The sequence below is a fragment of the Zalophus californianus genome, chromosome 4 (assembly GCF_009762305.2).
Source record: "Zalophus californianus isolate mZalCal1 chromosome 4, mZalCal1.pri.v2, whole genome shotgun sequence".
Taxonomy (NCBI): domain Eukaryota; kingdom Metazoa; phylum Chordata; class Mammalia; order Carnivora; family Otariidae; genus Zalophus; species Zalophus californianus.
Genome location: NC_045598.1, coordinates 29,977,025 through 30,120,097, shown reverse-complemented (window position 1 = coordinate 30,120,097; position 143,073 = coordinate 29,977,025). Strand labels below are relative to the sequence as shown.

Below are 143,073 nucleotides of genomic sequence, written 5' to 3'. Positions count from 1 at the left end.
ATCATTAACAGCACTTTTTCTAGCTAGGGTTTTGCTAAGTGCTTTGATAATCAGTCTCTTCCCTATGATCCTTTAAAACTTTGAGCGTGCCTTGTAATATTAGTGTTTTAAAACAGGAAGCTATAATTTGTTTACATATTTGACTGTGCATCAAAACTATAAATTCCTTGAGAATAATAACCAGGCCTCATTCATCTGTTTCCCCATCCCAGCACAGTGCTTGAATACACTGGGGGTAGGCAAAGAATAAATATTGGTCAAATGCATAAATGGTAATTATTTTGAGGTTGTTCTCTCTGTCCCTGAGAGTTGATAGTCCACATTGCTGAATAAGGGTGGATTCAGATGATTCAGAAACCAACCAAGTAGGTGGTATATCCTATTAGAAGTTGCAGTTGACAATGGCCCAACCAGAGAGATATCCTTGAGGGAAACAGATGGGCTGCTCTGACAGCCACTTGGTGTGGTGTCTCCTTATGGGGTCACCACAGTACAGGCCGGCATTGCTCTGCATTTTCAGACACTTGACCAATCATACACATGCACACACATACATACACATTACTAATTACCAGGCACTATGCTATCATGGTTAAGGTTACAGTGGTACGAAAAGAGACATGGTTCCTGTCCTTCTAGAGCTTCCAGTCTGTTAGAGATGGCAGACAATCAAATCATCACGACGACAAATATATAATCACAAACTGACAAGGACTATGAAGGAAAAGGACAGACTATTATGAGAGAGCACAACAGGCATCTTAACCGCTCTTGGAGAGTAATGAAGACTTCCCTGAAGAAGTGACATTTGAGCTAGGAGTTAACTAAGCAAAGACAGATTGGGAACATTTCAGTCCGAGGGAACAGCATATCCAGTATCTTGTTATAAAAAAGACCATAATGTGTTTGAAGAATCAAAGGAAGTCTCCAGTGGCTGTGGTACAAAGCAGGAATGAAGAGAGTCAGGGAGGAAAAACTGATGAGGAAGGCAAGAGCCTCATCATTTAATGCCCTGTTGGCTGCCAAGAGATTTTTTTTACCTTTATTGTCGTTTTTTGTTTTAAAGATAAACTTTTTGTTTGTTTGTTTTTTAATTTTTATTTTTTTGGAGAGAGTGCAGGAGCAGGGCAGAGGGAGAATCCTAAGCAGGCTCCACACCAAGCACAGAGCCCAACCTAGGGCTTGATCTCAAGATCCCGAGATCATGACCTGGGCTGAAATCAAGAGGATGCTCAACCAACTGAGCCACCCAGTCGCCCCTACCTTTATCTTAAGAGCAGTGGGAAGGCAGTTCCAGGGTTAAGGTGAGAACAAAAGAGCTTAAGTATGATTAGATTTACATTTGAAAAGATCCCTAGCTGCTGTGTGGAGAACTGGTTGGAGGAGAGCAGGGGTGGATGGAAATCAGCAGAGGTTATTATATCTGTCCAGATGCATGCCTTGTTGTATTAGTTTTATAATATTACAAGGAACTTCCCACCTCCCAGCACACACAGTCTTTCATATCCCCACCTGCGGGTGTTTCTCTGCTAGTTCATCCTGTGAAAGCTCTGCGGTAGGTCTCCCATGCTCTGTTTACTGGTACCAGCAGTTCTCTGACCCAGGGGCATGGCTGGGCTAAAGCTGGGGATGGGAATGAAAGGAAAGAGGGATACCATCTTCCAAAATCTTCCAGGATTCTTTGCCTAAAGTTTTCAAAGGAGTTGTCTATATTTGCTGTTTCCTTTTACATGCTTCCTACCCACCAAGCATCAACCCACATCAGTCTAATTTCTGCCCCTCCCATTCCACTAAAACAGGTAAAGTCACCAATGATCTCCAAGCTATGGAGAGAAGCAGACTGACACAAGCAAAGTTTAACTTTTTTTTTTTAAGACTTTATTTATTTATTAGAGAGAGAGAGAAACAGCATGAGAGGGGAGAGGGTCAGAGGGAGAAGCAGGCTCCCTGCTGAGCCAGGGAGCCCGATGTGGGACTTGATCCCAGGATTCCGGGATCATGACCCGAGCAGAAGGCAGTCGCTTAACGAACTGAGCCACCCAGGCGCCCTGACACAAGCAAAGTTTAGAAGATAAAGTGAACACTGGCGCCTGGCTGGCTCAGTTGGAAGAGCATGTGACTCTTGATCTTCGGGTTGTGAGTTCAAGTCCCATTGGGTGTAGAGGTTACTGAAAAAGATGTTAACTTTAGAAAATAATAAAATTTTAAAAAACAAACAAAAGATAAAATGAACAGAACTTGGTGAGGATTAGGTATGGAGGTGAGAGAGATGAAGGACTCAGGTATGACTCTTTCCCAGTGCCATTTTCCAAGGAAGTTTTTATCAAGTAAGGACCAGACTGGGGAGGAAGTTATGCGTAGTTTTGTGCATGTTGAGTTAGAGGTCCCTTTAAAGCATCATGTGGGTCTTTCCAAGTGGGGAGCATGTGTGTAAATCTGTGGGTCTGGAATTCAGAAGTCTGGGTTGGGGAAAAAACTAGAATCATTAGTGTAAAAATGGTAATTGAAGTTATGGGGGACCTGGGATTGTCTAGGGTAGGAATTCTTAGCCATTTTTAAAAATGTTTTAATTTTTGGATAGTCTATCAATATCCATTGGCTATCCATTGAATACTAATAGACTACCTGGAAATATGTAATATTTACCTATTGGATATTAATAAACTATCAGGAACTTTATAATATAAAGGCAAAAAAATCTTGAGATTTAAGAAACATACTGCAAAGGGAATTCTTCTCTTTTAAATTTTGTTTATTTTTAAGTAATCTCTACACCCCAACGTGGGGCTCAAACTCACAACCCCAAGATTAAGAGTCACATGCTCTACCAACTGAGCCAGCCAGGAGCCCCAGGAAATTCTAATAATAGCCTGAAACAAAGAGTACCAAATTATCTGAGCAAGACCTAGGAATTGGGGTGGGAGTCAGGAGAGAAGTGGTAAAATCCATCCAAAGGTTTCATGTGAGTGGAGAATGGAGAAATAAAAGCATTCTAAAGATCATATCTTGTTGAGGGAAGGGAAGGAAGAAGTGGGGGAAGAAAGCATCTCTATAAGGCAGATAGTTGGTGTTTTTTTATATGACAATAGAAAAATATGTGTGCAATAATAAGCACAGGGAAAGGAGAAGAAATCATAAATGAAAATAGGAAACTATGGTAGAACTCAAAAATTAACAAGAAAAAGGGGGAGCAAATGGTAATTTGATAAAACCAGTGGAATCAGCAAAGTAAAATAAATAATAAACATAGTCTCAATTGACAGAACTGAGTGCTATCAATTGCCATTAAATGTAAACAAACAGAACTATCCCACTGAAAGACAGATTGTCAGACTGAGATAAAAATGAACCCAACTAGGGACGTCTGGGTGGCTCAGTGGGTTAAGCATCTGCTTTTGGCTCAGGTCATGATCCCAGGGTCCTGGGACCAAGCCCTGTGTAGGACTCCCTGCTCAGCTGGAAGCCTGCTACTCCCTCTCTCTCTGCCTCTCCCCCATGCTTGTGGTCTCTCTCTCTCTCTCAAATGGATGAATAAAATCTTAAAAAAAAAAAAAAAAATGAACCCAACTATGTACTGTGTATAAGAAACAGATTTAAAATGCAGTGATAAAGGGGTGCCTGGGTGGCATAGTTGGTTAAGTGTCTGACTCTTGGTTTCAGTTCAGATTGTGATCTCAGGGTCCTGAGATCGAGCCCCACACAGGGCTCCACACTCAGGGTGGAGTCTGCTTGAGATTTTCCCTCTCCCTCGCTCCTCACTCCCCTCCCCACTCTCCCCCCCTCCAGTCTCTCTCTTTCTTTCTCTCCCTCAAATAAATACATCTTAGATTTTATTTATGTATTTATTTGAGAGAGTGTGAGAGCAAGAGAGATCACAGAGGCAGAGGGAGAGGGAGAAGCAGGCCCATTGCTGCGTGGAGAGGCCAACATGGGGCTCCATCTGATGACCCTGACATCATGACCTGAGCTGAAGGCAGATGCTTAACCAACTAAGCCACCCAGGTGCCCCCCCCTTTTAAAGATTTTATTCATCCATTTGGAGAGAGTGAGAGTGAGAGAGATAAAATAAATAAATAAATCTTAAAAGAAAAATGCAGTGATAAAGGAAAGTTGAAAATAAGGAGTGGGCAAGGCAAATCCAGCAAATACTAAGTAAAAGGAAGGCAGAAGTGGCAATGTTAATATCAGTAGGAATCTAAAGAAAAAGAACTCCGTGGGATAATATGATACAATAATAGAAAGCATAATTTAAGAAGTTTTAATAATTATAAACTAAACAACATGGCAGCTAAATATACAAAGCAAAAACTACTAAAGAGCTCCTGGCTGGCTCAGTGGGTAGAGCAGGCAACTCTTGATCTCTGGGTCATGAGTTCAAAGCCCACATTGGGCGTAGAGCCTACTTAAAAACAAATAATAAAAATAAAAAAATATATATATATATATTAGAAAGGCAAAGAGAACTTGATAGAAATACAATCATATTGTGATTAAATAGATCTAGTACTGAATAATAGGCAAGAACATAAAGGAACTGAGCAGGGAGCCCAACATGGGACTGGATCCCAGGAACCTGAGATCATGACCTGAGCCAAAGTCTTATGGTTAACCAACTGAGCCACCCAGGCACCCCTAAACAAATTTGGCTTAATAGTCATTTATGGATTCTAACATCCATTGAATGGAGAATATCCTTTTTTTAATATGCACATGAATCATTTACAAAATTAGACCATATACTTGTGTCACAAAGAAAACATAAATGTATTTTTTTCAAAAACAAATTTATTGAGTACACTTTAATTATAATCCAATAAAATTAGAAATACATAATAAAAAGGTGAAGGGGAGGCACCTGGTTAGCTCAGTCAATAGAACATGCAACTCTTGATCTCGGGGTCATGAGTTCGAGCCCCACACTGGGTGTAGAGAGTACTAAAAAAAAAATAAATTAAGAAAAAGGTGATGGGGGTGCCTGGGTGGCTCAGTCGTTAAGCGTCTGCCTTCCACCCAGGTCATGATCCCAGGGTCCTGGGATCGAGCCCCGCATCAGGCTCCCTGCTCAGCGGGAAGCCTGCTTCTCCCTCTCCCACTCCCCCTGCTTGTGTTCCCTCTCTCGCTGTGTCTCTCTCTGTCAAATAAATAAAAATCTTAAAAAAAAAAAAGGAAAAAGGTGATAGGTAAATCTTTGAATGCCTGGAAATTAATAAGCATATTCCTAGATAACATTGAAATCAAAGAGGAAATAAAAATTGAAATTGTAAACTAGAAAGCAATAAAAAAGAGAACATTTCAGATTAAAACATATACACAGCAAACAGTTCCTTCTGTAGTCAGGGCAAATTTTATAGCCTAGTGCCTTCATTATTGAAAATGAAATACTGAAAAAATACATGAACTTACAATTCATCTTAAGAAATTAGGTAAACAGGGCGCCTGGGTGGCTCAGTCGGTTAAGTGACTGCCTTTGGCTCAGGTCATGATCCTGGAGTCCCGGGATCAAGTCCCACGTCGGGCTCCCTGCTCGGCGGGGAGTCTGCTTCTCCCTCTGACCCTCCTCCCTCTCATGTGCTCTGTCTCTCATTCTCTCTCTCAAATAAATAAAATCTTAAAAACATAAAAAAATAAAATATAAATAAATAAATAAATAAAATCCTTAAAAAAAAAGGATGAATAAAGTGAAAGCTTTTTGTTTAAAGGATAATAAAATCTGTAAACTTAAAGGTTTTACTAAGGAAAAGAAAGACAAAATATTAGGAATGAGAAAGGGGACAATCATACACATAGATGAAAAAATTAGAATATTACTTGCAACTAACTTGATGGCAAACATTTCAAAAGTTAACAGAAATAGTTAACTTCCAATGAAATTATAGATTATACAAATTAACTTAAAAATAGGAAAACTGTAATATAGCTTTCACCACGAAAGAGATAAAGAACAACCATTTAGGGTCACCTGAGTGGCTCAGTCGTTAAGCGTCTGCCTTCGGCTCAGGTCATGATCCCGGGGTCCTGGGATTGAGTGCCACCTCGGACTCCCTGATCAGTGGGGAGTCTGCTTCTTCCTCTGCCTCTGCCTCTCTCTCTCTCTGTCTCTCATGAATAAATAAATAAAATCTTAAAAAAAAGAAGAGGTATTAATTATGCTGATATCAACAATGACAAAAAAACTACTAGAATTAATAAGAGAACTTGATAAGGCAGGTGGCTACAAGGTAAATATATTTTTAAATTTTTATTTAAATGTATTTTATTTTGAGAGAGAGAGAGCATAAGTGGGGGTGGGGGGGGAGGAGACAAAGAGAGAGAATCCCAAGCAGGCTCCACTCTCAGCACAGAGCCTGACATGGGGCTTGATCTCACATCCCTGAGATCACAACCAGAGCCAAAATCAAGAGTTGGACATTCAGCCTACTGAAACACCCAGGCGCCCCCAAGGTAAATATTTTTTAAAAAAACAATAGTGTGGGGGCGCCTGGGTGGCTCTGTCAGTTAAGTGTCCAACTCTTGATTTCGGCTCAGGTCTTGATCTCAGGGTCATGAGATCAAGCCCCACATTGGGCTTTGTACTGAGCACGGAGCATGCTTAAGATTCTCGCTCTCCCTCTCCCTCTGACCCTCTCCCCTGCTCATGCTTGCTCTCTCTCTCTAAAATTAAAAAAAAAAGCTACTAAAAAACAATAACTTTTCTTTTCTTAAAAATATTTTATTTATTTGTCAGAGAGAGAGAAAGAGAGAGCACAAGCAGAGGGAACTGCAGGCAGAAGGAGCATCAGGCAGGGGGAAGCAGGCTCCTCACCACCAAGGAGCTCAATGCGGGACTTGATCCCAGGACCCTGGGATCATGACCTGAGCTGAAGGCAGACACTTAATCGACTGAGCCACCCAGGCGTCTCAATAATTTTTCTTTCTTTTTTTTTTTTAAAGATTTTTTATTTATTTGATAGAGATACAGCAAGCGAGGGAACACAAGCAGGGGGGAGTGGGAGAGGGAGAAGCAGGCTTCCCACCGAGCAGGGAGCCCAATGCGGGGCTCGATCCCAGGACCGCTCGATCCCAGGACCCTGGGATCATGACCTGGGCAGAAGGCAGACGCTTAACGACTGAGCCACCCAGGCGCCCCCCAATAATTTTTTTCTATACTTAAGTTAAACAACTACATGGGGCGCCTGGTTCTCTTGGGTGGAGTGTGACTCTGGATCTCAGGATTGTGGGTTCAAACCCCACACTGGATGCAGACATCACTTGAAAATAAAACCTTAAAAAAAAAAGAAGTAAACAACTACAAATGGAAATAGAAAAATTTTATTCTCAATAACATTATAAAATATGTAGGAACAGACCAAATCTCTTATGAACATTGATGCAAAAATTTTCAGCCAAATACTAGCAAAAAGAATTCAGCAGCATATTAAAGGACCCATGAGCAAGTGGGTTTTATTCCTGAAATGCAAGAATTATTCAACATATGAAAATTGATCAATGTAAGAATTATTCAACATATGAAAATTGATCAATGTAACACACCAAAGCAACAAAATGAAAGAAATAAACCCAAATAACCATCTCAACTGATGGAGGAAAAGCATTGATGAAATTCAACTTCCTTTGCTGGTAACAATACTCAACAAAATTACCTCAACATAATAAAAAGCACATATGACAAACCCACAGCAAACATCATACCCAACGGTGGAAGAATAAAATTTTTCCTCTAAGCTCAAGCACCAGGCAAAGATGCTCAATTTTACTACTTCTGTTCAACACAGTACTGGAAGTTCTAGCCAACACAATTAGTAAGATAGATAAATAAATAAATAAATAAACAAACAAAGAAATAAATAGCATTCAAAATCAAAAGGGAAGAGGTAAAATTATTTCTGTTCGCTGATGAGATGATCTTTTTTTTGTTGTTTTTAAAGATTTTATTTATTTGACAAAGAGAGACACAGTGAGAGAGGGAACACAAGCAGGGCGAGTGGGAGAGGGAGAAGCAGGCTTCCCACAGAGCAGGGAGCCCAATGGGGGCTTGATCCCAGGACCTTGGGATCACGACCCGAGCCGAAGGCAGACCCTTAACGACTGAGCCACCCAGGTGCCCCTGATTATATGATCTTATATGTAGAAAACCCTAAAGACCCCACAAAAAAGCTGTTAGAACTAATAAATGAATTCAGCTAAGTAGCAGTATATGAAGTCAACACACAAAAATCATTTGCTATACATGGACAGTGAGGATTCTGAAAAGGAAATTATGAAAACAATTCCATTTACATAGCACCAAAAATAAAATAATTTGGGATTGGGGTGCCTGGGTGGCTGTCAGTTAAGCATTCAACTCTTGATTTTGGCTCAGGTCATGATCTCAGGGTCATGAGATCAAGCCTCGCATTGGGCTGCAATCAGAGGGAAGTCTGATTGAGATTCTCTCCCTCTCTCTCTCTCCCCCCCTCGGCCCCTCCCCCCATGCATGCTCTCTCTCTCTCTCTCTCTCTCAAATAAATAAATAAATCTTTAAAAAAAAGTCTTTAAAAGAATAGTTAGGGATTAACTTAACCAAAGAGATGAAAGACTTGTACAATGCAAACTACATAAAACATTGCTGAAAGAAATTAAGGAAGACATAAATAAATGGAAACATGTCCCATGTTCATAGATTGGAAGACTTAATATTGTTAAAATGTCAATACTACCAGAAGCAACCTACAGTTTAAATGCAATTTTATCAAAATCCCAATGACATTTTTTGCTGAGATAGAAAAACCCATCCTAAAATTCAGATGGAATCTAAAGGGGCCAGAATAGCCGAAACAATCTTTTTTTTTTTAAAGATTGTATTTATTTATTTGAGAGAGAGAATGAGATAGAGAGAGCACAAGAGGGAAGAGGGTCAGAGGGAGAAGCAGACTCCCTGCTGAGCAGGGAGCCCGATGCAGGACTCGATCCCGGGACTCCAGGATCATGACCTGAGCCGAAGGCAGTTGCTTAACCAACTGAGCCACCCAGGCGCCCTAGCCAAAACAATCCTAAAAAGAAGAACAGGGGTGCCTGGGTCCAACTCTTGGTTTGGGCTTGGGTTGTGATCTCGGGGTCAGGGGATCCAGCCCCAGGCATAGCCTGGAGTCTACTTGGGCTTCTCTCTCTCCCGAAAATAAATAAATAAAGAAAATATCTTAAAAAAAAAAAAAAAAGAACAGGGGCACCTGGGTGGCTAAGTCAGTTAAGCGTCTGCCTTTGGCTTAGGTCATGATCCCAGGGTCCTGGGATGGAGCCCCACATCGGGCTCCCTGCTTAGCGGGTTGTCTGCTTCTTCCTCTGCCTGTAGCTCCCCCTGCTTGTGCTTTCTCACTCTCTCTCTCTGTCAAATAAATAAATAAAATATTTAAAAAATAAATTAAAATTAAAAACAAAACAAAACTGGAAGACTTATACTTTTACTTATTTTTTTTTTAAGATTTTATTTATTTGACAGAGAGACACAGCGAGAGCAGGAACACAAGCAGGGGGAGTGGGAGAGGGAGAAGCAGGCTTCCCGCCGAGCAGGGAGCCCGATGCGGGGTTCGATCCCAGGACCCTGGGATTGTGACCCAAGCCCAAGGCAGATGCTTAACGGCTGAGCCACCCAGGCGTCCCTGTACGTCTACTTACATTACTACATTACTTATATCCCTACAACGTTACAGTAATCAGATAAGTATGGTATTGGCATAAAAACAAGCATATAGACCAACAGAATAGACTAGAAAGCCCAGAAATAAACCATCACATATATGGTCAAATGATTTTTGGAAAGGGGGCCAAGACCACTCAACAAGGAAAGAACAATCTTTTCAATAAATGGTGCTGGGAAAACTGGGCATTCACATGCAAAAGAGTGGAACTTTAACTAACACCATATATAAAAATTAACTCAAAATGGATCCATGACCTAAATATAAGACATAAAATAATAAAATTCTTAGAAGAAAACACAGGACAAAAGCTTCACAACCTTGGATTTGGCAATGACTTCTTGGATATGACACCAAAGGCACTGATAACAGAAAAAAAGGATTACATGAAAAATTTAAAAATTTGTGTGCATCAAAAAACACTGCCCACAGAGTAAAAAAGCAACTCACAAAACAGGAGAAAATATTGGCAAATCATTTATCTGATAAGGGATTAATATCCAGAATATAGAGAGAATTTCTAAAACTAACAAGAAGAAAAAAATCAGATTTAAAAATGGGCAAAGGACTGGAATAAACATTTCTCCAAAGAAGATATCTGAATGGCCAGTAATCACAAGAAAAGATGCTCAACATCACTAATCATTAGGGAAATGCAAATGAAAACTATAGTGATACCACCTCATACCCAGTAGGGCAGCTAATAAAAAAAACAAAATATCAAATGTTGGGGAGGATGTAGAAAAATTGGAACCCTTGTGCACTGTTGATGTGAATGTAAAATAACAGCCACTGAAGAAAATAGTATGGTGGTTGCTCACAAAGTTAAAAATGGAATTACCATATGATCCAGCAATTCCACTTCTGGGTATATTCAAGAGTTGAAAACAGGGTCTTGAAGAGATATTTATACACCCATGTTTGTAGCAGCATTATTCACAATAGCCAAAACATAGAAGCAACCCAAGTATCCACTGACTGATGAATGGATAAGCAAAATGTGGTATATACAAACAGTGAAATATTTCAGCCTTAAAAAGGAAGGAAATTCTAAAAAAGTAAAAAAAAAACAAAAAGTTTTTGAAGATTTTATTTATTTATTTGACAGAGAGAGAGAGCACAAGCAGGGGGAGCAGCAGAGGGAGAGGGAGAAACGGGCTCCCCACTGAGCAGGGAGCCCGATGCAGGGGCTTGATCCCAGGACCCTGGGATCATGATCTGAGCTGAAAGCAGATGCTTAACCGAGTGAGCCACTCAGGTCCCCCAAGAAAAATGTTTTTAAAAAGGAAGGAAATTCCGCAATATGTTACAACATGGATGAACTTTGAGGATATTATGCTAAGTGAAATAAACCAGTCACAAAAAGGCAAATACTGTATGATTCCACTTCTATGAAGTACTTAGAGAAGTCAAGGTCATAAAGACAGTACGTGTAAAGGTGGTTGTCAGGGGTGGTGGGGAGGAGAGATTGGGGAGTTATTGTTTAATAGGTATAGAGCTTCAGTTTTAGAAGACGCAAATAGTTATGGAGCTGGATGGTGGTGACGGCTGTACAGCCATGTAAATGTACTTAATGACATTGAACCATGTACTTAAAAATGGTTAAGATGAGGCTGGATCAATCGGCAGAGTGTGCGACTCTTGATCTAGGGGTCATGAGTTTGAGCCCTATATGGGGTGTAGAGATTACTAAAATAAATAAATAAACTTAAAAAATGGTTAAGATGATAATTTTTGTTTTTTAATTTTTAATTTTTTAAAAATCCAGTATCATTAACATATGCTGTTATATTAGGATGGTAAATTTTATGTTATGTGTATTCTGTCACAATAAAAAAAAAAAAACACCTAAGGATAAGTTGAACAAAGTCACAGGTCATATATGAAGAATATGGTGAAATGTTATTGAAGACCATAAAATTGGAGCTAGACCAAAAAAAGAGTTATTTGTTCTTGGGTAACAACGTTATAAAATTTTTTTAAATTATTTATATTTAATGCAATTCTAGTTAGACTCCTGACAGGCAGGTTTTTTTTTTTGGAAATACGTTGAATTGAATTGTTAAAATAATCTTAAATCCGTATGGAAGAATATAAGCCCTAGAATAACCAAAGAAAGTATAAAAATGAAGTATAGTGAAGGGGGACTACTTGCTTAACTAGATGTCAGAATTTTCATAAAACTGCTATAATCAAAGTAATATAATGTTGGCATAGGACCAGTTCTTTTTTTTTTTAAGATTTAATTTAATTTATTTATTTGAGAGAGAGAGAGAGAATGAGAGACAGAGAGCACGAGAGGGAAGAGAGTCAGAGGGAGAAGCAGAACCCCTACCGAGCAGGGAGCCCGATGTGGGACTCGATCCCGGGACTCCAGGATCATGACCTGAGCCGAAGGCAGTCGCTTAACCAACTGAGCCACCCAGGCGCCCCCATAGGACCAGTTCTAAAACTAGATCTTAGTGTATTAGATAGTGCAGCATGTGACAATGTGGCGTCATTTGTCACAGAGGGAAAACATGGTTCCTTTTAGTAAATGATGCTGTTGAACTGGTTCTGTATATGGAAGAAAATATTTTTTTTTTTTTTTTTTTTTGCGAGAGAGAGCATGAGTGGGGGTAGGGGGGGTGGGGAGGGGCAGAGGGAGACAGCCCCAAGCAGGCTCCATGTCCAGCGCAAAGCCCAACTTGGGGGCTCAATCTCACGACCCTGAGATCATGACCCCAATTTAAATCAAGAGTTGGAGGCTTAACCAACTGAGCCACCCAGGCACCCCTGGAAGAAAATAATCTGATCCCTATCTTATGCAATTTCAACAGATGGCTTAAATATTTACAATTAAATGTAAACATAAAATAAAAGTAAAAATCTTAGAAGAAAATGTAGGAGGGGTTCTAATGTACAACATGGTGATTATAGTAATATACTTGAAGTTTTCTAGAAGAGTAGATTCTCACCACACACAATGGTGACTATGTGAAGTGATGAATGTATTAATTACCTTGGTGGTGATCATTTCAAAATGTATACATATACTATCACATTATACAGTTTTATTTTTTTAAAAGATTTTATTTATTTATTTTGACAGAGAGAGAGCGAGAGCATGTGTGCACAAGTGTGGGGGAGGGACAGGGGCAGAGGGGAAGAGAGAATCTCAACCAGTCTCCATACTGAGCGTAGAGCCCAATGTGGGCCTCTATCCTACAACCCTGAGATCATGACCTGAGCTCAAATCAAGAGTTGGATGCTTAACTGACTGAGCGACCCAAGCACCCCTTTTCTGTATATATTTTTTATTTTTTTATAATTTTTTTAAAGATTTTATTTATTTGAGAGAGAGAGAGAATGAGAGATAGAGAGCACGAGAGGGAAGAGGGTCAGAGGGAGAAGCAGACTCCCCGCTGAGCTGGGAGCCCGATGTGGGACTCGATCCCGGGACTCCAGGATCATGACCTGAGCTGAAGGCAGTCGCTTAACCAACTGAGCCACCCAGGCGCCCAGGAATGGTGAATTTTCTTAGACCACCAGAAGACACCCTGCTTCCTTTGTTGGGGTACAGAGGCTGTATTAGCAACAGGTACCACACTGCTTTGGGTCTTCTCGCCATCCCTCTCTGAGCTGACCCTAAGTCTCCTCTCTGCCGGTGTGGCTCTGACCACTGCTGCTGGCTGCCATTCGTAGACATGGGATGTAGCAGAGGCCTCTCTTCTCTCCCGCAAATAGCAGAATGATGTGGTTAAACACAGATCTGGGGAATGGGGAGGGGCACCTGGATGGCTCAGTTGGCTAAGCATCTGCCTTCAGTTCAAGTCATGATCTCAGGGTCTGTCCAGCAGGGAGCCTGCTTCTCCTTTTCCCTCTGTAGCTCCCCCTGCTTGTGCTCTCTCTCCCTTGCTCTCTCTCTCAAATAAATAAAAAATCTTAAAACAAACAAACAAACAAACAAAAAAAACCCACACAGATCTGGGGATCAGGCAGATGTGGGTTCAAATTCCAGCTTGGTTATTGACCACTTTGTGTTCGTCTAGGCCAGTCACAACCTCTTGAACCCAGCTTGCTCACCTGTAAAATGAGCCTACATCACAGGTCAATCACCTGAATTAACTGAGATAATGCCTCTCAACTGCTAAGCACATCTCTTCTTAATAAAGTCAGAAAGTATCTTTCAATGGGGCCACTTGTATTCAGCTACTTTTACTTTTCAACCCACAACTTTTCTTCCCATTATTTGCTGTGGGACCCCAACAAAGATGCTGGGCATTGAACCAACTGTTTTGCTTGCATATTCTTTAAAACAGTTTTGAAAAATTGCGTGCTCTTGTGCATATGTTTTAGTTGACATTTAAATTTTTTCATTTTGGGGCGCCTGGGTGGCTCAGTCAGTTAAGCATCTGACTTCGGCTCAGGTTGTGATCTCAGGGTCCTGGGATTGAGCCCCACTGCTTGTCCCTCTCCTTCTGCCCCTCCCCCTGCTTCTGCTCTCTCTGTCTCTCTCTCAAATAAAGAAATAAGATCTTCTAAAAATAAGGAAATATTTTTTCATTCTAAGATAAATGCTGCAAAGGATAGTATTTCCAGCATATTGCAAATATCAACATTTTCAAAATGAAAAACCATTACATAACTGTTTTTGAATATATCGAATATTAAGAGGTCAGATTTCTGAAATCAGTTTCACTGGGCCAAAATCAAGAATCATTATAAATATATTAAATATATTGAATCATTATAAAGTGGTCTAGAAAGACCTCTGACCAAGAAGGGCACCAGATCAGATAGTGCTTGACCAACCTCACCATATTCCTTTTTGTGGCATTTGACTATTCGTGAAACAGTAGTTGAGATACAGAAGGAAAAAGCTCTAAGCAGAAGCCATAAGGTCGTAGCATCTAGGAGAAGGAAGAAATCCAGCAGGAGATGGAAGGGGAGCAGGGACAGAAGCCATCAGTAGAAGCAGCAGGAAGAAACAGGGGCAAGGACAGAGATGAACTGTGTCCAGAGAATGGAGGGTAGGAAGCAATAAATGACCTCCTGTGGGTGGGGGAGGCGAGTGCTCACTGGCGTTGCCTTTGTGCACTAGAGCTGTTACTGTATTCTAGATGGCAAAGGGGCAGGGTTCAGTTACACAAAGCAGGGCAAGCAGCAGGGAGAGGGAGAAGCAGGCTCCCCACTGAACCTGATGTGGGACTCAGTCCCATGACCCTGGGATCATGACCTGAGCCGAAGGCAGACGCTTAACCAACTGACGACCCAGGCACCCTTATCTGTGATTCTTTCCACCAAATTCCCATTTCCTGTGGTAAGCTGGGGATGCTTTTGTTTCCTTTAGCCTAAAAGAAGTTAATGCAAAAATCAATACTGAGTGGGGGAGCAAGGAGCCGACCTCCGGGGTTGTGCAGAAGAGAATGTGGCCACCACAGCAAGATGGTGAGCTGTGAGAATCTTCTTTCTGATAGTTGCATGACAGTGTAGCCACTGGGAGCATAGGCTCTGGGGCCAGATAGCCTGAATGTGAATTTGTCTTTGTTGCAGGATTTTGGGAACGTTTCTGGGCCTTGGCTTTATCTGTAAATGAGATATATTGGTTTCCTATGGCTGCTAGCACAAATTGCTACAAACTTGGTGACTTCAGACAACAGGAATTTACTCTCACACAATTCTAGAGGTGAGATGCCTGAAATCAGTTTCACTGGGCCAAAATCAAGAATCAAGACATTAAGGGCATCTGGGTGGCTCAGCTGGTTAAGTGTCTGCCTTCAGCTCAGGTCATGATCTTGGGGTCCTGGGATTGAGTCCCACATCAAGCTCCCTGCTCAACGGGGAGTCTGCTTCTCCCTCTCCCTCTGCCGCTCCCCCTGCTTGTGCTTTCTCTCTTTCTCTCACTCTCTCTCAAATAAATAAAATCTCAAAAAAAAAAAAAAAAAGAATCAAGACATTGGCCAGGCTCTTCTCCATCTAAACACTCCAGGGTAGAATCTGTTCGTTGTGTCCTCCAGCTTCTGGTGGCTGCCAGCATTTCTCAGCTTGTGGCTACATCATCCTACTCTCTGCCTCTGTGGTCACATCGCCATTTCTTCTTCTGCCTGTGACCAATCTCTCCTGTCTCCCTCTTGTAAGGATACCTGTGATTGAATTTGGATTATCCAGGTGGATCAGATAACCTTAATTTAGTTACATCTTTTGCCATATAAGGTGATATTCTGACACCAACTAGTGTACTATAGTAAAATTTTCACACTAACCACCAGGAGTTAGCACAGAACCCATCATTAAAAGGCATGGTCCCTGGGGCGCCTGGGTGGCTCAGTTGTTAAGTGTCTGCCTTCGGCTCAGGTCATGATCCCAGGGTCCTGGGATCGAGCCCTGCATCGGGCTCCCTGCTCTGAGGGAAGCCTGCTTTTTCCCTCTCCCACTCCCCCTGCTTGTGTTCCCTCTCTCATTGTGTCTCTCTCTGTCAAATAAAATCTTTTAAAAAAAAAAAAGGCATGGTCCCCAACAAAACTAACTTCACTTCAGAAGCCACCCAAGCTTCAGCCATCCCCAGGCCACCCCCATTTATGCCAACTGGCTAAAAAGTTGAGAGTTCCCCACTCTGGTTTGAAAATTTGGTAGAGTGACTCACATAACTCAGGAAAGTTCTTTTTCTTTTTTTTTCTTTTATTATGTTATGTTAGTAACCATACATTACATCATTAGTTTTTGATGTAGTGTTCCATGATTCATTGTTTGCATATAACACCCAGTGCTCCATGCAATACATGCCCTCCTTAATACCCATCACTGGGTTAACCCATCCCCCCAACCACCTCCCCTCTGAAACTCTCAGTTTGTTTCCCAAAGTCCATAGTCTCTCATGGTTCAACTCAGGAAAGTTCTATACTTACAATTGTAGTTTTATTATAAACAATACAAGTCAGGACCAGCCAAAGAAGAGCCACAGAATTTGGGAGGGCCTCAGATGCAGAGCTCCCATGCCCTCTACCTGTGAAATCAGGGCATATCACCTCCTGGCACATCAATGTTTGCCAGCCGGGAAGCTCTACCAAGCTTCAGAGTCCAGAGTTTTTACTGGAGCTTCATTATATAAGCATAACTGATTAAATCATGGGGCCATTGGTTGGCCATCAGTCATTGATTGAGCTCAATGTTCTTTCTTCTTTTGCCTCCCTAGAGGTCAGGCTGATATCATGTGGGTACGTCATTGTGGTTTTGATTTGCATTTGTCTAATGACCAATGATGAATGATGTTGAACATATTTTCATGTGCTTATTGGTCATTTGTATATATTCTTTGGAGAAATACCTATTCAAATTCTTTGCTCAATTTTTGATTGAGCTTTATGTCTTTTTAATTATTGAGTTCTAAGAGTTCTTTATATATTCTGGACAAGTCCCTTATCAGACATATGATTTTGCAAATATTTTCCTCCCATCTTGCAAATATTTTCTCTCATTTTGCTTTTTTGGTGGTATTGTGTGCAGCACAAACATTTAAATTTTGAGGTTAGCCCAACTTATCTGTTTTTTCTTTTGTCAGTTGTGCTTTCGATGTCTCATCTAGGAAATCATTGCTTAGTCCAAGGTCACAAAGATTTTACTCCTATTTTTCTTCCAGGAGTTTTATAATTTTAGTTCTTATATTTAAGTCTATGATCCATTTTGAGTTCATTTTTGTGTATCACGTGAGCTAAGGGTCCAACTTCATTTTTTTGCATTTGGATATATAGTTGTGTTTGCACCATTTGTTAAAAATTAGTATCTCTTTGAACCAGGTGTTGAACAGTTTCAGAGTGCTGGATACAGGCAGAAAGTCTTCCTGCCACATTTCATGATTGTTCTGAATTTCAAAATTTGCTCTGATCTGGGAAATGTAAACCATGTTTTCCCTGTCTTGCTGTAGGTAACATAATCAATGGTCTTTTTCTTACATTTTTGATTTCATGAAATAGTTCTAATCAAGTTTTCAGTGTCTCACCTTCGGGGGACATATCGTCAGGAAGTCTAATAGTCATGGTTAATTAACTGTCACAAACAGCAGACCACTAGAATTCCCATAGATGTTAATCAGGGTTGTCAGTTGCAACAATAGAAGCCAAAAGTGGCTAATTTAGGAAGAAAATGAATGTATCAGAAGGATATTACATAGCTTATAGAAAAGAAGGGAAAACAGGAGAACCAGGCTTGGAAAAGGAACAGAAAGCCATTAATCTACCAAAAAAAAAAAAAAAAAAAAAGGAAAAAAAGCCTAGATAACATTGATCATTTCTCTCATCACTGGACATTTGTTGCTTCCAGACTCTTTTTTTTTTTAAATTTAGATTCAGGGGCGCCTGGGTGGCTCAGTCGTTAAGCGTCTGCCTTCGGCTCAGGTCATGATCCCAGGGTCCTGGGATCGAGCCCCGCATTGGGCTCCCTGCTCCGCGGGAAGCCTGCTTCTCCCTTTCCCACTCCCCCTGCTTGTGTTCCCTCTCTCGTTGTCTCTCTCTGTCAAATGAATAAATAAAATCTTTAAAAAAAATTTAAATTCAATTTATTAACATATAATGTATTATTAGTTTGCTTCCAGACTCTTGACACCATTGCTGCAGTCCTTAATAATCTCAAATCGAGTCTTTACAAGACTCCAGTGTCCCAGTCATGAGCATCTTATTGGCCAAACGTTGGTTATTGGCCCATGGCCTGGATGATAGGGGATAGGGAAGGCAAATACTTGTCTTCCTTCAAACTTCTGTAATACAAGTTGGGCTTTTCCCTCCCACTGAGACCCATAAATGGGACTATTTCTCAAAATAAGAAGGGTGTTCAGACATGAGATGGCTAAAAAAACAATAAGGTACATTACAGAAACAAATAATAGTAAAAACAAGAGCCAACATTCAGTGAGAGCTACATATGTACAAATTTTATGTGATTTAACTCAGTTAACGCTTAAAATAGCCCAACAAGGTATGTCCCATTACTAACCTATGTGGTAGGCTAAATAACACCCCCCAAAGATATCTACTTCCTAATCCCCAGAACCTCTGAATATGGCAAGAGAGTGAATATTACCTGTTGTATAATAATAAAGAACTTGACTGGGGGTGCCTTGCTGGCTCAGACGGTGGAACATGACTCAGGGTTGTGAGTTTGAGCCCCATGTTGGACGTAGAACTTACATTTAAAAAAAATTGACTGGCCTTTGCCTCTATTATGTCAATTGTATCTGAGCAAGCTTAGAAATTTAGAAAAATTATTAATTTATTAATAAAAATTTATTGATAGAAAAATTTATAAATTTTAGAAAAATTTATTAATACATGATAAAATTGTGGGCGCTTTGGTGGCTCAGTTGGTTAAGCATCTGCCTTTGGCTGGGGGTGATGATCTCGGGGTCCTGGAATCAAGCCCCCTGTCAGACTCCCTGCTCAGCTGGAGTCTGCTTCTCCTCTGCCCCTCTCCCCTGTTAAAAAAATACATGATAAAATTGCCATGGAAGATAAATCCAACTTCACCATGAAGGTAGTAGATCTGTGGCCTCCAGCAATTCCAGACTCACATAGTCACATTTTTTTTCCTCCAGAAAGGAAAAGAGCATCTTCCTCCCAATTTTGCTTTGAAGAATCTCAGGGAAAATGCTGATTAACCTGTCTTGGGTTAGATTCCATCCCATTTCCCAGAAGATCACAGGTCTGTGATCAGGAGAGAGGAGTCTAAGGGGAGTCTGAATACAAGATTCTGCTGCATTAGGGAATATATGCAGAATCAATTGCAGGAATTGCTTAGAGAATTTTGGCAGAATCCAAGAGCTCTAGGAGCTTGAATTTTAAGAGTCTACCACCAAGAAGCAGCAAGTACACAGTTAGATCAGGCTTCTTTGTTTACTTTGAGGAGTTTCAGTAGAGACAGAAGATTTAAGGGATTAATTAAGGTGGTAGCTGTAGTCTTAGCATCTAACAGAACTGTGAGACAAATTCAGACCCAACACTCTGGCCAGTGAAGAACTTGGAAAAATGTAGAAGAAGGTATTCAAAGCTATAGAAACTATACACATATATACACACAGGGATAGACAGACAGACAGACAGACAGAGATGGGGATGGATACATAGATATGCAGGCTATTTACATTAGTTACTTTTTGGAAATGGACTTTAGGGAGACTTTCATTTTTTACTGTTTTTGTTTTTGTGGCACTTAAATATTTTGCAATATTTTATAAGAAATAAATGAAAGATTTTTAAAAATATTTATTTATTTATTTATTTATTTATTTTAGAGAGAGCGTGTACGAGCGGGGCGGGGGGGGGGGGCGGCAGAGGGAGAGGGAGTGGAGCTTGATGTGGGGCTCCATCCCAAGACCCTGAGTTCATGACCTGAACTGAAACAAGAGTGGATGCTTAACCGAGTCACCCACACATCCCCCCCCAAAAAGTTTTTTAAAAACAAAGTCTGTGTGAAAAAGAAATGGGCTTCTCATTGTTATCAGACTGTCCTTATCTGGTGTTGGGTTCTCCGGGACTCTTCTCTCTCATCAGCTATTAAAAGTAGATTGGGGGGAAAAGTATTGGAAAAAGAAAAGGAAAGCCTCGTGTACTGTGGGTGGGAATGCAAACTGGTGTAGCCACTATAGAGGACAGTATGGAAGTTTGGGGCACCTGGGTGGCTCAGTCGGTTTAAGCGTCTGTCTTTGGCTCAGGTCATGATCCCAGGGTCCTGAGATCAAGTCCTGCAGAGAGCCTACTTCTCCCTCTCCCTCTGCCCCTCCTCCCTGCTTGTGCTCTCTCATGCTTTTTCTCTCTTGAATAAATAAAATACTAAAAAAAAAGAAGACAGTAAGGAGGTTCCTCAAAAAAATTGAAAATAGAAACACCATACAATCCAGCAATTCCACTACTGGGTATTTACCAAGAAAACAAAAACACTAATTCAAAAAGATATATGCATCCCTATGTTTATGAAACCATTGTTTACAATTGCCAAGATATGGAAGCAACTCAAGTGTCCATCCACAGATGAATGGATAAAGAAGATGGGGTATATATATAGATACACTGGAATATTACTCAGCTATAAAAAAGAGTTATGAAATCTTGCGTTTTTTGACATCATGGATGGACCTAGAGGGTACTATGCTAAATAAGATAAGTCAGACAAAGACAAATACCATATGATTTCACCTATATGTGGAATCTACAAAAGCAAAGCAAATGAACAAACAAAACAGAAACAGACTCATAAGTACAAAGAAGAAACTGGTGGTTGCCCGAGCAGGGGAAGGTGGGAGGTTGGGGGAAATAAGTAAAGGGAATTAAGAGGTACAAACTTCCAGTTATGAAATAAATAAATCACAGGGATATGAAGTATGACATAGGGAATATAGTCAATAAGATTGTAATAATTTTGTATGGCAACTATACTTATCATGGTAAACATCCCATAATGCATATGTTGAATCACTATGTTTTGCACCTGAAACTAATATAGTATTATATGTCAAGTATACTTCAATTAAAAAATGAAATAGCAAAAAAAGTAGACTGGAGAAAAACAGTGTGCATTTTATGCCCCATATATGTAAAACCAAAAGGGAGGATTATATATACACATACACACAGATTATCATTGGAATGATAAATAGGAAGCTGATAAAAATCAACAGGGATTCCTGGGAGGAAATGGGGGGCGGGTTTGGAGGATAAAGGCAGGTAAGAGATTTGCTTTTCATTGTCTCCTGGTGATGATGTTTGAATTTTTTTTTACCATGTGAATGCATTACTATTAAAATAATTTAAAAAAAAGTATCATTCAGAGACTGAATAAAAGGGAATGCGTAGTATCTGAGACGATGGGGTAGACAGCATGATCAATGTCTGCACTAAGCCCCACTATCCAGCTTGCCTATATTGCAGAGGCTGGGAAGTTAAAACTGCACTTCCACGACCTTCTTGGAGCTTGGTCTCTGGATGTGTTTTAAGTTCCCCAGTCAGATATACTCTAGGGGGCTTGAATCTGGAACTGAGTTTCTCTGGGGGACAAATGAGGCATCATGTGAGGATTTAGGATGTCGTGGTTCTGGAACCAACAGCTCTGACGCTGGCTTCTTTTCTCTCAGATCTTGGCTGAAGGGGTGTGTTCTTGGAGCCAATAGTTGGGACAGTAGCTTCCCAATTTCCTAATTTCCTGATGTGGAAGAAGTAACAATTCTTTTTCAAAGATTTTATTTATTTATTTGAGAGAGAGAGAGAGTGTGTGAGAGAGAGATCACAAGCAGGGGTAGGAGTAGAAGGAGAAGCAGACTCCCCACCAAACAGGGGTTCTGATGCGGGACTCGATCCCTTTACCCCGAGATCATGACCTGAGCCGAAGGCAGACGTTTAAGTGGACTGAGCTACAGGCGCCCCAAAAGTAACAATTCTTTTCAACTTATAGTAACCCTCTTTATCTCTGATTAATTTGTTAACTTAAATTCTATTTTTTTGTGATATTAATATAAACTATACCAGCTTTCTTTTGGTTAGTTTGACCATATTTTTACATGCTTAAAAAATCTTTTGGGAGCGCCTGGCTGGCTCAGTCGGTGGAGCATGGCACTCTTGATCTTGGGGTTGTGAGTTCAAGCCCCATGTTGGGTGTAGAGATTACTTAAAAATAAAACCTTTAGGGGCACCTGGTGACTCAGTTGTTAAACGTCTGCCTTCTGCTCAGGTCATGGTCCCAGGGTCCTGGGATCCAGTCCCACATTGAGCTCCCTGCTTGGTGGGAAGCCTGCTTCTCCCTCTGCCACTCCCCCCTGCTTGTGTTCCCTCTCCCGCTGTGTCTCTCTCTGTCAAATAAATAAATAAATACAAATCTTTAAAAAAATAAAATAAAACCTTTAAAATTTTTTAAAAATCTTTTTTATACTTTAAACTTATATAATGTTATATGTCAATTATATTTCAATAATAAAAACTCTCAACCTTTCCTACTTTCTTAATTTTGGAGTGTGTCTTCTTTAAATAGATTTGTTCATTTAACCTTAGTTTATTCCTGTTTTCTCCTGGGAATCCCTGAGATATCAGCCAAGGTTAGTCATGAATTGAAAAGGATTTTTTTTTTTTTTTTTTTACATTTTATCTAGTGTTTTTAGGTCTGCTGTACTGGGTTTTCTGTGAATGGTTAATATGTCTTTTTTCATAAACAGAATTCCTTTTAAAAATTCATGTTTCATATATTTTAGACATATAATGCTAAATCCTAGAAGGAAAGCTACCTTATTGGGATATTCACATTTGCAGTTTATCAGAATTTATTAGAATTCAGCATTTGGGAAACATACTCCAGGGAATCTGGAAGAATATAATGAGGAACTTTATGCAACCTCGATTATATTGCTTCCTGTTGCATGGCCTAACATGCTGGGGCCTTGAACTATCCCATAGACTGCACACCTCTAGGGACTCATCTGTAGTTTTACCACCCACTACCAATCACAATTCAGACAAGAAGCTTGGTGGCCAGAAGCTACAGAGATATGTCCTGACACCTGCTGGTGGCTGAAGGAGACTTCACCTGCTAAAGATGGGAACTGTTGATGCTTCTGAGTTCAAAAGTTCAACAAACAATTATTGTTTCACACTTTTGTGTCAGACTTTGGTGTCATTGCATGGACACAAAGATGAAACAGAATGGGTTACTGCTCTTGAAGAATTCATAAACTCAGGGCATGCCCTTTAGTGGGGAAAGAGAAAGACACATACCGATAATTTAAATACTTTGTGGTAGGTGTTATTATGCGTGTGAGATAATAAAAAAAATAGGTACTGGTCTCTCCTAAGTTCCTGGCACAGAGCTCCTAAAACCCTTGTAAATTCCTAAGTGATAAGAGCACTAGGAGCATCTTTTGTTCTAGGGAGGTGGCTCTGGGTGGGCTCCTGGATGGCTCCTGGATGGCTCCTGGATGGGGCTGGTCACCAGAAAGACTGAGCCTCAATTTGAAGCTTGGAATTTTCAGCCCTGCCGCTCCCATTTCTATAGAGAGAGGAGGGGGTTAGAAATGGAGTTAGTAATTGATCATGCCTATGTGAGGAAGCCTCCATAAAATCCCGATAGTATGGTGTTCAGAGAGCATCCAGGTCTGTGAACCATCCATGAATTAGGGGGGGTATGCACCCCTTCTGTTTCCATGGGGACAGAGCTCCTGTGCTTGAGACTCTGCCAGACTTCACCCAATGTTATCTTTTCATCTGGCTATTCATTTGTATCCTTTATCATAAACTTTAATAAACTGGTAATGGTAAGTATTTCCCTGAGTGAGCCACTCTACTAAATTAATCAAACCAGAGGAGAAGGGTATGGGAACCTCTGATTTTAGCCATGTCATATAGATGTTGTGGGTAACCCAGGTACTTACTACTGGGCATCTGAAGTGGGGGACAGGCTTGTGGGACTGATCCCTTAATCTGTGGGATCCAATGCTATCCCCAGGTAGGCAGTGCGAGAATTGAGTTAAATTGTAGGACATCCAGATGGTATCTCAGAGAATTGCTTGGTGGGGAAAACCGTCCACACATGTGACCAGAAGTGTCAGAAGTGAAGTGTTGTATATGAGTAGTAAAGGAGACACACAGGAGGGAAAGACTAGTAAAGGAGACACACAGGAGGGAAAGACTAGTAAAGGAGACACACAGGAGGGAAAGACTACCCCCCCCCGCCCCTCCCGCCCAACGATGCGGTAAGCTCAGAGTGCAGGGAGGTTAGTTTACTCTGCATCTCCCTCAACACGAGGAACTCTCTGTAGCTTCCAGATTTACTGCTTTTCATTTCAGCTACGGGCAGAGACAGAGTAGAGTCTTTCTGCCCCTAACGCAAATTTTTAGGAAAGGGAAATTAATCCCCCCCCCAAACCCCAGTTAAATGTCCTTCTCTGGTCCTATCACTGTGACCAATGTTGGTCACAGATGCTGCGCTGAGCTGGCAGGATATTTGGTTGTCTTTCTGTAGCACTCAAACCTGAGTCAGTCCTACCACCTTCTTTGCCTGAGCAGTTAAGAGCTGCTGGAGAAAAAAGCCACACAAGCATTTGTAGAAATTTCAAATGGAACATCCAAATGGGACAAGATCCCCTAGGCCAAGTGATGGTGGTTGGGTGGGAAGGGATGGTGCTGGGGCGGGGGAGGTAGCATTGCAAAGACTGATTCGATTGGAAGGGGCACCTGAGTGGCTCAGTTGGTTAAGCATCTGACTTCAGCTCAGGTCATGATCTCAGGGTCCTGGAATCAAGCTTGTGTTGGGCTCCCTGCTCAGCAGGGAGTCTACTTGTCCTCTCCCCACACTCATTCTCTCTCTCTCAAATAAGTAAATAAAATCTTAAAAAAAAAAAAAAGACTGATTCAATGGCCCCAAAGGGGCATGATCTTGGTGAATTCACCAAGTTCAGGGGAAGGCTCTGAATTTTGCAAGCTAGAAGCATGAGCTTCATATCTCAGAACCAAGGGGCACCAGGCTGGCTCAGTTGGCAGAGCATGCAACCCTTGATGTCAAGGTTGTGGGTTTGAGCCCCATGTCAGGGGCTTAAAATTTTAAGATTACTTAAAAATAAAATCTTAAAAAAAAGAAAATCTCATGGGCGCCTGGGTGGCTCAGTCGGTTAAGTGTCTGCCTTTGGCTCAGGCCATGATCCCAGAGTCCTGGGATCAAGACCTGCACTGGGCTCCCTGCACAGTAGAGAGTCTGCTTCTCCCTCCTGCTCATGCTCTCTCTCTCAGATAAATACATAAAATCTAAAAAAAAAAAGTCCCATAACTGAGATTTTGTAGGTACTGATTCACATTAACAAGGTTCACAAGCAACTGATGTACAAATCCTAAATGAGCATTATTAATTTACAAAAAGTACTTAAGGGCATATCAACCCTCCCCAGGGGAATTATTCTCAAAATGCTTTGAATTAATAATCAGAAACTGGTAAAGCTATTTCACGAGGGGCCAAGGTAGAACCCGTTTGATAGAACCCAGGGGGCTTGTGACTAAATCTCTGCCGAGGGTCACCAAGTCACTCCACTCTGGTGTCCAGTGCCACATCTGGCTTCCCACCCCAGCACCAACAAAGGCAGAGTGACAGAGACCGCTCTGCTGAGATCTTTCCCCAGGGCGCTGAGCCGGGAAGGAAGAAGACTCAGACGTAGGGAGGAAGGTAGGACTTGGAGGAAGAATGGAGTTCAGTGCCGGGGCCACAGAGAAAGAAAGATCAGAGACTGTCCCAGGCTCCCTGGCTCAGACCCAGGCAGGCGGAGGGGAGGACTCATTCATCCTGGGCCAGCCCAGGAGTGAGACTGCAGAGCTGCCTCGCCCGGCCCAGGCCGGGTGTCAAGGCGGGGAGGGGATTTCATCAGGCTCCCTCCCCCTGGGCCGGGCGCCTGGGAACCTGTTGGGACGATTTTAGTTTGGGGAAGGACGGAAGAGTTCCTGGCAGGGCGGGAACTTCAGGGCAACAGAAGCAGCCCCTCGGCGCAGAAAGCCTGGAGCGCGGTGGGCAACCTGTCCCGGCTGGGACGACGAGGGCCTCGCGAGGTAAGCGGCGGGAGCTGGGACCTGCCGAGGGCGGCCCTCCCTGGGGAGAAGGGGGCGGGGCAGGAAGCGCCCCCGGGTAGAAAAGCCAGAGGCTCGGGGCTCGAGCGGGAAGCAGCCGGTCCTGGGTCGCTCCTGGCAACCTTCCTTCCGGACTAGTCTTCAGGATGGCCGCTTGGGATCCTGCAACATTTTAAAAGTAGCATGTTGAGGGGCGTCTGGCTGGCTCAGTCGAAGGAGCATGGGACTCTTGATCTGGGGGATCGTGAGTTCGAGCCCTAGGTTGGGTGTAGAGATTACGTAAATAAATAAATAAATAAATAAGCGTTAAAAAAAAATAAAAGTAGCAAGCTGAGTCAGGAGTGGCGGGCTGTCTCTGGCTTCTCCCCCAGGGACATGGTGGGGGGACCAGGTAATGCCGTTCTCCTTCCCAGCCCTGGTCAATCACTGGCCTTCTCGCCCTTCATCCCATTTTCCACGATAACCAAAACCCCTCCCTACCTTTGTCCCCCAACTTTCCCCGCCCCACCCCCCCCAGCTGAGCCAGTTCCTAGCCCTCCTGTGTTGGCCGACCTCTCCCCTGCCCCGCACTGGAGACCACAGCCAGGGAAGACATTCTCTCGGCTTCTTCCTGGTAGGCCCCTCCCTCAGAGTCGTTTCTTCCTTCCTGGTACGGGTATCAGAGATTTCACTCATTCGTTTGTTATTATTCACTTGTTTATTCCTCACTCTGGGGGAGGGGGCACACAATCTCTGCTCTTCCTGGGAATAGGGAAACTGACCTTTATTTCACACATATTTAATAATTATAAGCTGGTGGGCCGTGTGGCCTAGGGTAAGATTATCTTGGAGTTGTCCGGACACTTGGACAACTATCCCACCTGTCCTGTTCACTTCCTGAGCCCCGGTTTCCTCATCTGTAAAATGGAGTTGCTGTGAAGATGATACGAGGGATGCATGTCATCTTCAATAAACACCAGTGCTCTTACTCTTTCCCTTCTTCTTCAGCCCGTCCTGCCGCGCCCCTCCTCCCGCCACCTCCCCCGCTCTATAGGCTTGTAAAGATCTATAAGACCGCCCCTGGTCTTGAAAGCAATTAGGCAAAGGTGTAAACCCAGAATAGTAGGGAAGGGAGATCTCAAGACCGCCCCTGGGCGCCTGGGTGGCTCAGTTGGTTAAGCGACTGCCTTCGGCTCAGGTCATGATCCTGGAGTCCTGGGATCGAGTCCCTCATCGGGCTCCCTGTTCGGCAGGGAGTCTGCTTCTCCCTCTGACCCTCTTTCCTCTCATGCTCTCTATCTCTCATTCTCTCCCTCTCAAATAAATAAATAAAATCTTGAAAAAAAAAAAAAAAAGACCGCCCCTGGTCTTGAAAGCAATTAGGCAAAGGTGTTAAACCCAGAATAGTAGGGAAGGGAGAAGTGGAGAGGGGAGAAGAAGGCTCAGAAGGCGTGGGGGTGGGGCTGGATCGTGGGTCTGAACAACCGACCAGGGCCAGGAGTCCAGGGGAGGGAGATGAAGTTCCGAGAGGCTCTCCTGTGGTGTTTCTGAATTTGCACTCACACTGAGCAAGGGATGGGAAGTACCAATTCCTAAAACCAACTCTGCCTGGCCTCAGGCTAGGGGCTTTTAAATGCATTATCTCATTGAATCATAACCCTGTTATGATATTATTATCCCCATTTTACAGATGAGGAAATGGAGATACAAACAGGCTAAGGCTAAGGGATTGCCTCAGGTCACATGGCTAGTAAGCAGTGGATCCAGAGTTCAAGTCTAGGTCAGACCCTAGACTCCATGCTCTTTGTTCAACTCCTTGCTGTCTTTCCAGTTCCTGTGTATCAGCAAGAACAAAAGGACATCATCATTCTCCCAACTGCCTAGAAACCAGCTTCTCACTTCCTATATATCTCCTGCTCTGGGCTGCTTCATCCCCATGGGGAGGAGCACACTCCTTCCCGATTCATTAATTCATTCACTTATTCACCCATCATTCATTCAATCAAGTGCTCTGTTGGTCAAGAGGAAAGGGACCATGTCTGTGTGTTCACAGTTGTGTAACCAGCACCTTGTATGACCCTAATACAGGATTGTTCGATGAATCCTTCGTGAGCAAGTGGGTCCAACAAACATTTTTTTATGCATTCCGTGGGCTCCCTCATAGGGATTCATAGATGAATGAAACAGAAGTCCTATCCTCAAGACCCACACAGCCTTGTGGAGGAGATGGCGATAATACAAAGAAGACATGGTACCCTAGACGGGACCAGAGGTAGCAGAGGGAACTATGAGGGGCATTTTAATTCCACCATATCTGCCTTGTTCTCTACTGGATCCAGGGCCTAGCTAATGGCAGGCTCATGGAAGATGCTTGTAAGGCTTTGCAGAGGAGGTGTTTAGGACAGTCTTGAGGGGGGGTGTTAGAAGTTTACCAGGAGAGGGGCGCCTGGGTGGCTCAGTCAGATTCAGTGTCCAGCTCTGGGTTTCTGCTCAGGTCATGATCTGAGGGCTGTGGGATTGAGCCCTCCGTTGGGCTCCATGCTTAGCTTGGAGTCTGGAGATTCTCTCTCTCTCTACCTCTCCCCTTGCCCCTCCCCGTTTGCTCTCTCAAATAAATAAATGAAATCTTACAAAAAAAGAAAAGTTCGCTAGGAGAACAAATTGGAGAAGGAAGCTATTCTAGCCGAGAGAGATGCTCATGAAAAGGCCTAGTGGAGGGCTGGAGCTGGAATTGCTAGGGACTCAGTATGGCTTAAGTGTAGAGTGTCTGTGGAAGAATGCAGGACAAATAGGCAGGCCTCAGACCGTGAGCCTTGTTAAGGCAACTAGATTTTACACCAAGTGTATTGGGTAACCATTGAAGGGATTTAGCAAAAGGAGGACACCATCTGACTTGTATTTCAGAAGTGTGGCTGATGCATGGGGGTCAGGGAAATGGCACCAAGATCTCTAGGTCTGACAGGGTTCCTCTCTGTCTGAGGAAATGAACCTTCCTCTTTAGGACCTGGGTTAGGACTTCCGTTTTAGGACTTCATAATGGTTCATGAAGGGCCTCCTAACTTGCCGTGTGTCCTGATCTACTGTGCTTTGTCCTCAGCTGTATGCTGGGTGACTGCTCATCTATTCTTTTTTTTTTTTTTTTACAAGTGATTTACATTTGTATAATCCGGAGCAAATTCTGGGATATTCTGCTTGCTGATTTGTGCTCTGTTATATAAAGGAGAGAGATGGAGTTGCGGGGGGGGGGGGGGCACCGCACCAGGAATTATGTTTGGCTCAGAATGTGCCCTGGGAGTTTGCGTTGAATATGGAACTGGGGGTATATGGACGTGCATAGCTTTCAGAGAATCAGTTTCCAGGCCCTCAGATGCCACAGGTATTCCTTCCTGAAAGCAATCTGACTAGATTTTTTTTTTTTTTAGATTTTATTATTATTATTTTTAAGTAGGCTCCACAGCCAGCATGGAGCTCAGTGTGGAACTTGAACTCATGACCCTGAGATCAAGACCTGAGCTGCAGGGCGCCTGGGTGGCTCAGTCATTGGGCGTCTGCCTTCCGCTTGGGTCGTGATCCCAGGGTCCTGGGATCGAGCCCCGCATTGGGCTCCCTGCTCGGCGGGAAGCCTGCTTCTCCCTCTCCTGCTCCCCCTGCTCCCCCTGCTTGTGTTCCCTCTCTCGTTGTCTCTCTCTCTCTCTCTGTCAAATAAATAAGTAAAATCTGTAAAAAATAAAAGACCTGAGCTGCAATCAAGAGTCGGACACTTAAAACCAACTGAGCCACCCAGGCGCCCCTGACTGTATTCTTTTTTTTTTTTTTTAATGTTTTATTGTCAAACAATTCTTTTTTTTTTTTTTAAGATTTTATTTATTTATTTATTTGAGAGAGAGAGAATGAGAGATGGAGAGCATGAGAGGAAGGAGGGTCAGAGGGAGAAGCAGACTCCCCGCTGAGCAGGGAGCCCGATGCGGGACTCGATCCCGGGACTCCAGGATCATGACCTGAGCCGAAGGCAGTCGCTTAACCAACTGAGCCACCCAGGCGCCCCCTGACTGTATTCTTTTAAGTTCTCCTTGTGAACTCTTTCCTTCCTTCCTTCCTTCTTTCCTTCCTTCCTCCCTCACTCTCTCTCTTTCTGTCTTTGTGGGCTTCATTCCCAACGTGCAGCTTGTACTCAAGACCCTAGGTTACGAGTTGCATGCTCCACTGCTGAACCAGCCAGGAGTCCCTAACTCTACTTTCATTATTTCCCTTCTTTAGCTCTGCTAGATTTGTCCTGAATCTTTCTATGGTGCATTGCTCGGGGCTATAAAAACCAGAAGGACAACTGGAGAATGCTTTGTTCCTGAGAGATCAGATAAGATAAACTGAAGGTGTGGTACCTTACTGCAGACTCTTAGAATTTATTTTCTTTTTATTTTATTATTATTTTTTAAGTAAGCTGTACACCCAATGTGGGTCTTAAACTCATGACCCTGAGATTTGAGAGCACATACTCTACTGACTCAGCCAGCCAGGCACCCCAGCAACCAGAGGTTTAATAGGCTGTCCAAGGTCACAGAGCTATTAAGTGGCAGAATCAGGACTTGAACTCCAGAACCTCCCCTCTAGAATTTGTGCTCTTAACCATTATCCTAATCTACTTTAATTGAAGTGCCTTAGCTCTTTATCTGTGTATTGTAGAATTAATTGGGACCTGAACTGGTTGTCATGGGGATATAGATAAACTCATTTATAGAAATTTTAAAAAATGAAGGTGGATTTTTCTTACAGACAGAAAATTATTCTGCTTTGGCTAATTGGTTGGACAGTGAGCACTGGCTTTGACAATTGGATTACATGGCAGACATTTTCCAAAAACTGAACAAACTACATCTGTAATTCCAAGGCTTAGATGAAAACATATCTAAAAGCATGTTTCTACTAAGACTATACCAGAAAATTCTGTCTTGGAACCTATTTTAACTTGTGAAAAAGATTTTATTCATTATCATACAATGTGTGCGAGGGTCATAGCTTTTTCAAAATGTAATGGGGGGTGCCTGGGTGGCACAGTCGTTAGGCATCTGCCTTCGGCTCGGGTCATGATCCCAGGGTCCTGGGATCGAGCCCCACATCGGGCTCCCTGCTCAGTGGGAAGCCTGCTTCTCCTTCTCCCACTCCCCCTGCTTGTGTTCCCTCTCTCGCTGTGTCTCTATCTGTCAAATAAATAAATAAAATCTTAAAAAAGAATGTAATGGGGATTCGTGAGCAAAACAATGTGAAGACTTCTGGCATATGGCTCATACACATCACTGGCCATGTGTGTCATGCTGGGGATGAGGCTCCTGATCAGGTGAGATGAAGTGGCTTGTCCACGGGTAAGCAGAGGCAGAAGTGAAACAAGATGAGGCATTTCTGATGCTGTGATTTCTATTACTCCACACTTCCTACCTTCTTCATTTCTTGATGCTTTATTCAGCAAACATTTACTGAGCACCTACAAATGGAGTAAAAACTACACATTTTCTACTTTTTCTGGAATTTATATTCTAGTAGAAAAGACAGCGAATAAACACATCCGATATTTTTAGATAGTGACAAGTGCTGGGAGCAAATAAGCAAGGGAATGTGCTAGAATATACGGGGTGGGCAGAGGGGTGGGTCCGGGGAGACTTCCTAGGGAGGTGCTCTTTGTTATGAAGGATGTAGCCTTGTGTATATATGTTAGAGTGTGTGGGAGGGGTGGAGGAGAGAGGTTTAGGTCAACGGAACAGCAAGTGCAAAGACCCTGAGGCAGGAGAGAGCTTGGGGTGTTCTTGGGATAGGAAGAAGAACTGTGGAAAACAATATGGAGCTTCCTTAAAAAATTAAAAATGAAAATAGCATATGATCCAGTAATTCTAATTCTGGGTATTTACTTGAAGAAAACAAAAACACTAATTCAAATAGATGTATGCATCCCTATGTTTATTGTGGCATTATTTACAATAGCCATGATATGGAAGCAGCCTAAGTGTCCATCAGTAGATGAATGGGTAAAGAAGATGTGAGATATATATAATGGAATACTACTCTGCCATAAAATAGAATGAGATTTTGCCATTTGTAACAACACGGATGGACCTAGAGGGTATTATGCTAAGTGAAATAAATCAGACAGAAAGACAACTACCATATGGTTTCACTTATATGTGGAATCTAAGAAACAAAGCAAATGGATAAACAAACAAACAAAAACAGAAACAGACTCATAAATACAGAGAAGAAACTGATGGTTGCCAGAGGAGAGAGAGTGTGAGGGGATAGGCGAAATAAGTGAAGGGGATCGAGGGGTTAAACTTCCACTTATAAAATAAATCATGGGGATGAAAAGTACAGCATAGGGAATATAGTCAATAGTACTATAATAATGTCATATGGTGATAGATGGTAACTACACCTATTGTGGTGAGCATTTTGTAATGTATATAATTGTCAAGTCGTATATTATACACCTGAGACATAATATTGTATGTCAACTATACTTCAATAAAAAGATACATATATTTGTATATAAAAGAAAGAACAGAGATGTTGCGGGGAGAGTGGTAAAATTCCACAAAGAAGGCAGGAGCTAGGTCATGCAGGACCTTACCAGCCCTGGTAAGGATCCTGTATTTATCTCGAAGACAGTGAGAAACCATTGAGAGGTTTTGAGTAGAGAGTTGCTCTACTCTGATTTATGGTTGTGTTTGTTTGTTTTGGAGGGGGGCAGGAGTAGAAACCGAGATGGAGAATATTTCAGGTAGGACACCAGCGGTCTCCTCTATGGAGGCATACCAAGATGAACAATGTCAATGGGAAGGCAGAATGGTACGGGATGCTATTCTGTTGCTCTGGAATCTGGGCAGAGTCCAGCTGAGCAGTTCTGCTCTGTGTGGTGTTGGTTGGCTCAGGGTCACCGACTTGGCGGTCTTCATTTGGTGGATGAGCTGGGCTGTAAGGTCTAAGAAGGCTTCACTTAGGGGTGCCTGGGTGGCTCAGTTGGTTGAGCGTCAGAGTCTTGGTTTCAGCTCAGGTCATGATCTCAGTCAGGGTCCTTAGAGTGAGCCCTGTGTGTCTACTTGGAGATTCTCTCCTCTCCCTCTGCCCCTCCCCCTACTCCCACATGCACACGTTCTCTCTCTCTCTCTCAAATAAATAAATCTTAAAAAAAAAAAGACCTTACTTATGCATAGGTCTGGCACCCCCATGCTTTTCCTGCATGACCTCTCTCTCCATACGAATAGATTGGGCTTCATCATTACATTTTTGGTGTTGGCTTCAGAGTAATCAACGTTTTAAATTTTTAAATTTTTTATTTATGGTGGCTTCAGAGTAATCAACCTTTTTAAATTATTTATTTATTTATTTCCACAATTTCTTTTTTTTTAAATTTTTTTTTAAAGATTTTATTTATTTATTTGAGAGAGAGAATGAGAGATAGAGAGCATGAGAGGGAAGAGGGTCAGAGGGAGAAGCAGACTTCCCGCCGAGCAGGGAGTCCAATGTGGGACTCGATCCCGGCACTCCAGGATCATGACCTGAGCCGAAGGCAGTCGCTTAACCAACTGAGCCACCCAGGCGCCCCCAATTTCTTTTTTTTTTTTTTTTGACTTTCACAAGAACTTTATTTTTTTAATTTAAATTCAATTAATTAACATATCATGTGTTATTAGTTTCCGAGGTAGAGGTCAGTGATCATCGGTCTTATATAATACCCAGTGCTCATTACATCACATGCCCTCCAACCTTCTTTTTTAATTATTATTTATTTATATATTTTTAAAGTAAGCTCTATGCCCAATGTGGGGCTTGAACTCATGACCCCAAGATGAAGAGTTGCATGCTCCACTGACTGAGCCAGGCAGGCGCCCCAGTAGTCAACCTTCCAATGGTCTTAGGCTTCCAAGAAGAACAAGAGTGGGGCTGCAGATCTCTTAGGGCCTGACCTTGGGATGTACTACTTCTGCCACATATTCTGGTCCAAACCTGTCACAGGGCTAGCCCAGATTCAAGGGCAGGAGAAACGAACCCCACATCTTAGTGGGAGGAATGGCAAATAATATACTCCATCTTTAATCTGTCACACGAAGCTTCTGGGAACTGATTAACCATAATCACCCTGATGGTGCTGAGTCACTTACAAATCTAAACCACAGGGCGCCTGGGTGGCTCAGTTGGTTAAGCGACTGCCTTTGGCTCAGGTCATGATTCTGGAGTCCCGGGATCGAGTCCCACATTGGGCTCCCTGCTCAGCGGGGAGTCTGCTTCTCCCTCTGACCCTCTTCCCTCTCATGCTCTCATTCTCTCTCTCTCAAATAAATAAATAAAATCTTTAAAAACAAAAAACAAACAAACAAAAAAAAACAAATCTAAACCACAGTATACTCTGCTGGGACAATTTATAGATCTTTATTCCTCACCGGATAGGGAGAACCTAGGAATAGGAGGTGTTTTTTTAATTTGTTTTTTTCTTATGTTTCCAGAGCCCAACATATAGCAGACGTTCAGGGAGTGCTTGTCCAGTGAATGCATACATCACATAAGAATTCATTGCTTATCAAACCACAGTATGCATACGAATCCCCTGAAGAGCTGTCAAAAAGGCATGCAGATTCCTGGGCAAGACCCCAGCCCAGACCCTCTGAATCCAGGGGTTTTTAGTCTGGGCTACACATTAAAATATACCAGTATTCAGGCCCTAGCTCCAGAGGCTCTGATGCCATTGGTGGATGAGCTGGGCTCATGAGCCCAGACGTCAATATTTTTTTACAGTCTTCTCAGATCATTCCGATGTAGGTGGTCTGTGAGAGGTGACTGTCCTCAGTTTGCCTGGGACTGTCCTGATTTTAGCACCTCAAGTCCCACATCCCAAGAAATCCCTAGTCCTGTGCAAAATCGCACAGTTGGTCACTATCGATGGACCACTATTCAAGAAACACTGTAGAAGAGGCGGTGAAAGCCCTTTTGAAGAATAACTACAAATATCTAATGAGAGCAATGATTCTGCCTCTTTACTTACGGGACTGACAGCGTAGTATCGAAATGCTGTCAAACAGAGTCAGCTCCTCAAATGAAGGCAGAGATGGCTGAGGGTCAGTGTTTTCCTTCAGCTCCGTACTCTGGTAGACTTGGTTAACCTACTTAAGTAGGGTGTCCATCTCTGGGAATTCTTCCAGACTATATTCCTTAGTGTACATGAGGCGGGTTTGGAAGCCTGACCACAGTCAGCAAGGATGATGTGTGGAGGATAGTAGGAGACACAGATGAAGTTCTTGTGTCTCTATGCCTGTGTGTATTGTTATTACTATTACTTATATTGTAATAAGGTACAAAGTTATATGGCCTATCTTAGGTAGTGCTGGGGGAAGCAGTGTGGATAGTGGAGAGCCCATCTAGCTTCAGAAAAATGGGTTTGTGTCTCAGCTTTGGTGTGACTAGGTAGGTATATGATCACGGGTGCCTCTTTTGCTTTAGTTGTTCATCTGTAGAATGGGACTAGTAATGACGTTATCCTCATAGGGAGGATCCATTGAAATAGTATAAGTGAAAGTGGCTGGAGCCTGGGAAGGGGGGGTATTTTGATTGTTGTTGAGTGGGAGAGATGCAAAGAAATTATTCTGCTGAGAGGCCTTGCTCAGGACCAAGGCCCTGCCGCCCCCCCCATCCTGAACCACAGCCCCAGTTGTGTGGGATTCCAAGGAAGAAGCTTTTAACACGTCGTGGGCATGCACAGACCTCAGGAAGCAGTGTCTCTACCTTAGTTGCCCTCACAGAGAGTGCAAGTTTGCTTTGCTTTAGGAATAAGAAAAACTTTTGGAAAAGGGGGTTTGTGAAGGCATTTTTTGTTTGTTTTTAAATCGTTCGCTTATTTATTCCAAGTGTATTCTCAGAGATGTAGCAAAAACAAAACAACCTCAGCCACAAACCCATAATATTGAAAAGCTGGTTCTTAATTTCTGTAGCTAAAAAAGTACTCTTTCAGGCTACAACCACAGAGATTGCTGCAGGCCTCTGGAACGGGGCTTAATGATGGTTTGCAGTGTGATGAAGGAGGCTGTTAATCTCTGCGGCCCAGAAGCCCAATCCGTGGCCTCTCCAATTACCCAGGTTGCCTAGCAACACCACCAAAAGCCTCCCCACCAGGCCCGGCTGGGCAAAAATTGGGTACACCCAGCACAGCCCTGCTGCCCAGCCTCCTGGGCTCCCAGGCCACATGAAGGCTAGGCTCAGCCTTGGCAGGGGCCCCGCCTGGTACCAACGAGTGGGTGGGGCCAGCTGTTTAAAGAAACAATTCAGATATTTAAAACCTGCTCATGTGAATGCAACTAGGAAAGCTGCACAAACTAATGATCCAAAGTCTCTTCTGCCAAAGAGGAGTTGTCCTAAGGTGGGTGGCCTTGCCCGTGCTTTCCTGGGTAAGGTAAAGGAGGGAAGGTGAGCCTGACTTAGACATTTGGGTTCTCAGAGAGGCGAGTCCTTTTCCTTTCCTGGGTGCCTGTGTCCATCTCGACTCCCTGGGGCAGCAGTGGGAATTCTGGGGATTCCCAGCCCCAGACTCTGGGCCGATGACCTGCCACTTCGACAGCCCCTATTTGGAAACTCCTGGGCTCTAGTCCGGGTCTGTTTGGGCAGCTGGAGGAAGAAGCAGGAGATGAGGGTAGAGGGAAGGATGGTGCATAGAAATCACAAGGCAGAGGAACACTCAAGGTCTGTGGAGTGAGACACCCCGGGCTCCTCTCCCAGCCCTCCCCTCACTGGCTGCATTATCTTGATCAAGTTCCTTTGGAAGCCTGAGTTTCCTTATCTATACAATGGGGATGTTATTATCTTATTTTATTTTTTTATTTTCATTTTTTGTTATTATCCTGTTTTATAAGGTGGTTGTGAACATTAATGAAGAGAATGCTCATCAAGTGCTTAGCATAGAATCTGGCATGTAGTTAAGTGCTCACTATTTTTTTTTTTTAAAGATTTATTTATTTATTTATTTGAGAGAGAGAGAGAGAGAGTGAGCGAGAGAGAGAAGGAGCAGGAGGAGGGGCAGAGGGAGAAGCAGACTCCCCGCCAAGCAGGGAGCCCGATGTGGGGCTCGATCCCAGGACCCTGGGATCATGACCTGAGCCAAAGGGAGACGCTTAATGACTGAGCCACCCAGCGCCCCTAGTAAGTGCTCACAATTATGGCAACTCTTATTATTTCATTTGCTTCTTACAATAATTCTGTAAGATACTGAGGGGAGAAAGGGGGTCTATTTTACAGCCGAGGAAACTGAGGCACAGTGAAATTAAGGGGTATGCTGGGAACAGAACTTGGGTCTTCACAGTGCCAAACACAAAGTCAGGTGACAGGCCCTTTCGTAGCCATTACGGAATGGTGGCTTTGCCGGTCTCCTCTGATGGCTCAGTGATGGCAGAATGATATGGGGTGAGGGGGTAGGGTGTAGAGGAAAAGCGTGGTGGAAGGCATTTTTCAACACAAAGTGATATAAGACTCTTGGTTGATGTGGTCTGGATAGAATTCCCCTCTCCTTCCTTCCCGTATTCTTTTAAATAAACTTTTTTTCTTTTGGAATAATTTTAGATTTACAGAAAAGTTGCAGAGAGTTTGTTTACCCTTTATGCAGATGCTAGTATTTTCTCAAAACACCTCCTGTGTGCCAGGAACTTTCTGGGCAGAAGGAATACAGCAATAAAACTCTCTCTGCTCTCCACTGGAAGAGCCCAGAGTTTGTGAGAGGAGTGGACCCTGGAGTCCTTAGTTTGTGGTTCTCGAAGGTCCTGCGTCACTTGTCATAGATCTGCTAAATCTATTAAATTAGTGTTTTCAGGAGTGGGGCCCAGGAAGCTGTATAAAAACAAATGTTGAAAAAACAAACGTTCAAGGTGATTCTAAGGCAGAACTTTTTGGGGAACTCCTGGTCTGGTGCAGCGTGTCCATTTCCCTGTGCAGGTAGAACACCATGGCTCAGAGCGTGGAAGCCACCGGCCCTGGCTCACACAGCGTGGAAGCGGCAGAGTCTAGACCAGAAAGCAGGTCTCCTGGTTCTGTGCTCTCCTTACACTGTGATTCCCTAATGCAGAACAAGAAATGAGTTTAACTTGCAACAGGAAGACCCCAGGTAGAGTTTGGAAGAGTTTCTTGGGTATTCAGGTGTTATTAGTTAGGTTCTTGGCTGCAAGGGACAGAAACGGATTCTGGCTGATGACTCCTGTAAATGAGTTTTATTGCAAACACATTGGGTAGGGAAAGAAAAATTTCTCGACTCCTACTCACACTTCTGATGCCAGATATGTGGGTTTTTCACGCCAAGCAATTCTGATACCAACTACCCCCCTGGTTAAGGGCTCAATGCCCTCTGACTGCTCCCCACTTCAGATGCCAGGTGCGAGTCTGGGCTTCTGATCAACTGGCTATAAATTGGGGTTTCTATGACCCCCTCCTTGGGCTTAATAATTTGCTAGAACAGCTCACGGAACTCAGGAGAGGGCTTTACTTATTATTATTGGTTTTTTATATGAAGGATACAACTCAAGAACGGCCAAATGGAAGAGATGCATGGGGCAGGGTGGATGGGAGAGGATGCAGGGGTTCCACGCGCTCTCTGGGTGTTTCATTCTCCCAGCGCCTCACTGTGTTTACCAACCTGGAAGCTCTCTGACTCTTCTGTTTAGAGTCTTCATGGAGGTTCCATTACATAGGTGTGATTGGCTATTGACCATTGCTGATTAAACTTAATTTCTAGCCCTTCTTCCCTTGCCGGAGGTGGGGCTGAAAGTTCCAACCCTCTAATCACCTGGTTATTTCCTCAGGCAACCAGCCCCCATCCTGTGGGAGTCGCTTCCTTGGAGCACCAGCTCAGGTCTGGTTGAAAGGGGCTTATATGAATAACAGAAGATGCTCCTCCCACCCCTGTCACTCAGGAAATTCCAAGGGTTTTAGGAGCTGTGCCAGAACTGGGGATGAAGACCAAATAGATATACCTTAGTATATCACAATATCACAGGTAGGTTACAGAATCATTGGAAGGCTGCAGAAACAAGGTTTGGGAAACAAGCTGAGACAAAAGGAGACCAGGTACCTAGAACTACACCAAAACCACATCGCAGGGCCAGGTAGGTGAAGAAGGCCCCATTGCCGCTGTGTGCTCAGTGCAGCAGCCTGCTTGGAAGATACAGCTGGCCTTGGGTGCCCGATGCCACCCTGACCCCAACCGCGTGCACACTGGATATGCTGCTTTAATAGTGCACCGCTGTAAAGACCTTAGCCAGTCTTCAAGCTCCAGCCTCAAAAATCCTAAGCCAGTGCGGCAGATTGGTGAAGCCAAAGTCACGACCCGAGCCTTAGCTGCCTAGGGACCTGGAACCGAGAGGACTGGGGATTTTTACCTTCCGTAGCGGGAAGTGGTCCTTGCTGCCCGCCAGGATTCATGAGATGTAGAATTCCCCAAGAACCCAAACAAATGGCCACTATGTAAGTGTTATCAAAAGAAGACACTGGGAGCCCTTGACATTTGCAGCTTCAGCACTTACGGTTTTTGCATTTCATTAGCTACCCCCAAAGGCCCTTTGTAAATGGATGTGAATTGAATGACTTTGCTGGAGCCAATCATTTCCTAGTGAGTGAGCCAGGCCTGCCATGCCACTTGGACATCTCACGGGATTTCACTCGTCTCTATGAGTTCCAGCCTCTAGGTAACCTGCATGCAGTGACTAAAATCTTTGTTTCTTGTTGGCGGAGTAGAAAAGACTCCTAAAAATAAATCACTTGATAGTGCTAGAAATAGAAATGAGAAGAAAGTGAAGAAGCTTGAGAAACTGACTTTTGTTTTTTTGTGGCCACAAATAGAAGTTTTGGATAAACTTGGCATGGAATGTTAGGTTCAGCGGTGCCTAGGATCTCTGATACCAAGCGATCTACCATGTGTGTCACATAGATACAAGGAAAAGGGCTTTGGGAAGTTGTTTTAATGAGTGCTTCAGCCAGTGCAGAAACTGCTCTTCGAGAGAGAGGTTAAACTTTACTTAAAGATGAAGAGGCACAATTAACTAACCGAGGTTCTATTTTCTTTTCTTCTTTGGGACCTTGGGTGCAAAGTGTTGAACATAGTTAATTAATACTCCTCACACAACAAATTTTATAAATAAGTTTACATCTGCATTTATAGAATTATTTAGGGTCTGAAATGCAATCACTTAAAAACTTTCCGGTTATAATTTATGACATAATTTTGGGAGACACTATGTGGTATATTAAGGCTCCTGAAAGGTCTTTGGAAAAATCCCTTGCCATTGTCAAGGATCTCCCGTGTAAATCTCCTTATGGAAATCTCTTTTTCTACATTTTTTTTTTCTTTAAAGCAGAAGAGTGTTCTGGGTAAATGAGCACAGCTCCACCCTTTCTAATCCTTGGCCAACACAATGGCTTCATGATTCATAACATGAGCAATGCTTGTCCCAGATAAAGTCAGGATGTAGAGACGTTCTTTCCACTTTTCCTCTTAAGAATACTTCCCGGGGCGTCTGACTGGCTCAGTTGGTAAAGCATGTGACTCTTGATCTCAGGGTTATGAATTTGAGCACCATGTCGGGTGTGGAGCCTACTTGAAAAAAAACAAAAATAAAAAAGGAAACTTGCCAACCATGAAGGGAAGGTCTTTGGCTTTTGGTTCACAGGGGGAATATTTTTTTTTAAAGATTTTATTTATTCACAGAGAGAGAGACAGCGAGAGAGGGAACACAGGCAGGGGGAGTGGGAGAGGGAGAAGCAGGCCTCCTGCTGAGCAGGGAGCCCAATGCAGATGCGGGGCTCGATCCCAGCACCTTGGGATCATGACCTGAGCCGAAGGCAGACGCTTGACGACTGAGCCACCCAGGCGCCCCAACATCCTTTTTAACGATCTACCCTCATTGTTCCATACTAGTAGGATGAGAACTTTCCATAGCAGTGGTACCCAGTTTTGATCTGTATGTGTGTGTGCATGTGTGTGTGTGAGAGAGACAGAGAGACAGAGAAAGAGAGATGGATTTCAACAAATTGTTGACCGCCACCTGCTGAAGACAAAAGGTAGGAGGTGAGGCATAACATCAAGCCAACATGAAAGAAAGCCCAAGAAACTCAGATGATCTTTGCTTAGTGGGTAAGAAAGCACAGTCAGTGCAGTAAATAATTTCACTCCATACGTAACACCGTGATGAGTGACCAAGTGAATAATTTGATAGCTGAGATGCTTTTATATCTGTTAGACTATATGTGTTGTAATCATTGCTAAGTTGTTTTGAGATTCCTGCTTTATTTAATTGGGCCTTCAAAAATTCTGGTAATCTGATGTATGCTTCCAGAGATTATCCCCACTCTGACCTGTAGAGCCTATGGAGTATCTGGACCACACCCATGCAAGGACAAAATTAACGGTATAACCTTAGATTAGCCTGGAGAGGAAAACCTTGGACCCAGGAGCAGAGGTGCTGGTGAGCAGATTTCAGCACAGTATAAGGAAGAACTACCTAAGAATTAGAACTGTCAGGGGGCGCCTGGGTGGCTCAGTCGTTAAGCGTCTGCCTTCGGCTCAGGTCATTAACCCTGGGGTCCTGGGATCGGGCTCTGCATTGGGCTCCCTGCTCAGCGGGAAGCCTGCTTCTCCCTCTCCCACTCCCCCTGCTTGTGTTCCTTCTCTCGCCGTGTCTCTCTCTATCAAATAAATAAATAAAATCTTAAAAAAAAAAAGAATTAGAACTGTCAGAAAATACAACAACCCTATTGAAGTATATTCTGGTTCTTTGTAATTTTTCACTACTGTAAGTCGTTCTGCACTGAACATCTTTGAAATACAGCTTTGTGTACTTGCTCAAATACATTTGCAGGATAGATTCCTAGGAGTAGGGTGATTCCATTGAAAGGTATATGCTTTTCATATTTTCTGGGTACTGCCCAATTGCCTTCCAAAAAGACTGCACCTATTTCCCACAGCCTCATGAGTATGGATAATCCTTTTCTTTCTTTCTCTTTTTTTTTGGATAATCTTTTCCATTGTTTGATCAGGAATGTTTCCAAGGTGGTGCACTGTGTTCAGGAATTCAGGTGTGGGAGCAGAAGATAAAACAGGAGTGGGAGGGCCAGGGAATGCCAGAGTCTGGGAGCACACCTGTGAGCATTGAGCAGCAGATGTCAGAGAGATGCTTAATCAAGGAGGGGCCGCCGTCTCCAAGAAACAGGGCACACGGACAGGGCTCGAAGTCAGAGTGTGACCATCATTGAGAAGAGAGCTAAAACCAACATGCAGCAGTTACTACCAACATTTTCATCTGTTGCTAGCGTCTGAAGTAGCTGGAACTACAGGTCAGATCTCTTTGCTGTGTGTGCCAAGGAAGAAAGCAGACCTGCAGTGAGTCTTGGCGAAGCCGAATGGGTCAGATATCTTTGCAGCACAGGAAATACATTTCTCTAAACTGCCTAAAATGCTGGGCTTGCCTCTGTAAAATTTCTAGAGAATTTGAAATCTAGAGAAAAAATTTTGAGGAAATGTAATCCTTAGGTTTTTTTTAGCTCCTTTTTTAGCTATAAAGTTGTATTAACAATGTAGAATTTCATTTCCTCATAAAGTGATCATGTATGGTATTTGAATTTACAGTAGGGCTCATTAATACAATGTTAATCATCCCTAACTGAACTTATTTGTATTTATTTATTTAAACATTTTATTTTACTTTTTTAAAAGTAATCTCTACACCCAACATGGGGCTCAAACTTACAACCTTGACATTAAGTTGCATGCCCTACTGACTGACCTAACCAGGTGCCCTTGAACTATTATTAATTTTTAAAGATTTTATTTATTTATTTTAGAGAGAGAGAGAAAGTGCGAGCGGGGGTGGGGGTGGGGGTGGGGGACGGAGGAGCAGAGGGAGAAGGAAAAGCAGATTCTTCCCAGAGCGCAGAGCCTGACATGGGGCTCCATCTCACAACAGTGAGATCATGACTTGAGCCTAAACCAAGAGTCGCATGCTCAACCCACTGAGCCACCCAGGTGCCCCTGAACTTATTTTTAAAATGCTTTAATATTTGCTGTTAAAAGCTACAGATCTTACATCCACATTGTTTTGCCAATTATGAGAAGTTGTGCATCTAGAAATAATCACCATCATTCAAGGAAAATTAATGAAATAGTTAGGTCTACAGACTTAGTGTCTGACCCTGGGAGGTTGGGCAAGTGGGAGGGTGGTAGATGTAGGGGAGGGAACTTTCTTCTCAGAAAAGTTGCTGGGGAAAAGTAACATAAAAGGGGATTTCTCTTCTTCCCTAAATTTACTGAATATGATCTATTGTAATGTGGAAACTGCCTAATGAACTATTTTTAAAAATAAATTCAATAGTTCTTGATTCCCAGTAACTTGCAGTGTGAAAGTAGGCCCTACACTTAGCCCCATCCCTTTCATCTTCCCATCCTTCCATCCAACCATCCACACACCCACTCATCCATCTATAGCGAATAATAACTAACAATTATGGAGTGTTTACTATGTGCCAGATGCTATTCTAAGTGCTTTACATGCATTGCCTTGAACAATCTTTCCAACAATGCTATAAGGTAAGTTCTATCATTTTCCCAATTTCTTTTTACTTTTCTGAATTATCCCCATTTTAAAATGGAATCTGAGAGTTTCCCAATAAATTGTAGAATTACTATATAGCTCAGCAATTCCACTCTAAGGAATATACCCCAAATAAGTGAAAACAGGAATTCAAACAATGCACAGGGATGTTCATAGCAGCTCCATTCATAGTAGTCAAAGATGGAAACAATCTAAATGTCCTTCAACAGACGAATGGATAAACAAAATGTGTTTATAGGGGCACCTGGATGGCACAGTCGGTTGAGCATCTGACTCTTGGTTTTGGCTTAGGTCATGATCTCAGGGTCCTGGGATCGAGCCCCGCGTGGGGCTCTGTGCTCAGCATGGAATCTGCTTGTCCCTGGCCCTCTGCTCCTCCCCCTGCTCGTACTCTCTCTCTTACTCTCTTGCTCTTTCTCTCCATGTATCTCTAAAGTGAATAAATAAAATGTTTTAAAAAATGGGTTTATATATTTATACGATGCAATATTATTTAGCCATAAAAAGGAATGAAATACTGGGGTGCCTGGCTGGCTCAGTCAGTGGAGCAGGTGACTTTTTTTTTTCTTTTTCAAGTTTTTATGCAATTCCAGTTAACATACAGTGTAATGTTAGTTTCAGGTGTAGAATTTAGTGATTCATCACTTATATACAACACCTGGTGCTCATCACAACAAGTGCCGTCCTTAATCCCCATCACCTATTTCACCCATTGCCACCTCCCCCACAAGATGCTTGATCTCAGGGTAGTGGGTTCAAGCCTCATATTTGGGTGTGGCACGTACTTAAAAAAAAAAAAAAAGGAACGAAGTACTGATATAGGGCCGCCACAACCCAGATGAACCTTTAAGATTTACTACTACCGAGCGAAGCCAGACTCAAAAGGCCTCATATTGTATGATTCCATTTTCATGAAATATCCAGAATAAGTAAATCCATAGAGACAGAAAACAGATTAGTGGTGGCCATGGGCTGGAGGCAGGTGGCCACAGAGAGATTGCTTAATGGGTATGGGGTTTTTGTCTGAGGCAATGAAAAAATTCCTGAACGAGACAGTGGTGATGGTTGCCTAACATTGTACATGTACTTAATGCCACTGAATTGTACACTGTAAAATGGTTAAGGTGGTAAATTTTACATTATGTGTATTTTGCCACATTTTAAAAAAAATGTAATTTGAGGCTCAGAGAATTTAAGTGACTTACCTAAGTCACATACAATGATATTGTATGTACACTGTGTATACACACTGTGATGTGTACAATGATGTACACATCATTACAATGATATGTAGTGGAGCTGTGTTCTAATCCCAGTCATCTGGCGCCATAGATCATGTTTTTTAAAAAAGTTACAGTGAAAAACTTTATTTGCGGTCATTTAGGAAATTTAGATACATTAACCTAAGCTGAAAATATCAGTATTATATCATTGGTGAAGCACATATTGGTGACACAAACACTAGATCTAATCTTCACAATGACTTTGAAAGTTTCACATTATTTAGTTTGTGTGTGTGTGAGAAATATACATAACTTAAAATTTACCATTTTAACCGTTTTTAAGTGTACAGCTCAGTGGCATTAACTACATTACGTTGTTGTGAAACTCTCACTACCATCTATCTCCGGAACTTTTTTTGTCTTCCCAAACTGAATCTTTGCACTCATTAGATACACAAGTCCCCATTTCCCCCCATTCCCCCACCCTCTGGCAACCCCTATTCTGTTAATGATGCCAGGCCCAGGGCCAATGCCTGAGGGTGCAAAGAAAAATAAGACAGGGCCATTCCCCTGGTCTGTGTTTTTGTCCTCTGGTGACCTTGCCGCTAGCTCTTCTTCACTGAGTTAGAGAAGTCCGGCTGCAAGACAAGAGTGCCTTTGCGTGGGGAGCAGGAGAAGGAAGTCAGTGAATGAATTATGGTTGAGATGAAAGATGGAGGAAGAGATTTCAACAGGAGAGTCTGTTGGGAAGGTGGAAGATGAGAAGAATTGGGCATACAATCATTGCCTTCTTTTTACTTCAGATAATTCTGAGGAGTAAGTGAGATTTTGCAGTGGAGATATGCTTTGAAATGCCAAGGGTGCTCTGCATATGTGCTCTGCATACGTGGTGCTCTCACATCACTCCGGAAGTGGATTTGTTTGAAGGGCATAACTCAGGAGATCAGTTTCAATGGGGCATGCAGATGACCAGCTGGTTAGGGTATCGATTCCTCCTTTAAGACATTGGGCCACAAAATGGAGGGGAGAAATAATACAGTAGTTGAGATGTTAGGATCAGGTAAAGGTGTCGTAAATATGGCTTTATTAGTTTTTTAAAAAATTAAAATAGTAATACATACTTTAAAAAATCAAATAAGGTTGCCTGGCTGGCTCAGTTGGTCGAGTGTGTCACTTTTTTTTTTTTTAAGATTTTTTTTTTATTTATTCATTTGAGACAGAGAGATACAGAGAGAGAGCATGAGCAGGGGGAGAGACAGAGGGAGAGGGAGAAGCAGACTCCCCGGTGAGCCGGGAGCCCGATGTGGGGCTCGATCCCAGGACCTGGAGCTCAGTCCCAGGACCTGGAGATCACGACCCGAGCTGAAGGCAGTTGCTTAACTATCTGAGCCACCCAGGTGCCCCAGAGTGTGTCACTCTTGATCTCGGGGTTGTAAGTTCAAGATCCACATCAGATGTAGAGATTACTTAAAAACAACAACAAAAAAACCCAAATATAAACAGAGGTGGATTTTCTCTGAAGCTAATAAAGCTTAAACTTCAGGTCTGTCACTTGCATGGGCTCCTTCAAAGGCCGTGTATCCACTTTTGCAATTTTTATATTTTGTAATTTTAATTTTGTATTATTTTTCCCAAAGAACCCCCCCCCCAATTGTTTACACTTCAGGCTCCACAATAGAGGGCAAAAATCTAGTGAATCCCACCATGCAGGTAATGATAATGCTCCAGATTTCTTCCTGTATGTGTATCAGTACATTACTTTTTACAAAAATTGGATTTTACTCTATGTACTATTTTGCAACATTAGTTTTATTATTTTTTCCCTTCATTTTTGAGCCCCCCCCACTCTGACCACAGAAACATTTGAATGATTTAAGTAGTTTAACCAGGAGTAAAAAATAACAGAACCAGACCAACAGGAGAAGGCTAGAACATGGCAGAGGGCATGGCACGGGGAAAGGAAAGAGTATGTGGATCAGTCCTTACTGTTACAGACATGCTGCCTTGGTTGTCTTATGCACCTGCTTGGTGTCCTCTATCACAGTGTAATGATATAATTATCTGTATGATTTTATTTGACCTCTGTCTCTTCCATTACGTTGTGAACACTTTGGGGTAGATGGTGGCCTGATACATAGTAGGGGTTCAGTAGATATTTACTGAATAAATCCTTGAATAATTGAATGTTGAGGATTGAGTTCAAGGAAATACTTGATGTGGAAATTAGTAGGAACTCTGCCAAGAGCTTCAGATGTCCAAGAGTTGCTGGGAAGATGTGTTTCAGCAAGGGTATTGACCTTGTGCCTGGAGAACCAGTAAGGAATGGCCTTCCTAACTCAAGTGTGCTACAGAATGGGCAGTGCTGGTATTTTAGAAAGGACACGGGCAATTTAGAGAAGGTGTAGGTTTGAATCTTTTGGGGGGGGGGGCAGGGTGGGCAGCTCAGTTTTTTATCTATAAATGGGACTACAAATCCCTGCCTTCTGGGTTATTGTGGAAGTCCAATAAGTCAATAGATGTGAAAGCCCCCAGCTTTGTTCCTCATACACAGTAGATGCCCAGTAAATTATTTTTGATTCTGAATCAGAAATCAGAGACCTATGTTTGGCCTTTGAGTAGAAGCAAGATGAAACTGGAGAAGGGAAAGGAGACCATTTACTCTAGCTGGACAAGACTGGATTCAGTTGTGCAGTGTGCATGGTTTAAGCTCTGAGATGCATCACCTGACGACAAAGGCATCTCTTACATTGATGGTTGACTTGACAGTTAGTGGCAGAGGGGAAGGAAAGGGTATACAAGGCAGTTTCTTATTCCAAGGCTCTAGTCCATCCTTTAGGTGGTAGCAATAGATGAAACCAGAAGTGATCCCTGGGGGTCTTCTCCTTCATTTGGGGAGACCCTAGCATTTTGTCACGATTGAACACAGATGATGAGAGTATGGATATTATGAGTATTTGGGTACCAGATCTTCAATTGCCTTCTATTAATACACAGGAAAGGCCTTGGAAACCAATGGTTATACAGGGAGCCCAGGAAAGAGCCATGACCCAAGGACTATAGAGTTATCTATTTTTCCTTGACATTCATGGCCCTTTCAGGTGGAGGGAGGACCCAGGACAATGGCTGCTGATCGTGATTTGGAGATGGAGGATATGAATCTGAATATGGATAGAGACATGAAAGGAGAGCTGGAAGAAGAGAAGGAAATGAGAGAGGACAGGGGAGGTAAAGATCCCCTCAAGAATAAAAAGGTCCACAGGGTTGTCTCAAAATGGATGCTTCCTGAAAAGGTCCGAAGAACATACCTGGAGAGAGCTAACTGCCTCCCACCCCCTGTGTTCATCATCTCCATCAGCCTTGCCGAGGTGAGTATGTTGGGTGGTGGGCACTAGAGCAAGTACCACGGGGAATTGCAGAAAGACTGGGGGGAAAGCGAGGGGACTTCGATCACATCTGGAGAAGAGACTGGATGACATATAGGAAGAGAGCTTGGTGGTGGCAAGTTCAGCACACACAGAACTCAACCTCACCCTCTCTGGAGCCCCGTTAGGTCTTTCCTATGGTCACAGTCACTTTCAGCCAAGTTTGAGTTTTATTTTTCAAGCAAGTCGCCTGCCCAGCAGTGACTACAGTTTTCAGTGGCTTCATTTAATTTTAGTTGCTGGGGCTTTAGAAACCAAATAATCTTGGGGTCACAAATTGGTTTTATCTCATGAACCGACTTAGATTGATTGGTAAGGTCCTTTTGTGGAGCCAACACAGAAGCCTAACCAGAAGAGCTATATAGGCTCCCTTCAGATTTCAGTAGGGAAAAAAATGGGATCCCCTACTGATGTCTACTGTGGGCAGCAAGTAGTGTGTTTTTAGACTCTGATCTCGTCAGCCCTTTTATTTTCCAGAAAAAGAGTACAAGGCCCAGAGAGGTGGAATGACTTGCCCAAGGTCACGTTTACCGACTGGGCCAGGCCTGGGCTTCTCCTAAGCCTCATCGCACCTGCCATGATGTCTCATAAAAGAATTGGCAGGGGATGGGTATGTGTGGGGTGTGACTTCAGGGACATTAGGAAGTCTCTAATGTAATCCTCTTAATGCCCACGGATGTCTCAGTTTTCTTAACAAGGACTGTATTAGGGTTCTTTAGAAAAATAGAACCAGGGGCACCTGGGTGGCTCAGTCGTTAAGCGTCTGCCTTCGGCTCAGGTCATGGTCCCAGGGTCCTGGGATCGAGCCCCGCATCAGGCTCCCTGTTCTGCAGGAAGCTTGCTTCTCCCTCTCCCATTCCCCCTGCTTGTGTTCCCTCTCTCGCTATCTCTGTCAAATAAATAAAATCTTAAAAAAAAAAAAAAAGAAAAAGAAAAATAGAACCAGTGGGGTGTGTACATACACAAACACACATTATCTATCTACTGTCTATCTATCATCTATCTACATCTATCCACCCATCCATCTGCCTACCTACACATGCCATCCATCCGTCCATCCATCCGTCCATCCATCCATCCATCCATCCATCCATCCACCTACCTACACATGTATATTGAGAGAGATTGATTTTAAGGAACTGGCTCATATCATTATGGAAAATTGGCCAGGTCACAGTCTAGGGTAGGCCAGCAGACTGGAGACCTGGGTGTAAGTGTTACAGTTGGGAGTCCAGAGGCAGTCATACCAGCAGAATTCCCTTTCCCTCAGATGAGGTCAGTCTGTTCTATTAAGGCTTTCAGCTGATATGATGTGACCCCATGTTATGGAGGGTAGTCTGCTTTATTCAAAGTCTATTGACTTAAACTTTGATCTCATCTAAAAAATATCTTCACAGAAACATCCAGAATGATGTTTGATCAAATTCTTGGCAAATTCATATAGCCAAGTTGACACATAACATTAACCAGCATAGGGACCTAGCCTCTTATGGCTCAGATAAAGAGAAGGCTAATGTATCAACGTTCCTGGCACACTCTGTCATGTTACCTTTCCAGTCTATGGGTTGGCGGGCCTACCCATGGTCCAATCAGGTGTGTGAGTGCTTGGCGAGTGTGGGAATTGGGGAATAATGGGTAAGGTCACATGATACCAAACATGACCGCCGTAGCCCGTACTGTGGAGCAGGCAGTTCTCTATAGAAGGGTCGTGGAGCGGGTGCTGAGATACCTGTTCTCTCACAGAAAGATCCGTTTTTCAAATAAAAGTTTTTGGAATAAACTTTATTTTGGATTAATTTTAGCTTTATAGAAAAGTTGCAAAGATAGTACAGAGAGTTCCTGTATATGTCTCACTTAATTTCTCCCATTACTAATACCTTACATTTCCATAGTACATTTGTCAAAACGAAGAAACTGACACTGGTATACTACTATTAACTAAACTGCAGGCTTCATTTGGAGTTTTCTAAATTTTTTTTAAAGATTTTATTTATTTGACAGAGGGGGAGAGACAGTGAGAGAGGAAACGCGAGCAGGGGGAGTGGGAGAGGGAGAAGCAGGCTTCCCGCGGAGCAGGGAGCCCGATGCTGGGATCATGACCTGAGCCGAAGGCAGACGCTTAACGACTGAGCCACCCAGGCGCCCTCATTTGGAGTTTTTAATATGTATTTCTACCAGCTTTCCCATTAATGTCCTCTTTCTTTCCCTTCTGTCCCCTCCAACCCCAAGTATCATATTCCATTTAGTTGCTGTGGCTCCCCAGTGTCCTCTCATCTGTGACAGTTTCTCAGTCTGTCTTTGTTCTTCATGACTTTGGTAGTCTTGAGGCATATGGGCCGGGTTTCTGTAGACGATCCCCCAACCTGGGCTTGTCGATGTTTTTCTCATGATTAGATCAGAGTTACGGGTTTTGGGGAGGAACACACAGAGGCGAAGTGCCTTTCTCCTCATGTCACATCAGGGAGTACAGGACATCCACATGACATCCCTGGTGACATGAGCCTCCATCACTTGGTTAAGGTCATGTTTGCTGGGCTTCTGTGCTGTAGTACTATTATTGTTCCCTTTCCCCATTCTATTCCTTGGAAGCCAGCAGAGACTTAATTTCATATTAACTTGTAAGTAAAAGACAAAATGGTGGGAATGGGAAGGGGAGGGCGAAGGGTATTTAAGCGGGTAGAGGGGTTCAGAAGGAGTCTTCTTTATATTCGGTCTAGGGCTGCTGCTCATCACTGGAGGAAGTGGGATATGACCACAGTTGTATGGTCAGACATTTAACGGCAAGGACATTTAACTCCTGTCATCTTCTGAGCACATGCTATGGAGGGGCCCACTTGAGAGCTAATCGTTTGAAAGCAAGGTAGTAGTGCCCTTAGGCTTTAATAGGGCCACTCTTTGCAGAAGGTGGTTAACGTTCATGTCTGCCCCTCCCTGGCAGTTGGCGGTGTTTATTTACTATGCTGTGTGGAAGCCTCAGAAACAGTGGATCACCCTGGACATAGGCATCCTGGAGAGTCCCTTTATCTACAGTCCTGAGAAGCGGGAGCAAGCCTGGAGGTTTATCTCCTATATGCTGGTCCATGCTGGGTAAGGAATGATATTAAGTCGCTGATGTCGGAGGTGACTGCAAGTACTCATAACCCCCAACATTTGGTCGGTGCTTTATTATTGATAAGGCACTTACATGTCCATAATACCCCTGCTGTTTTGTGTCTGAGGTTTCGGGGATGTGGTTACTCGCTCCATATCACTTGGCTAAGTTGCAGAACTAGGACCTCAACCCATTCATGCTAACTCCAAGTCCAGTGTACTTTATATTGCGTTATAACTGCCTGATACTGGTATTTATATAGGGATATTAAGAGAAGAGACCCCATCATTACTAAACCACACGTATGTTCCCCGAGTTGTTTGTGTTGTTAAAATGTTCCCTTTAGGATATGAATCAGTCCCTCCCTCCCTACCCCTGCCACACACTTAAAAAGAATTAATTCGTGAGCGCTTTACTGTTGTCCATCTGGAATAATACAAGCAACGGGCAATGCAGTGCCTGCCTTTTAGTTATAGTTTCTTATATGCTAATAGTCCTTAATGATCTTGCTCACAACCCAGGATTCACTATGCCCACTGCAGACATTGAGCACCTTGCTGGCGGCCCCGTTCTCCAGTGGAGCCTGGGGGGGGGCTTCAGATGAGGCCAACTTCATCTGTGTGACCTACCCAGCCCTGCACCTTGAAGGATGGCTCTGGCCAGTGGCTAACTAGGCATCCGTGGCAGGACACAGGGCTCAGAGGCTTGACAAATAAGGACAAAATTGCTCATTGCCCAGTTTCTATGGATACTTTCAGTTTGGTTTTTCATTTAACATGCTCTGAACACATGTGGTTCCTGCACTCAAGGACTTTAAAATTATAAGGGTGAACAGTCAGTTAAATAGTAAGGCAAGGCCATACAGTAGTTACTTCTTTGTGCCTTGGTTTCCACATCTATAAAATGGGGTAATAGTACCTACCTCATAAGGTTGCTGTGATTAAATGAGAAAGTGGTTATAATGTAATTTTTGCAGTACCGGGACACATAGTAAGGCCCTCACAAAGAATCCTCAAGGCTGTGTAGGACAGGCCACATATGGGGTTGTAGAATTTCAGAATGCTTCTGGCTGAAAGTAGCCAAAAAATCAAATGGGGGCCTGAACAAATGGAGGTTAATTCTTTTTTTTTTTTTTAAGATTTTATTTATTTATTTGAGAGAGAGAATGAGAGATAGAGAGCACGAGAGGAAAGAGGGTCAGAGGGAGAAGCAGACTCCCCTCTGAGCAGGGAGCCCGATGCGGGACTCGATCCCGGAACTCCAGGATCATGACCTGAGCCGAAGGCAGTCACTTAACCAACTGAGCCACCCAGGAGCCCTGGAGGTTAATTCTTTACCAAATAAGGAGCCCCGAGGTATGTGGTTAGTTCATCAGTTTAAGGAAGCCAAGCCTCTTGGTTCGGTGCTGGCATCTCTGCTCTTCCCTTGACCTTTGTCTTGTGGCTGCAAGTTGGTGGCTGTAGCTGGGCGTTAAAAGCAGGAAGGGGAAGGGTAGGCCCAGGTGCTGGTGACATCCATCCCTTTCTTCAGGAAAGCAGCTCTCTTGCCAGTCTCCCATTGGCCAGAGCCATGGACACGGCTACCCCTCGCAAAGTCAACATGAGCTCTTCCAGCCTCACTAGAGGATGCAGACAAGTGATAAGGAAATGGATGTGGGATTAGTTACTGTAATATAAACAGAAAGACGGAAAGATCAGAATGGGGATGGTTTCCCACATGACCTGGATTCAAGCTGGACCTGGAAGGGCAGATAAAATTTGGATGAAAAAAGTTAGTATTTCTATTCCGGGTATATGACAGGATCTCATCCTTATGTCATTTCTGCTCTTGCTATTTGCACAGCAGAAAGAACGCTGAGGGCGATTCTTTGGGGTTTTTTGTCCTACTGGTCACTTCGTCCTCCAGCTGTTCCCAAAGGAGAAGATGGGATGGCTTCCTTTGGCTTTGTTCAAATTCACAAAGGGCACATATTTCCAAATACTCTTTTTATGTCTGACGTCCCCGTAAGACTAGCGCAACTGTCCTTGCTAGACTGTTTGCACTGAATTACATGTTACTTCTTGTGTGTCTTTGAAGATGACTTGGGCAGTGATAGTTGTGGCTGGGTGTGCGTGTGGTCATGAAGGTAAGTAATCTGTTCTGTAGGCTATGCCCAGAGAGCCTCTGCTGAGTATTTGTTAAGTAAATTATAATGCAAAACACAATCCTGAAAGCTGCTACATGTTGTGAAAATCCAACACCTATTTCATTTTTTAACTTTTTGGTTTAATCTGAAATCTCTTAAAAAAAAAACAAGTCTTGTGCAGTGTAGCAACTAAATTAAGGATGACTATAATATGGGCATGTACCAAAATACATTCAAAGATTCTCCAGAGATGCCTGTGGGGTTTGACAGGCAAAATAATATGAATTTCATTTAAAAATATTTTTACTTCTTTAAAAACTAGAATAAAAACCACCTGCACTCAAATATGTTATATGCCAAACTGTAGTACATGGGAGATATTAACTTTAGCTAGTGTTACTGGGTAAACTTTCTTTTTTATTCTGGTAAATTGTCTTTTCAACTTTAAAAAAATATTTTAATTATTTATTTGAGAGAGAGAGAGCGAGCACAAGCAGGGGGAGTGGCAGGCAGAGGGAGAGGGAGAAGCAGGCTGCCCGCTGAGCAAGGAGCCTGACTCAGGGCTTGATCCCAGAACCCTGGGATCATGACCTGAGCCAAAGGCAGACGATTAACTGACTGAGCCACCCAGGCGCCCTTCAACTTTTTAATGTAGAACCGGGGATGGGGTTTCTCTTGCCATCTCTGTTTTATTAAAGAATATCCTAAAATTGCAAGACCCGTTGTTTAAAAACCTATTGAAATTTGGGGTGCCTGGCTGGCTCAGTTGGTAGTGGAGGCGACTCTTGATCTTGGGGTTGAGAGTTCCAGCCCCACATTGGGTATGGAGCCTACTATGCGTGCATTAGGATTTTCTCAATACTGTGCAACCGAAACAAAATCAGATGCAGGGGGCTGACAAAATGGCAATTGTCATCTAAGCCCAATTTCAAGTTTTGTTCCTTAAGCCATCATCGCTCTCTGTTCGATGTTGTTAGTCACTGTTATAAAACAGAACTTATAAAATAAATATATACTTCCACAATGTCCTTTTATCTGTTTTACATATTGAGGCTCCATGTTGAGATTTTATTTAAAAAAAAAAGTCACCTAAAAAAATTAGAAAATGGAATTTGAACTAGAAACAATACACCAATGCCTGTTCATGTCCCAAAGAAATAACTGTGTGGGTTAGTCATATTTGACTACTGTGTTTGTCTCCGCAGAGTTCAGCACCTCGTGGGGAATCTCATCATGCAGCTCGTTTTGGGTATTCCCTTGGAAATGGTCCACAAAGGCCTCCGAGTAGGGCTGGTGTACCTGGCAGGAGTGACTGCAGGTTAGTATTCTGAGGGTAACACAGAATCAGTGCCTCTGCACTCTTAAGGAGGCAATGCACAAAGCAAAAGTAATAAACATTTAAGTCAAGATTTACTGCAGGGAACCTGATAAGCATTAGAAATAAGTTAATTAGGGGCAGCTGGCTGGCTCCGTCGACTCTTGATCAGGGTCATGAGTTCAAGCCCTACACTGGGTATAGAAATTACTTAAATAAATAAAGCTTTTTTTTTAAGATTTTATTTTATTTATTCACTTGCGAGAGAGACAGAGAGAGAACAAGCAGGGGGAGAGGCAGAGGGAGAGGGAGAAGCAGACTCCCTGCTGAGCAAAAGAGCCCGATGCGGGACTTGATCCCAGGACCCTGGGATCATGACCTGAGCCAAAGGCAGACGCCCAACCATCTGAGCCACCCAAGTGCCCTTAAATAAATAAAGCTTTGAAAAAAAAAAAAAAGAAATAAGTTAGAGGGGTGCCTGGCTGGCTCAGTCAGAAGGGCATGCTACTTTTGATGTTAGGATGATGAGTTTGAGCCCCACATTGGGTGTAGAGATTACTAAAAAGAAAAAACAACAACCAAAACCCAAAAAACTTTAAAAAGTAATTAGAGTTAAAATATTTGAGATAAGATAAGCAGACAGCATATATATTGGGTAGAGACTTAACAGCCAGATTATGAAGGCCCAGTGTGTCAGGCTAGTGATCTTGGGAAGTCACATGAGCAGATTTGCTTTTAAGAAAGACAGCTTGAGGAGAACATAGAGAAGAGCTATAGGGGCCCAAAGGCTCAGTAGAGACTAGCAACATATGCAGTGATCTCTGAAATTGGGTGTTCCTTAAGATGATCCACTTTGGCCTGGGGAGAAAATATTAGAATTCCCATCCATCCGTTTATTTATTGGAAACATTTTTTCAAAAAAAAATTAAACTTTTTTACACTGCAGTTGTATGAAATCAATGCCTAGGGGGTCCCATGTATCCTTTAACCAGTTACCCCAATGGTAACAGCTTGCAAAATTCTAGTACAGTATCCCAACCGGGATACCCACGTTGATACTGTCAAGGTGCAAAACAAGGATTCCTCACGCTGTACTTTTATAGCCATACCCTCTTCTTTCCCACCCCTCATACCTTCCTTCGCCCCTGACAACCACTAATCTGTTCTCTATTTCTGTAATTTTCTCAATTCAAGCATGTTATATAAATGGAATCATATAGTATATTGCCTTTGGGATTGGCTGTCTTCACATAGCATCATTCCCTGGAAGACCCATGTAGGTTGTTGCATGTATCAATACTTCATTCATTTTAATCGCTGAGTAGTATTCCATGGTATGGATGGATCACCGTTTGTTTAACCCTTCACTCACTGGAGACTATCTGGATTGTTTCCCATTTGGGGCTATTACAAATAAAACTGTTAACAAACCTTTGTGTACAGGTTTTTGTGAACAGAAGTACAGTGTTTTGTGAACAGAAGTTTTCATTTCTCTGGGATAAATGCCCAAGCGCACAGTTCTTAGATTGTATGGTAGTGCCTACTGACTTTTTAAAGAACCAGCCAAAATGTTCTCCAGAATGGCTGTTCCTTTTTACATTCCACCCAGTAGTGTAGAAGTGATTCCGTCTTCCACATCCTCACCAGCATTCGTGTGGTTGCCATTTCTTATTTCAGCTCTGCTCAGAAGCATGAGGTGATCTCTCATCATGGCCTTCATTTGCTTTACTCAAACGGCTAATGATGGTGAACATCTTTTGATGTGTATAACCTCGTTAGTGAAATGCTTGCTCATGTCTTTTGCCCACTTCCTAATTAGATTTCTTTCCTTTTTTTCCTAATTAGATTTTTTAAAACCATTGAATTCTGAGAGTTCTTTACATATTCTAGATCCCAGTCCTTTATTGAATATGTAGTTGACAGGTGTATTTTTCTCCATGCGTAGCTGTCTTTGCCACACTGTTTTAATAGAGTCTTTAATGGGGAGCGAAAGTTTTTAATTTTGATGAAGTCTGATTTATCATTTTTTCCTTTATGAATCGGGCTCTTGGTGATGTCTAAGAACACTTCACTGAGCCCTAGGTCCTGAAGATTTTCTCTTACAGTGTCTTTTATAGTTTTATGCTTTACATTGGAATATGTGATCTGTTTTGAGTTGGCCCACTGTTGTGTAAGGTATGAGGTTTAGACTGAGGTTCTTTTTGGTGTTTTTTTTGGAAATACAGTGACTTCGCAACAATCTATTAAAAACTCTGTTTCCTTCATTGCATTTTTTTTTTTTTTTTTTGCACCTTTGTCAAAAATCAGTTGGCTGTACTTGTAAGGCATTATTTCTGGGTTCTCCTGTTTGTTCCATTGACCGATGTGTTACCCTCCACCAATACCATATCCTCAATGCACTGTAGCTATAGTCTTGAAATCAGTGAGATTCCTCTCATCTTTTGCTCATTTTAAAGACTATGCATTTTTCTTTTACAAAAAGATGAGTGTCTAATTTGCTGACTTTTTTTCCCCTGTGGTAACAAATGGCTTTCAGTAGGATGCTACTGAACAGATGTTGAAAAAGCAAATGCAAAATATGTTCCTTTGACGACATAATAGCATTTCTCATACAAGGAGAAAGAACGTAACTGCTTTTCCAAAGATACTTACGCTCTGAAAGGGCATTTTAAAAACTAATAATTGGACATCGTTCTCTCACTGTGTGATTTTGCTGCTGGGAATGATGCAACAAGTCTTAGAAATTCACACTTAAAATGCAGGAAACAATTTCCTCATCAGTTTTAAGAGTTCTCAGTTAAGAGTTGTAGTGGGTTTTAAACATATTTTATAACATTTTCTGATTAGTTTGCAAGAACAAATGACTGATGCTAGGAAAGGTGGGAATTAACAGGTAAATTACAACACAATTTTTTTTCATAATTGGAGTAAGCAGAGTCAATAACGTAATCCTCCCATTTGAAACTACATGCCATTTTTAAATTTTACATTTTGGCTATGACAGTGAGTAAGAGAAAATTTCTATAGAAAAAAACTGAATTTAGAAGTATATATTTGTACTTTGGGGTTATGGTATTTAATGAGGATTTTCGAAAAATAATGAAGCTTATTTTATAAATCTGCTCATTGAAAGATTTTTTAAGTTAAAGACTTTATTTTTTTACAGCAGTTTTAGGTTCACAGAAAAATGGAGAGGAAGGCACAGAGATTCCCCATAACCCCTGCCCCCCCACATGCACAGTCTTCCCACTCCCAACCCTTTATCGACATCCCCCTGCAGATGGGTATTTGTTGGGATTGATGAATCCTCCACTGGCACATCATAACCACCCCCAAAGTCCATAAAGAAGTTCACTCTTGGCATTGTACATTCTATGGTTTGGGGCAAATGTGTAATGACATGTATCCATCATCAGAGTATCATATGGAGTGTTTCACTGTCCCCCAAATCCTCCGTGTTCTACCTATTCATACTTACCCCCACTCTGACCCCCACCCCCTGGCAACCACTGATCCTTTCACTGCCTCCATAGTTCTAGCTTTTCCACAATGTCATATAGTTGGAATCATATAGCATGTAGCCTTTTCAGATTGGCTTCTTTCACTGATCCTTTCACTGCCTCCATAGTTTTAGCTTTTCCACAATGTCATATAGTTGGAATCATATAGCATGTAGCCTTTTCAGATTGGCTTCTTTCACTTAGTAACATGCATTTAAATTTTTCCCTTGTCTTTTCATGATTTGCTAAACATCTTTTGTACCAGGGGCACCTGAGTGGCTCAGTCAGTTAAGCTGCTGACTCTTGATTTCTGCTCAGGTCATGATCTCAGGGTTGTGAGACCGAGCCCCGTGTTAGGCTCCATGCTCAGCGAGAACTCTGAGGATTCTCCCTTTCCCTCTGCCCTTCTCCCTGCTCGTGCTCTCTCTCTAAAATAAATCTTTAAAAAAAAAAATCCCATTTTTTTGTACCATTAACAAAGTAAAAATGATTTAAAAATATTGTGTAATCAATGTTTTTTTTTTAAAAATTTTAAAAATTCTATTTCTAGGGGTGCCTGAGTGGTTCAGTTGGTTAAGCATCTGCCTTTGGCTCAGGTCATGATCCCAGGGCATCATGCCCCGCATCAGGCTACCTGCTCAACAGGCAGACTGCTTCTCCCTCTCCCTCTGCAGCTCTCCCTGCTTGTTCTCTCTTCGTCAAATAAGTAAATATTTTTAAAAGTTCTATTTTTATATTAAAAACATATTAGTATCTGAAAGAAAACCAATAAAATGTACCTGCCATCAAAAAACCCACATTAGTATAGTAATGCTTATATATGCAACCTACAAATAAGTTAATAGACCTATATTTCAGTGGCTGGTTGTATCAGTTTCCTAGGGCTCCTGTAACAAAGAACCACAAACTAGGTGATTTAAACAGCAGAACTGTACTATCTCACAGTTAGGCTGGAAGTCTGAAATCAAGATGTCAATAGGGCCATGCTTGGGACGCCTGGGTGCCTCAGTCGGTTAAGCGACTGCCTTTGGCTCAGGTCATGATCCCAGGGTCCTGGGATCGAGTGTCGCATCGGGCTCCTTGCTCAGCAGGGAGCCTGCTTCTCCCTCTGCCTGCCACTCCCCCTGCTTGTGCTCTCTCTGTCTAGTAAATAAATAAAATCTTAAAAAAAAAAAAAATAGGGTCATGCTGCCTCTGATCCTGTGGGGGAGAATCCTTCCTCCCTTCTCCCTAGCTTCTGGTGGTGGCCGTCAGTCCTTGTCATTCCTTGGCTTGCAGGTGCAGCCCTTCGAGCTCTACGTCCATCGTCATGTGGAGTTCTCCCTTCACATTTCCGGTCTCCTCTAATAAGGACACGGTCATATTGGTTGAGGGGCCCACTATACTCCAATATGACCTAATCTGAATTAATCACAGCTGCAACAGTCCTATTCCCACATAATAGCACATTCTGAGGTACTGGGGGTTGGAACATCAGCACATCTTTTTGGGGGACACAGTCCGACCTTTTGCAGGGCTCAGAATTTTTTAACTGATGTTACTAGCCTCCTTGAGCAGTGGGGCCAGAGAGTAGGAAGCCTTTAGGAGATAGACTTGGCAATGCTCAGTGACACAGCTCCGCAGTCGGCTTCCCCCTACTTTTGTGGAACCTGTTTTTCCACCTTCTACTTCCGGTCCTGCACACACCTGTTTTTCCTGCCCTTGAAAGCCTTTGGGCTGGTGAGGTTCTTCCTGGCTCTAGCATCTGCACGGGTTTCCCCCGCAGCTTGATTTCGACCTGTGGAATCAGCCCTGCCCCAGTTTCAGAGGAGAGAACGTGATTAACCTGTTCACAGCCTCTGCCTATTTTTGCAACACCTTCCTGGCAGGTGTGTGTCTCTTTGCTATTCTGGTCTTCACACTGCTGCCTGGGTCACCTTCCTCAAGCACAGATTAGATCATATTATATCCTTCCTAACACACTGACAGCGCCCAGAAGAAAGTCAAAACATCTAAGATTGCTCATTACCCTCCACTATGTGGCCCCATTGCCTTTCCAAAAAGAAATTATACATAAAGCGGTTAAGGGGAGCTTGATGTAAAATGTTTTTTTATTAACTTTTTTGACGTATGATTGACATACCAAAATCTGTATATAATTAATGTATACGACTTGATGAGTTTGGAGATAAGTATACACCTGTGAAATCTTCACTACAATCTATGTCATAAACACGTCCATCACTTCTAAAAGTTTCCTCCTGCCTTTCTTGCTTTGCTTTTTTTCTAGATTGCTTAATATGTCAAATAACTTTAGTTTCCCCGCCTTTGCTCCTCGCAAAGTGTGGTCCATGGATTAGCTGCATTGGTATCACCTGGGAGCTCATTAAAATGCAGAATATTGGGCCTCACACCAGACCCACTAATCAGAATCTGCATTTGAACAAATCCAGAAGTGATCTGTACGCACATTAAAGACAGAAGTGCTGGTCTGCAATCCCCCCCAGTGTTCCCCAGTCAGACTGATCATCACAATCACCCAGACAGCTTGTCATAGCTAAAGCCAACCAGATCCCACCCAGATCTACTGACTCAGAATCTCGGAAGATGCAGCCCTGGCATCTGTTTTTGTTTTGTTCTGTTTTCTGTTTGGTGAGGGATAATTGACATATAATAAGCTGCACATATTAAGGTGTATAATATAGTAATTTGGGGATACGTGTATACACTCATGAGACTATCACCACAATCAAGATAATAAACGTATCCATCGCTCCCCAAAAAGTTTCTTTGTGACCCGTGAGAACTGCTCTCTACTGCCCCTCCCTGTCCTTTCCCTGGCAACTACTGACCATTATAGATTAATTTGTATTTTCTAGAATTTTATGTAAGTGCAATCATAGAGTATGTACTCTATTTTTGTCTGGTTTCTGTCAGTCAGCGTAATTATTTTGAGATTTATCCATGTTATTATGTGTATCAATAGTTGACTCCTTTTTATTGCCAAGTGGTATTTCATTGTGGGGATATACCACAAATTGTCCATTCTCCTTGTTGATGGACATTAGGGTTTTTTCCAGTTTGAGGCTATTGCAAATGAAGCTTCTATGAACATTTGTGTGTAAGTATTTGTGTAATCAAATGTTTTCAGCTTTCTTGGGTAAATACCTAGGAATGAAATGGCCGGACCCTATCTGAAGTATGTTTAACTTTTTTTTTTTAATAATTTTTTATTGTTATGTTAATCACCATACATTACATCATTAGTTTTTGATGTAGTGTTCCATGATTCATTGTTTGTGCATAACACCCAGTGGTCCACGCAGAATGTGCCCTCTTTATGGTATGTTTAACTTTTAAGAAACTGCCAACGTTTTAAAATAGCTTTACTGAGATATAAGTCATATAGCGTACAATTCACTCATTTAAGTATTTAATTCAATGTTTTTTTTTAAACTTAATTCACAGGATTATATACCCATCATCACAATTGAATTCTAAACATTTTTGTCCCCTAAAGAAACCCTGTACCCCTCCTTACTCTTCACACCCCATTCTCCCTTCCCCAGGCTTAGGGCAACCACCAATCTTCTTTCTGTCTCTTTAGATTTGCCCATTCTGGACATTTCATATAAGTGGAATCATACACTATAAGGTCTTTCCTGATTGGTATTTTTCACTTAGTGTAATGTTTTCATTGTTCATTGATGTTGTAGCATATATCAACGCATCATTCCTTTTTATTATTAAATATTCCATTGTGTGGCTGTACGTTTTCTCTACATATTCACCAACAAATGGACATTTGGGTTGTTTTCAGTTTTCGACTATTATGAATAACACTGCTATGAATATTTGTGTAGAAGTTTTTTTGTTGATCTCTTGGATATATATCTGTAAGTGGAATTGTTAGGTTATATGGTACAAAGTACAGTTCACCCTTGAACATCGTGGGGGTTCGGGGCACTGATCCCCCTCACACAGTTGAAAATCCTCATGTAATGTTTGACTCTTCCAAAACTTTACTAATAGCCTACTGTTGACCCAAAGCCTTACCAATAGCATATTTTGTATACATTATTATGTACTGGGTTCTTATAATAAAGTAAGCTAGAGAAAAAAATTATTAAGAAAACTATAAAGGGGGCATCTGGCTGGCTCAGTCAGAAGAGCATGGGACTCTTGATCTCGGGGTCATGAGTTTGAGCCCCATTTTGGTATGGAGATTACTAAAAATAAAATAAAACTTAAAGAAAATCATAGGGAAGGGGCGCCTGGGTGGCCCAGTCAGTTAAACGTCTGCCTTCAGCTCAGGTCGTGATCCCAGGGTCCTGGGATCGAGCCCCGCATCGGGCTCCCTGCTCAGAGGGGAGTCTGCTTCTCCCTCTGCCTGCCACCCTGCCTACTTATGCTCTCTACCTCTGTGTCAAAGAAATAAATAAAATCTTTAAAAAAAATCATAGGGAAGATAAAATACATTTTCTGTACTGTACTGTGTTTAGTGGAAAAAAATCTACATAAGGGTGGACCTGAGCAATTCAAACCCGTGTTGTTCAAAGGTCAACTGTAGTTCCCTTTTATTTTTATTATTTTATTATTATTTTTTTAAGATTTTATTTATTTGAGATAGAGGGAGAGTGAGAGAGCAGGAGCAGGCGAGCAGAGGGAGAGGGAGAAGTAGGCTCCCCAGTGAGCAGGGAGCCCAAAGCAGGGCTTGATCCCAGGACTCCAGGACCATGACCTGAGCCCAAGGCAGACGCTCAACCCTCTGAGCCACCCAGGCGCCCCTGTAGTTCCATTTTACACGTTCACGAGGAGTTCCAACTCCTTCACATTCTCAACAACACTTGCTATCATCAGTCTTTAATTTTAGCTAGTTTATTGGGTGTATGATGGTATCTCACTGGGATTTATTTATTTATTTAATTTATATTTAAAAAAATAAATTTTGGGGGCACCTGGGTGGCGCAGTTGGTTAAGTGAATGACTCTTGATCTCAGCTCAGGTCTTGATCTGAGGGTCATGAGTTCAAGTCCCGTGTTGGGCTTCATGCTGGGTGTGGAGACTATTTAAAAAATTAAAAAATAAAAATAAGTATTTTATTTTTAAGTAATCTTTACACCCAACGCGGGGCTCAAACTCACAACCTGGAGATCCAAAGTTGCATGCTCCACTGACTGAATCAGCCAGGTGCCCCTCTCACTGGGTTTTAATTTGCATTTCCTGACAATTAATGCTGGTGAATATCTTTTCATATGCTTGTTTAATATCCACATATCTTCTTTGGTAAAGTATCTGCTTAAATATTGCCCATTTAAAAATTGGATTATATTCTTTGTTATATATAATAATGTATATTCTGATTAGAAGTCCTTTATCAGATATATGACTTGCAAATATTTTCTCATAGTCTGTTGCTTGTCTTTTCATGCTCTTAATAGTATCTTTTGAAGAAGAGGAGGTTTAAAGTTTTGATGAAGTATAATTTATACTTGTAAATTTTAGGAACTGTGCTTTCAGTGTCAGCCCTTGCACATTTGTGTAGGGGGGTCAGATTTATCTCCATATTTCATATTTTTGATGTGCTGTAAATGGTACTATTTAAAAATTTCTATTTCCGATTCTTCATTGCTATGACATGGAAATAAAGTTGATTTTTTTTGTACATTGACCGTCTATCCTCCAACTTAATTAACTTATTATTTTTAGTAGTTAAACAGTTATCTGCTTATTCCTATCTTCTGTTGGAATTTAAGTAATAAGGCAAAATCTTGTGGGCTTGCCCATGTTATCACCACTTCCAGTGTCCTCCATTACTTTGTATAATTCCATATTTTCATCTGGTATTTTTTCCTTCTGCCTGAGAATTTCCTTTAACATTTTTTTTAAAGATTTTATTTATTTATTTGAGAGAGAGAATGAGAGATAGAGAGCACGAGAGGGAAGAGGGTCAGAGGGAGAAGCAGACTCCCTGCTGAGCAGGGAGCCCGATGTGGGACTCAATCCCGGGACTCCAGGATCATGACCTGAGCCGAAGGCAGTCGCTTGACCAACTGAGCCACCCAGGTGCCCCTCCTTTAACATTTTTTAATTAAAGATTTATTTATTTATTTTAGAGACAGAGAGAGCATAAGCAAGTGAGGGGGGGTAGAGGGAGAGAGAGAATCTTGAAGCAGCCTCCCTGTTGAGCATGGAGCCCGATGTGGGGCTCAATCCCAGGATCCTGGGATCATGACCTGAGACCAAGGCAGACGCTTAACTGACTGAGCCACCCAGGCGCCCCACTGTCTTTATTTATTTATTTATAAAATTTATTTATTTGTCAGAGAGAGAGAGCACAAGCAGGGGGAGCAGCAGAGGGAGAGGGAGAAGCAGGCTCCCCACTGAGCAAGGAGCCCAATGCAGGACTCGATTCCAGGACCTTGGGATTACAACCTGAGCCAAAGGCAGATGGTTAACCGACTGAGCCACCCAGGTGCCCCCACTGTATTTATTTATTTATTTTTATTTTATTTTTTAAAGATTTATTCATTTGGCAGAGAGAGAGAGAGAGAGAGTGAGAGAGGGAACACAAGTAGGGGGAGTGGGAGAGGGACAAGCAGGCTTCCTGCTGAGCAGGGAGCCTGATGTGGGGCTTGATCCCAGCACCCTGGGATCATGACCTGAGCCGAAGGCAGCTGCTTAACCAACTGAGCCACCCAGGCGCCCCTGCTGTATTTATTTTTAAAAATATTCTTCTCTATGTGTTTCATGTTCGATACTTTTACTGCCATGTCTTCATGTTCACTAATCTTTTCTTCTGCACTAATGTGCCATTAAACTCAACTAATGTATTTTTCATCTTAGACATTGTAGTTTTCATCTTTAGAAATTTGAGTGTTTTATATCTTGTGTGTTTCCACTTAATTTTTGAACAGATAGTATATAGTTGTAATAATGATTTATTGCCATTATTGGCTAAAACTTAACACTTGTGTCAGTTTGGGGAGGTTTTAATTGATTTTTCTTTTTATTATGGGTCATATTTTCCTGTTTCTTTTCATGTCTGACCATTTTTGTTTGGATGCTAGGCATTTAACCTTTGGATGGTGGATATTATTGTATTCCTATAAATATCCCTTAAATTTGTTCTGGAACACAGTTACTTGGAAGTAGTTTGAAACTTCCTGGTAAGATTTGCTAGGCGAAACTGTGTTTTTGAGTCATGTTTAGTGCTAATTAATACCCACTACTGGTGTAGGACCCTTCTGTGTACTTTATGCAATGCCCCATATGAATTATGAAGTTTTTTGGTTTGGAAAGTTACTTAGCCTCTCTGGTGCTGGGTGAGCAAAGGTACTTGCTCTTCCCTCTACTCCTTTCCGGTGGTTCTTTCCTTGGCTTAGGTAATTTCCTCACGTGCTCCTCTCTGGAGTTCTTTCTGTGCTGCTCCTTCCTCTCTGGTGCACTGTCTTGCAAACTCCAGCTGCCTAGGACTATCTGGACTTTACACACTATCTCATCAACTTAAAGTTTACTGAGATCTACCTGGTTTCCCCCTTCATGCATTGTAACCTGTAATCTCTGTCAAGGCAGTAAGCTGGGCAATCAGACAACTCACCTCATTTATTTCTTGTCTCTTAGGGTTCGCTGTCCTTTGTTATCTGAGGTCCAGTATCTTGGAGATCAATGTTTCATATATTTTGTCCAGTGCTTTTAGCTGTTTCAAGCAGGAGAGAAAATCTTGTCCTTGTTATTTCATCATGGCCAGAAGTGGACATTTGTATCTGTGTTTTAAAAATAAATTACTCATATGATTAAGGCAACCACTCCAGCCCTATTCTGAAAGTTGACATTTGAGGACCATCCTCTAAACCTATTGGACTACTCACTGATTTTTAGTCATTCATATACCTTTGTTTCTATGTCTTTGCTTTTTCAGTTCCCTAAGTCCTGAATACTTTCTCCTCCTTTGTTTTCCTTCCAAATCTTAAAGATATTTTATTTTATTTTTTTATTTTTATTTTTTTTAAAGATTTTATTTATTTATTTGACAGAGGAGACACAGCAAGAGAGGAAACAAGCAGGGGGAGTGGGAGAGGGAGAAGCAGGTTTCCCGCCGAGCAGGGAGCCCGATGCGGGGCTGGGTCCCAGGACCCGGGGATCATGACCTGAGCCGAAGGCAGACACTTAACAACTGAGCCACCCAGGTGCCCCTTAAAGATATTTTAGAGTTTAATCAAAATGCTATATCCTCCTTCTCAGAGTGGCAAGGCTTACACCTCTGCAGAAAAAAATCATTTTTTCCCTAAGTGCTTCCATAGCAAATTCATTACATTTAAAAATCATAGTAGTTGTTCTGTTCTGCATCTTATAATTGTTTACTCATCTGTTTGTAAGATTCTTAAGGCCACTCTGTCTTTCTTGCACAAAGCAAGTATTACATTGTATCCTAAGGAATGAAAGAGAGCCTTAAAAGCAAAAAACTAAGTAGTAGAACAAAGCAGTAGAGAGAGACCATCTTAGAGTTTGCATAAGGTGGTTTTAAAGTCTTTTTTGGTTCAGGCAATCTAAGATTGGGTTGAAAAATAGATTTCCTTTTGTTTGGTGAATCTGATAGAATACTACATTGAGAAGGGTTCTGAGGCCACATATTTACTCCATGAGAAAGCCAGCCATTAGATAATAAGATGTTGGAATGTCTCAGGTATTGTGACAGTTTTGGCTAAATGTGTGCAGTATTTTGAAACAACAGCTAACAAGTACATAACACATGTCAGGCAGTGTTCTAAGCATGATGCACATATCAAATCATTTACTTCCCCTGACAATGCACTGAGGTAAGTTCTATTAATATCCTCTTTATGTAGGGAAACTAGGGCACAGAGAAGTTAAGAAACTTGCTCAAGTCACACAGCTGGTAATTTCGGCTCTAGAGTTTGTGCTCTTGGTCCCTGTTATACTGTCCTCATACTGAACATTTAATGTTTCAGAAAAATTGAGGTAGTTAGCTCACATAGCTATACCTTTAAAGTGTGGAAGGGACAAACAAAATAAACTTGTTGCTTGTTAATATAATGGTCCAAACTTCCCAACTTCTGCCTTAGATTAGATTTATCTTTCATGATTCTTACAGTTATGTGTGATCCTTTGTGTTTTCTTTCTTTAGGGTCCCTTGCCAGCTCCATTTTTGACCCGCTCAGATATCTTGTGGGTGCTTCGGGAGGAGTCTATGCTCTGATGGGAGGCTATTTTATGAATGTTCTGGTGGTAAGAACTTTGGGAATGGGATCTATGGATTTTTTTTTCTTTTAAAGAATAACTGGTATTTGGATCAGGGAAGCTTCATCATATTTACTGAGCACTCATCCTTCTGGGCACCAAAATTTTCCTTTCGTATTTTATCATTATTTTTTTTTCCTGATCTCAAAAGTGATGAATACCCAAAAAATTTTTTTTAAGTTGAAAAATCTCAAATATAGTATCTGTTAACAGTTTGATATACATCCTTTCGACCTTTTTCTAGATGTATTCAAAATCCTGCCAAAATTAAGGCTACAAAAACGGACCCGCTATTTTTTAAAGATACTGTTCTACATCTTTTTTTTTTTTTAAAGATTTTATTTATTTGACAGAGCACAAGCAGAGGGAGAGAGAGGGAAAAGTGGGCTCCCTGCTGAGCAAGGAGCCTGACGCGACACTCGATCCCAGGACCCTGGGATCATGACCTGGGCTGAAGGCAGCTGCTTAACCGACTGAACCACCCTGGCGTCCCTATACTGTTCTACATCTTAACATAGAGTTATCTTGACCCCATCTACCCATATCACTACACAGAAATCCATTTCAGTCTCTTCAAGTGCCCCACAGCACATTATATAGCTGTACCCTGATTTAATCCTTCAATGAAAAAAAAATTGGGCTGACTTCATCTATTCACACTTGTGGATAATGCTGTAAGGATGTTCTCTTACATTTATCTTTTTGCATTTGTGTGTGTGTGTGTTGATAGGATAAATTCCTAGAAGTGGATTTACTGGGTGAAGGCTTTAAATTTTCATAGACAAATGCCAAATTGCCCTCCAAAGTTGGCATACCATTTTATATGCCCATGATATAGTATGTAAGAATGTCAACCACTTTTTAAAACAGCCTGTAGTGTTAAATCCTGACTAGTTCTTAAACCCTTTAACCATATAGGTATACTTTAAAAATATTCTAGGAGGAAAATAGGAAGCAATTACAAAACTATTCCAAGAATAGAAGCTATTTAGAAAAATGTTTTTCAAACTTTGGATTGCAACCCATTAGTGGTTGTGAACACAGTTTAAGGAATTGTGACCAAAAATTAAAACAAAAAGAGGGCACCTGGCGGGCTCAGTAGGCAGAGCATGCTACTCTTAATCTTGGGGTCTTGAGGTCAAGCCCCATACTGGGCATGGAGCCTACTTAAAGTAATAAAAAATTTTTAAAAAATTAAAAAGAAAAAAATTAGAAAGTTTCAGTATGTATCACATGTAATACTGTTTGACTTACGTGTATACTGGATTTTTATATAAATGTTTTCTTACTGTAGGTTGTGACCACAACAGTTTAAAAATAATTGATTTAGAACAAATATGGGTATTTTAGTGTCTTTCCTCTTTGGGAAGAGAGTTAATAAATTGAAAGGGAAGGGAGAGGTAACTCAGTAAAGTGGAGATGTCTTTCTGACTCAGTTTTTTTTTTTTTGAAGATTTATTTGATTTTTTTTTGAAGATTTTACTTATTTATTTGACAAAGAGAGACACAGTGAGAGAGGGAACACAAGCTGGGGGAGTGGGAGAGGGAGAAGCAGGCTTCCCACCGAGCAGGGAGCCCGATGTGGGGCTCGACCCCAGGACCCTGGGATCATGACCTGAGTCGAAGGCAGATGCTTAACAACTAAGCCACCCAGGCACCCCCCATTTATTATTTGAGAGAGAGAAAGAGATAGAGAGAGGACATGAGCTGGGGGGGAGGGGCCGAGGGAGAGGGAGAAGCAGACTCCCCACTGAGCAGGGAGCCTAATGGGCGGCTTGATCCCAGGACCCCAAGATCACGACCTGAGCTGAAGGCAGACATGACTGAGCCACCCAGGTGCCCCTGACTTAGGAGTCCTTTAGTAACCCAGGAGGGTACTGTAAGCTGGACTGAGATTTTTTTTTTTTAAACATTTTATTTATTTATTTGACACAGAGAGAGGGAGATAGTGAGAGAGAGAGAGCACAAGTGGGGGAGCGGCAGGCAGGCAGAGGGAGAGGGAGAAGCAGGCTCCCTGCTGAGCAAGGAGCCCGACACGGAACTCGATCCCAGGACCCTGGGATCACGACCTGAGCCGAAGGCAGCCGCTTAACCGACTGAGCCACCCAGGCGCCCCGAGATTTTCTTTTTAAAAGATTTATTTATTTATTTTGGAGAGAGAGAGAGAGAGAGAAAGAACAGGGGGAGGGGCAGAGGGAGAGAGAATCTCAAGCAGACTCCCCTGCTGAGCACAGAGCCGCACACAGAGCTTGATCTCACGACCCCAAGATCATGTATGGCTTGAGCTGAAATCAAGAGTTGAACACCCGACTGAAACAGTCAGGTGCCCCTGGACTGAGATTTTTCAAAGCTAAAATGAAACTTTATTTTTTTAACCAATATTTTAAATTTTTTTGAAATTATCTAAAAGAATTAATACCCAGATTTTAACTAACTCCTGTTTGGAAAGAGGATAAAGTATTGAATGAATATTAACCAAAAAACCCTTAGACATATTTCATCAGACTTAGTTTGACAGTATCTATCTATCTATCTATCTATTTCAATGACACATTAAGTATTGATTTCATATTACTGATATTTAGATTTTTTTCCTGCTAATACAATTATATCTAGTTCATATCATGAAATTAAATATTGATTTTGTTCTCTAAAGTGCAACAGCGTTGTACTTCCCAAATACACTTGAAAACTGGGCTGCAACAGTATTGCTTTATTTTGTAAATATTTGACACTCAAACTTTCATCTTCAGATGAAGAGAGTACAGTCGAGGGTTCATTTGCCAATAGATAGCTTATATTATTTTTATTTATCTCTTTGCAAGAATTTTCGAGAAATGATTCCTGCCTTGGGGATTGTCAGACTACTGATCATCATCCTCATAAGTAAGTTTGTTTTGTGAACCCTTTGCACCTATCACTTTATCGGTCTGACCTCTAGAGGGCCTCATTCTTCCTAAACACTAGCATGGAGTGACAAAGAATTGTGGCTCCATAGCCCTAAGCAGAAAGGTAAGTGGAAGGGTTTTCACAGACCCCCGTGGGTGGTTTTTAGAAGTGCTTCAGGAATTTTTTGCTTTTTGTTTCTTTCTGCAGTGCGGGAAGTCAAGAGAGTAGAGCTTTAGGTACTCTGTCTACTTTAACCACAACAGCTTCACTTATGTTTCCTCATTGATACATTGGATTCTGGGTTGTTCTCATTCATACAATGGACTCTGTATGTGATTTTGTCTGAAACGGGGAAAGCTTGAAAACCACTGACATAATCTATTTTCTTCCTCAACTTTTACATTTTTGGATTTAAAAAAAAATGATCTAGGATCTAAGCATGGAGTGATGGCTGAGGGTTGAAGACAGGAGCAGAGGGTGAAGGAATGGAGAGGTCAAGGAACTAGAAGGATGGCAAATGTGGCTTTTGAAATCTCCAAGAATTATAGCAGAGAATTACATGCTGAAGGAATTTAGGAAGAGTGCTCAATCTGGAGAGGAGGCGGAACTTTAGCAGAGTCTGAATGTCATGGGAGATTTTGGGTGGAGGCAGGCCACACTGGGTAGAAGAAAAAGGAGCTAGGGCCGGACTAGTAACTCGTGTTTCTGGACCTGCTCCGGTGGAAGCTGCAGTCGCACGGAGGGGGTGGGGAGAAGGCAGACCCTGGGGTCAGACGGTAGGGTCGCATCTGAAGGCCAAGATGGAGGTGATACTTGATAAAAACCTAAGACTTCGGCTGTCCATGTGGTAAGAAGAAATGGTCCTGCTAATTGGTATCAAGAGTTCAATTATCTGCATTGCTGGGAATAGGGCCAACTACCTCTGAGGAAAGAGACTAAATCAGTCTCTTTCCAGTTTATGGACAGTTTAGCAGTAAGAACAGTATTTCATCCTGAGAGAAGATAAGTGACTTGTTTATAGGTTACACATACTCTCTGTAATATTTTTGTCCATAAGAAATTGAAAATGTATGGGAAAGTTGTGAGCACAGAAAGGAGAGCAAGTGTCTGGGGTTAGTGAGGAGAGTCACTGGGGCGCAGAACTGCCACCTGGGCTGTTAAGTGTCATAACCGGGACCAAGGGACAAGTCCCATGACCAAAACATGTTGCTACACATAAGTTCCCTGGTTTTCGATCTGTTTCCTTTAGGACAATTATGAATGACTTTGTAAAATGACCCCAAACCCTTGATGGGGAAATGGTTTTAATACTCTTCAACGTTGGCGTAAAAACCCTTTCCTTATGCACAGGGAGTCTCCAAAAATAGTTTATGTAACATTATGTCATTCCTGAGGTAAGTAATAAAGTCACTTTATTTTACAGAGTAGCTAAGACCCGTTAACATTAACCTTCCCCACTCCCTGGCACGGGCCATTTCTAAACGTTCTTTGTTCTGGTTTACCTACTGTTGAAGATGAGGCAAGTTACAACACACGCCAGGTTAACAAAATACAAGTATATTTTTAGTTTAAACACATTTCCTTGGGAAAGTGTATAGGTAAAAAAAGGTAAATTATTATTCTTAATTATGAAGGACAATTGGCCTGAAGGACCTTCCTTCATGAAGCATTCTTGTTGGATGTGTCTACTAACAAAGCAACTGAGCTTCCTTTTTGAAAGAGGAAATCTCACATGTTCACCCTTCCAAAAAAATCCATATAAAGGCAACTCTCTTAAAATCAGTGTCAAAGTTTTAGCAAGGACAATAACTTGGTTTATTGGGAGGGAAGACATGTCTCAGTGTAGCTACTGCAGCAGACGTAGAAGCAAACTCCCCCAAGGAAGCAGAAGGAGCCGGGCAGAGATATGTAGAAAGGGCATGATCAGAGAGAAAGAGGTTGGAGGAATGGACGTGGTAAGGGTTACAAGAACTTTTTGAAAGGAGGCCTCCTCCTCTGGATGACTACGCCAGAGTAACTGTTTCCAGTAAGAACTTTCCTAGTTCTGTCTGTGTGTTATTTATTTATTTATTTATTTATTAAAAGATTTTATTTATTTGAGACAGAGAGAATGACAGATAGAGAGCACGAGAGGGAAGAGGGTCAGAGGGAGAAGCAGACTCCCCGCTGAGCAGGGAGCCCAATGTGGGACTCGATCCCGGGACTCCAGGATCATGACCTGAGCCGAAGGCAGTCGCCCAACCAACTGAGCCACCCAGGCGCCCTGTGTGTTATTTATTTACACTGGATTAGGAAATACAAATGATGACTGAAAATACAGCACAACCACATTTATCCAGCATGTTGTGTAATAGTCATTCACAGTTAAATTAATATTGAATACTTCCTCGACCTCAATTCCCGTCTAGTCACTTGGACATCAATCAATACAGTATTGAAAGGGAAACTGGCCACAACACAGGGTCCTGATGCTATTTTCCCAAAGGCAAGGACTGGTCTTCTCATCTCTGGGGACACACAGTGGCTCACTAAGTGGAGCACAGGGAGTTGGGGATGGCTGTGGAATGTGACAGCTACACGAGATGTTTCCAAGTGCAGGGCACATGGAGGGCGGAGTTCTTCTAGGCCATGAAACCCCGGAAGCTCCTTTTGCATCATGGATCTGACTTATTGGAAGAAGGTCTGAGTTCTGGCTCTCACTGTTCCATTGAAGAATGTGGACTCATCTCCTTACTTGGCCTATCATCAGTACTCTGGTGGTACTCAGAGGCAGTTAGTGTGGTAGGTGAGAGGGGCGCTCACATAGCCAGATTTCTTAAGGTTCAAATCTTGCCCCTGCATCTGAGCTGTGTGGCCTTGGACAAGTACTTACCCTCTGTGTTTTGGTTTCCTTGTGGATAAGATGCCACTGTCATTCCTCACTTGGATTGGTGCCATATTGTTGACCTAGCTGGTCTTCTGCTCCTGTCCTTGCTCCCTTACATTCCTTCCTGTATAGCGGCCAGAATGATCTTTTAAAAGCATAAGTTGAATCATGTCACTCAAAAGCTTTCAAAGGTTTCCTACCACTTGGAGTCAAAGTCCTTACAGTGGCCCATAAAGCCCCTCCGTGATTTGTCCCTTGCTCCTCGCCTATCATTTTATCCCTAACTGTAGTCCAGAATCACCTGGAGGTTTTGTTAAAACACAGACTTCTGAGCCTCATCTTCAGAGTTTCTAGTACAAGTCTGGGGTGGGCCTGAGAAGTTTAATTTCTAGTAAGTTCCCAGGTGAATGTTACTGTTGCTCTTGGAGGGGCAGGGAGTCACACTTTGAAAACCACCCATCCAGCCAGCGCAGCTGCTCTGGTCTTCCTCCAGCACATTGGGCACATTCCTGCCTCAGGGACTTTGCACTTGGCTCTTCCTTCTGCCTGGAAGACTCTTACTTCAGATGTCAGCATTGCTTGCTCTCTTATCTCCACCATATGTCATATTCTCAGTGAGATTGTCCCTGACGCTATTAAAAATCATACCCTACTCCCAGCATTCCTAATCCTCCTTCCTTTCTCTGCATCTTGTCCATTTGCTGTACTGTATGTTTTATGTTTTACTAATTTGTTTGTGAGCTTCCCCCAACAGACCGTCAGCTCCATGAGGCAGGGCTGTCTCATCTGTTCACTGCAGTATCTCCACCACCTAGAACAGTGCCTGGCGCACAGAAGATAACCACTCAATACATGTGGGACGAATAAATCTGTCAAGTGGGATGATATACTCATTTCATAGGGTCCTTGTGAGGATTAGTGAATTGATACTCATAAAGCTCTTAACAGTAGCACCTGGTACAGAGTGTCTCCATAAATGTTAGTTGCTACTGTGACTAGAAGAGAACCCAAAATATCTGGTGCATGGTTGTGGCAATCCTGGGGCTTCATCAGCTTGTTTTTCTTTCTAGTTTTGTCGGATATGGGATTTGCTCTCTACAGAAGGTTCTTTGTCCCTGCAAACGGGTCTCCGGTGAGTTGTTTATTATTTTTTCAACAAGAACTTGTTTACCTATCATACCAATAGATAAAAAGGGTCATTGAATAGGGGCAATGTCTGTGATTTAGGGCAGCCAGATTTCCATTTGGAAGATAAACAAATTCCTGAGGAAATCAGACTTTTGGATTGTCCTTTTCACTTAACTCTCTCAGAGCCCTGACTGTTGTTGGCTCTATTTCTTTGCACCTGCCCTCCTGGTGGCTCCTGGGAGCAAAACAGGAGAGAAGGGATTTCACTGTCCACAGAGAATAAAAAGCAGATTGGAAAACAGCAACGAAAATTTGGGTCCAGATGAATTTGCAGGATTAAAAAAAAAACTGACCGAGATTTCCAGTTTTGTTATTAGTCTTTGAATTGGGTAGTTTGTTTGCATATTTGTGTGTATACGTCAGCTGTGTTTTCATCCTGACATTCCATTTATGTGGGGTCAGACACGGCTCCCACAGAGATCCCTTGTGGTAATGCAACACATTCTCTTGACGTATAGAACCATCCAGAATGTGATGGTGACAGAGAATGAGAAACAATGGCTCGGTCCTGTGCACTCGGAGAGTTGATGAAATGACATTTTTTAGCTCTGCATGTTTTCAGAACATCTCCTCTCTGTGCACATGGGAGTTTTGTGTCTCTTTTGCTTCACCTCCTTGCCCTTCAGGCTTTTAAGACTCTTGTTGGACTCCGATGGCATTTGTGTTTTAGGAAGAGGGATGCAACTAAAATATACAATTAGCATTTTCTTCACTTATTTTCATTTCTCCCCTTTTCCTCCCAAGGTGTCTTTTGCAGCCCACATTGCAGGTGGATTCGCTGGAATGTCCATAGGTTACACTGTGTTTAGCTGCTTTGATCAGGCACTGCTGAAGGATCCGAGATTTTGGATAGCAATTGCAGCTTATTTTGCTTGTGTCTTATTTGCCGTGTTTTTCAACATTTTCCTCTCCCCAGCAAACTGACCTGCCTCTAATATGCAATGCAAAGAGCCATCTGGGAAAAAACTGAAGTCTATGAAGAGACAAAGAAGTCCTTGCAAATGCTAACCTCTTTTTTTAAAGAGGTCAGAATAGGACTGAAGTCCTCAGTTGCAAAGACTGTTTACAAAAGGGGTTAGGGTTTAGGTAAGGGGCTTCTGAATGCAGAGGGAGGGAAAAGGAAGAGAGAAAAGGGGAGGCATGGAAAAAGCAGGATTGGCTCTTTCCACACATGTGGTGTGCATTGTAGGGATCCTCTAAGAGACTTGCTCTCCTTGGAGGATATATTGTAGGGACTGCTTGATAGAATCTACAAATACTGTACTGTTCTGATAATAAAAACTTTTCATACCTGTGCCAGACTATTGATAATCACTTTCTATCACTGTTGGGGTGGACAGATCACTGTTTGAGGTGCTTTATATACATTATTGTTAATCTTTTCAACAACCCAGAAAGGTAGCTATTACTCTGTATCTAGAAAGGACGACATGAAAACTCATTTAAAAAAAAAAATCAAGTAACTTGTCTAAGAGGGCACAGGATTTAAAGGTTGGTAATGACTCGAAAGTCCACATTCTCCTCCCCTACTGGTCTAATGAGGCTATGTTCCCCAAATACTGAAAGCTGAGAGTATCATGGGAGTATAGGAACAAACATTTCTGTGAGTGCGCCATAAATGGTAGAAGTATCTTATAAAAGAGGACTGAAAAATTTCTGGACTGCCAGTCTAAGATTCTAGAAGTGTGTCTAGGATCCCAAGGAACCTAGAACTAGCTTTCTGGTGCATACTGGGTACCTGGACTCTGGTTACTCATTCTTTACATGGCTAATGGCTCTCCTGGGAGTGGGTAGGATTTATTTACATAAGGTAAAATGTCAAATCTGAAAGCTGAGAAGCCTGTCTCCTTTCTTATTATAGAACCTAGATTGTTGGCTTTTTTTTTTTTTTTTTAAGTAGGCTCCATATCTGGGAGCCTGGGTGGCTCACTCTTGATTTTGGCTCAGGTCATGATCTCAGGGTCTCGGGATTGTGGGTTTTAACAGGATAAATGAGATTATACTACACATGTTGCTCGCTAACTTGCTTTACAATGTGACGCTAGAGACCTTCATTCTCTGAGTTGCCGGACAATAAATATGTACTGTGGTTATTTAATCACGGCTCTACTGGACACTGTTGATTTTGTACTATTATCAACAGTGCTATGTGCACTTCCTAGGACGTGTAGGGTGCCTTTGAGTATGTTTGCGGAATGAATATTTTAAGCATCCACAAGCAGAAATGCTAATTTTGATAGATTTAAACTGCCTTTTAAGTAGTGCATCCATTTATATTCTTACTGACAGTAGATGTTAGTTAAGTTTCCTTATACTTTTGCCAAAAGCAGGTATTGTAAATCTTTGAAAAATCTGCATTTTGATAGTTAAAAAAGAATACTTCATTTAAATTTGTATTTGTCTAACTACTGAGACTTAGTGTTTTTCAAGTTTATTAATAATTTATGTATAATTTATATATTACACATGTAATTTATATAATATACAAATATGAATATATATGTATAATTTTTTCCCTGTGAAATAGTTGCATTTAATCTGAAAAGTATCTATTAATTGGCAAAGAGCCCGAGAAGGGGTGTCTGGCTGGCCTAGTCTGTAGAGCATGTCACTCTTGATCTCAGGGTTGTAAGTTCGAGCTTCATGTTGGGGAGTAGAGATTACTTAAAAATAAAAAAATCTTAAGGAAAAAAAAAAAGCCCAGAGAAGAAACAGTCATCTGTCATGTCCAACCCATCAGGTCACTAGCTCTGAAGAGAGACCTTTAATGACTTAAACGCAAATGTAATTGTTCATAACAGAAAACCAGAGAGAGAAACAGAATTCATCTAATTATGAAACTGTTTTTAGGGGTGCCTGGGTGGCTCAGTTGGTTGAGCGACTGCCTTCAGCTCAGGTCATGATCCTGGAGTCCCAGGATCGAGTCCCACATCAGGCTCCCTGCTCAGCAGGGAGTTTGCTTCTCCCTCTGACCCTCCCGCCTCTCATTCTTTCTCTCTCTCAAATAAATAAATAAAAAACTGTTTTTAGTCAGAAAGAGTTTTTGGTACTACAAACGTGGTTCACATTACCCAAAACAGTGATATCTAATTGGGTTCCCCAGGGGGCAAAATTACTGTAAAAAAAAAAAAAGCATACAAACATCTGGTGTTTTAAATTTGATGTCTCTGAATTATAGAGGAACCATCTATTCAGCTTAATTTGGGGCTCATAACTTTAGTCTTCTAAACTGCTGTGTTATTAGAAATATTGGAAATGTTCTTTATTTGTCCCGTCTAATAAAGTAGCCACAAGGCACATGCAGCTCTTAAATTTTAATTAAAATTAAATAAGATAAAAAAAGAACTCAGTTCCTGTGTTACACAAGTCATGATGCAAGTGCCCAATGGCTCTATGTAGCTAGTGGCTACCTTATTGGACAGTGCAGACAGAGTCTTTCAACACTGTTGCAAAAGTTCTATTGGACAGAGTGGTTTTAGAAGCACGAACAATGAGCACAAATGGATTTTAGCTGATGGCTGACTCACTGCACTGAACTGAACTGCTCTACACCTGCAAAGGGACACCTTCAGAGAACAAGCATGATTTGCTTCTCAGATTTATCTAAACAGGTTTGTGTTAATCTCTGTTTTAGCAAATTAAGAAAGAGTTGTTTGAAATGTTTTTATTTTTTGCTTTTGAATTCTATGGGATTGAGTCTAGGTAGACTAGTATTCATGTCAGTTATGAAAGCTTCAGAACCTAAGATTTGTAGCTAAATAATTTACTGCTCCTTCTTTCAGGAAATACTATGCTTTTGTACCTTAAGGAAAAAAAAATTATTATTTTTTTGTGATTATAGAAGTGCTCATGGTAAAAACAAATTAAAATGCATATAATTATTAAAAAAAAGTCAATTGTAATCACACCACCCAGAGATTACCATAGTTAATATCTTGATGAATTTCCTTCTAGGCTTTTTTGTATGCATCTCTACATATAAACAAATATATAATTATGGGGTCATACTGTTCTGTTTTATAAACTGAAACAATGTATTAAATGTCTTTTTACATTAGTATTTATTTATCATTTTTACTGGTTGCATAGTACCATACTATGGATGCACTATTATTTATTAAGAACAATACTGTCTTTCTTGTATTGATAATTATTTTGGACAGTTTCAATTTGTGATTATTATAAACAACATGAATGATACCATTGCTTACACTTTAAAGTGTTTTGGATTGTTGGATCAAAGAATATATTATTATTAACATAATAAAGTTAAATAGAAATTTTCTCTCAGAAATACAACTAAATTTTAGAAGGTGGATGCTTTTATAAATCTTTTCAAGTGAATGAAGCTTTAGAAAAGGAACCAAAGACTTTAGAATCAGTTATTTAAAAAGCCCAAACGATCACTATTTGACATACCTAATTTAAATAAAGAGAAAACAGATGATTTCCTAATGTTCCTTTCATGCAAATCTTAAGTGCACCCAAAGAGGAAAAATAAGTTTAGTAGAATAGGACCTGACTTTAGAGCCACACTGATTTTCAATGTCAGTTCCAAGTGTGTGACCTCTGGTAATTTAAAGATTTTATTTATTTATTTGGTGGGGGAAAGGCAGAGGAAGTGGGAGAGAGAGAGTCCCAAGCCGACTCTGCGCTCAGTGCAGAGCCGGACGTGAGGCTTGAACCCACAACACTGAGATCATGACCTGAGCCAAAATCAAGAGTTGGATGTTTAGCCAACTGAGCCACCCAGCTGCCTCAACCTTGGATAATTTAGGTGTGCCTGTTTCCTCATCTGTAAACTGGGGAAACAACATACATAACTCATAAGACTTTTGTGATGAACATATCATTTAGCTATAGTATCCCAGTATTGTATTTAATTGTGTAACACTTCCCTTTATATAAGGGATATAGAACACATATTGATATTTTGAATGAAAGTTATGAAAACATTTCTCTTTTTATCTTACCTGTGGGATATATTTCCTCTTAGATACATTAGGGTATCTACCTTAATATGGAATGTACTGCTTGATAATCCAAGCATCTAAATTATAACTAGCCTGACTGTTCCTTCCAAAAAAGCAAGCTATGTGTCTTAAATAGGTCAAATATTGTTACAATGAAAATATCTATAATGCTACCACCACAAGAGCCATCTGTTTATGTCAAGAAAAACATTCTGCTAATACAAAAATAGTTGAGAATTTTTGGAGTTCTTTTTTTTTATCTTGAAGTTCTATTTTTTTAATTTAAGATTCACTTAGTTAACTGGACTCAGGAAACAAACTGAGTGTTACTGGAGTGGTGGGGGGTGGGAGGGATGGGGTGGCTGGGTGATAGACATTGGGGAGGGTATGTGCTACGGTGAGCGCTGTGAATTGTGCAAGACTGTTGAATCACAGATCTGTACTTCTGAAACAAATAACGCAACATATTTTAAGAAAAAAGAAAAAGAAGATAGCAGGAGAGGAAGAATGAAGGGGAGTAAGTCAGAGGGGGAGACGAACCATGAGAGACGATGGACTCTGAAAAACAAACTGAGGGTTCTAGAGGGGAGGAGGGTAGGGGGATGGGTTAGCCTGGTGATGGGTATTAAAGAGGGCACATTCTGCACGGAGCACTGGATGTTATGCACAAACAATGAATCGTGGAACACTACATCAAAAACTAATGATGTAATATATGGTGATTAACATAACAATAAAAAATAAAAAGATTTACTTAGTTAACTGGAGTTCATTTTAAGATGATAAAAATGTACACAATTTTTCATAGATAATTCAGAATTTTATGAATATTAATATTACTGAAATTTCTGATTTCTAAAAAAGCTCAACAACTGCCAGAAAGCCAACAGAATTTAGACATTTAAATGTGGATTAAAAAACAAATCTAAATTCTTATATCAAGAGCCAGATCTGTTTCCTCTGATTTCATTAAATGCTGTATCTTACTGAATTATCAAATGAAACACATTTTCCTTTGTGTATAAATGAAATTTTAAAATCACTGACTTTGGTTATAGTTTTCATATAATCTTAATAAAGAGGTTTGTAAGATCATGTCAGTAGTTTTAGGAACCTCTCCAAAAGTTCTCAGTTAAACAAAGTAAAACAGTAATAAACTTCAGCTAACAATAACAAGACTCCTTTCTCATAGGGAATCCTACAGTTTTTTTTTTTATTTTTATTTACTTATTTTAAGTAATCTCTACACCCAATATGGGGCTTGAACTCACAACCCCGAGTTCAAAAGTCACATGCTCTTCTGACTGAGCCAGCCAAGCCACCCATCTACAGTTCTGTTCTTCATAGAGAATATATACAACCCCTCCTCCAGGTATCTTTTTTTTCTTTTTAAAGATTTTATTTATTGATTTGAGGGAGAGCAAGAGAGAGAGAGCATGAGCTGGGGCAGAGGGAGAGAGAGAAGCAGACTCCCTGCTGAGCAGGGAGCCTGCCACAGGGCTTGATTCCAGGACCCTGGGATCATGACCTGAGCGGAAGGCAGATGCTTAACTGAGCCACCTAGGCGCCCCTCTTTTTTTTTTCTTCATTACATTATGAGGTCTAAACATAAGTGATTGTAAATTCCTGGTATCTTTTTTTTTTTTTTAAGATTTTATTTGAGAGAGAGAGAGAGCACACACAAATGGGGGCAGAGGGAGAGGGAGAAGCAGACTCCCCGTTGAGCAGGGAGCCCCATGCGGGGCTCAATCTCAGGACCCCGGGACCATGACCTGAGCCGAAGGCAGATGCTTAACCAACTGAGCCACCCAGGCACCCCTAAATTCCTGATATCTTAAATATATCCTTGGTGAGATTATCACAGTTCTCTAGGGAAAAAGTAGAGCAACCAGCATATGAAGAGAGTGATGCTTTGTTCATGTTTTGGCCATAGGTTTGCTTTACGAAATAGCACGCCCTTCAGAATGGAAGAATTTACCTGTCTCCTATTTGATGGGGTTCAGAGTGAAGCTGGCTGACTAAATAAACATGGGGAACTGGAATTTCCTTGGAGGCATCCTGGAGGAAGTTCACATCCATTCCACCATCATTGGAAAGATCTGGCTCACTATCCTGTTCATATTTCGAATGCTTGTTCTTGGTGTAGCAGCTGAGGATGTCTGGAATGATGAGCAGTCCAGCTTCATCTGTAATACAGAACAACCCGGCTGCAGAAATGTGTGCTACGACCAGGCCTTTCCTATCTCCCTCATTAGATACTGGGTTTTGCAGGTGATATTTGTGTCTTCACCATCCCTGGTCTATATGGGCCATGCTTTGTACCGACTGAGGGTTCTGGAGAAAGAGAGGCAGAGGAGGAAAGCTCAACTGAGAGGGGCCCTGGAGGGCGTGGGGTTTGAAATACCTGGGGACCGGAGGAAACTGCAGCAAGAACTTTGTCAGCTGGAACAAAAGAAACTAAATAAAGCTCCACTCAGAGGAACCCTGCTTTGCACTTACGTGGTACACATTTTCACTCGCTCCGTGGTTGAGGTTGGGTTCATGATTGGACAGTATCTTTTATATGGATTTCATTTAGAGCCTTTAGTTAAATGCCATGGCCACCCGTGTCCAAATATAATTGATTGTTTTGTGTCAAGACCAACAGAAAAGACAATATTCCTATTATTTATGCAATCTATAGCCACTGTTTCTCTTTTCTTAAATGTTCTAGAAATTTTCCACCTAGGTTTTAAAAAGATTAAAAGAGGGCTTTGGGGACAATATAAATGGAAGGATGAGCATAATGAATTCTTTGCGAACAAGTCGAAACAAAATCATGCCAAATATCAGAGCACCTCTGCAAATTCACTGAAGAGACTCTCTTCTGCACCTGATTATTATCTGTTAATGGAAAAGCAAAAACACACAGCAGTGTGCCCTATTCTAAATTCACCTGCATTTCAGGCAGATCCTGACAATCACAGTGGAAATGATGAGAAACGCATTTTGGATGAACAAGAAACTGTACTTTCTGATGAGATGTGGACACTTAGCGCTACGTGTAGTCATCTTCAACACATCGGCTCATGTAATAATGAAGACACTCATAAAATATTTAGAAAAGAAGTGGGTAGCCCATTAAGGGAAAAAAGAGAGATTGATGGCAAAGACAGCAAAAGGAACCACTGCTCTAGATGTCACTGTTCTATTCCAGGTGTTGCTATAGATCTGGACAACCACATGGGGCAGTCATCCCAAACAGCTTTCCCTCCGCCTGCTAACTGTGCCTGGGAACAGTTGTGGCTTAGATCTACATGCTGTCCCTCTATGGAATATGAAAATCAGGTGTCACCTCCTAAAGGAAACCTCAAGGGCCAGTTCAGAGAGGGCACAATTAGCACCCTGCCTCCTTCACTGGGAGACTGCCAACCGCTTCACATTCCAGACACTCCTGATTCTTTGGGACAGTTGTCCTTTAAATCTGATTTGGCCAGAAGCTGCAATAATCCTACTGCTTGTCCTCCTCCAAATCATTTGGTCTTGCTGACAAATAACCTCACTGGTAGGCGGGCTCCCACAGACCTTCAGATCTGAACTGCTTTAGGCTTCTAGACATTCTGCATATTATGTTATCATAGAAGTAGCCTAGTGGTGATGGAGCACACGCATGACAAGGGCAGCTCTAAAGACCAGGTGTTACAGGCAGAAAATTGCAAACCCATTTCAAAAAGGAAAAACAGATTAATTCTGAATGGTGAAGGGGCAGTTTTAAATTCAAAGACATAGTTACCAAGTATCAGGATTACTTTTTCACAGGCTCCCTTCAGAATTCATGAAAACTGATTCTGGGAAAGTCACATGTTTAGAATCGAGGCTTAATGGTTTGGAAACAGGTTTTTCCTTGAAGGGAGTACAGCTTTAGGAGATTCTCCTTGTTCTACATAATTCTCCCTTTTAGTTGCTAATCTTTTATTTCTGCACAATGTTTAAATTGTTTGTCCCTGGGACTTAATTTAGTTTCCTTATTGACTGCAACCTGATGTCTCTTGAGTATGACAATGTAGCTGTCTAGTAAATAAAATCTTAAAAAGATTGATGGCTTTATAGCATCGTGATTTCAGTGCCCAGATTGGAATTGCAGCTCTACCCTCCCTGGTCCTCTAACTTCGCCACTTTATTAACGGTGCCTACCTTACAGGGATAGCATGAGAATTAAAAAAGAAACGTGTTTAGTACAGTGCCTGGCACACGGTAAGCGCTCAAAAGCTTAGCACGTTACTGCTCACCCCCTCCAGAGGCCCATATCAAGCCCGCCACAAAACAAACCCCAAAAGTAAAAGCTGGAGCGGAAACATAACGATTCTAAGCACTCCTCTCAAGACACTGCATACCCAAGGGTCGCCTTGCGTCGGTCGTGCGCACCTTTTCAAGATGAGAGCCAAGAAGCCAGCACATACAGGTTGCCACATCTAATGAGGTCCCAGTTGAGACAGATCGGCTCCAGACCGGTGTCCGAAGATCACACCCTGCTACAGTCCTAGTGCTATCGGCCTCCGCAGGCCCTGCCCCCTGGCGCCACGCCCATCTTTGGCCCCACCTGGACACTAGTCCGGAGTTAGCAAAAACTCGCCTCTCGCTCAGCAACCGAAACGCTGCAAAGACCGGAAGAGGAAGGAGAGGTGCGCTCCGGGAGCAAAGAGGCGGGTGTACGCAGCCTCCTTCGACTTACCCCACTATGGGGCACTCAGAGCGTCCTGGTTGTCATGAAAACAGGCCACATCCCTGCGATCTCGGACTGTGGTTTGCAAGTGCGCAGGCGCGCGCGCCCTTCCGCGCATGAGCAGTGCTGCTCAGAGCCCGCCAGCCACGGTCTCGGGCGCCAGCTACGCCGCTGCCGCTGTCACTATGGCCCATTACAAAGTGAGGGGGGCGCGGCGTGGCTGGGGGCGTGCGGGCGGTAGCCAGCCGCTGGTCGGCTCGGGGTGGGAGTGGGGGCGCGCGCGCAGGTTTTGGGGGCCTGAGGTAGCGAGGCGGAGGCGGGGTTGCCGGACTCCCAGCGCCTTCTTCCTGCTCCGGCCCCTGGGCTTCGGCCACTGACCCGCCGTGTCTCCTCAGGCCGCCGACTCGAAGCGCGAGCAGTTCCGGAGGTACTTGGAGAAGTCGGGGGTGCTGGACACGCTGACCAAGGGTGAGCATGGGTTAGGAGAGGGTTCCTCGTGTCCACGCCGTGCTCCTCGGCGCTGCGCCCCTGACGGGCCAAGGCGTGGGGAAGGAGGGGGAACAGGTGGGAACTGTCTGGGGTCCGGCAAGGTGGGCCTCGGGATTCAGCAGGGACTGGCGCACGTCTGGCTGTCGGACGCCGCCCGAGTTGGGGTAGCCTCGCTCATGCTACCACTCTCCGGGCGGGGAGTGAAACTCTTGCAGCTGTTGCAAAGTCCCTCAACTTCCGTTGCTTTGCCTCGAGCGGTCGCAGCGAACATATTTGCTAAAGACCTTGAGATCCCAACTCCTCCCTCAATTTTGGCGGAGTCAAAATTATGTAAAGAAGCATTTTCCCTCGAACAAAGGGCAAGTGGGAAAATTACCAGATTTCAAAGTTGCCTATAAAATAAGTGAACTCAATCCCCAAAGTAGGCGATTCAGACAATTTGGCTGTGGTTTTTCAACTCTCGTTTCGTAGGCTATACCAATTCCTGCTTTGTGCATATTTCATAAGTAGAATTACAGTTTAAAGAGCTTGAGGGCACATGAAAATGGTTATATTGTTTACACCTTTTAAGATGGAAGCTGTTACACTGTATCTCTTTCTCCAAGGGGGTTCAAAACCTAAGATGAGTAAGGAGCTTGAAACTGGAGAGTTCCAAGAGATAGTTGGGGTACTGTTTATTTCACTAGCTTAGCAATAATGTGAATGTCTGCTATGTATCATTCAACTCATTGGCTAGAACTTTCAAGGAGATAGAAGAGCTGTCAGGGATGATGACTGGGTCCATGAGAAGTGTCTGGAAAATTATTTGGTAACTGCTCTTTGGCCAGAAGCAAAGGTTAGGAGAAAATTCTGGGAGAATAACTCTGGGTCTTAGCAGAAAGCAGGACTTTTAATTCCCATGCATGGGCTGATAATTTTGAATTGCTATCTACCTTAGGTTCAGATAATAGTTTCCTTATCTCTTTGCAATTAAATTTCAGCAAACATGACAGGAGTACTCTGTGAAAGTGCTGTGCTCTGTCCTCTCTTGAAGTGTCCTCTCTGCCCTCTCTTGAAGGGTTCCCCCCCTTTAAAAAACTCCATGAGTTCATTTCTTTCATTTATTTCACCATTTTATTCAGGTCTCTGTTCTAGGCACTGAGGATACAGCAGTGGGGGAGGGAAAAAAAAAAAAAACCCTGCTCTAAATGAGCTTATATTCTAGTTGGAGGTAATAAATACATAGTGCCAGCCAGGGGGAAGTGTTATGAATAAAAATACAGCAAAGGGGATAGGATAAAGAGCAACGGGTGTGCCATTTATAAGGGGTGGTGGGGGAAGGTCTCTCTTGAAAGTAACATTTGAGCAGAGATCTGAATGAAATGTGATGTCAAGAGTTCCAGGAAGTGCAAGGAGTCCAGAGAGGCTGGATGGAGTAAAAGACAGAATGTTAAAAGGCAGAGAAGTGACCTTGGTGGGAGGTAACAGCCTTGTGGCCATACATGGATCTTCTTTCATGAGACTGGAAACCCCTGAAGGCTTCTTTTCCCTTGCTCACATATACTGGCATCTAACTCCTCAATCTCTGTAGATTTCCAGTCTCCTAAATAATATCAGAGAACTTAACATAATGTCTCTACTGATGTGCGCTATTTAAAATTTGATTTTCAGCTTCAAACATGGGTACTTTACACATATTTAATTTATAATTTTAATACAGCGTATTTCCAAGAGGATCTGAAACTGCTTCTAACATTAAAACACTATAAGGATGGCTAAAGATAAAGATAAGTCATTTGGAAAAAGAAGCATTTGAGATATTTTGAGTACCATATCAACCTCTAAAAATCCCGCCTGCTAAGGCAAAAAAGGGAAACACCGGCTATCGAGTTCTTGTCTGATAAAAAGGAAGTATATTTAATCTATAGAAAAGCACAGGAAACTTGACATTTACACATTATGTTCTGTAATTATCAACCTCATAGTACCACTGACAGAAATTTAGAAGCTGGAAGAAATGGGGTGGGGAAGAGGTAGAAAGGGTAATAAGAGTATTCATGTCTTACAAAGTTAGTTGGCAAAGATCAGTGGAAATTAATGGAAGAAGAAACAGGTTTGAGTATGTTATTTAAAGAAAAACATTGAAAGGAGAGGGTGGTGGTGATGTAAATATACCAATTTCTCAAAAAATAGGGTTGTAAGTATACTTAGAAGAATAACTATCAGAACTCAGTGTGGTTCTGTGGGTTAAAAAATCATTGTGTGGGTTAAAAAATCATTGCCATTTGATTTTTTCATACTGTCTGTATTATTTTGATGAATTAAAACTAAAAAATAAAAAGGAAGCGTGTAAGTTTTGCAACAGAGCTTAACGTGGAGTCTAGAGATGCACATTTTTTGTGTATAGTTACATTTTTTGGCTTTTGTCACTTTTCAAAGAGTTCCATGCACAAAAAATTTAACCACTGGTTTAGAGAGATTTTTATCTGAGTAGTAAATCCCAGGAGGAATTTGTTCAATAGAAGATGAGCAAGGTAGTGCTGACATAAGCTTTCGGATATAAACTAAAACATCTATTTTAATATTGATTTGAGCATGTTGATTACTGGTAAAGTTTTTGGTTGGTGGTTACTTAGCATGTTGTATATGAAACTATTCTTGAAGCACAGTTTGAATTCAAAGCTTCTTTCAGTTATTACCATAGCTCTGTTGTTTCTCTCCAAAATTTTTCTCAAATTTACTTAGTTTTCACCTCCCATCACTCTAGTGCGGGTTACTATCTTTTTCAGCTGGATTGCTACACCTGCCTCTTAACTGTTCTTCCTTCCTTCATCCTTGTTCCACTCTGGATCTTCCACACAGCAGTCAAGAGTGATCCTGTCACTCTCCTGCTTAACACTGTTTAATTATATGCCTGTTCTGAGGATCAAAGTCCAACCGAACTTGCAGGATCCTCCCTGGTCTGCGTCCTGACCACCTTGCCAGCTTCCTTCCCTGCCACATTGTTCACAGCTCCATCTAGCCATACTTGAATTTTCAGTTCCTCAATGTGTTGTTCTCTTGCCCTCCCCACACCCTCACCTTCCCATTTTATCTGAAACCCTCATAGCCAAGGCTCAGGTCTTATTTCCCTTCGTTAGGGAGCCTTCCCTGGTGTTCTAGGCTGAGTTAGGTGTTCTTCCAATGTGCTCCCATAATCCATCATCCTGTATTGCTGCTTGATGCTTTTTTTTTTTTTGGTCTAGTTCTTTGCTTTTGCACTAGACTGCAAATTTGTTGAGAGCAGGGACCTTATCTGCCTTGTTTACCATGGTATGGCAGTCCTAGCAATGTGCTTGGTGTATAATAGGCATTTAATATTTACTGGGCTATAAAATTTCAGTCATTCAAATTTAAGACTTTAATTGTTGCTTTTTTCTGCTTTTTGATTTGCAGTATTGGTAGCCTTATATGAAGAACCAGAGAAACCTAATAGTGCTTTGGAGTATCCTTTTCATCTTTCAAGTCAGAAAAAGGACTTATCTTTGGAACTCTTATTTTTTCACATGGATAATATTTAAAATATTTTTGACGATTGAAAAAGTTACTTTCCATTATGTTTTGCAATGATGATCTCTGGGTCAGTGTTGGTGGTAAGGTGGGGTGACCATGATCAGAGATATTGATACTACTCTGAGCTATTTCATTAGTTTCATTCAGCTCAAGTAAATTCTTAACTTTGATATTAGTTTTTTAAAGCATCACTTAGGAGCTGCTACCCCAGAAAATCCAGAAATAGAGCTGCTTCGCCTAGAATTGGCAGAAATGAAAGAGAAATATGAAGCTATTGTAGAAGAAAATAAAAAACTGAAAACAAAGGTAAATGTTTTAAAAGAATTCATGTTAAAAATAATTTCACCCTTAATGATTATAAGAACAAAACCTCACTAAAATGGATATTAGGGGAGGGAGGAGGATAAATAATCTCGATTAACTGCAAGGCTGAACTGATGCCCTATCTAGAAAACCACAAATTGTAAATAGGACAAGCAACATGTGGTCAAGAAGAGGTTCTTGGGAACCTGCATCAAGAAAAAGATGAGAGGGGCACCTGGGTGGCTCAGTCGTTTAAGTGGCCGACTCTTGATCCCAGCTCAGGTCTTGATCTTAGGGTCATGAGTTCAAGCCCTGCATTGGGCTCCACGCAGAGCATGGCGCCTACTTAAAAAAAAATAAAAATAAAAAAAAAGATGAGAACATTGGTTAATGCTGCTTATGAGTAAATGGAGATTTCTGGGAGTTATAAGCAGTTGATTTAAGTAGGTCATTGTAGGGTCAATGCTTTGTGAATGGCACCTCTTAGAGTTGTGCAGTGCATAATCTGCACAGTTGTATGTGCTGGCCCTGGAATGTGTTTATCTCCATAAATTTGTTTGCACTTAATTTTGTCTACTGCTCAAGTTTTTTCTTTGTTGAAACTCCTATGAGAATTTTCATAAACTTCCAATTAGTCAACTCTAAGTCTTTGAGGTTTTTCCACATTCTGAATCACATAACGCATTTTACATTACTCTAGGCATTTCTCATAATGTGATTTATCTGTTCAACCTTGCGAGATAAGCGAAACAGGTACACAAACCATTTTATAGGTAGGAAACTAAAGCACAGTGAAGTCTAATTATCTTCTCAAATCTGACAGCTAATTGGAACAACCTAAATCTTAGCCTAGTGTTCTGGCAGGGAACCACAGCTCAGCATAATAGAAAATGCAGCATCTCAAATTGTCCAAGATTCCACAACACAAATACCAGTTAACTCTTTGGCACCCATTAAGTCAAAGACATGAGCTTCTCTTCATTGACTGGCTAGATTAATATATGTTACATTATTATTTTTTTCTGTTTTTAAGAGAAAGTTCAGTAAACTTGGGGTAAAGAGAGTAAGTCCCTTACCAGAAGTCACAACATCTTTGGGAAGATATAGATTATTGCATATCAGGTATTTGAGCAGTGCAGTTTTGAATTGAAATTCAGCTTTGGTTTCCCAGTAATTTTAAAGGTTTATATGAAAGAGTTTTCATTACATTTGATTGTATTAAATCTTAAATTGTATTAATCTTAAATGGTTTAAAAAGGGATAGGCTATTCATATAAAGTTACTGATTCAGTAATTAAATTGAATATAATAGTTAACTACTCGTTTTGTTACTATTAAGTTTTTTTACCCAATTTAGAATAAAATTCACCTAAACTCCTCTGTCTTTGCCCTATAGCTTGCTCAGTATGAACCACCTCAGGAGGAGAAGCGTGCTGAATAGGATTCTTCTCAGTTGAAAAGACACTGAAAAAATGGTTTTGTATGACTTGAATAGTTTGTATAGTATATAATCTTTTCTGAACAGATGCTCTAGAACTCTTTTAATATGTTGAATTCACCTCTCACACTTTAACTGTTATAAACACATATACTTAGAATCACCAATAAAAACTCAATATAACTTTCTTTGGGTCTTAAAAGCAGGAGAATCCAAAGTGAATCCTGGAAAAAAAAAAATCTAAACACAGCCATCTAACTCATTACTTTAAAAGACATTCTGTTTATTAATCTGACTAGGAATGATGGTACTGGTTGTATTTTAGCCAAGGAAGTTCAGCATGGAGCTGTTCCTTGGTTTAGTGCAGGATATGAACACAGGTATAGTCATTCTTTAAAATGAAGATGACACTGTTGTTTATATCCTCTGTAGGCAGCTGGAGAGATCTGTGTGACAGAAGATGCTTTTGCACAGGTTCCCATGAATCTTCTGCTCTTGTTTATATAATGTGGAACAAATGACTTCTTTGCCACCACTTTGCCTTAGATAACCATGTGTGTGCCAGTCTGAACTCTGACACCACGTTTCCTTCTATGCAATCATGCCCTATCTGATGATGTTGCCTTGCTTTGCTCTGTGCTTCAGTGGGTCCTAGCTGCACCTGGCCTGTGTTGTTTTTCAATTTACTATACTAGTAGTTACCCTGATTGTAATTTATATAATTTCAAACAGGATCACACTGTTCCCCTGCCTTACTTAGTTGCTTAGTTGAGCAGAGAACTGAGGCAATATAAAATTCTGGGTTCACGCACAAGCTGGGATAAGATGGGGAATGAGCCATATATCGTGGAAAATTATAGTCTGCGGGTATAATTATATAGTGTTTTTTTCCCTCAAAGTATTTTTCTAGCCTTGAATTCATTTTATCTTCATTATCCCTGTGAAGTAGGTAGGGCAAGTATGAGGCAAGGTCGGGTGCTGAATTTTTAGGCCAAAGACTGATATTAATACAAATTATTTACTAACTGTAGAACCTTGGGCACTTCAGTTAACTGCTCTGAGATTCACTTTCCTCATCTGTTAAATGAGAAGAATAAGATCAGTGCTGCCTACCTCACAGGGTTGTTGTGAGGGTCAAATGGAATGTATGTGAAAGATCTGTAAATGGTAAAGCACTATGTTCTTGTTTGTTAGTCCTTTTCCTTTCTTTTGGAAGACCTACAGTCAGATGTTTCATTTTGTTGGTCACTTATTTTCCTTACTGACTGACTTGACATTATTAAGAGTCATCCTATTTCGTGTATTCTAACCCTATTGTTAGAGAACCTGTCTTTACTCTTCGGTCAAAACACAGGTAGAAAACAGAATGCTCCATTGAAAGCTGATTTAACTAGCAAAAACCTTAGCACTTGCTGGAAACTGTGACCAAGCTAACTGTAAGGGCATTTTAATCAGTCATGTTGGCAAGAATGTGGCAATGGTCTGTGTCTCTTCTAGTCACAAGTTTGTTTTTGGAGGGGGGCCAGATACTGTTGGAAGAACATTCACTTGAATCAGTTTATCTTTTACCAATTTGAGTGCCTCCTACATGCTCAGCAGTAGGCTGAGTGCTGGGTGTTACAGAGATGAATGACTTGAAGTTAGTTATAAGACATGTACATAAGCAATTACAATGTGGGTAATAAGTGCTAAGAACCATAAGAACAATAAAACTTGGCCCCATGGGGATTCTGAAAGAGAGGGAGACTTGGCTTCTTTAAGCAGTTGGTATGACAGTCCCTTTGTGGAATACAGACAAGTAGAATTTTTTTCTGGCAGCCAACCCTCATTTGCTTTTCTACTATGGGACTACTATTAGCGTTTATGTAAGTCAGGTTACTGTCTCTTGTACCATCCTTTTGGACAGAATGGCAACTAGTGGGTTGGATAATCACACTTTTAAGAGGGAACTGACCTGTTTAAACTGCTGTACCAGTCAGTGCTATTCAAGAGTTCAGAGTCCGCCTGGCCTCTGGAGGTCCTCTTCATCATTTCTATCAAGGATATGGATGAAGAGAATGTACAAGAAGATGCTCAATGGAGTAGAAAAAGGATGTCATCCATTCAGTTCCTACTACGCTTCAGCTGCCTTATCTATAAAATGTAGATTTCATATCTTGCCTACCTCACAGGGTTGTTGTAAGGATCAAATTAAATATAATGGATGAAAAGTGCCTTGTAAATTGTAAAGGACTACATATGGGTTACATGGTGAAATGCGAAATCTATAAATGCCACAAAGTTGGCTGGCTGGTAAACTATATTGAAGCAAGCTTGAAAATGATTAACTTGGAGTACCCCAACTTCTGGGCCTAAACCATAAAACTGAAATGTCAAGTCTTACATTTAGGTTAAAAAATGCAGTGGTACAAGTTTAGGCACTAGGACTGCCGACAAAATACTAGTTCTAGTGATTATCAGCGTGAACCACATATACTCTGGATATTAAAAAAAAAATTCATTCTCGAAAGCATTAATATAAATATTGTCCAGCTGCTTAAACAGTCACCCTGAAGGCTGTATTGGTCAGTATTGCATTGTAGGTGCCAGACATTTGGTGGATGATGACAAGCCCAAATGCACGTAAAAAAGTGAATGATCAACAGGGAGAATATTGATAGTACTTGATAATAAAAGGTTATGCTGTCCAATATGGTAGCCACTAGCCACATCTGGCAACTACAGTTAAAAAAATTCAGTTCCTCAGTCACAGTAGCAACATTTCAAATGCTCCATCCACACTGGCTACTATACTGAACAGTATGGTTGTAGAGTATTTCTATTACAGAAAGTTCTGTTGGGCATCAGCATAGAAGGGATGGTCAAAGGAACAGTATGTTTAATGTGAACAGAGAAGACTCAGGGGTAATGAAGACTGCAACCTAGTATTTGAAGGGCTGTCATGAAAAAGATGAAGACTACTCCTGTGTTGTTCCATTTTAAGCTCCAGTGAGTGTGATTTTTGGTCTAAATAGAAGACTTTCAAACAAAGTTTTACCTCAGTGGACGTAGCTGCCTTTTGAGGTAGTGAGCTCTCTTCCCTTGGACCGCTGAAGTGTATGCTGCATTATCGATCAGCTAGAGGTGCTATAGAGTGGACTCTGTTTAGGAGAGAGATTGGACTAGATGACCTCTAAGGATGTGTCCTACCTTTAACTTACATATTCAGACATAACTAAGTCCCAGACCTGCAAGAACATGCTTTCCTTTCATAATCTAGAAGCTAGTTTCTTTCGAAAATCAGTGCCACCTCCATCACCTCCATTTTAAGGGGAGGATCTTGTTTCGTCAAATTTCCAATTCTAAAGCCTGACAAGAGCGAAAATTCTTATAGCTTTCTCAAACGTATTTGGTGAAAGCGTTTTAGTATGCTTTCATTATTTATTCCTTTGGTCTGTGATCGCGATCTGAAGGTCACAGAAGATGTAATGTTCTACGGGGAGGGGATATAAGTTACATGAAAAAGTAGACTGGATGGGAAGGAGGGGAAATTGAGTCCTTTTGAGTTTGAAGTGGTAGTAGTAACCACCGTCTGATTTGCTGAAGAGGTAAGGATAAGCTGTTCTAGCTTGGCTGCATTTGCTTTCCTGTTACTTGCTAGATCGACCTGTAATCGCACCCATGACTCTGCCTTGGGTTGAGGCTTTACCCTCACTCAGGCTGGCTCCTCCTCCCTACCCTTGCACATCCATCCATTTAGACCTGCTCAGACGCCACCTCCTTACACTTTCTCACCCTCCCAACTCCCGAGCATTTTTATCTGCACCTTTGACCTTTACACTTCATATCTCATACCGAAGCTACTTACGCAGAGATCCGATCTCTATTAAATCTCCCAGCAACTTGAGGGCAGGCAGGGTCCGAGTCCGGTCCAGTTTGGTATCCCTTGTCCCCCCAGGGCATCGCGGGCATCAGTAAATACTGGTTGGGCGAGTACCATTGTAGGAGCACAATCAGTTCTTCCCTCAAATGCCCAGAGAGCATCTCCCGTTGCGATGGCCTCCACAGCTCCCAAAAAGGCACGGGAGCGGCGAGGAGCAAGGCGCGTGGCAGGGCAGGACCGAGGTGCTCGCTAGGGCGGAGGGCAGAGGGCTCGGCCGGCGGGCCACCCTCCTCGTGACTCCTCCTCCCCCCTCCACGGCTCCAAGTCAGGTGATTCCGGGCACGTGACGGGCACCACCTACCCTGCTGCTCCCGAGTGGCAGCTCGGGCGGCCAATGAGGGGCTGGGCCTCGGCGAGGAGCCTATGAGGGCCGGGCTCTAGGGGGCGGGCCCCGCGGCGGTGGAGGCTGCCGGGGGCGGCGGCGGCGGCGGACTGGGGAGGCGGCGGCCTGGCTTGGCCTGGCCTGGCCTGTCAGGGCGCGGGCGGCGGCAGCTCCAGCACCATGTCCCTGCAGTACGGGGCGGAGGAGAGGCCCCTAGCCGGCAGTTACGGCGCGGCGGATTCGTTTCCGAAGGACTTCGGCTACGGCGTGGAGGAGGAGGAAGAGGAGGCGGCAGCCGCGGGCGGCGGGGTTGGGGCGGGGGCCGGCGGAGGCTGTGGCCCGGGGGGCGCTGACAGCTCCAAGCCGAGGATTCTGCTCATGGGGCTCCGGCGCAGCGGCAAGTCCTCCATCCAGAAGGTGAGTGGGGCCGCGCCGCGTCTCCCGGCTCCCCCTCCCCCTCCCGGGGGCTCGGGTGGCCGCTGGGCGCGTGGGGGGGGAGGTGCGGAGGAGGGTGCGGCCGGGGCCGGCTGGCCGGGTTGTCCCACCGCACTTTTTCTAGTCTGGGGAGTGGGGCCAGAGGTGAGGCCCGCGGAGCACCCGGACTCGGAGTCCACGCCCAAGTCAGCCGAGGCCGAGTGGGTCCCCGAAGGCGAGACTGGCTAGAGGGAGGCAGGTGCCGGTGGCACCGCCCGGGACCTCCGCCCCCTGGGACCCAACCCCAGAGTCCCTTCCGAAACTGAGACGTACTCTGCAGTTCCAACTTGGAGAACTTGTCCGACTCCCTCCTCTGCCCGGTTTTTGTGTATTCCTCTCACTTCAGGTGACTTGAGTTTGCAGGGTTTCCCAGGTGAGCCCCAGGGACCTGCGTCAGGAAGAGCTGTGACTAAGTCACTGGCCGTTTTAATGTTTACTACTACGAAGGAGAATTTAACATCACTGGGGATTGGGGAGCTGTTATTCCACCAGTTTTGGTACTTGGGGCCAGACGAATGTAATCGCTGGTGATAGTCCCTCCTGGTATGTGTGCGATACAAAAATCTTCTGAGACCTCGAGAATATTTGCAGACCTTTGTCAGTCCATTTGCTTTCACTTCGGGTCTGTCAGGAATAAATGGAGGGCTAGACCCTTTTTAGTAAGGGGGAAACTGAGGCAGGGTTGGCCTCCTCCGGTAGCCATCCCCCTCACACGCAAGTGGTAGTAAAACACCAGATACCTGGTCTGTTGCCCTTTCCACTCCGTTGCAAAGGTCTGTCCAAAATAAGTCTGTGATATTTTGTAAACATGATGGTTTTAAAAAGTAGCCTTCTTCTGAAATTATTGGATTACTGTGTTTTATTTACTTCCGAATTTACTGGATTGCTGGGTTTTATCTATCTTCTCACCTCTACAGCATATTTTGAGTAAATTCATGGTAGGGTTTTAGCAAACAATTTAATTCTTCTCGCTTGTTACTCATTGACTAAACTTTGGTAGTAACTACCCATTTCCTTTTCTAGAAAGTAACAGTGAGAGACAAATTAGCTTTATGTTAGAATTGTATGGATTGTAATTATCCTGATTCTCAAGCTACCTTTTTAATTTTTATTTTATTTATTTTGTATTATTATGTTATGTTAATCACCATACATTACATCATTAGTTTTTGATGTAGTGTTTCATGATTCATTGTTTGCGTATAACACCCAGTGCTCCATGCAGAACGTGCCCTCTTTTATACCCATCACCAGGCTAACCCATCCTCCCACCCCCTGCCCCTCTAGAACCCTCAGTTTGTTTGTTTCAGAGTCCATCATCTCTCATGGTTCATCTCCCCCTCCGATTTCCCCCCGTTCATTCTTCCCCTCCTGCTATCTTCTTCTTTTTTTTTTTAACATATAATGTATTATTTGTTTCAGAGGTACAGATCTGTGATGCTATGGTGAGCACTGTGAATTTTACCATTTCTTTTCTCATGGGAGCAGTCATTTCCCTGTCAACTCCTCTCCTGTCCCCCCCCCCCCCCCGCCCCATATCATTTTTTACTTGGTATAATTACTTTCTGTTTTATTTCTTCCACAAGACTGTAAACTCAGTGAAGGCAGAGTCTAGTCAGTTACCTTTCTAATTCTCAGAGCCTGATACAGGCATCCCAGTAAGTTTACAACGAGCAAAAAAATCTTAAACTTTAGCTATAAGCTTTTATAATCTTAAAGCAGATTTTGGCAGAATTAATACAGTTTAACAGAAAACAAAATCAATTGACGTGAGAGACATTGCTACTACTAGGATTGACTATGTGTAGAGAAAATAGAAAAGTTTCAGCTTCAAAATAGGCTTGATAGAAAGTAATTTGGTGCCTTCTCATCTCTCAGAAGTAAAAGGATAGTGAGTATTGATGATACACCATTCACTTTTTATCTTTTTTAAAATTTTTGCTATAGGATCAAATTCTTTATATGTTAATTCAGGGTGGAATTTTGAACTTTAAATACAAAGTTGAATAGTTGTAAAATTATCTTTTCTTTTAACAGGTGGTGTTTCATAAAATGTCACCCAACGAGACTCTCTTTTTGGAAAGTACCAACAAGATTTATAAAGATGACATTTCCAATAGCTCCTTTGTGAATTTCCAGATATGGGATTTTCCTGGGCAAATGGACTTTTTTGACCCAACTTTTGACTACGAGATGATCTTCAGGGGAACAGGAGCATTGATATATGTCATCGATGCACAGGTAGTAGGAATAATGATGTTTATTTCTTTTTTCTCATGTCAAAAGATGTAGACACAAAGGAAAGGTGTTTATCTTCTTTATTATGTGCTTCTTGCAGATTATTTCTTTGCCGGTAGATTTCCTAGCAGTATGGGAGATGGAACTACAGAGGTGTGTTGGGAGCAGGCATGCCATTGTGCCAGTACAGAATATGAGATGATTAGGAGATAGTGGCTTATTATCTTTGAGTTCCAGTTAATGAGCAGTTTTCCACTTTTATTTGTTAATAGTGGATATTGCCGTATTTCATTAACTATTACAATAGTGATGTCACTCACTGGAAAGATCTTCTCAGTGCCCATAATCTAATGAGGAATAGGAGAACTGAGTCAGTAAATATAAAAGTGAATAGTTTTCTTGGTTGTCCAAATTGAGTTTGGCTCAACAAGCATTTATTGAGGGCCTAGCATGTGACAAGCCCTGAGATGAATGGGACATGTCCCTGACCTTAAGAAGCTTGAACATTAGTTAGGCATGCTTTCTGAGTGAGAGGCTCTGTAATGGATGCTTTCACATACATGATCCAGTTTAATTTATTCTTTATAATACTGTGAGGTAGGTATAGTAATTCCAATTTTATGGATGAGTAAACTGAGATCACAAGTTTAAGGAACCTGCTTAAAGTCACACATCTAATAAATGGCAGAGCTGGGATTACTTTTAAAAAAATTCTGTTGGGGAGAAATGTCCATTTCCTTTTCCCTTTTCTTACATTATCAATATTAAAAATTACAAACATTAACTTGGTAATTGAATTTTTTATCTGGAGAGATGAAAGATTTAGATTAAGTTAATGTATTTGAATGGAGTATTTGTGAATAATTAGGATAATATATTTTCTGTGGTTGGGGAAAGAGGTGGTTTGAGGCTTTCTTAACTCGTTACTGACTTTTACAAGATTTCTTTTTAAAAAATATTTTGTTCTGACTTACAGGATGACTACATGGAGGCTTTAACAAGACTTCACATTACTGTTTCTAAAGCCTACAAAGTTAACCCAGACATGAATTTTGAGGTTTTTATTCACAAAGTTGATGGTCTGTCTGATGATCACAAAATAGAAACACAGAGGGACATTCATCAAAGGGCCAATGATGACCTTGCAGATGCTGGGCTAGAAAAACTCCACCTTAGGTAACAACATGTGTGTTTGATATGAGAGCCCTGAAAAATGTGTAAATGTATTCCCATCTCTGTCATTACAAACACGTAGCTTTCTGTTACTGGTATACCCTTCCCAAATCTGTAATGTTCTTGATCTCTTTGTGGAATTCAATTTTGGGAACCTGATGGTATTTGAGAAGTTACTTTCCCAATTTTTTTGCATTTTCCTGGAGATTGAAGTCATGTGAAGTGTTTTCATTGGTGCTTTTAAAAATTCATCTCAAGAGACTGGAATCAGCCTGTTTCCTCATGGCATAAATCTGCTTTGGGACTCCCCTCTCTTGATTTCATCATTTATTTATTTATTTTCATTTTGCCTCAGTTCAAGGACTCTGTCATATTTGTTGTAGAACTATGTAGCTTGAGTCTTCACGGTATTTTTTTCAGTAGGAAGAGCCTTTTAAAGAGGTACATTTTCAAGTCTGGACTCTAATGTATCTTATGTATGTTTTAAAAACAGTTTCTGCTTTTCTGAATCTCTAAAGTTTGGGTTAGGTGAGTTTATTCTATAAATCTGTTTAGGGTTCGTGTTAGGTTTAAAGAACTGCTGATTCGTAATTAAATACCATTCAGAAATGATTAAAGAACAACTACTAGATAGGATTGATGATTTATGTGCTTGTGTTCTGAAAGTGTATGAGGAATATTTTCTGTATTTTGTATTTTTTTGGTGGTATAGGTAGATATGAGTAATAAAAAGTAGAAAATGTTCTCTTGATGATATAAACAGCTTAAAGGGGAAGCAGGGGAGAGACACATGTATAGCTATTTCCCTATCCCTGGTCTGTTAGAGTGACTTCCTTATAGACTCAAGCCACCCCCCATCCCTACCCCAAATATTCCCTAGGGCCTCAGGTTCCAAGGTCTTTCAATTATTCTATTAGGAAGTCATGTAGAAAAAGTCTCATTGATCTGTAGTTTGTCTGGATTGAAATTTTAAAATATTTATCAGTAATTCATGCTTAAAAAATTATTTGTAAGTGAAAGTGAAAGTGCTTCCCTATGAATTTCCTCAGTCTTACTTTTTGGGACTCTACTCTTAACAATGGATTTTAGGCTGTGATTGTCCTGTGTTCCCTAGTGCACGTGGGAATTCTAATCCTCTTCACACCACTTCCTTGTCCCTTTTTGGGGCGTCCCACCCCCAGTGGTACATGCCATCCCTTTCTCTAGTTCCTTATAGGGCCCTAGGCCTTGTTAACCTCTGTAGAATCTTTGCATCAAGCTTTTATTAATAACTGGCACGCCTGTGGATCACACTGTATTCAATTTCCGGTTTCCAGAAACCCAGCTTACTAAAATACCCTGTACATTGCAGGTTCTCCATGTCCCCATCTACTTCCAAGCCTCAGAGTCCCTGAAGGACCTTCCCATATTGCTAACCTTTTTGCCTAAAGGAAACAATAAAATATTCCTTTGTCCCTAGTGCCTTTAGGAGGGGGTCATCTTGGCCTCACTTGTTTCATTGCTCAAACATCTAGAGTTGAGCCCCATCTTGTATAGGGTTAGGTTCCTAGATCAGCTTCTTGAAAGTATTTTTAAATTGCCTATAAAGTGTGATAGCCACAGTTCTGTGTTTCTGACTTTGTAATATATACTTATAAATAAATAAATAAATAGAATAACTACATAATGAAGAGTATACTCCCTGAGCTAAAAATAACAGGTAAAATTGTATTGTTTAAAATGTGAAAGGTCTCTCTTTTTCATATGTGTTTTGTTAAATCTGTGGGTGTTACTTCTCCACTGTATGTCCTTTTAGGCAGATTCCTGTTCCATTCCTATTTTTTATAGGGCCCCAGCTCCTGTCCTTCTAATTATGTCATTTACATACATTCTGAGCATCAATTTTGTTCATTTGTTTGTTGAACAAATATTTATGAGCACTGTTCAGGGCAGTGGGGTTGTAGCTATGAGCAAGACCGTCAACCTCTCTGTCCTCATGGAGCTTACATTCTGATGAATGAGACAGCTCAGAAGCCCTTACAAATAAATGTATAGGGTAATTTTAGGTACTTATCAGTACTATGAAGAAAAATTAGGGGAAAGAGCTGCTGTTTTAGGTAGGAGGGTCAGGAAAGAGCTTTCTGAGGAGATGACATTTTTGTAGAAACCTGAATTATATTCTTACTGAATAAATGTCACCCCTCTCTGTGCTCCCTCTTGGTTTTTATCTTGGTCTTTGTCAGTTATGGGCTTAAGAAACCCGGTTTTTTGGATCAGTTTGCAAAGACTTAGGTGAATATTCAGGTTTCTGCATCTGAAAATGCTTTCCTGGGTACTAGGAAAGTACCCTCTTTTGTAAATGCTGTAAAGAGATGGATGGTTACAAGCCAGGTGGGGAAGCTGCGTTTGTCCTCTTGAACAGTAGGGAATGACAGGCAAGATAAAAAGGCTTTATTTGAACTTAGTGAAATCAAATGTTAAGAAACTTAAAATTTTATTTTTATAGTTGTCACTGAACTTAAGATATTTTTCAAATTAATCAAACTGTGTTGTGTTTTTCAGCTTTTATTTGACTAGTATCTATGACCATTCAATATTTGAAGCCTTTAGTAAGGTGGTGCAGAAACTCATCCCACAACTGCCGACCTTGGAAAACCTATTAAATATCTTTATATCAGTAAGTGAGCTAATTCACTACAGTTTCTGATTCCATTTTCTTGAATATATTTGTGTTATCAAATTCTCCAAAAAAATGGCTTGAATTAGTCTGAATCAGGCTGAAAGACTAATGACACACTTAACATGTAAAATAAATCATAACGTTAAAAAAAAAGGCTTGAGTTATTTTGAGTTCTTTCCTTAGTGCTCACCCTTTTGATCTTAAAATGAAATGAAAAATTTCTTCATGCTTTCTTAACTAATAAAAACCTTAATGATAATAAAAAAATTTTCATGACATCTGTTTGCTGAACGAAGAGTAGTAACTGGAAAAGTCTGGGTTTTGGGAATTTGACTCCTGCTTAATCATTTGCTTTATAGGAGGTCACATTGAAAAATTGATCTTTTCCTTTCCTTGCTAACATAATCTTAGTATCATATTTCACCTTCCTTATTTTGAAGACTCGACTTAATAAAAAAGGATATTTTTTCAATAAATATAACATTCAACTATTATATTTTCTAGACATTACTTTGAAGGACTCAGGGTGTAGTGATCCCCAGTTCTTTCGGGCTTTTGGGTTATGTTAGATGTTGACACCAAACTAATTCTTTTATGTTTTGCTGATTGCCACAGAAAGCTTTTCTGGTAGCAAGGTCATTCAAATCAGAGGTTGATTATTGTAACAAGAAAGGATTATTGAAAATGTAGCATGGCTTGGATTTTGGAGGATTTTTTTTGTTAATTTTTTTGGTGTCTTAGCGAATAAATCATTTAAGTAGAGGAGGAAGAAAAACAAATTTAGTGCAGTTAAGTCAGTAAATCAGAGCAGAGAAATGATTCCACTTTTATTCTTTGGATAACAGAAGTGTCTCTCAACCAAATACTATTTGCTTCTTTGGTATTGGGTTATACAATTTAAAAATGTCCTTGTGTTGTGAAATTATGAAATTAATCCATAATTTCAGGATTTTAGGTAAATTACAAATTTTGATTCTTAAAACTTAATACTTCCCCAATTTTGTTTTTCCAAGAATTCAGGTATTGAAAAAGCTTTTCTCTTCGATGTTGTCAGCAAAATCTACATTGCAACAGACAGTTCTCCTGTGGATATGCAATCTTATGAACTTTGCTGTGACATGATTGATGTTGTAATTGATGTGTCTTGTATATATGGGTAAGTTATATATATATATTTGCAAGATCTCAGACAGGTGGAAGACTACTTGTTTGGTTTGTCAGAGGGATTAATTTTTGAGGCCTCTGGCAGGTGCTGTTTGGAGTGGACTTGTTCTGACCATAGTGCTTCCGCTTGGAGCTTGATTTCCCTGTAGATGGACTGCTAGGTCTTACTGCTTCAGAGGATGGGTAAGAGCAGTTGAAAAAGTGTGCTAGTGCCAGATTTAATTGTCACTGAAAGTTTCTCCTGTCATGATTTGGGGGGCTTGCACTGTGTCTTCTCCCTTAGGGACTCTGCTAGATCAAAAAAGTAGATTAATTTATTTTTAATAACAGAGTAGGTACTGGTTCCTAATTTAACTTCAGGCTTTATGGAAATGAGAGATCCTAATCTTTCAGGGAGCTAAGAAACAAGGAAATCAGAATTTTGGGTGTCAAATTTGACCCATACATCTGAGTTTCCAAAATAAATTTCTAAAATGTAAACTTTCTTTATGTAAATTCACCAAACTCTACACAGAGATTTATAAATGCCAGCAAAGGTGTAATTTTGTGGAATAGTCCAGAGGACGAGTGAAAACTTTGGAGAATTACTGGTATTTCAAAAGCCAACAACCTCTGTTGCTAATAGCCCTGACCCCCCCATCTCCCCCATGTATTAACATCAGCACTCCCAAGGCACTTTTCTGATGCTCTAACATAACCTTTGCTTTCTGTGTCCTTTATCTGTTCCGTTTTCACCTGGTTTGAACTCTTCTTTCATCTCGCTGTCCCTGCCCTTCACCTTGGTCTCTCAACCTAATTTGTTGGTGTCTTTCTCCAGCTGACTGAATAGGAGAATGCATTTCTCTCACATGTTCTTTACCTGTCTGTTCCTGTCTTCTATTTGTTTTTCACTTTTGTGGTTACATGCTCTCCTTTGCTCTAACTTTTTCCATAATGAAAATGTGATGTTTCTGTTTGTTATATTATTTGGTAAAGCTTCATGTTCCCATTCCTAATTTTAAAAATGGTTGAATAGAACACTTGTTTTTTTTCTTTAAAAGAAATCAAAATTTCATAACTGCTTTTTTCATAATTTAAAAATCAAATTTAGTTGCAAAGTTTTTTTCAGCATAAGGTATGTTGTAAAATACATTATACATTATATGGCACATTATAAAAGTGAAGAAAAATATCCATTATCTCATTCTTAACACAATCTATGCATGCAGTTTGTTGTACTTTATTATATTTATTTCTTTCTTGACTCTTGATTTATATCTTTTGAAGGAGGACTAGGTATAATTCTGACAATTCTAGTAAAGGCAATAGCTTTCAGACCCTGAAGGCTCACTTTGTAAGCATCAGGATACCACAGTATCTTGATAGACTGTATTCATTTTAGTTCTTATGCTTAACTCCTTTTTCACTAGTGGCAGTTTTCTTACGTTAGGTCCTTTTTTGTATACTGTGTCAATACAGATTAGGATGAGGGAAGATTTAAAACCTGTATTCCATGTATCCTGGGTAAACAAGATGAAGGTGTGCATGCATGGAATACTGCATCCTTGTCTGGGAACCTATTTCTTTTTTTTTCTTTTCTTTCTTCTTCTTTTTTTTTTAAGTAGGCTCTGTGCCCAGTGTGGAGCTCAATGCAGGGCTTGAACTCATGACTCTGAGATCAAGACCTGAGCTGAGATCAAGAGTCAACTGAGCCACCCAGGCGCCCCTGGGAGCCCTATTTCTTAAATGGGAACTTCTGTTGCCATATAATAATTAAGCCAGTATTTTTTCTTAAAAGACCCTTGGGAAACTGGGTGGTGGAAGGACTTGTCATTGTGCAAATTAAATGTGACAGTACCTCGCTGGGAAACCTGTAATGAAACTTTCTTTTAAAACAGGTTAAAGGAAGATGGAAGTGGAAGTGCTTATGACAAAGAATCTATGGCAATTATCAAGCTGAATAATACGACTGTCCTTTATTTAAAGGAAGTGACTAAATTTTTGGCACTGGTCTGCATTCTTAGGGAAGAAAGTTTTGAACGAAAAGGTAATGACATTTTATTTTATTTTATTTTACTTTTTTAAAGATTTTATTTGAGAGAGAGAGAGCACATGAGGGAGGGAGGGTCAGAGGGAGAAGCAGACTCCCTGCTGAGCAGGGAGCCCGATGCGGGACTCGATCCAGGGACTCCAGGATCATGACCTGAGCCGAAGGCAGTCGCTTAACCAACTGAGCCACCCAGCCGCCCAAGGTAATGGCAATTTAAAAGGCTGTTTTTATGTTAAGTTCTTTGTAAAAATTTATTAGGTTCTTGAAAATCAGAGAAAATAATATTGCAGTGTTAGATGAGTATCAGCTCAAACTACTTTTGTCCCTTCCTTTCCATATATAGTCTAGACTTCTTTTGGTCTTTTATGTTAAATCAGGTATTTAATTCCAGCCTTTCTTATTTTGGGTCCTTTTAATACATGTCTGAATGCTTGCACTTGGGCTTCCACCCAAACCTGTTTCTGGAGATGATTCTTGGGCAGGTTACCAGCTTACCTTATTGCTACACGCAGTGGCCTTTCCTCATTCTCTTGCCTCTTCAGCCTTCTCAAGCATGTGACCCTGCCAGTCCCCTCCTTGCTTGATGTTTCCCTCTCTCTTTGCTTCCCTAAAGCTGAGCTCTCCAAGTAATTTTATGTATTTGTTTCTCTGATCTCCTCTTCTGTTTCTTTTGTTTTTCTCAGTTCTGAGCGTTTTTCAGAGCCACGTCTTTTTGCTTGCGTCTTCCCTTATTCTCCTGGTCAGCTCATCCAAACCATGGTCAGTTAATGTTCTCTGTGTGGTTGAAAAATTCACCTCTCTAGCTCTGACTTGAGCCCATATTCCAGTCCCATGTTTGGAGCTCTTAGTAAGACATTTCACTTAAATATTTGATTATCATCTTGTACATGTTGTCAAAACTGATGACTATTTCCCCTCTGTTTCCTGACCCTCTTGGCTACCGTAGTGTTGTTACCAGTTATGACATTGCCTGGTGTCCAAGCTCAGATATCTTGTAGTCAGGTGATTGTGTGGTGGCACTGCGAAGGGGCCCTTGCAGGTCATTTCACAAGGGCATTCTGTGTTCTCCTTTTTCCCTTCTTTTCCTGTATTGTTTACATTGAATTTTCACCAAATCTTACTTGTTTCTTGGGTTTCCTTTCCATTCCCACTGTCAGTCCAGGTCCTCTTCCCTGAAGGCCCATGGTGGTGCAATCATGTCCTACTTGAGGTGATGCGCTCAGCATGTGTTTTGAGGGGCTAGTATGTATTGTCTTTTATTCCAAAGGCAGACTAGGTTTCAGAAAGTTACTTTCATCATGTTATTTAAGTCCTCAAGGATCTATCATCGCTCTCTCTTGTTCACTGCAACAAGTGCCTGCTCTATGGTCTTTGTTTTTAATATTTAACATTGAACGAATTAGTACTATTTCACTAATGTTAATATTAATGAACTCTATCAGATACACAACATTTTTGGATAAACAAAAATGTGTGTATTCACATTTGAGCTTCAGAACTTAAAACATGGCAGAGACATAGTTGACTTTGATGTTTGTCTCCTTGGAGGTCTTTTTGGTGCTATGTGGAATGTAGTATTTAATTTTCCCATGGACGATGTATTATTTTACTTTGTATCTTCCTTAACCAATATAGAATTTTGTATTGTGTATCTCTGTGTAAATGATGTAAAAATGTAAGTAGTCTTCTGCAACTTGCTCATTCTCTTCACTTAAGATCTTTTTTGAGATTTGTGTTGATAACATGTAGCTTTAGTTCATTCAGTCATTTTCACTCCACACCATATTATATGGACTGAATATACCACAATTTATTTTCTTTCTGCTGGACATTTAGGTTATTTTTAAAATCACAAATAGCTTTGCAACAAATACTCAGATGCAACAAATGAACACGTTTGCCATTGCACATGTGGAGAGTTTCTCTTAGAATATATTTAGTAGTGGAATTTATAGAGAATGTATTCATACATCTTCAGCCTTATTAAACATTGCTCTCCAAAGTGGCTTTCCCATTTTCGCCTCTGGCAGCTCTGTGTGGGAGTTCTTGTCACTTCGTGTCCTTGATAACGCTTGTCAGTCTGGTAGGTATAAAATAGTACCTCATTTGGTTCTAATTTTTACTTTAATTACTAGTTAGGGCAGGCGTTTTCCTTATGGCAAGTACTTTTTATGCCAGTTCAAGGTTGTTCTTTGGCACTTTACCTGTTCATATACCTTTATCCTTTTTGTACTTCTTAGGAGTTCTTTATTTTCCTCCATTCTAATCTTAAAAGTTAAAAACGGGGGTGCCTGGGTGGCTCAGTCCGTTAAGCGTCTGCCTTAGGCTGAGGTCATGATCTCAGGTTCCTGGGATCGAACCCCATGTTGGGCTTTCTGCTCAGCGGGGAGTCTGCTCCTCGTGCTCCTTCTGTGCTCTCTCTCTCTCACTCACTCTCAGGTAAATAAATAAAAATCTTTAAAAAAAAAAGTTAAAAACAAAACCGTTTTTGGTTACAGAAATTTTCAAATATATACAAAAGTAGAGCAACACAATGAGTGTCCACATACCCATCCTCCTGCTTCAAGAATCACCAGCATATGGTCAGTCTTTACCAGCTAAATCATTATTTTTTACCCTTTTGTTGTGGAAACTGTCAGACATAAAAAAGTAGAGAAGATAACAGAATGAACCCCTTTTATCTATCACCCAGATTGGATAATTATCAAAATCATAGCCAGTCTTTTTTCTTTCTCTACCTCTTTCCCTACTGGATTATTATAAAACAAATCTCTGACTTGATCAAATAATTTTGTCTCTACAGATTTCAGCAGGTATCTCTAAGAGATAGCATTCTTTTTAAAACATAATGGTGCCATTAATAAACATAAAAAAAAACCCACAGTGATTTCATAATATCGTCAGATCTCTGGCTAGTGTTCAAGTTTCCCTGATTGTGAGTTTTATTTTACCATTTTCACAGAAGTAATTTTTAATGTAGTTGAACTTACCAAAACTTTTATAGTTTTTTTTTTTTTTTTTTTTTTTACTTACTGAGTCTGAAGGACCTCCTGGATTTGGCTCTAATCTCCTTAGTCAGACTGGATTCCCAGTACTTCCCAGCAAGAATTCTCTGCCCCTATCTCCAGCCACACCAGTTTCTTTCCTGTCTTTCACCTGTGCTGTGTTCTCATTGCCAGCTCCCTGCTGTTTTTTGTAATATTGTTCCTCTTTCCTGCCTAATTAAACCTTGCCTGTATCCCCAAAGTTCTGCCTCATCCCTGAGGTTTTCATTGGCTGCTTTTGCCCGGCACTGGGCTCTCCCTCCTGCAGACTTCTTTGACATTTGTAGTCATTTTAACGCCATATTGTTTTGATTTGTTTTTTGTGTGGTCGTCTTCATGTCCCAGTATCCTCAAGGGCATTGATGCTTGTCTGATCTGCCATTCTTCTCACTGGCTTCTATTCTTAAGGTCACCTCATGGTCCAGAATGGCTCCTGGAGCTCCGTCTTCCAGACAGTAAGGAGGAACAAGACTGGGGAAAGAATACTTCCTTTTCCTTTTAAGGAGATTTCACAGAGGTCCCACATGCTTCCACCTATCTCAGTGGCCGGAATTGGTCATGTGGCCATACATAACTGTAAGGAAGGCTGGGAAGTATAATGTTTTAGCTGAGCATCATTGTGCTCATCTGAAATTGGGTTTCCGTTACTAAGGAAGAAGGGGGAAAAGTGGATTTTTAGTAGGCAACTAGCCATTTCTATCACAAAACAGAACTGTTTGACTAAAATCTTATTTGGAAGCCAGTTCATCAAACAGATGAAGAAGGAGCTGCATTGCCTGGAGAGCAGGTGTAGGCTACTGAGGCTCTGGCTGGTGGGCCTCTCTGGTACCTCCCAGACCCCAGGGCTCTACTGGGCAGTGTGCCAAACTACTGCTCCAGCTGTTCCCTCCTGCTCTTCACTGGCTGCCCAAAAGACTTGTGAAAGGAAAAGCTTGATAATTTGAAAATTATTTTATTTTCACCTTAGATTTTATTGTAGGTTTTCTTGGCAAATTTACCTCCCTGATTGTTTTATTTATTTACTCATTCCCAGGCCCCAGAGGTAACCAGTGTTAACGGTTTGGTATCTGCTTTATCACGTTTCTAACATAGAAAACTGATCAGTTCGATGTGTGTTTTTTAATACATAACCAATTATTTCCTTCTGTCATCAGATATTTCTAATAGATAATTTCACAATTGACATTCAGGGGGCCTGATCTTCTTTTTCTCTCTTACAGGTTTAATAGACTACAACTTCCACTGTTTCCGGAAAGCCATTCATGAGGTTTTTGAGGTGGGTGTGACTTCTCACAGGAGCTGTGGTCACCAGCCCAGTGCCCCCAGCCTGAAAGCGCTGACACACAATGGCACGCCACGAAATGCCATCTAGCCTGAAGTCCAGCTGTCGGGGCTCTGTGCCAGCTTACTCTTCACTCCAGGGTCAGATGCCACGTGCTACAGGACAGGGGAGCTGCCGCTTGTGGGAATCCTGGTGCCGGTCCCACTAGAGACAAGGGGTAGAGTCTCTCATTCAGATGAAAACCCCTTCAACCAGTGGTGTGCAACTGAAGCTACTATTTCTTTTTTTTTTTAAATGGCAAAAAAGAATTCTAGAGACCACAGAACTCAGTGTGTCTTTCTCCTCTTTGGGGTCCTATTTTAAGTAGTTGGGATATTTTGGACCTGGAGATAACACCACTTACCCATCCTTACCAGAGAATGTTGCTGTCAATTACCAGTTGGAAATAATAGAAAGAACTGAATTTTTATATGCTTCACTTAGGTTTTCATTTGAGTAGTCTCTAAAAATCCTGCCTTGCTTAATTTCTAACACTGCCTCTCAGATTGCAATTTTGGACATTGCACACTTAAGACGTTTTAAATGCATTTGCTTGCTAACTCAGAAGACACATGGTCTGACTGCAGCAAAGGACATTCCTGTATTTGTTACTGAAGAAAGGAGAACGTTTTATGCTGCATTAGGTCAAGAGCAAGGCTCAACAGTGGCTGCTGCATTAATTCTCTTGGAAGTGTTGAAGAAACTTTGAAACAGAAGAAAAAGTTTGCACCTGTGTTTTGGGTACTAGCTATCTGGGTTCTTTCTCCTCCATTAGATAAGTGATCATGATCAGTGTAACGATGGGAATTTAAGAAGTTTGTTTTCCCCACAATCTCCTCCTTCTAGGGGAGAAATTCATTATGTCGTTGAAATATTTAGCTCACTTTTCTGTAGACTTGGTCCCAGCCGCTACATACCTTTTATTCTAAGCTGTCTATATTCTTTACGAACTGCTGTTTTGTTGGCCATGAATGACCCTAAGGCACTGGTGGGCTGTCCACTGGGAGTTGGAGAGAGCACATGGCGCCACAACATGTGTCATTAAACAGACTGTGTCTCCAGTATTCTGACACCGAGTGTCAACTGTGGTACTTTCTTCACCTAGGATATTAATTCATAATTGTTTCTTTTTGTTGATGGTTGATACCCTGTCCATTGATTTAAAGTGACATTATTTTTACTCAACATGCCCAGTAGTCCTATATTCCAAAGCCACTGGACCACTTGAGTACATAAGTGCCACTGTTTAATGAAATATGTATATTCAGGTCTGTAAACCTAACAGTGTGACTTGGAGTGCTTCCTGCAGATGATTCTGACTGTTGAGTATTTACATGGACCATGGTGATATCCAAAAGAAAATGCTTTTATATTTATAGATTATTTCACTGAACTATATAAAATGGGTATCAATAAATGTATTTACTCCAAAATCAGTTTTTTATTTGCCTCCGATAGGAGGAGGGTGGGGTGATGGGACATTGGGTTGTCTCACTTGATCATTCTATTGTCCATTTCTTTCACGGCTTCATATGGTTAAGAGGCTGTATGTCTTAGGACCTCAAGCTCTGTCCTGATGCAGGAATTTCATGCCTTGGGTCCAGACATCTCTCCTGGCCCATTTCTGCTTAGGGTAGGCAGTCCAGGCCCAGGTGAAAATGGTTTTTGGGTTGTGGTGTTTCGTACCAACAAATCTCTCTCATGGTGAGGAATATGCAGGGCCTGGCGTAACTGATGCATTATAGTCAAGCCAGGAAGGGGTAAGGAGATAAATTAGGTAGGACACCATATAAAAAAATGTGTACCAATTCCAGCTTGTTTGTTTCTTCCAGTTCCTGGGATACTCATTGTTGACCCTTAAATGTCAGGTGGGATCTAAATTGGTTGGGGTTAGGTATACATTAGTTTATAGAAGGGAAGGTAGATAGAGGTTGAAAGCTCTTTTAATTTTCATGATTGGATTACTTTAGAATTCGATTTTAAAACTTTGAAATGGAAATCACAGAAACAAAAAAAATCTCTTAAAAGACAATCTAATCCTGTATCCGTTTCCAAATTAGGGAAACAAGTCCAGAGGAGTAGAGAAGCCTGTCTAGAGTTACAGATAGGATAACCATATAAATTAAACTCTAAGCCAGGATACTATTGAGAGTGGAAGGGATGCCATTCATAATGATGCCAGAGCGACAGGTGTGCCCTGGTGCTGTTCTGGTAAACCAAGGTTGGCCAGCCTAGTCCTGGGTATAGTTTGTGAATGTGGAGCCTGCACGCTGGATGTAGCAGCCCAGTGCAGCCTGCCTGTATCTTCAGCCTCATGCTCCCATTGGTTCAATGGAGATAAAACCCCAAGATGAGTATACCATGGCACATAAGTGCCCAAGAATTACTTTTTTACCCCCTACTACTATGGAAAATTATAAATTCAGGGGGTGACTTAGGAGAAAACTTGAGAAGTGAAATAGAGAAAGTGAATGAGGGAGACAACTCAGGATTAAAGGAAAGGGGCGCCTGGGTGGCTCAGTCGTTAAGCTTCTGCCTTCACCTCAGGTCATGATTCCAGGGTCCTGGGATCGAGCCCTGCATCGGGCTCCCTGCTCGGCGGAGAGCCTGCTTCTATCTCTCCCACTCCCCCTGCTTGTGTTTCCTCTCTCGCTGTGTCTCTCTCTGTCAAATAAATAAATCTTTAAAAAAAAATGAAATGGAAGAATCTTATAAAACAATTAAGGGGGTTTGCCTGTTTATCAGTTCCAGGCTACCTCGGAGAGCACTGCTGCAGATGCCTAAATAAAGCCTTTACAGTCTTCTGCAGCAAGGAGTTTAGCTGTTTTACGTACCATTTCCTCTCCCATTCACTCACAGTCTCTAGACACACGCACACACGCACGTGTATATATACAATGAAGCCCCAATATAGAATGCCTGAGGTGTTATGTGAATTTACCTTCTACATTTTGAGTTCTGTGCTTTTACAGAGAAATGATTTTAAAGATAAAATTAAGATAGTTACAAGCTTTGTAGTTGGGGAAAGCAATGTGTGTGATTTGTGGATTTGTCCTGTTTTGGTTTGCAAATGTTGAAAGCTTTTCTAGTTATATCCAAAAGAGATTATTAGTGAATATCATTACTATTTTCCATCTAAGCTAGTAAAGTAACTTAAAACAGTGTCCTATTTCCCCCAGAGACCCTGAAGGAACATAGTCTCTAAGGGGAATGTGGGCAGCAGTTCGGCATGGCTGGAGTGTTTCCGTTAATAGCATTTTCCCTGAACTGCTCCCACAGAGTTGGAAGCCTGTGGATCTAAGGAGCAGCCAGGAGAGACATGAAGCGGCAGCAGCTACTTGCAATTATTTTAGGTGGTTTGTATGTATTACCTCACATAATCTTCGCAGTACCTTGTGAAGTAGGGACTATATTCCTATTTTGAGGATGGGAAAACCGAGGCATAGAGACTCAATTGTGAGGGGTGGAGTTAGAACTGGAATCCATGCAGCTTGATTCTAGAACTTGCATCCTTAAACAACCACTTGACCTTGCTTCCCTAAGTAGGAAGGAAGAAGGTTTGCTTATGGTGGGATGTTTTGTAAAAAAAGAATTCTATAGTTAAATTTTGGAAATGACATTCTGTAGTCTCTTAGAGATTTACCGCTTTCAGTAAAATATTAAAGGTTCTGAGAAGACTGCAATAGAGAAGCCTTTTTGCCTTGGTTTGTACCCCATGTTCTTAAGTCAGTGCAACACTAAGAAATGCCTATTCAAGCCATGTATAATGAATACACTGAAGGACACTTCACCGAAACGTTTTCCGTGGGATTGGATGGAAGTAGGATTCCATTTTCCAAGTGTCTTTTTTAAAAAATTATTTTAAAGATTTATTTATTAGAGAGTGCGTGAGCAGGGGGAGGGGCAGAAGGAGAGGAAGAGAGAATCCTCAAGCCGACTTCCCGCTGAGCAGAGAGCTCACGCGGGCTAGACTCAGGGCTCGATAGACCCAGGGCTCAATCCCGGGACCCTGAGATCATGACCGGAGCTGAAATCCAGCATCAGCGGCTTAACCAACTGAGCCACCCAGGCACCCCCATTTTCCAAGTGTCTTAATTAAACCTTCAGTGACCTGGTTGTGTAATAGAGTAAAGCCTGTGCATTTTCACAATTGAGCCTAAGTTAGCTCCTGCTGTTCTTTCAACCTGGAATCGGCATCCCTTGCCCTGTAGAAATTCTATTCATCCTGCTAAGCTCAGCTTAAATGCCATATTCTCCCTAAAATCCTCCACCCACTCCCTTTTCCTTCATCTACTCCTCTCCCCCTGCACCTTGAGGTGTGTCTGTTCCCTGCTTCTTTCTTGGTGACTTGCTCACCACCTGTCCTTGCTGGGAGTGATGGGGGAGGCATATTCTGCTACTCCGCAGTAGCTACTTCCTCAATATCCCACACATTGAGGAAAACCCGTGCTCATTTAAATTGCCTTTCATTGCAACTTTGATGCGAAAGAGGGGATGACCTTCTGGTCTGGGCAGCAACTTGCCTAGCTTTTTCACCTGGTTTGACTGTCGTGTCCGATGCCTTGGTGTTTTACCTCTAGGTGGCAGTGTTGTACCGTTTAAACACAGCATTTCGCTTTCTGGCTCCTGCGTATTTGCTCTGCTCCGAAAGTTTAAATTGTCTGTTAATCACCCAAGTGTACACCCAACTTAGAGATCCAAAGAATTGCTGAAGTTATTTCCCCTGAGATAATATTCAAGAGTGATAGAGACATTTTAGTAGGGGAGCAGTTTGTGATTTTCACTTTTTATGTCTGTTATCAGCTTTTTAACAAGGGGTAGGATAGGACAAAGGTCATAACATCTTTGCCTCATGGATTATGGGTTACAAAGGGGCCTTAAGAAGATGGCTCTATCCACAATCCTATAACAGACAGGACTACTTGCTCCCTGAGCCATCTGTTGTGGATGAGTGTGCTCTTAAAGACTCCTGTGGAAGGAAAATCCACATCTTTGAATTAAAATATCTGCTTTCATCAGTTTCCTCTGCCTCAAATGAGGTCTGTTGTAATTATTTCACTCTTGAGAGCTAAAGCTGCCAAGGAAAAGTCTGGGATACATTATCCTTCCACGGGCACTTGCTTTTCTTTCTTCTGGGGCCATAGCAACTCTCCACAATACCCAGCTGTGACTCTGTTCTGCAAAGACAGATTTTAATGTAAAAAGAACTAGCTACATCAATGCATCTTCAGAGCTGTTTAAAATATAATTGAGAACATTGCAGAAGGGACAGTTATAATGAGGAACTGAGTGGAAGGAAACTAGTTGGTGCCCCCCAGCCCCTGCTTCAAAGCGCCTGTTACTCCCAATGAGTTGTGAAAGTGTTACCACTTCCACATTAAGACCCTTACACTGTAAAAAGCATCTTTTGAGCTAAAGTGATCAAACATCAGAAGGCACGTGGAGAACGATTAATTTGGCGTAATACAACATAAGCTGCAGAATGAAAGCCTGGGCCACAAAAATGGAATATTAATCTTAAACAACTTTCTTTCTTTCTTTCTTTTTCTTTCTTTCTTTCTTTCTTTCTTTCTTTCTTTCTTTCTTTCTTTCTTTCTTTCTTTCTTTCTTTCTTTCTTTCTCTCTCTCTCTCTCTCTTTCTTTCTTTCTCAAAGAGAGGTGCTGGGTATCCTCATTTTGGTAAATGATAAATATTCCTCCTTTCGTTCCATGTCCTCCCTCCCACAGGTCTATCTGAATAGGTACGTGGACTTTGTGTTCCAGGTAATGAGGCATCTGAGAAGGGAGTGGTCATTTATTTGAGCAGACTGGGCCTATCTTATTCTGAAAAAGCAGTGCTGGAACTCTCTGGATGGAGGCTTCGTCCCAGAAAAGGCATCGGCTTTGCAGTTTTGGAAGATGAGCCGAGAAGGAAGCTTATAGCACTACCGGCCATTTCCCTAATACCTGTCTTGACTTGGGAAATGAAACTATTTGCCATTTCCATGCTTGAAGGATGCTTTTGTGTTGCACTGTAGCTCCTCCTGGTTAGATGTCTAAGACGGAAGGGCTCTGTTTCCTCACTCTGTGACCCCCAGTGGCCGTCTCCTGATGGAAATGTGATAATTGAGAAGGGCAGGCTATTTGGCAAAAAAGAGCTCATCTAGGTGTCAGGGGAAGTGTTCTCCGGAGCAGGATGGAGGGGAAGAAAGCTGAGCTGAATGAAGACTGAGCCGGCACACTGAGTGAGAGGGCCAGGGGAGAGCTTGGAGAAGGCCATGGTCAATCAGCCGGAGGAGGATGGCTGGGAAGCAGTGAGAATGATCTCGCAGCAAGAACACCAGGTAGACTGCACACTGTGAAATGTAGCCCAGAGACAGAAGGACGAGAACGAAGAAGAGACCTTCATTTTGCTGAGGGGGATTGGTGACTTTGAAAAACCTCCAAACTGGAGATCTGGGCCACTTTATGCTTCTATAGGTCCTCGACTCTCTCCCAATGTGTTTATTAGATCCTTAACTTATTTATTCTTGATTTCTTTCAGATTCAAGAGGATGGTTTATAAAAGTGCTTGTTCAACTGGTATTCTTTTTAATTTTACTCCAGACCAGACCCTTGCCACACTTTATCTCAGTTCTTACAGGAATCTCAGTTTGTCTCTTGGATTTTTTTCTTCATTTTCAGAGTATGGACTAGCCTATAATAATAGTAGTACTGTTTTGTTCGTTTGTTTTTTAGATTTTATTTATTTGACAGAGAGAGAGAGAGAGCACAAGCAGGGGGAGTGGCAGAGGGAGAAACAGGCCTCTCCATGGAGCAGGGAGCTTGATGCGGGGCCCGATCCCAGGACCCCGGGATCATGACCTGAGCCAAAGGTAGTTGCTTAACCACTGAGCCACCCAGGTGCCCCAGTAGTATGTCTTTGTTATAATTATTAGCAGTAGCATTGGTACTATCATATTTGAGTGCTTATAACTCCCCAGACATTGTACTGAGAGCTTTACTTATGTCTTCTCCTATAATTTACCTAATGTCATGAGGTTAGAGCTATTGTTGTGGTCCATTTTGTAAACTGAGGCACAGACAGGCAAAGGAACTTGCAAGAACCTATTGCTAGTTATTGGCAGAGCTTGGACTTGAAGTCCCATCTGTCTGATGCCAGAGCCCAGGTCTGCCTTCTTGGTAGTAACAGAGTGCCTTAGAGACTGAGTCTACAAAAGGAGGAAGGAAAATGGCTATGTGGGGATTCTAAGCAGCTTGCCCCAGAGCTCTTTGAGAGTAGCTGTAGACACCCACGGTGGCAGAGGCAGGGTATGTTCGACAAACGAGCTTCTCTTCCTGGCCCCAGGGTTATTATTTCCAGCATCCCTTGCAATTCAGTTAGGGATGGTTATGTGATTGAGTTCTGGCTAACAGAATGCAAGCTGGAAGCAATGCATGCCACTTCTGGGCCTAGCCCATAAAATCCTCTCATGTATGATCCTCTACATTTGGTCCTTTCCCCTTCCACCAGGTAGCTGCCAATGAGCACAACAACACTGTCAGACTGTCAGAAATACAGAGCCCTGACATGGAAGGAACCCGGATGCTGGATCACCTTGTTGGAAGGGTCATCTGATGACTGAAAGCACTTGCATTGGACCCCTCCATAACAGTGAGTAAACATCTCTGCTGTGACCTCTTTGAGATTCTGAGCTTTATTTGTTATAGCAGTTGGTGTTGTCCTAACTTAATATACCCACACACTATGTAGATCATGATTCCTGGCTTGGAGCTCAGTCAGGTAGTGAGTGAGAAGGCAAATAATCTCTGGAAAGAAGTGAACGAGAAAGATCTGGGTTTTGTGGCCAGTTGCCAAATGCCAAGAAATAATGATTTTCAGGCCAAGGAAATGATAATGATTACAGAATTTCAAATCTGGGATTTGCTGGATATTCTTCTTCTGATGCAAACTTCTAATGCAAGAAGCTCACTCTATGACACTAGGAGTCAGTGGAAAGGTTTGGAGACTCCTGAATTTGTGCACAAAATCACACAGACCAACTGGACAAAGGGAACCTGGCCTTTCCCCACACTCCCCAAGGGGTCTGCACTCAAAAAAGTGAAGAACCCCAGGTGTGAAGCTCAACACAAACCACATAGGAGGCTTATTTAGAACAGAAATGAAAAACCCGACTTGGCTGAATGTTCTGGATTTCACATTTTTTTTCTTGAGATTTCCATTCCCCCCCCCAACTTGTACATGTAAAACTATAAAAGGAGAGGTTTTCTTAAACCCAATACATTAGCATATGGTACAAGTGTCAATGAGCAAGTGAACTAGTCCGGGTGAGGGAAATCATGAATATAACACATAATTGTCCTGCAGCCAAAAAGCACATTAGGCCAATAGTCATAGGGCTAAAAGTGAGCCTAGATCATGGTTTACCATCTGGCCTACCAGCTTCCTCTCCTCTATACCAGTAGTCCCCCTTATCCACAGGAGATACATTCTAAGACTCCCAGTGGATGCCTGCAACAGCAGATAATACCCAACCCTACATGTACTGTGTTTTTTCCTATACATACATACCTATGATAAAGTTTAATTCACAATTAGGCACAGCGGGAGATTAATAATAAAATAGAACAACTGTAACAATACAATGTAATAAAAGTAATATGAATGTGGTCTCTATCTCAAAATATGTTACTGTCCTGGGGCTCCTGGGTGGTTCAGTGGGTTAAAGCCTCTGACTCTTGATTTTGGCTCAGGTCATGATCTCAGGGTCCCTGATCTCAAGCCCTACAGTGGGTTCCGAGCTCAGCGGGGAGTCTGCTTCTCTCCCTCTCCCTCTGCCCCTCCCCCTGCTCACGTGCTCTCTTTCTCTCTCAAATAAATAAATAAATCTTTTAAAAAGATATATCTTACTGTTCTGCACTCACCCTTCTTGTGATGATGATGATAAAATGCCTACATGATGAGATGAAGTGAGGGGAATGACAGGCACTGTGACATAGCGTTAGGCTACTATTGACCTGAGGATACAGCAAAAGGAGAATCGTCTGCTTCCCTACCAACCATGCTGACCCTGGGCAGCTGAACCCTCGGAAAGAAAAATCAAGGATAAGAGGGGGCTTGCTGTGTGTTGGAAGTGTCTTTGCCCTTCAAATCCCTGTGGGCACCTCCTTCTCTAGCACACCTTCCCTGATACTGCCTTTCCCTTCTTGATCTCTTGGCCCATCTCATCGTCTCGTTTAATTATTCTGTATGTACAATGAACTCCCGCAAGGGCCATCACCAGGCTGAAGGGCCAGGTCTGTGCATTAGGCCTCTTTTGTATCCACCAGGGGTGCTCAGGAGAGGCCTGGCCTCACACGACGGACTCTGTCCGTACTTTACTGTGGTGGGACGTAAAAGGAAAAATACAAACAGCAGGACTGGGAGATACAACTTCTGACCCTTAAAGACCTCTTAGGAACAGTGCAGGCTGGGATTGTTGTTGGGGGCCGACATTTACTGATTGCCTCCTCTGGGCGAGGGTCCAAGCCAGATACTTAATTCATTCAACTGACAAATATTTATTGAGTGCCTGTGGGGTGCAAGGCTCCGTTCTAGGTTCTGGGGATGTATCAGTGAATAAGATGGCAAAGTTCTCCGCATGAGAGGGGTGATTGAATTGCATCCCGACAAAAGTTAGGATGCAGATGGGGGAAAGTAGAGGCTCAGAGAAGGGAAGGGCATGCCCTAAATCACACAGCTGGGGAGAGAGTGTTGATCTTCTCACTCCAAGTCCCAGGGGCTTGTCAACATAGCAGGGGGTATAAGGGAAGAGTGAAATGAAAGATATCAGAGGCAATTTACAAAAGAGTTCTATTTATTCTTTTTCTTTCTTACAAAGGAATGAGAAACTTCTTTATGTCAAAACACACTACTATACCCAAAACAGGAGAAAGTAGGAAAAAATGTTTGTTAACATGTAATACACAGAGTTAACATTCTTTTTTTTTTAGTTTGTTTATTTATACATTTATTTAAGTAATCTCTACACCCAACGTGGGACTCGAGCTCACGACCCTGAGATCAAGAGTCCTGAGCCAGCCAGGTGCCCCCAAAGTTAACATTCTTAATACGGTTTTATAAATCAGTAAGAAACACATTCCAAAAGAAAGTGAGGAGAAGATATTAGTATGTGACACGTACACACAAAGAAGCCAGAAACATGAAAAACGGTAAAACCTCGCAAGGAAGAGAAGAAATGCATGTTAAAATAGCAATGGGCTTCCCTTTCTCTTTATCAAATGGGCATTTCTTTAAGGGATAATACTCAGTGTTGATGGGGTTACAAGAACAGGACCTTTCATTCCTGCTTTAGCAATCAATTTGAGGGTGTTTCCAAACTGATGGATTCTTCTACCTCTTTAAAATAACAGGGATTTGAAAAGCCTCTTTTTTTTTCTACCTTTCTAACAGTGTTTTCCAATTTTTTTCCACAATGAATATGTATCCTTTTCTATAATTAACAATATACATATATGCATTTTAAAAAATTCTATAAATATTGAAGAGAAGATGAGATTTTATTGGTTTTTTACATGCAGCAGAGCATGGTCCTAGCCTCAGAGTAGGGGAGCAAATTCATCGCCTGCAGTTTCCAATGTATCTGATTGCCCTTCTTTTGTGTGTCCTCATGTGGCCCATCGTGGCTCCCTGCCTCGCAGCTCCTGGGCAGAGCCTGGTCACCAAGTCCTGCAATTCCCTGAGCGTGGTCTGTGCAGTTTCTACTGTTGCTGTGTTGAGTGCCTTTACAGAGGTGATTTGCAACCCCAGCTGCACTCTAGAACCACTTGGAGTGATTTGAAAAATAGTGATACCAGGTCCATCCCAAACCGCTTAACTAAGTCTGTCTGTGACTTAGTGTTGTTGAGAACCAGGTGCCTATAGGCGTACATCTAGTTATTTTGTGTGCCTGGGTCTAGGTCATGTGATAGAATATAGGCTTGTTGAATTGAGTTAAATAAGTTTGGTTTCCCAGGCCTTCCAGCATAAAGAATTCTGATTTTGCTGCTTCTGTGTTTTTTTTGGATGGTAACCCAAGGTGTCAAATAGAGACGCATAAGAGGTGTCAGATCTCTATGTGAGTCAGCACATGAGGGTGGAGGGGCAGAGGGAGAAACAGACTCCCTGCCGAGCAGGGAGCCTGATGCGGGACTCAATCCTGGGACTCCAGGATCATGACCTGAGCCGAAGACAGACGCTTAACCAACTGAGCCACCCAGGCCCCCCAGCAACTGTTCTTTTTAAATCTAAATTCCTGGGTTGTAATTGCTCAAAGTACCCGCAGTTAGTTCCAGGTTTTTTTTTTTTTTTTAATAAATTATTGTGTATGTGTGTGTGTTTTCTTTAAAATTTTATTTATTTATTTGACAGAGAGACAGATCGCAAGCAGGGGGAGCGGCAGAGGCAGAGGGAGAAGCAGACTCCCAGCAGAGCAGGGACCCCGATGCGGGGCTTGATCCCAGGACCCTGGGATCATGACCTGAGCTGAAGGCAATCGCTTAACTGACTGAGCCACCCAGGTGCCTCTAGTTCCAGGTTTATTGTGAAAATTTCAAAGCAAGATGAATTTTGATTCATTTGGTTAAACAAATTTGGTTGCATCACATTATTGACAGAGGCAACCATTAGCCACCAAAGGGTGGTTGTTGTATTTATCCATCTCTGGCACACAGTAGGTGCCCAATAAATTTAAGATGAATGAATGAATGAGTGAATGGCTGAATGAATGAGTGACAAAACTGAAGCCAGGGCAGTACAGTGTCTCTTCATACTTGTCCCTTTGGAGGGTTTCTGGCTCCTCCCCTATCCTACTTTTTACCACTAAATTTGTCTTTGGAACTTAACGTGAACATCACTGTTTTGGTGAGTGTGTTGCTCAAAACAACTTGCGAGCCCTAGATCATCTTCAAAGCGAACCAACTTAGGGGCTAGGACAATGTTCTAGAGCATTCACTCCAGAACCCGGGCACCTGTAGACGGTCTGTCAGTTTCTCAAACACCAGCATTTGCTCTCCTACAAAATTCCCCCTTCCTCGCTGCTCTGATGAAAGACTCTAAAAGCCAGGTATGAGCCTCCCCAAATTTTTCCCGTAGCATCTGCTCTGTCGACAGGCATGGTACTGTGAAAGCAAATGTCACTGCAACAGCCATAATTTAAGACGTCCTTTTAAAAAAATTTCAATTTCATCATTTCACAGAAGAATAGATCAATATTTCTACAGTTAAGAGTTTAGTTAAAAACCCTGCTGTGCAATGAAATAATGCATCTGCTATTGGCGTAGAGCGACTGGGATGTTAATTCCCTGGTTTTGTGTCAGTTAAGGGCAAATTAGCCTTCCAGCACCAGTCATGACTCATTATGTCATTATGTGGAAGGCACTTTACTGTACCTCTACTACTATGCAATTTAGATCCAATAAAAATTGTGACAGCGTTTTTATCCACTTCATTAAGCTACTAATTTCTTGTAAAAAAATGTACATTAATCTTTTTATAGCTTCATGCAGAGTGGCATATTTTTAGACTCTAACATTGATTAGGTCCTGGTTAAGAATAATTTTCACAGTACTTTTAAGAAATGTAAATAAAGTTACAATAATTTAATTTTTCAACATAGTTATGACAGTATTGATCTTAAAATGAACATGTTGGCTGAATTAAATGTGTAGCCCAAATGAAATACAGACTGAATATTTAAACATGCAACAAATTACAAAGCATGTCTTAACAATACCCTGCAAACAGAATGAACAGAGGGAGCGTGAACCTCCATGGAAAAATTAATTGCTCACATTTTAAGAGATGTAAATGGGGATTTTTTTTTTGACATCTGACTTTTCTTACCCAAATATTTAAAAAATACAGTAAAAAATTGTCTTCCTCCTTTGATTTTTCATTCTTTGTTAAGTATTAATGGCCCTTCTGCCTGCATGCATTAGGGAAAAGTAGAAAAGGGAAAAGTTCCCTCTGTCAGGGTTGTGATATTAGTAGACCGGAGTCAGAGATGTGCCTGAGGTTTTCAGAGGGTTCTGTGGGCAGTCTAGGGTACTGGGTGGCTGCCAAGCACCCACTCTCCCCAGGCCATTTTTGAACAGGGCGGACCAAGCCTTGAGTCAAGTCCTCACTGGCTGTAGAGGAGAGCTCAAAATGCTGGCTGCCATTTAGTGCAATTATGCAGATTTTCCATTAGAGCCTGGCCTGCCATGCTGGACCTCATCTCTTCGCTCTGGACTCTTTGAGCTACATTCTGACTTTGCCCCCTTCTGCTTTCCCGCACCAGGGAACCCAGCTTTGTCTTGGCTTCTGACCCTACCCTGTTCTAGCCCCGTGGCGAGGGTCCACCACATCAGCCCCTGGGGGCACGCAGGGAGTGAGAGGCAGGGCGGGAACCATTCGACTTATCACAGGGGACACAGAGAGTGTGGACGGCGCTGCCCTGGAGTCAAAGACTTCCGTTCTCCCAGAGAATAGCGTTGTCCCCTCTCCAAGCACATCCCCGTCTCCTGTGAGGAGGCTTTGTGCTGGGTGAGTACAAAGGGCTTCTATAGAGCCAAAGTTCTAGCACTGAAAGTCCTCCCTCTCTGTGTGGGAATTCCTCCTGGGACATCCCTGGCCAGCTATGTGTGGGATGCTTCCGATATTGGAAAGCTCACTTTGAAAAAATTATTTGAATGTACTGAGTCCTGTCTTTTTCCCAGAAGGATTTACAGTGGTGGTGGGGGGTGGGGAGAGAAGAGCTTCCTGCCTCATCCCACCCTCACGTTCACCGGGACAGTGCACGTCGGAGCCGTTCTGAGCGCTGCCCATGGCAGCCGGTCACTGTCATGTCTCAGGATGCAGGATGCTGCAGCCGCTGTGAAGGGTAATGATGATCCTCTTACCGCTGCCCAGGTCCCTGGTTCTGTCGGTGTGATTGTCCCTGAGGTAGGCTTGTGTGGGGCCAGAGGCCTGTCCTTAGCCTGTGGCCCAAGCAGCACCTTCTCTGGTCCTTGGTCACTCTCTGGAAATGGTTCCTCTGCTCTCCGGCTGCCCTGGGTCCTGAGCTCACACAGAACTTCCTGCCCTGGGGTTTCTCCAAAGCCACTCCTCTTTGCTGCTGCAGCCTCCTGCCATTTATGGCTGTCACCTGCTCCTCAGAGGGAAGCTCATTGTAGCTGAGCAGGGCTTTACCTACTAGCCCACTAGGAAGGGCAGTCAGGCTCAGCCTTCCCTTAAGAGCACCACTGCCTCTTGGTGAGGCAGCCAGATAAACTGAGCCCCAGAGAGGCAAAGTGACTAGCCCACGGCCACACAGCTGGGTGGAGCCAGGACCAGAACCCTGGTCTTCTGCCTCCAGACCCCGTGCTCAGCCTATCAGAGCTTACAAGATGGCCAAGAGCTTGGGCAACCGGGGGTGGGGTAGATTTGGGCTCAAACTCTAGCACCCACGTATGAGTTTATTTGGCCCGCGTAGGTTACCTAACTTCTTTGAACCTCTGTTTCATCTTGTATGAAATGGGGATAAATGCTTTTTAACTTCACATGGTCCTGGTGAGCACGGCATGAGATAAAATGTGAAACCCTCAGGCTCATCATACCTGGCACACACCGAACTCAATAAATGGTGACCATTATTATTATTACTATCATTATTATGACTTCATTCGAACCTCACCATAAGCCATGTGGCAGGTATTTATTTATGGATATTCATAATCATAACAGCTGAAACTGACAGAGGGGAAGCCGAGGTTGGGCATGGTTTGTTAGAATCTCCCGGGACCCTGCTCCTGTCTCCTGTATTTCTCTGCCTGGGCCCAGCATCACTTTGTCAAACCCCAACCCCATAAGGCTCCTGTCTTCTTTCTTCCTTTCACGTGCCCAGACGCAGGTATGCGGGGCCCCACGGCTGGGTGGCCTCTGGTCCTCAGGGGCCGCCTGGGTGGCACGGAGGCAGTGGCTGGGGCAGCAGGATCCAGCCCAGAGGAGGAGCAGGGCTGTGCGTCCCGCACCCAGCCTCTCTCTCCAAGGAAGAACCAGTGTTCTGGGGTCAGGTAATTACTCCCCGCAGAAATCTTTTTCAACTTAAGTATAGGGTTGTGCGTGTGACGCTGTCTGCAAGGTGGCCCTGAGGACTGGCGGGAGGTTAAGTTCTGTTTCTCTTCAAAACAATGATCCCTCCGAGGATTTATATAAATACTCCATCAGTTTCTTATTATGACAACGTGAAGGAATGGGTGGTTGCATCTTCATAATTAAGACTTGAAGAAAAGAAGTCAATGACAGGGAATAAATTAAACTTGGAGGGTTGTCGCCCTCCCTGTCCTTCCCTTCCGGGTCTACCTTGGTACCCTCTGGGGACCAGCCCGCGGGCCTGGCCCTGCGCTCCCAGGCAGGCCCGGCCCCGCACGCCCCAAGCAGGAGCTGAGTGGGCCACAGACGTCCCCTCCCCACCAGGTTGAGAAGTCCTGGAGTAAGAGGGGCTTCAGTTTGCCAGATGGCATTTGATACGAATATTGATGTTAATGGCGTTTGGATAATGACACTGTCTATGGCAGGGGCTTTATTACTGTTATGAACGGTGCGGTCCTGGAGGGAATCATTCTGTTTAGTTACCTTTGTGTGTGAGTTGCAAATGTTTAACAGACAATTATCAGGAGACGGTGTTCCAGGGGATTTGGGTTATTCCTGGATTCCCGGGCACGGCCTGAAATCAGTGCGTGCCGCGGAGCTCAGGCGCCTTGGAGGAGCGGGTCGGGGCTGCCTGAGATCATTTCCTTTCTGCAGAGCCCCGTCCCTAAATCTTCCCCATTTGGCTTTGCCATTCTCGGGGGGTCTGCTTTGTTGCCACCTCTCCATACCAGATACATCAAAACCCTACCTTTTACACTTCCTGGGGGAGTTTGAGCTTCTTCCTATTAAAAATGAATAATAAAATCCTCCGCTTTCATCCTAATGGGGTTAGTAGGAGGTGTTTAGCTTTTTATAGCTACCTCGATGATCGAAGGAGGCAGATGAAGCCATCACAAAATTAAGGAAGAGGTCATCATTAGAAGGCCAGGGACTGAGGTCTTTTAAAAGCATTTCTGGTCTTAATTCAAAGCGCCTCTCTGGAGAGCTTCAGGGAGAAAAGGCTGTGGATTTCCTCAGTTGGAACCAAAGCTTTGGCAAGATGGGGACCGTGGGGCAGGCTGCTCTGCAAGGCCTGTGAAGGGCCAGTCTCCTTAGAGCAAATATGACACTTGCAAGATGGATTATCTGGGGGATAGTCCAGCCTGTTTCCCTGCATCAGGCAGAAGCCTCCTGCCCTAGTGAGAGATGGAGGAACGAACGAGTGGGACCTCAGGTGTTTTCGGGGTCCTGGAAAATGGCTTCAGAGGCCCGGCTGGCAGATGCTTCTGACCAAATGCTCCTGGGATCTAAGATATCAGGCAAAATGGGAAATCAGGAGGCTGAGCTGAACTTCTGGAAACAGCAAAAAAATGGATTGTGTGTGTGCTCTCAGCGCAGCTCTGAATCTGAATACAAAATAGAGAAGATGCTCTTTTGCTCCTTTCAGACTAATGATTTTGTCCTTTTTCCCTCTCCTCCTCGTTTTATTTCTTCATCTATAACATCTGCAAGAGGGCAGCCAGACTAATAAAACTGCTCTAAGCTTGCCTAATGCCAGCCATTGATCCAAGGGTGGGACCTGATTAATCAATGGGATTTTAGCGGTGCTCACGTCCCCAAGGGACATCAGGCCCAAAGACAGCTCTTGCCTCTGCAGAGGGGAGGAATCTGAGAACGGATGGAGCTGATTCTGTGTGCAGGTTCTGGGAGGTGGTGAGAGGTGCGGTGCTCGCCCCCCAGGAACAACCTTTGCTGCAGTTTTAGACAACTTTGGGTGTTTGTTGGCCTTGCTTTGGGGATGTTTGTTTGCTCTGCAGTTTGACCTCACTGCAGGATTTGCTGGACTCCAGGAGTGGGTTCTGCAGGAGATGGGAAGGGGTTTCTTGAACAGAGAAAACCTCACCCAACACACCACGCACCTCCCACATAATGACAGGCCTGGGGAATCTCTCTAAGCCCCTCAATGTGCAGTAGAAGAAACGGGCCCAGGGAGGGAAAGGACTGGCCCAAGGTCGCACAGTGAATTGGAAATGCTGTAGAACCAGAATTCAAGTCTCCTGGGCCAAGCTCTTTGCCTTCCCTATTTCTGTTAAGACTGAGTCAGGAATCTGTTGCAGCCGCATGAAAGACTCGAGGGGTTGATACACGTGGTTTTAGAGAATTCAGGCAGGGTATAGATCCCCAAACTGAAGAATTCAGTTTGAAAAAATTATATTTAAAAAATAGGCTGGATAACCCTTTTCTTCCTTTTTCTTGAACATATTTTTAGTGGGAGCTATCACACATATATAGAAAAGTTCATAAAACACAAATACAATCTGACAAATAATTTATAAAGGAAATACCTTTGCAAACACCATGGGGGTCAAGAAATAGAGTATTGCCAGCCCCCCAAAAGCCCACTGTGTGCCCCTCCCTCCTAGAAGGCATCCTTATCCCGACTTTTGTGATGACCACTTACTAGCTTTCCTTCATAAATTTTCTACTGAAATAGCTTCTTGCTGCCTGCTTTTAAACTTTGTATCAATGGAATCATACTTTATGCATATGCTCTTTGTGTCTTGTTTCTTTGATTCAACATTAGAGATTCACCCCTGTTGTTGCCCGTAGCTGAATTTTATTCACTTTTATGACTAGTAATTTTTTTTCCATGAAAATTATTTTAAAGAAACCACTGGAGCTCCGCCCTGTGAAATAAAGGGTGATTTTTGATATAGTTCAGTCCAGGGGGTGGGTTTTGGAACAAGGGTGCCCCAAAGAGGTTGTTTTTTATTTTATTTTTAAATTTTGGTTCTGGTTGCCCTGACCAAATACCAATCTCTTTTTATAGCTTTAGGGACTTGTTTCATGAATTCCCTCAAAACATCAGCTACTGTAAGGGACACAGGATTGTGCTGGGGGTCCAGATTTCCACACTGCTGGGCAGGGGAGGGAACCCCAGAACTCCTTGCTTTGCAAAGGAGGTGCTTAACCTAGACTGTTAGCCCCCTGGGGGTAGGAGCTATTTTATGGGTCTTATTTCCCCAAGGCCTAGTAAAGAGTCAGTCCCTAGCAGGAGATCAATAAACATTTGTCCAGTGAACGAAAGAATGAAGGTCATTCAGAACAGCCCTCTGCAGGAAGTCTGGATTTCCTCAACAATATGGACTTCAGCGACCAGTGATGAAGGAACTATTTCATGATAGTCTTATGGAGATTCCCCCAAATGCAAAAAAGCCAGCTTAATGGTGGAGGCAGGAACCTTGATCATCCTTAGTACATTTGTGAAACAAGACACAAAGATTGTGATTTACATTCAAAAGGACCTGAGAAAGGTCAGCGTTGACCAGAGAGTCACCATTTCTCAGGAAATCATGTAAAAGGGAGAGTGGGACAAGACACTCATTAAAAACCAAGTATGCAAGGAGCATTTGCAGGTAGCTGCTAGAGGGCTGGGTGGGGCTGCTCCAGGTCTCCTGCTGGGAGGTGTAAGATTTGTAGGTCACTGTGAAGCTTCTCTAGGTGCCTCTGAGCCTCTAGGAGGTTCTTGCGCACCTCCTGCTTAGTCAGGAGAGGAAGCTGAAAGTGAGGCCATCTCTGCTGCTTCAGTGGGTTGGGCTGGATGAGGGTCTCTGCCATATGCACCTCCACCTGCTGGGGCTCAGTGACCTTCCCCTTCCCCAGCCAGGTCAGACATCAGGACAGCTACCATGGACAGCTGCAGATGCATATTGCTTGAATTATTAAATCTTTATAAAAGCTCATTATTTACATACATGTCTTAAAATATTTAGGACACTAAAGGCTGATTGCAGGATCATTCCCCTGCCATCCTTAGGGCCCATGGAAGCTCTTAGAACTTTCATGGTCTCCATACTGGAAGTAAAAAAAAAAATCTGTACTTTTTTTTTTTTTTTAAGGCATTCACTGTAATTTGCATGTATTTATTTGTGGAATTGTTGGTTAAATCAACCTTCCCTACCAGATGTGAATCCCAGGTCTGTTTTGATCACCAGCATTCAGCTAAGGACTTAATAGGTACTTGGTGATGGGTAAATATTTGTTGAATGAATGATGGGTGAATGCTGAGGGGTCTGGCTCAGTTGTGGGTTGAAGAAAAAGGATCGGTCCTTCTCTGACCCCATTCAGGCCTCAGTGAACGACGGTTCGGAGCTCTTAGCCGAGAACAACCGCCCGTGAGCCCCTGGAGAGCCCTGAAAGGCGCCGCGGGGAGGCCCGCCTTCCAGGAAAGCCTTGCTTGGAATTGTCTTCAAAAGCTGAGACGCAGCCCCCGGAGTTTGAGCACGAATAAATCATTAGCATTTTATTTACAATTCTGGGTTTACAATTCCTAGAAAAGGATCCTGCTGTTCAGTGCGGATTCCTGCTTTGCTGCCTTTCCGCAGCGCCTCCTTCCTCTCCGGTCTCTGGGGGAAGGGGTTAGCTCAAGACTCGTTTGGACAAGAGCAGGGTGGGGAGCCGACGCACAGAGGGGGTGGCCTCGAGGAACGAGGGTGCCCCACTCCCGCGGTCTCGCGCTTCCCGACGACCCTGAGCGGAGAAGCCCTATGCTCTGCTTTTCACCGGGAAGGGAGGTTTGACTCCAACAAGCCCGAGACTTGTCCAAGGTCACACAGCTCGTGCTGCGTTTGCACCCGAGTCCCTGACCTCCAAGACTTGCTGTCGCAGACCCCGGGAGCCCTCTCTGCCCGGGCCCGGCTCCAGTCCCCCCCCCCACCCCGCCGCGCCTGCCCGCCGCGCCCGCTAGATGGCAGCCTTGGTCTCCGCCGCGCAGCGCGCGCCGCCGGGGGCTCCGCCACGCTCGGGACGGGTTGGCTGCAGGCCTCACGGGTTGCTCCACGGAAGGCGCTGCAGTTGGCACCCAAGCCCGGGGTTGCAAGGTCCATGCGACCAAAGGAAAAGAGTTGCTGGAAGTATTCCAGGCTCCTGAACTGGAGCGAGGGCTTGGTCCAGGCTCTCCCGGCGCGGGGTCCGAGGGCTCGGGGAGCGCTGGGGAGTGGCGGGCACTTCCGGCACAGGACAACCCTGGGCAATGCGGGACGCGCGTCCGGGGCCGGTTTTGCGGGCCGGCGAGGCCAAGCGGGATGAAATCCGCGACGGGAGGCTACCTGGCCTAACCAGCTCCCGTCCCCTTAGACGTGGCTTATGGTTAAGCCTTCCCCAACCTCTGTCTCCCCCAGACTTGGTTGTGATGAGCCTCGTACTAGCAGCGCAGTGATCTGGGGTCAGTTTCCGCGGGCCTCGTAGTCACAGCGACGGTCCTCCCACTCAAGACCCACCATGGAAGGTGGGGTCACCCCCGCCCCTCCCCGCGGTCCAGCTATTGGAGAGAGATGGCTGTGTAGAGGAGGTGGCCTTGGGGGGGGGCGGGGCAAACACTGTGTTCCCCAGAGTAGAGAGAAAGTGGGACCCTGGGGGCTGGGGTCAGTCCTATTGTCTCTGGAGAGTGTGATATGAAGTATGGATTGATTTAATTGCCCCCTTTCTTTTAGGCTCCAGTTTTTAGGATCTCTGCCTTCAAGGGTCCTACATTACTCTGCCGGGAGCTCTACAAACACCTCTCACCTCCCCGCTCCAGTAAAGTTGCTTCTCTGGAGGTGGCTTCCGTGCTTTTTAGGAGGAAGGGGGCTCAGTCTGAATCTGTCTTGGCCTAGTGGCTGTTTTTATGCATTGGTCAGTGACAGACTTGAAGTGCTTCGGGTTCTGAGAAACTGGGCCTTGCCTTGGCACTTGGAGATGGGGACAGCGAGGCTCAGAGGGGAAGACCTTTGTCAAGGTCACTCCAGGGTATCCTGGTCTTCTACTTTAGAATTCTTGCTGTTATAAGGCTTGCTCAGAAGACTTTATTTAGTCCTTGCCAAGTTCTGCAGTTTGCATTGATTTTGAGAAGCATCTGAGGCTTTGTTCCCCAGCGCATGGACCATTAGGTCCTAGGAGTGGGGTTAGGCGTTGAAGGGGGCGTTGTTCTCCTTCCTGTGGATCTCCAGGCCATGCCTTCCCTGATCCGGGCCCTGCAAGTCAGGTCTGATGAGGGCGGCCACGGAGTTAGGGAATGGTGGCGTGAACATCCACCGATCCCGTCACCCTGGGAAGGCGGCCTGCCTGGCGGTGGAGGGAGGTGCGAGGATCCCCCACATACCCCTCTGTTAAGATTACAATTTCCATGAAAGAGATGCTCTCTAATGGAACCTGTCAAGTCGGCTCCGGCCGGCCACAGTGGCTCAGAGCTCACCCGCCGAGAGCCCTCGGAGTGTGGGATCGCAGGCGTTAACCGTGCCTTGCGCACCAAGGACGCAGAAGGCGGCGGATTTCGATTTCGAAGGGGACTCGGATCTGGCACCTGGCAGGCCGGCCATCGAATTGCTCGGTAATTATTCCGCGCGGCCGTGCCATGCGCGGGGTCGCGGCGAGCCCGCCAGCCACGGAGGGGGAAGGTGAGTGTCCCCGAGGCCCCGGAGCACGCTTGGGCAGAGAGGGCCTGTCCGAGCCCCCTGGGCAGGGCCCCCTCTGACCGCGTGCAAGCCCCCCCCCCCCCCCCGAGCGGCTGTCCTAACTGGCAGCGAGAGAGGCTGTTGGAGGAAATGGCAAAACTTGTTGTCGGCGGCGGCGTCAGTCTTGCAAAGCGGTAGCCAAGCAGTTTGCAGCGCGTTCTGTTCCCCGCGCTGCCGCCACCGCCTCGGCTCCTCCGCGCCTGCAGAGGAGGGGGAGGAGGTGACCGAGTTCACGTCCCCACCGCTGCCTCTCCTGGAGTGATGGATGGCTGTCTACTCAGGCGGGGGAGCGCCTACACAGCTCCCTCTGCAGGGAGCCGCGCTCAGCCTCCCACCCCCGGCGCTGCGGCTGCGGCAGACTCCCTGCCCCAAATGCTCGCGGAATGTGGGCTCTGGGTCCCTTAACCTGGCCGGTTGTTTCGTTAATGAGACCATCGTCTCTGGTGTCATCCCGATCTGTGGCAATCTTGCACAAACGTCCATCCCGTTTCCCGGCTCGACTGGCCCAACCTTTTACATCAGACCGGCCGTGGGTCTCTTCCTAACTCACATCTCTGGGGCAGAGGGGTGCCGGGACTCACCCGAGTTTTCTTTGGGTGGCATTTTGTGCCTGGGTTAGGGAACAGCTTACTTCTGGAAAGACAGATCACAGAGGCTGGCTATTTGTCCATCTCTTCATTAAAAGATAGGACATTAAAAATTCCATTAATGGAAGGCTAGAGTTAATCAATTATAGGAATTAGATTCTATTTTGTCTTTTTTCTCTCCCTCCCCCAAAATGTTCTTTTGTATCTTCCCTAGTTGGGAATTCTGGAATCAAAACCTGGGGGTGGGAGTGAGGGTTGGGGAGGGGTAGATTGGGGAGAAGCCTCTCCTGTTGGAAGGGGCCTTTATTTTGCCAGTTGTCTCATTCAGGGGATCCTGCTTGAGGCTGCAAAACCAAACCCCAGCTGTAACTTTAGGGCAGGATGTGTGGATGCTACTGAACTTGAGGGCCAAGGTGCTTTAAAAAATGACCTCACCAACAATATGAACAATAAGGATGATGAAAATAATAATGTGGGGCAGCTAACATTTCATGGGCACCTAGTATGTGTCAGGTACTGTGGATTTAATCTCCATTATCTTACTTAATCTTCAGAGTAGACCCTATAAGGTAGGTGCTATTATTATTCCCATTTGGCAGAGGAACACACTGAAGCTCAGAGAGGTTAGTTGACTTGCCTAAGGTGACACAGTTGGAAAGGGACAGAGGCAGAACTCATCCTAAGTTCTAATTCCAAAGCCTTGGACGTAATTACTCTTCTCTATTATTACAGAAACTTGCAGCTATCTTGCTGCAAAGCACATTCGTAGGCTGGGAAATACCCTTTAAAATTCTTTTACAGTTTTGCAATGAGTGGATTTTGGCTCTGCTGGTTCTCGCTCTCTTTTTTCAAAACAGACTGAAAAACAAAAACAAAAACACCGTAACTGTCACTTTCCAATGGGTCAGCCAGATCAGAGGAAGAAGAAACTGCTGAGTTTCATTGCTGGCTTATATAAAAGACAGGTTGCCTTAGAGTTATTTGTCTTAAAAAACAATCCATTAATGTAACTAATATTTAGTGCACTGACTGTGAAGTCATCTGGAGTGTCTTCCTTTTGCCACTGTACCCTCTTCCTGGCATGCCCCGGAGTCCATGGTACTTGCCTTTCACCTTCTGTGAGGATATAGAGGGCTACCCAACGAGAAAACTCTACACAGACTGCTCAGCAGAGTTGGCCCAGAGCCATGGAGAGTGAGAAACTTTCAAATTTCAAAACTGCCCTGGGCCAATTTAATAAACTTCTGCCACCTCCATCCTCTCCACACTTTTGAATTCTCAAAAATTCATTCCCATCTAAGATGCGTACAAGAGTGGAAGGATTTTGGAATGTTAATAATGCAGAATTTTACAGCATAGCAAGGTGAATTCTCAAGGGTAGTGGTTAACATCTGCTTTCTCTTCCCCAGATAACAATGGGAGAAACCTGTGCTCTGCACGCACACACACCAAGCCAGGATTGTGAGAGTTGAGTTTCTCTCTCTCCTTCTCTTTTAGCAAAGAGGTAAATTGTCCCCAGATCCAACGCCGGGAACAATAACCAGAAAATTTGGATCTGGCAAGAGTAACAGTGATAGCAAAAAAACAAAGCCAGATCTCTCAGGGGCACGTTCTGGGCTGTGAATAAGACCCTTTCTTCCAGGGGGTCTGGAAGATGGCAAAAAACTCTCTGCTTCCTCCCAGCAGGGCAGTTCTTAGCAATCAGTATCAGAGCTGTGGTCCTGACATATCCCCTGGGAAGCAGCAGGATGCTTTGTACCAGAAGGAGACAAACTGAGAGAGGTCAGTCTCTAGTCTTGATACAGGCTCTGGAGCATTCAGGGAAGGGGTCTTGTGCTTGTCCTCTGAGGGGTTCTGTGCTTCTGCCACCATATCTGCCCTCCACCCTAAAGGGTAGTGACTACCGGTGAGCTCTGGAAACAGAGGAACCTGGGTCCCAGTTCCACATCTGCCCATTCACACTCTCTGAGCCTCACGGTCTTCTCATTGTAAATGGAGCTAGCAGTACCGGCCTCATGGGTTTGGGGTTGCTTAGCATATAGTCTGGCTCAATACATGGTAACTATTTTAAAAAACCACACGTAAATATAGTCCATGCTTGTTTTCTAAGACCTATTTCACACCCTTTGAGCTGCTCATTTTAGGGAATAAAATGTTCTGTGACTTGGAACCAGGTGACCCAGAATATAATTTCTGATCTAGCCTTGCCCTATAGATTCACTTGGATAGCTCTGTGGAAATGATCCAGATTCAAATCTAGGAGCAGTGCAGACATGCTTTTTAAGGGAATCTCTTGGTTAGTTTTGTCGGTAAAAAAAAAATGACCCAGAAGTTATTTTTAAAAATGAAGGATGCCAACCTTTTGCTTGCAACTACCTAGGGATTTTTATCATGGGATTTTGGAGCTGAAACAAATGTTCCTGTATGTTGCAACAATATCTTTGAGCTCGCAGAAATATGAGGAAGTGTGTGCAGATGCCATTTTAGCCGAATATTGGAAGCCCTGAACTGGTGCACGCGCTTCTCTCTGTCGCTTGCATAATGCAATTTAAATCCCTTGTTAATTTCCAGGTCGAGTTTCATTCATGAGGATAATCTTTAATTGATGTTAAATATAGGGATCAAGTTAAGTGCATTATTTCTTTTTTACAAAGTGCTAATTGTTCATGTTCTCATAAATTATTTTCTCTTCTCATGTAGCAGGTTTTATGAAAGAACTTTTCAGCCAGTGCTTTTAACCTCATTGTATGAATATTATCCTGTAATCAGCAGGTCGTTCAGGTCCCTCCTGTGCTGATGATCTCTATGTCACCCTTCGGAGCAGAAAGGAGAAGAAAAATGAGCTCGTTTTGAGTGTATTTATATATGGCTGGTTCACAGACATTAAAAAAATATTTATACTCAAACATTTTAAGCTTTAAGTACCTCTTTTCAGCTGCTCTTTTCCTACTGGGACCTTTGAGGGATTCAGCCTAAATCTGCTTTTTTTTTTTTAAGGTCCAAACAAGTTACTGATTTTATTTTATTTTAGTTTTGTTTAGTTTTAATTGTGTAAAATATACATAACATAAAATTTACCATCTTCCTCATTTTTAAGTGTACATATCAGTAGTGTTAAGTACATTTACAATGTGCAGACAATTGCCAGAATGCTTTTCATCTTGCAAAACTGAAACCTTGTACTCATTAAACAACTCCCCATTCCGCCTTCCCCCAGTCCCTGGAAACCACACTTCCACCTTTGGCATCTATGAATTGGCTACACTAGGTACCTCATATAAGTGGAATCATATAATATATGTGTGTGTGTGTGTGTGTGTGTGTGTGTGTGATTGGCTTATTTCACTTAGCATAATGTCCTCAGGGTTCATCTATCCATATGTCAGAATTTCCTTCCTTTTAAAGGCTGAATAATATTCTGTTTTATGATCATACCACATTTTGTTTATCCATTTATCCATTGATGGATAGTTGGGTTGCTTCCAGCTTTTGGTGTGAATAATTCTGCTAGGGACATAGGTGTATGCCTAAAACGACTTCTGATCATTTCATTTATTCTAAAAATGTTTAGCCATGCTCAAGAAGGACCCTCTGCTGAGCTTCTGTAAGGAGATGAGAAAGATGGTATGTCTGCCCACAAGGAGCTTTTGCATAAAAAGAAAAGACAATAGTAATACCCACTATTTACTGAGTTCGTATGTGCATCGTTTTATATAACCTTCTCTATGACCCTCTGAGGGATGTGTTGTTTTATTCCTATTTTACACATAAGGAAAATGAAGTTCAGGACCATTAAATCACTTGCCCAAGATCATCATAGTCAAGGGATCTGGGATTTGAATCTAGCCTTGTTTGACTCAAAACCTTGCCCTTAACCCAAACAATATTGTGCCTCTTCATGGGCATAAAACCCCATAAAAAGGAGGTGAGGGAGATGTGACTCTTGGGAGAGCAGCAGGCATTGTGCTGGGAGGGTTCAGAGGGGAGGAGATGGCTCCTTTTGGGATCAGAGGAGGCTTCTTGGAGGAAGTGATTTTGGGCTGGAGCTGGGAGGACGAGGAGGATTTGGGTGGGCAGAGTTAGGAGGTGAGAGGTTTTATGGGAAGAGACAACATGCACAAAGGCTCAGGGTAGAGAAGGCAGGAGGGATCCAGGGCAAGGCAAGGGCTTTGGGTGGAGTATGAAGGCACTCATTGGGAGATGAGGTTGCAGAGATAGTGATGGAGTCAAGCCACTGGAGTGGCAAGCGCTGAGAGATGTGACTCTCATTTCACAGATGGGAAACCAGGGGCCCAGAAGGAACACAAAGCCAGGTCTTCAGACTTGAGACCCATGCTTCAGCCACAGCAGTTGGGAAAGGTGGAGGGTCTGGTTGTGGGGGTGATGGGAAAGCATTGAAGGTATTTTGGTGGAGGGATAACATGGTTGAGACTGTCTGGGCCTTTTGACCTTGTATTCTGAGTCCCAGAACCATAGGGCATTTTAGACGTGAGCGTGGTATCAAGGGGCAGGAACACACACACTGGTTTGGGTTGTGGGCCTGTGCTGAGTGGGCATTGCAGCCCCTTCCCCAAAACTGCTAGAAGCCAGTAATTGTCTCCCTGCTAAGGTACTGAATGTGCTTCTTCCATCCTGGGTAAATTTCCAGACCTTTTTTTTTTTTTTTTTTTTTAACAACTGGAGGCAGTAGGAGCAAGGGTGGTTAGGAACACAGGCTCTGGAGTCAGACAGGTGTAGGTTGGAACCCACCTTTCTGTGCTATAGTTTTCTCAGTGTAAAAAGAAGTATACGGTAGGACTCAGGTGCAGATCAAGTGCAAATCCATATGGAAGCAAGGAGGGTACTCAGCATTAGGAAGCTCTAGTTCAACGCTAGGGCTACTGTGGGTGTCCCCAAGATGGCTCAACAAGATGTTTTCTTTTCAGTAGCAGTCCCATGGTGGGGCAGTACCCATGGGCCTTCAGGCTGCAGATCCTGCCCTTGATCTAGAACAACAGAGAAACCAAAGAGGGCCAAAGGCTGAGGTCAGGTGTTAAGCATCTAATTTTGGATTTTGATGGCCCTGCTTAAGTCAGGAAAGCTTGCTGCTTGGAACTGAAGAAATCAGACCTTCCTGTTCTTTCATCCATTCCACAAATTACTATTGGTTAATGGCCTGCTATGGCAGGCATTTCCCAAATGATGTCTGCACACAGAGGTAACTGAAGCACCACACAGGCTGGGCTTGGCATTGTGTGGCTTCTACCCGAGGCCTGGCCCTTCACAATCTATTAAAGCTTTTGGGTGCATGCTTGTGGCAGGATCTAATTTTGACGTATGAATGCATTTTGCTTATGTTTTTCTATTCCCCAACCCCTATGCTCCAAGCCAATAGCCTGGCCCTTTGGATTCCTCTGCCTCACGGATTCTTGCACAGGACAAAGCAGAAGTTGTTCTGAAAGCCAAGGCTCCTTCGATAAATCGTGTCTTAGAGAGTGGGCAGTGCCTTGGAAAGCATCAGAAAAGAGAAGACTGAGCCATCAGGGAACTGAAAAGGGAGAGGGCAGTGCGTCCCTCTAAGGGCATGGCAGGGACCCATTTCTAGGAGAGCTAACATGACCTTAGAAGGCTGGCTGTGTAGCATGGAGAGCTGCCTGGCTGGTGGGGTTGTGGGGTTGGGCCTCCTGGGCATGTCCTTGGGAACAAGTAGGGCAGATGACTGCGGGTGACCAGGGTGCCTCTCTGAGGCTTGGTGCTGCCCAAGACTCCAGGATCGTGGGGCAACCCTGGAGCAAGGAAGAACCCCAATAATGAGTGATAAAATTGACCGTGGTTTAGAGGGCTGGGTCTTCAGAGTCGGGCTTGGATTTATTGAAAGAAAATAAAAAAAATATTCCTTAGACACTTGAGTTGGAAGATTGCACTGAATATCTGCCACACTCCATTTTAGCCACACGGCCCTGGGAGGGAAGCCCAGGCAGGCAACGATGATCCCTTGACAGGTGAGCAAGCACGCGCAGAGAGGGCTGCGCATGCTCACACAGCCCGGAGGTGGAGCCAGGCTTCTTTTGGCGGTGACCGTGCTCTTCCAGTGTAGGGGTTTGCTGTGCCCAGAGATGGATTCCAGGGACCCAGGGGAATGTGGATGGACGGCACAGCTGGGGAGGGCGGACAGGTCAGGATGAAAGTCAAAGCCATGGCTGAAACGAGCCTTGAGAAGCCGGCTTTCAGCAGCGGTCATTCTACCTTTCCTTCAGTCCCTTGTCCAACACAGACACAGAGCTCTTCCTACAGAACCTGCTGGGTTCTCAGCACTGAACATGACCGTGCTCACAGTTCACCGTCCAGCCAAAGAACCCCCGGGACAGAGGCGTGCTGCGGAACTCTGGGAGAACAGAAGTGGAGATGTCCTAGGCTGGAGCAGGGTGGGAGCCGGCGGAGGGGGGCGGGGGGCGGAGCAGGGGGAGGTTGGAGGGCTCGTTTCCAGAGGCTGAGGCATCTGAGCTGCATCTTGAAGGATAGGAAGGTATTAGCCGGGTGGGCGAAAGGATGATGGGAGGTTCAGGCAGAAGGAAAAGCATGTGCAGATGTAAGAGAGGGTAGTGTGTTGAGGGATCTGAGGGAGACTAGGTTATGGGCAGCTATAGATGGGATAAGGTATGGGAGAGAGTGAGCCAGGTCTGCGCATGTGCATGCTTCTCTCCCCCTCACCTGCTATTCTCTAGCCCCTGTGACTGCCTCCAAGCCCCCCATCGTGGCTCTTCTCTTGCTCTCAGGTCTTAGGTTCACATGTGCTGTTCCCTGTGCCTGGAACTCAGGTCCTCCTTGACCCCAACCTGCCTAACTTTGAAAATGACTTGTACTGCGCACAAGTAACGCTCAAACCCCTTCTCTTCTTAAAAACAGTTTTATTTAGATATAATTCATGTACCATAAAACTCACTCCTTTAAAGTGTGGTTTTTATATATTTACAGAGTTGTGGAGCTGTTACCTCTAATTCCAGAACATTTTCATCACCGCCCCTCCCCCCAAGAAACATTGTACCTATTAGCAGTTACTTCCTGTTATCTGTTCTTGTCTCCCTCTGAGTATAACTCCCCTGCCAACACCTGGTAACCACTAATCTTTCTGTCTTTATGGATTTGTCTATTCTGAACTTTTCATATCAATGGAATCATACAATATGTGGTCTTTTCTGAGTGGCTTCTTCTACTTAGCTTTATGTTTTCAAAATTCTTCCATGTTGTAGCATGCATCAGTACTTCATTCCTTATTGTGGCCAAATAATATTCCATTGTACAGATATTCCATGTTTCCTTTATCCATTCATCAGTTGATGAACTTTTTTTTTTTTTGCATTTTGGCTATTATGAATAATGCTGCCATGAGCATTCATATACAAGTTTCTGTGTGGACGTATGTCTTCAGTTCTCTTGGGTAAATACCTAGGAGATGTTGGGTTGGTGGTAACTCTGTTTAACTATTTTCCAATGGCTGCACCATTTTGTGTTCCTACTGGCAGTGTTGAGGGCTGTAATTTCTGCATACGCTGTTGGTCTGTTTGGTTATTGCCACCCCAGTGGGTGTGAAGTGGTATCTCACTGTGGTTTTGATTTGCATTTCCCTGATGGCTAATGATGTTGAGTTTCTTTTCATGTGCTTATTGGCCATTTGTAGATCCCTTTTGGAGAAGTGTCTGTTCATATTCTTTCCCATTTTTAAAATTCAGCTATTTGTCTTTTTATTATTGAGTTGTAAGAATTCTTTATATATTCTAGATACAAGTTCCTTACTAGATATATGATTTGCAAATATTTCCCCCTATTTGGGGCATTGTCTATCCTCTCTCTTCTCTTCTCCCTTCTCTTCCTTCCTTTCTTTTTCCAGCATGGAAGTTTTTAGTTTTGGTGTAACTCAACTTATGTTTTTTGTGCATATGTGCTTTTGGTGTCATATCCAAGAAACCATTGCCTAACCCAGGGCCACAAAGATTTACTCCTATGTTTTCCTCTGAGTTCAATAGTTTTAGCTCTTATATTTAGGCCTATGGTCCTTTTTCAGTTAATTTTTGTATATGATCCTGTGACTATCCAGTTGTTCCAGCACCATTTGTTGAAACAACTAGTCTTTCCCCATTGAATTATCTTGACACCTTTGTCAAAAATCAATTGGCCATAAATGTCAACATTTAATTCTGGACTTTCAATTCTATTCCTTTGACCTATATGTCTATCTTTATGCCAGTGTCACACCATCTTGATTACTGTAGCTTCACAGTAGGTTTTGCCTCCTTCCCTCTCTCCCACTACTCCCCGCCACCCCCCAGGCAATTGCAGGTGCTCAACACATACTTGGTGCATGAATGGGAGAAAGAGGCAGGCATTCCCTTTGATGCTGGGGCATCAGGTGCATATGCACACATACACCTGAACCTGGGGGGGCTTTTTAGCTCCTTCTTAAAAAGGTGCCACCCCAAGCACAGGCTTCTTCTCCAGCCCCCTCTTCTGAATTCATTTGTTCCTGAGAGCCTTCCTGCGCCAGAGAACTTTAGTGGCATACAAAGTGCACACCTCAGTCTACCTTAGAGACAAAGACTTCTGCTCTTGGCTGCTTCCCCCAGCAGTGCAGTAACTTCCTAGCTGTCAAGACCTCTGCCACTTCACCCCTCTGAGCCCCATTTACTGTGACAGTATTAATACCCACCTCTCAGGATTGTTGAAGAATAAATTAGATAATGTGTCAAGCACTAAGGTAAGTGCTTTTACAGGCCTTTACTCCTGTGAGATATGTACTCAGCTTCATTTATAAAGGTGGGGAAACTGAGGCACACATAGCCGAGGCTGTAGACCAGGGCCCGGTATCATTCCACTCCAGCGCACCTGGCTCCAGAGGCTGTGCGCCCGACCGCAGCTACAGGGACAGTGGGCAGGAGGAGACCCCGGGCAGGGCGGACCGTGGGGCGAGGCCTGCCTCTGCCCCGGGTTGCAGCCCTTTCTCGCCTGGCACGTCATCCCCGGGGGAGGGCGGGGGGCGTGGGGTCTGGCGGGCAGAGCGGGAGGCAGGGGTCACCCGGAGGCAGCCGCGCCGCTGCGTTGCGCGTCGGTGGCCCCCAGTGCTCAGTCCGCGGCGTGGGACGCGCCGAGCGTTCGGGCTGGAAAGTGACACAAAAGAACAAACAGGAAGGCCTCTCACATGCTAATGCGGCGCCCGCGCGGCTGGCGGCGGCGCAGCCCAGGGCCGCGGTCACGGCGCCGTGGCTCATTATTGCCGCCGGGGGCCAGCGGCCGGGAGCAGCGGGGCGCGGGGCCGCACGCGGCGCGGCTGATGGCGGCGCTGATGGCGCGGAGGCGCGGCCCGCGGGCGCAGCGGGCGCCGGGGCCGCCGGAGCCGCCGGGGCCGCCGGGGCTGCGCGCTCCGGGGCCCCGCGGCCCAGCGGCCGGGCTCCCGATGCCCATTCGTTCTCTAAAGCAAAAGTACTGGCTTCTTTGAAAAGCAAAAGGGCGCTGGGTGCTAATGGAGAAAAGCTCAAACAACACCACGGTACCGAAAGTGAAAAGGCAACGTCCCTCCAACCCCGGGGTCGCAGACCTCTCCAGAGAGAGCCGGCCTTTCTGATTGGTGGGGAGCCTGGCCGACTTCTTAATACTCATAACATTTTGATGAAAAAAACATCAAAAGGGGATAATAGTTTATTTCCCTCGCCCCTAAACGCAATCCTGAGAAACATTCTGGTCTCTCACCGCCTTTTTTGATGTAAGGATGTGACTGGAGAGCTTACGACGTTATCAGGCCTAGCTCGATCTAATTCTTTCCAAAAGCCAGAGAATATTCCCGAGTGGCAGGGAGCAATGGTCAAGTTAGCCTTGCTTCGGTTGCTACCAATTAAATGTCTGCTACATGCCAGGCCTTTCCAGGATCGTGTCATTTCACCATCGCAACATGGGCAAGTGTAATACTTCCCTCTGAATTACTAAAGAAACAGGCATAGAGAGGTGAAGGAACTTGCCTGAGGCCACACAGCCAGTGAAGTAGCAAAGGCAGGGTTTAAGCCCAGGTGGGCCTGACTTGGACGTCTTGCCCTTGTTCCAAAGCTCAGTGCCCAGCCGAATGGATACTTCAGGTCACTGAGTATTGATAGGGGGCCCTTTCCCTGCTCTGGCACTTCCTTTTCCCCACAAACTCTGCATCAGTGTTTCTGTGGGATTCTGCTGATTTCTTCCTGGTGATTCCAGCCCAATTATTTTGAGCTAGGGATTTAAAAATTGAAATTGTATTTACTTGGTTAAAAACAAGTGAAAAGTAGTTCTCCCATTCAGATTTCCAGTTTCCTTTCAGAAGAAGCCCTAGTTAGCAGTTTTTTATGTATCTTCCTAGACCTTTTCTTTTTTTTAAAGGTTTTATTTATTCATTTGTCAGAGAGAGAGAGAGAACAAGCAGGGGGAGTGGCAGGCAGAGGGAGAAGCTGGATCCACGCTGAGCAGGGAGCCAGATGCAGGACTCCATCCCAGGACACTGGGATCATGACCTGAGCCAAAGGCAGATGCTTAACTGCTTAACCAGCTGAGCCACCCAGGCGCAGGACTCGATCCCAGGACCTTGGGATCATGACTTGAGCCAAAGGCAGACGCTTAACTGCTTAACCAACCGAGCCACCCAGGCGCCCCCTTCCTAGACCTTTTCAATGCATATGCTTTCCCACACAAGTGGTAGCATACTAGATTAGGCTTCTGTGCCTTGCTTTTCCCAATTAACATATTTGCACATCATTCTGTATTGGCATATACAGATCGATCTCATTCTTTTTTCTTGTTGTTTTAAAATTCAGTTTTGTTTTTGGAATCGATAATAAATTCAAAGAATTCAAAAATCAAAATAGTAGAAAGCAGACTACATTGAGAAGTCGATTCCAATCCCCATCTCCCCTGTGGGTGTTCCTCTCCCACCTTGTTCATCTGCATTTTTTACTGTCTCGTTCTACAACATTCACTATACTTCTTACGTATTTAACTAGCTTATTGGTGAAAGTTTAGGGTTTTTGGTTTTCTTCTTTTTCTTTTTCTGGTGATCGCATAAAGCCACAACAAACATTCTTGGGCATGCTTTCTGCACATGTGTGTGAGGATATCTGTAGGAAACATTTTTAGAGGTAAAATCCCTGGGTCAGAGGACATGTAGGTTGAAAATTTGAAACTTATCGCCCATTTATCCTTCAAAGAACTTGCACGAATTTATAGTCCTTTTGACAGTACCTGAGCATGCTGGCATCTCCCTGTCTTCAACCACGCTAGGGTTTATTACATTACAAAATTTTTTTTTGTCAATCTGATAGATGAAAAATAATAATCCGTTGTATTATTTAATGATGACTGAAGCAGAACATCTTTTTAAATGTTTAAAAGTGACTTGTATTCTTTTTTTTTTTTTTTGTCTGCCACCATTTTTCTATTGGTTTGGACTTTTTCTTCTTGATTTCTGAAAGTTCTTACATAATGTGGGAATTAGCCTTCTCTCAGGCTGCCATTTAGTTTTGGTTTTGTTTTTGTTTTGTCTGGCAGACACTTTCAAATTTTTGTGTAGTTGTATTTGTTAGTTTTCAGATATTTCATGGGATATGTATCTTACTTAGATCTTAAAATACTTCCCAAAATTTCAAATTTTTTCATGTTTTCTTTTGTATTTTTATAGTTTTATTTAATATTTAGATCTTTTATCTATCAAGAATATGTTTTAGTATAAGAAGTGAGGTCAGGATTTGACTTTTGCCCTCAAAATCCTACCCAGTTGTCCCAACACAATTTATAAAATAATAAAAAACTTCCTTATTGTTTTGAAACATCAGCTTTATTATACACTGAATTCCGATAATGTGTTTATATCTATTTCTAGACCCTCTATTCTTTCCATTGATTGGTTTCTCTGTGTTTCAGTACCAAATTGTTTTAATTACTGATGCTTTGTATTATGTTTTCATGTGTGGAAGGGCTAGTCCCCATACCCATTACTTTTTTTTTTGCCAGAATTTTTCTGGCTATACTTACACGTTTCTTTTTACATGTAAACTTAAGATATACTTGTCTTGTTCCAAGAAATATCCTGTTGGTTCTTTCTTCTTTCTTTCTTTCTTTCTTTCTTTTTTTTTCTTTCTTTTCTTTCTTAAGTCACTTCCACACTTGAACTCACAACCCTGAGATCAAGAGTTGCATGCTCCACTGAGCCAGCCAGGCGCCCCTAGCCTATACTTTCTGATATACCCTCGGCAGAGTTATAAAGTTTTATTTTAAAAGTATTTATTTACTTATTTGAGAGATAGAGAGAGCGAGAGAGCGAGCACATGTGAGTGGGGGAGGGGCAGAGAGAGAGGAAGAGAGGGAATCTCAAAGAGAAGCCCTAAGCTGAAATCAAGAGTCTGACGCTTAATGCATGGAGCCACCCAGGTTCCCGGAGTTT

The 143,073-nt window shown here is 42.7% G+C and overlaps 4 protein-coding genes and 2 long non-coding RNA genes across 8 annotated transcripts; 4 read left to right on the top strand and 2 right to left on the bottom strand.

Moving 5' to 3' along the window:
• The first annotated feature begins 25,983 nt into the window (after positions 1 to 25,983).
• RHBDL2 (rhomboid like 2) lies at positions 25,984 to 76,248 on the top strand. Of its 2 annotated transcripts, none has more exons than XM_027608853.2 (8): positions 25,984 to 26,209; positions 48,140 to 48,406; positions 51,402 to 51,550; positions 54,885 to 54,997; positions 67,622 to 67,722; positions 70,560 to 70,620; positions 74,560 to 74,621; positions 75,422 to 76,246. In XM_027608853.2, the coding sequence occupies exons 2-8, from the start codon at positions 48,161 to 48,163 to the stop codon at positions 75,599 to 75,601; spliced, it is 912 nt and encodes a 303-aa protein (XP_027464654.1). In that variant the 5' UTR covers positions 25,984 to 26,209; positions 48,140 to 48,160; the 3' UTR covers positions 75,602 to 76,246. The 2 variants fall into 2 exon arrangements, with proteins under 2 accessions (XP_027464654.1, XP_027464665.1); XM_027608864.1 differs by lacking the exon at positions 25,984 to 26,209 and adding an exon at positions 39,068 to 39,212 and having other exon boundaries at positions 75,422 to 76,248.
• Positions 52,763 to 84,315, bottom strand: LOC113931097. Its single transcript, XR_003522686.2, has 3 exons — positions 84,055 to 84,315; positions 66,074 to 66,239; positions 52,763 to 53,219 (listed from the first exon to the last, which is right to left on the bottom strand). It is a non-coding gene; the product is annotated as an uncharacterized LOC113931097 (long non-coding RNA).
• On the top strand, positions 74,560 to 83,760 carry GJA9 (gap junction protein alpha 9). Of its 2 annotated transcripts, none has more exons than XM_027608833.1 (2): positions 74,560 to 74,621; positions 81,584 to 83,760. In XM_027608833.1, exon 2 carries the CDS (start codon positions 81,679 to 81,681, stop codon positions 83,224 to 83,226), a length of 1,548 nt encoding a protein of 515 aa, XP_027464634.1. In that variant the 5' UTR covers positions 74,560 to 74,621; positions 81,584 to 81,678; the 3' UTR covers positions 83,227 to 83,760. The 2 variants fall into 2 exon arrangements, with proteins under 2 accessions (XP_027464634.1, XP_027464644.1); XM_027608843.2 differs by lacking the exon at positions 74,560 to 74,621 and adding an exon at positions 78,170 to 78,288.
• Positions 84,316 to 84,416: 101 nt separating the features above from the next.
• Positions 84,417 to 92,323, top strand: LOC113931089 (MYC binding protein). The gene is made up of 5 exons (XM_027608874.1): positions 84,417 to 84,552; positions 84,748 to 84,820; positions 88,256 to 88,304; positions 88,549 to 88,678; positions 90,072 to 92,323. The coding sequence occupies exons 1-5, from the start codon at positions 84,469 to 84,471 to the stop codon at positions 90,114 to 90,116; spliced, it is 381 nt and encodes a 126-aa protein (XP_027464675.1). The 5' UTR covers positions 84,417 to 84,468; the 3' UTR covers positions 90,117 to 92,323.
• Positions 91,311 to 94,285, bottom strand: LOC113931100. Its single transcript, XR_003522687.1, has 3 exons — positions 93,961 to 94,285; positions 93,151 to 93,253; positions 91,311 to 92,146 (listed from the first exon to the last, which is right to left on the bottom strand). It is a non-coding gene; the product is annotated as an uncharacterized LOC113931100 (long non-coding RNA).
• Positions 94,286 to 94,434: 149 nt separating this feature from the next.
• Positions 94,435 to 109,910, top strand: RRAGC (Ras related GTP binding C). The gene is made up of 7 exons (XM_027574029.2): positions 94,435 to 94,774; positions 96,869 to 97,072; positions 98,046 to 98,245; positions 100,784 to 100,898; positions 101,915 to 102,057; positions 103,943 to 104,091; positions 108,359 to 109,910. The coding sequence occupies exons 1-7, from the start codon at positions 94,538 to 94,540 to the stop codon at positions 108,508 to 108,510; spliced, it is 1,200 nt and encodes a 399-aa protein (XP_027429830.2). The 5' UTR covers positions 94,435 to 94,537; the 3' UTR covers positions 108,511 to 109,910.
• The last annotated feature ends 33,163 nt before the right edge of the window (positions 109,911 to 143,073 follow it).

Excerpts from the sequence above, each read along its gene's own strand:
- GJA9 (XM_027608833.1), top strand. The coding sequence starts at position 81,679 with ATGGGGAACTGGAATTTCCTTGGAGGCATCCTGGAGGAAGTTCACATC.
- RRAGC (XM_027574029.2), top strand. The coding sequence starts at position 94,538 with ATGTCCCTGCAGTACGGGGCGGAGGAGAGGCCCCTAGCCGGCAGTTAC. Across the intron at positions 102,058-103,942 it reads GATGTGTCTTGTATATATGG|GTTAAAGGAAGATGGAAGTG; the intron begins GTAAGTTATATA and ends CTTTTAAAACAG. Across the intron at positions 104,092-108,358 it reads AGAAAGTTTTGAACGAAAAG|GTTTAATAGACTACAACTTC; the intron begins GTAATGACATTT and ends TCTCTCTTACAG.
- LOC113931089 (XM_027608874.1), top strand. The coding sequence starts at position 84,469 with ATGAGCAGTGCTGCTCAGAGCCCGCCAGCCACGGTCTCGGGCGCCAGC. Across the intron at positions 84,821-88,255 it reads GCTGGACACGCTGACCAAGG|TATTGGTAGCCTTATATGAA; the intron begins GTGAGCATGGGT and ends TTTGATTTGCAG. Across the intron at positions 88,305-88,548 it reads AAACCTAATAGTGCTTTGGA|TTTTTTAAAGCATCACTTAG; the intron begins GTATCCTTTTCA and ends CTTTGATATTAG.
- RHBDL2 (XM_027608864.1), top strand. The coding sequence starts at position 48,161 with ATGGCTGCTGATCGTGATTTGGAGATGGAGGATATGAATCTGAATATG. Across the intron at positions 70,621-74,559 it reads ACTGATCATCATCCTCATAA|TTTTGTCGGATATGGGATTT; the intron begins GTAAGTTTGTTT and ends TTTTCTTTCTAG. Across the intron at positions 74,622-75,421 it reads TCCCTGCAAACGGGTCTCCG|GTGTCTTTTGCAGCCCACAT; the intron begins GTGAGTTGTTTA and ends TTTCCTCCCAAG.